This window comes from Balaenoptera musculus, chromosome X, assembly GCF_009873245.2.
Source record: "Balaenoptera musculus isolate JJ_BM4_2016_0621 chromosome X, mBalMus1.pri.v3, whole genome shotgun sequence".
In the NCBI taxonomy this organism is placed as follows: Eukaryota; Metazoa; Chordata; class Mammalia; order Artiodactyla; family Balaenopteridae; genus Balaenoptera; species Balaenoptera musculus.
In genome coordinates, this window is record NC_045806.1 from 26,453,659 (window position 1) to 26,597,837 (window position 144,179).

General features: G+C 39.0%; 1 protein-coding gene across 7 annotated transcripts; it reads right to left on the minus strand.

Annotated features, from left to right (window-relative positions):
* Positions 1 to 53,534: 53,534 nt before the first annotated feature.
* Positions 53,535 to 117,181, minus strand: GK (glycerol kinase). Of its 7 annotated transcripts, XM_036839523.1 has the most exons (22): positions 116,954 to 117,170; positions 109,338 to 109,411; positions 107,071 to 107,177; positions 99,863 to 99,940; positions 92,689 to 92,772; positions 89,262 to 89,338; positions 87,022 to 87,159; positions 84,834 to 84,943; positions 84,304 to 84,370; positions 83,157 to 83,174; positions 81,425 to 81,460; positions 80,985 to 81,052; positions 76,548 to 76,590; positions 75,990 to 76,070; positions 63,415 to 63,493; positions 62,531 to 62,627; positions 61,776 to 61,860; positions 61,117 to 61,237; positions 60,863 to 61,006; positions 59,445 to 59,525; positions 56,520 to 56,606; positions 53,535 to 54,696 (listed from the first exon to the last, which is right to left on the minus strand). In XM_036839523.1, the coding sequence occupies exons 1-22, from the start codon at positions 117,029 to 117,031 to the stop codon at positions 54,686 to 54,688; spliced, it is 1,764 nt and encodes a 587-aa protein (XP_036695418.1). In that variant the 5' UTR covers positions 117,032 to 117,170; the 3' UTR covers positions 53,535 to 54,685. The 7 variants fall into 7 exon arrangements, with proteins under 7 accessions (XP_036695418.1, XP_036695420.1, XP_036695419.1 ...); XM_036839525.1 differs by lacking the exon at positions 92,689 to 92,772 and having other exon boundaries at positions 116,954 to 117,181; XM_036839524.1 differs by lacking the exon at positions 83,157 to 83,174.
* Positions 117,182 to 144,179: the final 26,998 nt, after the last annotated feature.

The following is a 144,179-nucleotide window of genomic DNA, read 5'->3' on the forward strand; positions in this document are numbered from 1 at the left end:
CATTACTATTATTATTATCATCATCATCTATGACAAAATGGTTTTTTGCCTTTTCTCAATATACTTATTTTATTTATTTTTAAAATAAATTTATTTATTTATTTTTGGCTGCATTGGGTCTTCATTGCTGTGTGCAGGCCTTTCTCTAGTTGTGGCGAGCGGGGGCTACTCTTCATTGCGGTGTGTGGACTTCTCAATGCAGTGGCTTCTCTTGTTGTGGAGCACGGGCTCTAGGTGCACAGGCTTCAGTAGTTGTGGCACACGGGCTCAGTAGTTGTGGCTTGTGGGCTCTAGAGCACAGGCTCAGTAGTTGTGGTGTACGGGCCTAGCTGCTCCGCAGCATGTGGGATCTTCACGGGCCAGGGCTCGAACCCGCATCCCCTGCATTGGCAGGCGTATTCTTAACCACTGAGCCACGATGGAAGTCCCTACTTCTTATTTTAAATCTTGTAAGTAATGTTCAGGTTACCCATATCATTTTCAGTTTGTGACAGTGTTAGCACCTATTTTTTACTCCTGATATAGCTGTACATTGGGAGAAACAGTTCATTAAAGTGGTATCCCTGGCCTTTCTGTGCTCCTTTGCTGAGGATGGTGACTTATCTCTTGGTGAATCTGGGAAAAGAAACTTGCCCATCTTGACACAATTTTTCCTCCATGTCCTCAGGCACTTCCTGCCTACAGAGGACATATAATCTAATTTGTTCCCCCCTGCTTTAAGTTTCACAAGGGCTGGCTCCCCACCAGAGAATGGCTGGAAACTCATTCAAGCAGGGGCTGTGAGTGGGTATGTAATTCTCAGTCTGTAAACTCAGTAGCATCAAGCTCATAATCTAGGCCACCTCCTCCAGGCCAGGACTAACCAGTGATTTCAATGACAGTTTATTCTCCTTCTGCCTTACTCCTGGGCCTGTCACTTAATTGGTTCTAAACTTGAGGGGGAGTTTGAGGGGAAGGTGTTTATTATTGATCCCCCTCAAAGTCCAGCACACATCTATTTTTGTCATACCCAAGACTATAATTTAAATGACTTAAAAAAATCACCAAATTACAAAAGAATAAACTTGTGGAAATGGAAATATGAAAGTGGAAAAATGCACTAATGTCCCTTAGAGGCAGGTTACACCAGTTAGCTATTTCTGTGTAACAAACTACCCCAAAATTGATTATCTTTAAAGAACAATCATTCATTTAGCTTAGTATTCTATGGATCAGCAATTTAGGCTGGGCTCAACAGGGAATTTCTCCTGCTGGTCTTGGCTGGGTTCACTCTTGTTTCTGTGGTTGGCTGGGGGCTACTTGGTTTTGGGGGCCCTCAGCTAGGATAACTTATCTCTACTCCATTTTGTCTCTTATTCTTTAGCAAGCTAGCTCTGGCTAGCTTACATGGTGGTGAAAAGGTCCCAAGAGCCACAAGAAAGCAAAAACTGGAAGGACTCTTTAGTCCTAGGCTCAGAATTTTGGACATTTCTTACACTGCATTCTATTCATCAAAGCAGGCCACTTGGCCAGCCCAGATTCAAGGGAGGAGAAAATAGATTTCACTTCTCGGTGGGAAGAACTGAAAAATATTGTAGCCATATTTGTAATCTACCACATATGCACAATAGAATTAAAGGAAATTTGCAGAAATATCGAACTTTACTTGTGTAATATAAAATTATCTGGACTAAAATTTAGCTAGACTAAACAGTATTTGCTTAGTACTGTTAAAGTTTATAAGCCAAGAATGAAAAGTTACTCTTACACTGTGGTAAACAATGTGAAGTGAAAAATTTTAAATTATAGAAGTCATTTTGAAATAGAAACCTCCTATGTAAATCCAGGGGCCAAGAAGTATAAGACAATATCAGAGTCAATGAAAATGTTAGTCCATCATATAACTTTTGGTTAGTTACACGGTTTGAAAGTGAGATGTTCTATAATACAAATGACATGGGAGATGAATGTCCAAACTAATATTTTGGTATATAATATAAAATTAAGACATTAAAAACAGGTAACAATTTATTATTGTAATCATAAAATTGAGTCACCATTGAAAGAGACTGGGTAGGATATTTTCTCCACCAAAAAAATCATTCTCTACTCAAAAAGTCTAAATAATTTATTCTTTACAAAGAACATACATTATTTAACTTGTTACTACTACTTATATCATGAATTTGTTACTTTCCTTTTTCCTCATTTTTTTGGGTCTCTATTTTGTAAACTTTTTATAATTAAATATTATAAAAATTATTCCAAGATGCCATATTGTCATTAATTCAATAGTAAGCAGCAGCTTAGTACTATTTTTATATTCTGATTTCCTGCCATTCCCCATCTGCCCCATTAACGACCTAGATTATCAGATTTTGATTAATTTTCCCCCGCGCTCTTATGTTTATCTCTAGTTTTCTAAAATCCTCTCTGGTCCATTGGCTGCATAAAATGAATCTTCCCTAAATATTTGGTCTCAAATACTTCACTATTACAAGGGTAGTCTTGACTTCATCATGAAAAGAAAATAAATAAAACACCCAATGAAAAATAGTTATTCTGAATTGGGGGCGACTGAATAAACTGATTAACATATAGCTTCTAAATGTTTCTAGTGTGATCTGAGAGTATTTTTTTGTATTGAAATTGTCACAGCAACTTTTTTTTCCCCCAGCCCAACTAGAATTGTTCTACGTGGCCTAATTAGAACTGAACTGCTTGGTTTTCATCAAAAATCAAACGACACTGCTCAGTATTTTCTGGCTTTAAGTTTTTAAAAATCATTTATGATTTTGTATTGGATCACGTATCTGGGGAAAAAAAAAACCAAACCCTCAGCTTTAATCAAAGCATATCTCAGTTGATTGCACGTCGTTTTTGAGTTCATTCATGCAAAATACCATCTATGAACTATGGGTATCAATGTCTACTTAAGGGAATGACTACATTGCAGAAGTAGTCCCAATAAATTTAGTTAAATAAATGAATGGATGAAATATAAAATGGAACATTAAATAAAGAAGGAGATTCATATACGAGTAAAAGCACATGAATTAGGTGACTGACTTCAAGGCTTTGTTCCTTGATTAACTGACTATGTGACTTTAGTCACAGATCGAAAACATACCGTAAAGTTCACCACACTGGTTGAAATGAATCTGGCTGCAAAATAACAGCACCAAACTAGAGGTGTCTATGGCTTCATAAAGGCTTATGGCCTTATGGTTGTGATATGGATGCCACAGCTCATGCATGACAGGGTGTACAAGCGGGAAAGGAAAAGTTCTCCTTACATGCCCTGCACCTTTCATGGTGGGGGTGGGTGGGAGGGAATCTTTCCCAGAAGTCTCCTATAATTTCCCTTCTATCTCACTGGCCACAACTGAGTCATATGGCCAATTCTGACTGCAAAATTGGCTGGATAGTGAAGATTTGGCATTTTCAGCCTCTGTACAGAGATAGGCAAGGAAGAAGACTGGGAATGGCAGTCAACTAGGCAGTCAAAGAGTCTGCCACAAGCCAGCTCCCTGGTTTAAATGATGATGAAGATTAGTCCAGAGAAAAGAAGTGACTTGTAGCAATTTACTGCTATGGCCAGAATCAGAACTAGAACTTACACCTTCTCATTGTGCAGTTCTGAGCATCCCCTAGTAGCCACAGTGCTTCTTCAAATGTACCATATCCTCACCTCTGAGACAAGGGGGTTGACTAGATGCAATTAATTCATCAATGTATAAATGGGCATTAACTGAGCACTTAATATATTCCATATCCTGAGTGAAGTGCAGGAGATCAAAAGAAATAGTTTCTTCCCTCAAAATCTGAATGATCTTAGTATTCTAGTTTCATAGATAACATAATTATAATTTTTAAAACAATAAAATGAATCAAGTATCCATTCCAAGAAAAGGTTTAGAAGGTACATGTAAATCAGAAAATAACACTACTAGCTTACATAATTATCTAAGGCAAGGGTTAGCAAACTGTACCCTGTGGACCAAATCTAGCCCAGTGTTTGGATATAAATAAAGTTTTATTGGAACCAAATCTAGCCCACTGTTTGGATATAAATAAAGTTTTATTGGAACACAGCCATACTCATTTGTATACATATATTCTAAGACTGCTTTCCTACTACAATGGCAGAGCTGAGTAGTTGCAACAGAATTGAATAGTTGTGATGGAATCTGTAGCTTGCAAAGTCTAAAATATTTACTATCTGGCCCTTTACAGAAAAAGTTTGCCAACCTCGTATTTAAGGGGGAAAGGAAGAATGTTTATATAAAATATAGATGGTTGCCATGTATCTCATCATATCCTCCAAATGTTTTACTGACAATCTGGTTTTTGGCTTCCTGCAAATTCAGCAGACAGTACATCAACATCAGTAATATAAGACCTTGATTACTTGTGCCACTGTTGACTTGAAAACATTAAAAGAATGCTTCAATTACCAGATGAGTTATTTTTGTTTCAGAGATCATTTATTCACTCTGTTCAAGATGACAAAGATTTGACTTGGTTGGCTTAGATGACATTTTTGGATAACTTGAATTTATCAGTGTATACATAAAGTATATTGTGTGAGGGAAGTCAAATTCAGCTGACCCCCATTTGCTTCCTGGCGTCTCCCAAGACCCTTGGGAGTTTCCCTTCCTCTGGTGGCTGAATATCCACACCTAAATGCTCGTCAGTGTCTCAGATGCAGGTTTCAAGTTCAACTCAACTCTTCCCTCCACATTGTCCCCTGTTTGTTTATGACATGTTACACAGGCTTGGTTTCAAATTCTGACTTCACCACCCTTGAATTTGGGCACATTTTTCAAACTGTCTAAAGCTTCAGTTTTCTCTTTCGTACAATGGGAAGAATAATATTCACCTTATTTAGGATTGGTATAAAAATTAAAGGAGACATTGAGTGTAAACTGCTTGGCACAGAGCAGATATAAAAAATTACTTCTCCTTCCATGCACTTCTCAAAATGTTAGGCATTAAGTCGCGAGAATTCAGCTTCTGTAGCAGGCTTTGAGTCTGGTGCATCGTTTCCAAAAATGTGGCCATCACCTTGCTTCTTCCCTAAATGGCTGCAATTATCGCCCATCTCTTCTTCCTTGTTCTGATTGCATGTTTTTTTGAGCCATCTTACTACAATTTTGCTTAGCAATCTACACTTAAAACAAAATAAAATTCCATTCTTAGTTTGTTACACTTGTTGATCAAGGCTATTATTCAGTCATGATCTGCAAGGCTCTGCCTTCCTCTCCAAGCCCATCTCTGCTCCACATGGTGTCTCATCTTCCAATAGGCTAGCCCAAGCTTCTTCGTATGGTAGACTCAGGGTCCCAAAGAACAGTAGGAGAAGACAAGCCCCAGTGAGCAAGTATTTTTCAAGGCTCTGTTTGTGTCTTTTTCTTACTGAGGTATAATTAACATATAACATTGTATCTACTTGTATCTTCTTTGTTAATGTCTGATAGGACATAACAAGTCACATGGCCTAGAGTCAGTGTGGATAAAAGGGTATGTATATAAGGAGATGTCCTTCTTTGGGGGTCATTACTGCCACAGTCTAGCCCAGCCACTTCCTGCTTATGTGACACTGGGCAAGTCACTTACCTCACTGACACTTTCTTTAATCTGTAAAATGCAGATACCATTTATATTGTATGGTCCCTGTAAAGATGAATACTTTTTAATTCTTTACATGTAAATTCTGTATATCTCTTGCAATGCTCAGTACTGTGCCTTACACATAGACCTATTGTTATATTACTTTGCTACGAACTAAGAAGGACCATAAAGATAAACAAACGGTGTCAGTAAATATCTGCTGTTTATAGAAATAAAATGACTGCCCTGAGAAATGGACTGGTTGTAATATGGCCTTTGTCAGAGATGTTTTCCATTTTAATGACTTTTTTCTCCTGATTTAGAAATATATCTTCAGGGTAGAAAGATATAGGAAAGTACAAAGGAAAGTAAAATTAACTAAAATCCCATTCTTAAGAGAGAACCACTCTTAACATCCCATCAGATTCCTCTTCAACCTTGTTCTCTATGGATTTTTTTTCCTAGAGATTTCACTCTTGTTAATAGCTTACAAGCAAAGTTAAAACATCTTCTGAAAAGAGAAAATGGATTATTCCCACTTTGAAAACTTACTAAAAGCATTTGTGTGTTGAAATAAAACCCAACTTACTGACATACCATATAATTTTTGTTAATAGGGCATCAGGCATTGTGACTGAGAGATTGCCAGGAGACAGAAAAACATTCAATTTGCTTGTTTGGCAGCTAACAAGAAGTCACAGCCATAAAACTCAAAATAACTGACAAGTTATAAATATACCCTATTTTCTTTCTTAAAAGAATTCCTCATATAATCAAAAACATTTCCTTTACTTGACTCATTACAGGTGCCTTTTGCTAAGAGTATCTCCTCCATGCAAGAGTGGAAAAAGCAGCTCCACCTTTTTAAAGAGGTTTTTTTTCTGTGTGTTTTTGTTTGTTTGTCTTTTACGTAGACTATATTCTAATCTTTCAGCAGTTTCTGCTTTTTCTTTTTCTTTTTTTTTTAACATCTTTATTGGCGTATAATTGCTTCACAATGGTGTGTTAGTTTCTGCTTTGCTTTTTCATGTGCTCCTTATTCAGCTCTTGGTTGCCATGATCAATTTCCAGTTAACTTTCTCATTGAACTTTTAGCAAGTGTATTGGTGTATCCTTGGGGTCTTTACCATTCAAAATTGTTGCAAATACACATGAGCCACATGAATGTAGCTTAAATTGTCTCTATTTACCAGATTTCTCCTTCATTAGTGAGACTTTACACATGGTTAAAAAAGTAATATGGGCAACTAGAAAGAACTTTACTCTAATTACAAACCCTTTTTTTTTTTTAAATTAATCTATTTTTGGCTACGTTGGGTCTTCGTTGCTGTACAGGGGCTTTCTCTAGTTGCGGCGAGCAGGGGCTACTCTTCGTTGCGGTGCATGGGCTTCTCATTGTGGTGGCTTCTCTTGCTGCGGAGCACGGGCTCTAGGTGCACGGGCTTCAGTAGTTGTGGCACACTGGCTCAGTAGTTGTGGCACACCAGCTCAGTAGTTGTGGCACAATGGCTCAGTAGTTGTGGAGCACGGGCTTAGTTGCTACGTGGCATGTGGGATCTTCCTGGACCAGGGATCAAACCCGTGTCCCCTGCATTGGCAGGCGGATTCTTAACCACTGCACCACCAGGGAAGTCCCACAAACCCATCATTGAATTAGTGACATGCTACTAATCTAACAAAGATGATTTCAGAGGCATTACATTTATTTCTAACTTACTGGAAGGAAAGAAGGGAGGAGAAAAGGAAGGACTAGTGAGTGATTTCTAATTTCCCTATCATGAAGGATTAAGTCATCTTTCTATGTCTGTGTAAATACACATCCTTTTGGAATGAATTTTCAAAGGTAACCAAGTGAGCTAGGACTACTCAGTTTCAGAATCAGTCATGATGGAATGGGCTGAGGGAGTCCACATAGCCTAAAGGGTAAAGTCAAAGAATTGATTTTAGGGGGAAATGGAAAAAATTTTTTTTGCCCAACCATTAGATTATTTGGCTGGGATGAGGTTAGGCATATACATTCACAATCAAAAGACATCTGTTTAGTAGTTACCAAATCTCTACTTCAAGTTAATCAATCTCCCCCATCAAGCAATCTGTGAATAAGTGGGGAGCACTGCCAAAAGTTGTTGTGCATTGTTTACCTTTTAAAAAGTAGTTTCATAAAAATGGTGAAATCACTCTAGGCTAATCCTTTTCTCCAAATTTTACTCCCATCCAAAATGTGCCTGCTTTGGTTCACTCTCTGGAGCCTTTAGACAGTTTTTTATATTTTGTTCAGAGTTTTCAGTTCTCTGTTGCAGAGTCACTTTATTAGGAGCCTACTTGGCCACACAGGAAGTGGAACTCCTGCTGAATCACATTTAGCTCAGAGAACATGACCTTTATGGTACTGATTCTTTGAGCTATGTTGATACTTGTTTTATGGACCAATTTTTATAAATTGTGTGTTTGAAAAGAGTACGTGATTTTGCCTCTACTGGGTGCAGTATTTCTCTCAGGTCAAATGTGATTGTGTAGTTCAAATTGTCTATAGCCTTAATGATTTTTATCTTTTTGATATATTAAACCAGAAGAGTGTTAATATTTCCCACTATGATTGTGGATTTGTCTATTTATCCTTGCATTTCTATCAATTTTGACTCTATATATTTGCAGTCTTGTACTAAGCATATAAAATTTTTAGTTGTTCTGACTTCTTGGCATACTGAAACTTTTATCATAATAATCATTAAAAAAAATCTTTGGAGAGGCTTTTTGCATGGTATTCTGTTCTCTGTTTAGATCTCTTGGCTCACAACTGGATTATAGACTTGTTTTGGAGAACTTCTATCAATTATCTCGTCAGAACAATAATCTTCTTTAAGGAGATGCTCCTCTCTCACTTCATCCAGGTGTTTCTGGAATTGTCAACCACAGTCTCTATCCCCTTGTCCACAGTAAGTAGTCTGAGAAGAAGTCCAATGGCCCCAGCTGGGCCAAAGTTCTTCCCCAGACTTTTCTGGATTGTAGCTAGAGAAGAAGTTTCCCTTCCTCATTGGTCAGAAAACTGTCGAGATGGGTACCCAGGGTTCCCATGTGAGGTACTCTCTCTGTGGAAAATTCTCTCTGCTGTGGAAGAGAATGAGACCAGTAGGGAGAGAGCAGCAGAGATAATGTAGTGTGTTTGTGCGTGTGTGCGTATGTGTGTGTGCCTGTGTGTGTTGGCAAGAGTGGGAGTGGGAGCAGACATCACTGATGCCTATCTAGCTCCACTGCTGGTGGGTTACATGAGACGATAAATTTCTGCTCCACCCTTTTCCCATAAGGTAGTTTGATCTGTCTGTTGCAATCAGTTAACACATCATGAAGTACTTCAAAGGGTGTTATGGAATTCTGGCCAAAGAAGACAGTGTACCAACCAATAGCCATCCCCACCATTATTTTGTTCTAAAGCTTTATTGGAAAGAAAGGAGTGCTTTTCTGTTTAATAATGAAAGTGTTCATGCTTACAGGAATGCAGTGATAAAAATCTTTAAAATATTTAATATACCTGAATGTGTGAGTACACATAATTTGTACTTTTGGGATATACCAGGCAATGACTTGAAGAAAAACACTGATTTAATCAAGAAGACATAAGCTAATTTTAAAAATGATAATTACGACTTTATGTAGGTGGTAAAACAATGATGTCATTTGTAAACACAAAAGCCACACAAAAAATAGAAAACCGCAGTCTGGAAGCAATGACGTCTAGATGATATGAAACAGGTTTCTGCATAAGTAAACTCTAATCAACAAAAAGGCCAAAGTTTAATTTACTGGTAGCATAAATTATTTTTAGCATATGCAAAAAATAATCATGAAAATGCTCTTTGAAGCCAAATTGCCTGTTTCAAAAAGGCCAAATCTACTGAGTGAAATCAGAATCATTAATTTTAAACTATATTCAATAGTAGCAGATACAGATACTTTTCACATGATCAATAATGAATAATCAAATACTACTTTATGCAAAACCTATTCAGCACATTAAACTCCGTAGTATGTTATGCTTTTTAGTAATTATATTTATGTCTTTAGTACACAATATTTAATTCAAGAATAATTTACTAAAGGAAATAAACAAAGAAGAATTCTAGGTAAATATGTGATAAAAAAGACATCATTCTATTCTCTCGTTCTTGTCTGTGGTCATGATGCATGACCAAATATTTATGAACTCAGTTTTGATAACTTAATGATTCTTGCTTATAATCACATTTTCCCTGCCCTTTATTTTTGGCCTTCTATTTTATCTCAAAGAAAGAGAAATGAGATAAAGAGAAGCAAGTTGCTAGACTAGAGCTATATTGCAGTATTGCTTTGAACTTAGTCAAATGCATGACCTGGAGTGCTTCAAAATGTGGTAACTTTCATCCATTCAGTTTTTGCTGCACGAGTAATGTTAGGTAAACAGAAACAGCTGATATATATCTATAATTTGCTATTTATGATCTATTTAAAGCAATACCCGAAATATATTTTTCAAACCTTGGTTGTGTGAAATGAATCAAACTTTTGACAGTGATTTTTGTGTGTGTGTATACAGCTTTCAAATACTGTATTTTATACTAGTGGGTAAGAATATGCCCTAAAAGGAATATTCTGTAACTAACAAGCAAGCTAATTTCCTAGGAGAGATGAGTTAGCAGTTTCTAGCTAACGCTACTTGTGGTTTGCTATTCATAACATTGAGATCACTATGAAAGCAAGCTTTCGTATAGAGGACACCAATTATTTTTCAGCCTAAGCTGCATGGGGCTGAACTATCAGGGGTTGTCAACCTCTCCCAACCTCTCTAGTAGTGAAGAACAAGAGCAGGAAATGAGTGCTGACTACTCTAGTTGTATAGGATGCAGGTGAAGAAACCCATTTTCCTCCACCAGCACCCAGAGTACAGAGACAGGACCTCCATGACTGTGAGGAGGGAAGAGAACAAGAAAAAGGCAGAAAAGAATATCATATCACAGGGCATTAAAGGGACATGGTTCCTGCTGAATACACTCAGCAGGAAGTCAAGCCTCTGGGTGGGTACCACACCTGGGGACCTACCTACCAGGTCCGTGGGCACCTTCAATTCCCTGAATGCTAAATACACACCTCCCGCCACACTGCAGCTGGTTGCTTGTGCACACTCCCAAGTACAGCAGTGAGAGCTAGCTCTGTAGATAGTGAGTGAGCTCAGAAAACAGGCCAGGGTTTACGGGCAAGGGAAAAATCATAACGTGAGCTATAGTGCCACCTTCTGGAACGTGAGCTATAGTGCCACCTTCTGGAAAGCAAGAAAGGTTTCCAGTAGCCACCCTGACGAGTTGTAAGAAGAGAAGACATAAAAGCTCAAGAATCCTGCCACAATGGGAGCAGGAAGAGCGGAGCAGGTGTACCCATACAGAAGTGGAGAAAACCCTAGATAGTAACAGCAGTGACAAACTGAATACTCTACCTGAAGGCAACTAGCAAAGATTTAAAGAAGTATCTGCTTGCCTTCACATGTGAAGTAGTAATGCAAAACTACAAGTAATATGAAAAAAAAAATCAAGGAATCATGTCATCAACAAAAGATACTTCTTCAATAACCAAGATGTAAGGCACAAAGTTTTGTGATCTAGTGGTAAGGAATTCAAAAGAGCTGTTTTGAAGAAACTCAACAAGGTACAAAAAAACCAGAAAGACAATTCAATGAAATCACACACACATACAAACACAAAAAAAATCGTGATTATCATAGCAAAGGAAACCATCAACAAAACGAAAAGGCAATCTATTGAATGGGAGAAAACATTTACAAATTATATATCCAAAAAGGGGTTAATAACCAAAATATATAAAGAACTCAAAGAACTCAAGAGCAAAAAAGCAAACAACCGGATTTAAAAAATGGGCAGAGGATCTAAACGCAGTTGACCCTTGAATAACACAAGTTTGAACTGTGCAGGTCCACTAGTATGTGAGTTGCTTTCAGTAAATATGTACTATACTATCATTACACAATCCACGATTGGCTGAATCCACAGATGCAGAACCAGGGACACAGAGGGCTGACTATACGGCTACTTGCAAATTTGACTGTGTTAGAGGGTTGGTACCCCAAACTCCTGCTTTGTTCAAGAGTCAACTGTAGGTATTTTTCAGAAGAAGACATACATATATCTACAGAAAGATGTTCAACATCACTAATTATCAGGTAAATGCAAATCAAAACCACAATGAGATATCACCTCACAACTTGTTAGAATAGCTATTATCTAAAAAACAAGAAATAAGTGTTGGCAAGAATGTGGAGAAAAGGGAAACCTTGTCCACTGTTGGTGGGAATGTAAATTGGTGCAGCCACTATGGAGAACAGTATGGAGGTTCCTCAACAAATTAAAAATAGAACTACCATACAACCCAGCTCTTCCATTTCTGGATATTTATCTGAAGAATATGAAAACACTTATTCAAAAAGATATATGTACCCCTATATTCATTGCAGTATTATTTACAATAGCCAGGATATGGGAAAACCTAAGTGTTCATCATTGGATGAATGGATAAAGAAGATGTGGTGTGCGCGTGTGTGTGTATAGTGGAATACTACTCATTCATAAAAAGATGAAATTGTGCCTGTTGTGACAGTATAGATGGACGTTGATGGTATTATACTAAGTGAAATAAGTCAGACAGAGAAAAACAAATACTGTATGATTTCATTTTATGTGGAATCTAAAAATCAAAAGAAAAAACAAAAACTCACAGATACTGAGAACAGATTGGTAGTTACCAGAGTAGAAGAGGGTTGGGGTTGGGCAAAATGGGTGAAGGGGGTCAACTGTATGGTGACGGATGGTAACTAGACTTTTGGTGGTGATCCCTTTGCAGTGTATACAAATATTGAATTATGTTATAGACCTGAAACTAATGTTATGTACTAACTTTAGGTCAATTAAAAAATAAACGTTCGGGGGCTTCCCTGGTGGCGCAGTGGTTGAGAATCTGCCTGCCAATGCAGGGGACACGGGTTCGAGCCCTGGTCTGGGAAGATCCCACATGCCACGGAGCGACTAGGCCCGTGAGCCACAATTACTGAGCCTGCGCGTCTGGAGCCTGTGCTCCGCAACAAGAGAAGCCACGATAGTGAGAGGCCCACGCACCGTGATGAAGAGTGGCCCCCACTTGCCACAACTAGAGAAAGCCCTCACACAGAAACGAAGACCCAACACAGCCAAAAATAAATAAATAAATAAATAATTAAAAATAAATAAATAAAAAAAATAAATAAACGTTCGGGACTTCCCTGGTGGCACAGTGGGTGAGAATCTGCCTGCCAATGCAGGGGACACGGGTTTGATCTCTGGTCTGGGAAGATCCCACATGCTGCAGAGCAACTAAGCCCGTGCGCCACAACTACTGAGCCTGCGCTCTAGAGCCCGCGAGCTACAACCACTGAAGCCTGCATGCCTAGAGCCCGTGCTCTGCAACAAGAGAAGCCACCACAACGAGAAGCCCCTGCACCACAACGAAGAGTAGCCACTACTCACTGCAACTAGAGAAAGCCCGTGCACAGTAACGAAGACCCAATGCAGCCAAAAAATAAATTAAAAAAATAAATGTTCAAAATGAGGTATTTGCCAAAGAGAAAAATCATTTAAAAGAACCAAGCAAAAATTCTGCAGCTAAAGAACTCAATGAATGGAGTGGAAAATGCAATAGAGAGCATCTGCAATAAAGTAGAACAAATGGACAGAATAAACAAGTGAGAGGATAGGAATTTTGAAATAATCCAGTTAGAAAAGAACAAAGAATGAAAAACAGATAAGAAAGCCTATGTGACTTGTAGGATTCCATCAAAGGAGTAAATATTAGAATATTCAGGGTTCTAGAAAGAGAAGAGAGGGAGAAGGGGTCAGATAGCTTATTTAAAAAAATAATAGCTGAGAACTTCTCAAACCTGGGAAGAGAACTGGACATCCAAATTCATGAAGCTAATAGATCAACTTGTTATCTCAATGCAAAAAGATCTTCTCCAAGACATTATAATAAAACTGTCAAAACTCAAAAATAAAGAGAATCCTAAAAGCAGCCATAGAAAAGAAATGATAACCTACAAAAGGAATCCCCATTAGGCTATCAATGGGTTTCTCAGCAGATACTCTACAGGCCAGGACTGAGTGAAATGACACATCCCAAGAGTTGAAAGAAAAAAATCACCAGCCAAGAATACTCCATCCTGCACATATGAAGGAGAAATAAAGACTTTCCAAGACAAACAAAAGCCGAGGGAGTTCAGCACCACTAGCTCTATTTTGTAAGAAATACTGAAAGTAGTTCTTTAAGTGGAAACAAAAAGACACTAATCAGTAACATGAAAACATATGAAAGTATACAGCACACTGGTGAAGAAAAATAAGCAGTCAGATTTAAAAACTCTAATTATGTAATGCAGTGGTGTGTTAACCACTTAACTACAGTATAAAGATCAAAGGAAAACTTAAAAATAATTATAGCTACTATCATTTGTTAATGAATATACAATATAAAAAGCAGTAAATAAAGGCATCAAAAATAGAAAAGGGGGGGGCTTCCCTGGTGGCGCAGTGGTTGAGAATCTGCCTGCCAATGCAGAGGACACGGGTTCGAGCCCTGGTCTGGGAAGATCCCACATGCCGCGGAGCAACTAGGCCCGTGAGCCACAACTACTGAGCCTGCGCGTCTGGAGCCTGTGCTCCGCAACAAGAGAGACCACGACAGTGAGAGGCCCGCGCACCGCGATGAAGAGTGGCCCCCACTTGCCGCAACTAGAGAAAGCCCTCGCACAGAAACGAAGACCCAACACAGTCAAAAATAAATAAATAAAAAATTAAAAAAAAAAAAAAATAGAAAAGGGGGGAGTAAAAGGATGAAGTTTTTGTGGACAATTGAAGTTAAGTTGCTATCAGCTTAAAATGGACTGTTTTATTTATGAGATGCCTTACATAAGCCTCATGGTAACCACAAAGCAAAAAACCTAGAACAGATGCACAAAAGATAATAAGAAATAGAGCTTACACTACAGAAAAATCACCTATTTACAAAGATAGGAAAAAGAATCAATGGAAACACAAAACAACCAGAAAACAGTAAGATGGCATTAGTAAATTCTTACCTACAAACAATGACTCTAAATGTAAGTGGATTGAATTCACCAATCAAAAGGCATAGAGTGACTGGATGGAATTTTTTAAAAAAAATCAAGACCCAACCAAATGCTGCCTACAAGAAACTCACTTCAACTTTAAGGACACACATAGACTCAAAGTGAAGGGATAGAAAAATATATTTCATAAGTGGAAAACAAAAGAAAGCAGAGGTAGTTACACTCCTATCAAACAATGTACACTTGAAGCCAAAAATGGTAACAAGAGACAAAGAAAGTCATTATATAATGATAAAGGGGTCAATCATCAAGAAAATATAAGTCATAAATATCTATGTACACAACATCACAGCACATAAATGTATTAAGCAAATACTAACAGATCTGAATAGAGAAATAGACAATACAATAATAGTAAGGGACTTCAATATCCCACTTTCAGCAATGGATAGGTCATCCAGAAAGGAACCCAAGAAGGACACATTGGACTTGAAACACACATTAGACCAAATGGACTTAACAGACATTTGTAAAATATTTCATCCAACAGCAGCAAAATACACATTTTTTTTTCAAGTGCACATGAAACATTTTCCAGAAGAGATCAACTGATAGTACTCAAAACAAGTCTAGCAAATTTAAGAAGATCGAAATCATACCTGCAATGGTCCAGCCACCGCAGGGGGTCTTCCAGGTCCCAACAGAGAGGGGTAAGGGACTGAATAGCACCGTGAGTATGGGGTCAGAAGGACCAAGACAACTGATGGTTGCAAGGTACTTTATTTAGAATTTACTGAATCTTATATAGACAGAAGAGGAACTCATTATTAGACAATAATCCCATGGAATTGCTTATCATCTCAGTTCAGTCACTATCACGGATGTCAACAAGTTTACAACAACTATCCTTGAACATTATCTTCCCCTAGCCAGGCTCACACACAGCCCCCAGCCATAAGGAACAACCAGGACTCTCAGCTCCCTGAGGTCTCCTGGCTTGAGATAGTTTTGCTAATCTCTTTTACATTCCTCAGGCCTGGGAAAAAGAGTGCATTCCAAGTCAAGGGTAAGGGCTTTGCTTTCTGTGAGAAACATACTGTCTCCTCCAGGAGTTGCCTCTGGCTAAGACTGTATGCCTCCCACAACACCAAGTATCTTTTCCAACCACACTTGTATGAAACTAGACATCACAAGAAGAAAGCTGGAAAATCTATGAATATGTGGAAATTAAACAATGACTCCTGAACAACCTTGGGTCAAAAAAGCAATTTAAAAAAATCTCTCAAAATAAATGAAAATAGAAATACAACATACCAAAACCTATGGGATGCTAAAAAAGCAGTTCTGAGAGGAAAGTTGAAAGTGATAAATGCATATATTAAGAAAACAGATCTCAAATAAACAACTTTACACTTCAAGGAACTAGAAAAAGAACAAACTAAGCCCAAAATTAGCAGAAGGAAAAAAATAACAAAGATCAGAATGGAAATAAATAGAGACCAGAAAAACAATAGAAAAAAAATGAAACTAAGAACTGACTGTTTGAAAAGATAAACAAAACTGACAAACCTTTAAGTAGACTAAGAAAAGAAGACTCAACATCAGAAATCAAAGAGAAGACATCCCAACTGATACTATAGAAATACAAAGAATTATAAGAGACTACTATGAATAATTATATGCTGGAAAATTAGCTAACCTAGAAGAAGAAATGGATGAATTCCTGCAAATATACAACCTTGTACCAAGACTGAATCATGAAGAAATAGGTAATTTGAACAGACCAAGTAAGGAGATTGAATGACTAATGAAAAATTTCCCAACACAGGGACTTCCCTGGTGGCGCAGTAGTTAAGAACCCGCCTGCCAGTGCAGGGGACACGGGTTCAAGCCCTGATCCGGGAAGATCCCACATGCTGCAGAGCAACTAAGCCCGTGCGCCACAACTACTGAGCCTGCACTCTAAAGCCCGTGAGCCACAACTACTGAGCCCGTGTGCTGCAACTACTGAAGCCCACGTGCCTAGAGCCCATGGTCCACAACAGGAGAAGCCACCAAATGAGAAGCCCATGCACCACAACAAAGAGTAGCCCCCGCTTGCCGCAACTAGAGAAAGCCCACACACAGCAACAAAGACCCAATGCAGCCAAACATAATAAATAAATTTATAAAAAAAAAAATTTTCCCAACACAGAAAACCTCAGGATCAAATGGCTTTACTGGCGAATTCTATCAAAATTTTAAAGAAGAATTAATACCAATCTTTCTCACACTCTTCCAAAAACAAAAACAAAAATCCCCCCAAAATAAAAAAATAAATAAGAGGGAATACTTCCAAAATTATTTTATCAGACCAGCATTATCCTGATATCAAAGTCAAGTAAAGACACTACAATAAAACTATAGATCAATATTCCGATATAGATGCAAAAATTCTGACAAAATAATAGCAAACCAAATTTATAACACTTAAATAGGATTATATACCACAACCAAGTGGAATTTACCCCTGGGATGCAAGGCTAGTTCAACATATGTAAATCAATAAATATCATATACCACTTTAATAGAATGAAAGGTAAAAATCGTATGATCATTTCATTAGATGCAGAAAAAGTATTTGACAAGATATAACATCCTTTCATGATTAAAAACAAAAAAAAAAAACCTCAAGAAATTGGGTATATAAAGAACATATCTCGGAGGGCTGCTCCGCAGGTCAGGGAGGCCACCGGCTGGAGCCATGACCCTGGACCTGTGCACCACGCTCATTTTCGGCGGCTTCATCTCCCTGATCGGCGCCGCCTTCTACCCCATCTACTTCCGGCCCCTAATGCGGCTGGAGGAATACCATGGGGAAACTGAGGCTCAGCGAGGTTGTTCAACATGCCCAAGGACACACAGCTAAGAAGGAACAAGCCATAAATCGAGCTGGTATTGTCCAAGAAGATGTGCAGCCACCAGGGTTAGAAGTGTGGTCGGATCCATTTGGCAGGAAATGAAAAGGCTATCACCACCTCTGATTATGAAAGTAGACAGAGTCTTCATGCTTTCAGTTCTGCAGCAAGTACAATAAATCACCTGGCTAAAGAACGATGGCTGGGGAAGAAAACTCTAGAAGGCTGTAAAGAAGAGTACTGTGCACCAGGATTAACTCCCTTCTTAAGTATCAAAAGAACCCTGAAACAAATCACACCATTACAAAGGTTTTCATGACTTGGTTTCCTTTCTAAAAATGAAGTTTTCTCACCCAGCTGGGTGTGGAGGTGATCTACTTATTATTCAGTCTCTACCTCTTACCCAACAGAGCTGTGATATGAATACAAGCAACCAGAAGACTTGGGAAGATCCTAGTCTGTTTTGCCATCTTCCAAATAAGAAGTTTCAGTGAAAACCACCATATTGAGCAGCCTCATAGGGCTCTTTGAAAATGTTAAAGTTGATAAAACTCTTTGAGGACAAGGTACATTGTACTTTTTAAGAATAAACAGTTCAACTCAACTATCTCATAGGGTTGCTGCATGTTGAAAAATAAATAAATATGAAGCAAATCAAACTAAATGGGTATGCATGCCTAGTAGAAATCATGTTGAATTAACTGAAGTGAAAATGTGAATATTAAAATATTTTTTTTTAATAAAAAAAAAAAAAAAAAGAACATATCTCAACATAATAAAAATCATATGAGACAAGACTGCAGCTAACATCATAACTCAAGGGTGCAAAGCTAAAAACTTTTCCTGTAAGATCAGGAAAAAAACAAGGGAGCCCATTCTCACCACTCTTATTGAAAATAGTACTGGAAGTCCTAGCTAGAGTAATTAGGCAAGACAAAGAAATAAGAGGCATCTAAATCAGAAAGGAAGAAGTCAATTGTCGTTATTTACAGATGATATGACAGAAAGGCCTACAGACTCAACCAAAATAATGGTTGGAATTAACCAATAAATTCAATAAAGTTGCAGGATATAAAATCAACACACAGAAATCAGTTTTTATACACTAACAGTGAAACATCTGAAAGAGAAACAAAAGTATCCCACTCATAACAGCATCAAAAACAGTACTTAGGAATAGATTTAATCAAGGAAATAAAAGATCTGTACATTGAAAACTATGAGACTTTGAAGATATTGAAAAAGACAAACAGAGAGTAACCAAGATGGCGGAGTAGAAGGACGTGCTCTCACTCCGTCTTGCGAGAGCACCAGAATCACAACTAGCTGCTGGACAATCATCGACAGGAAGACACTGGAACTCACCAAAAAAGATACCCCACATCCAAAGACAAAGTAGAAGCCACAATGAGACGGTAGGAGGGGCGCAATCACAGTAAAATCAAATCCCATAACTGGTGGGTGGGTGACTCACAGACAGGCAAACACTTATACCACAGAAGTCCACCCACTGTAGTGAAGGTTCTGAGCCCCACGTCAGGCTTCCCAACCTGGGGGTCCGGCAACGGGAGGAGGAATTCATAGAGAATCAGACTTTGAAGCCTAGTGGGAACTGACTGCAGGACTTCGACAGGACTGGGGGAAACAGAGACCCCACTCTTGGAGGGTGCACACAAAATAGTGTGCACATCAGGACCCAGGGGAAGGAGCAGTGACCCCGGGGGACACTGAACCAGACCTATCTGCTAGTGTTGGAAGGTCTCCTGCAGAGGCAGGGGGTGGCTCTGTTTCACCGTGGGGACAAGGACACTGGCAGCAGAAGTTCTGGGAAGTACTCCTTGGCGTGAGCCCTCCCAGAGTCTATCACTAGCCCCACCAAAGAGCCCAGGTAGGCTCCAGTGTTGGGTTGCCTAAGGCAAGACAACCAACAGGGAGGGAACCCAGCCCCACCCATCAACAATCAAGTGGATTAAAGTTTTACTGAACTCTGACCACCACAGCAACAGTCAGCTCTACCCACCACCAGAGCCTCCCATCAAGCCTCTTAGATAGCCTCAATCACCAGAGGGCAGACAGCAGAGGCAAGAAAAACTATAATCCTGCAGCCTGTGGAACAAAAACCACATTCACAGAAAGATAGACAAGATGAAAAGGCAGCGGGCTATATACCAGATGAAGGAACAAGATAAAACCCCAGAAAAACAACTAAATGAAGTGGAGATAGGAAACCTTCCAGAAAAAGAATTCAGAATAATGATAGTGAAGATGATCCAGGACCTCGGAATAAGAATGGAGGCAAAGATCGAGAAGATGCAAGAAATGTTTAACAAAGACCTAGAAGAATTAAAGAACAAACAAACAGAGATGAACAATACAATAACTGAAATGAAAACTACACTAGAAGGAATCAATAGCAGAATAACTGAGGCAGAAGAACAGATAAGTGACCTGGAAGACAGAATGGTGGAATTCACTGCTGCGGAACAGACTAAAGAAAAACGAATGAAAAGAAATGAAGACAGCCTAAGAGACCTCTGGGACAACATGAAATGCAACAACATTCGCATTATAGGGGTCCCAGATGGAGGAGAGAGAGAGAAAGGACCAGAGAAAATATTTGAAGAGATTATTATAGTCGAAAACTTCCCTAATATGGGAAAGGAAATAGCCACCCAAGTCCAGGAAGCGCAGAGAGTCCCATACAGGATAAACCCAAGGAGAAACACGCCGAGACACATAGTAATCAAATTGGCAAAAATTAAAGGCAAAGAAAAATTATTGAAAGCAGCAAGGGAAAAACGACAAATAACATACAAGGGAACTCCCATAAGGTTAACAGCTGATTTCTCAGCAGAAACTATACAAGCCAGAAGGGAGTGGCATGATATACTTAAAGTGATGAAAGGGAAGAACCTACAACCAAGATTACTCTACCCGGCAAGGATCTCATTCAGATTCGATGGAGAAATCAAAAGCTTTACAGACAAGCAAAAGCTAAGAGAATTCAGCACCACCAAACCAGCTCTACAACAAATGCTAAAGGAACTTCTCTAAGTGGGAAACACAAGAGAAGAAAAGGACCTACAAAAACAAACCCAAAACAATTAAGAAAATGGTCATAGGAACATACATATCGATAATTACCTTAAACGTGAATGGATTAAATGCTCCAACCAAAAGACACAGGCTTGCTGAATGGATACTAAAACAAGACCCATATATATGCTGTCTACAAGAGACCCACTTCAGACCTAGGGACACATACAGACTGAAAGTGAGGGGATGGAAAAAGATATTCCATGCAAATGGAAATCAAAAGAAAGCTGGAGTAGCTATACTCATATCAGATAAAATAGACTTTAAAATAAAGAATGTTACAAGAGACAAGGAAGGACACTACATAATGATCAAGGGATCAATCCAAGAAGAAGATATAACAATTATAAATATATATGCACCCAACATAGGAGCACCTCAATACATAAGGCAACTGCTAACAGCTATAAAAGACGAAATCGACAGTAACACAATAATAGTGGGGGACTTTAACACCTCACTTACACCAATGGACAGATCATCCAAAATGAAAATAAATAAGGAAACAGAAGCTTTAAATGACACAATAGACCAGCTAGATTTAATTGATATTTATAGGACATTCCATGCAAAAACAGCAGATTACACTTTCTTCTCAAGTGTGCACGGAACATTCTCCAGGATAGATCACATCTTGGGTCACAAATCAAGCCTCAGTAAATTTAAGAAAATTGAAATCATATCAAGCATCTTTTCTGACCACAACGCTATGAGATTAGAAGTCAATTACAGGGGAAAAAAACGTAAAAAACACAAACACATGGAGGCTAAACAATACGTTACTAAATAACCAAGAGATCACTGAAGAAATCAAAGAGGAAATCAAAAAATACCTAGAGACAAATGACAATGAAAACACGACGATCCAAAACCTATGGGATGCAGCAAAAGCAGTTCTAAGAGGGAAGTTTATAGCTATACAAGCCTACCACAAGAAACATGAAAAACTCAAGTAAACAATCTAACCTTACACCTAAAGGAACTAGAGAAAGAAGAACAAACAAAACCCAAAGTTAGCAGAAGGAAAGAAATCATGAAGATCAGAGCAGAAATAAATGAAATAGAAACAAAGAAAACAATAGCAAAGATCAATAAAACTAAAAGCTGATTCTTTGAGAAGATAAACAAAATTGATAAGCCATTAGCCAGACTCATCAAGAAAAAGAGGGAGAGGACTCAAATCAATAAAATTAGAAATGAAAAAGGAGAAGTTACAACAGACACCACAGAAATACAAAGCATCCTAAGAGACTACTACAAGCAATTCTATGCCAATAAAATGGACAACCTGGAAGAAATGGACAAATTCTTAGAAAGGTATAACCTTCCAAGACTGAACCAGGAAGAAACAGAAAATATGAACAGTACCAATCACAAGTAATGAAATTGAAACTGTGATTAAAAATCTTCCAGCAAACAAAAGTCCAGGACCAGATGGCTTCACAGGTGAATTCTATCAAACATTTAGAGAAGAGCTAACACCCATCCTTCTCAAACTCTTCCAAAAAATTGCAGAGGAAGGAACACTCCCAAACTCATTCTATGAGGCCACCATCACCCTGATACCAAAACCAGACAAAGATACTACAACAAAAGAAAATTACAGACCAATATCACTGATGAACATAGATGCAAAAATCCTCAACAAAATACTAGCAAACAGAATCCAACAACACATTAAAAGGATCATACACCACAATCAAGTGGGATTTATCCCAGGGATGCAAGGATTCTTCAATATACGCAAATCAATCAATGTGATACACCATATTAACAAATTGAAGAATAAAAACCATATGATCATCTCAATAGATGCAGAAAAAGCTTTTGACAAAATTCAACACCCATTTATGATAAAAACTCTCCAGAAAGTGGGCATAGAGAGAACCTACCTCAACATAATAAAGGCCATATATGACAAACCCACAGCAAACATCATTCTCAATGGTGAAAAACTGAAAGCATTTCCTCTAAGATCAGGAACGAGACAAGGATGTCCACTCTCACCACTATTATTCAACATAGTTTTGGAAGTCCTAGTCACGGCAATCAGAGAAGAAAAAGAACTAAAAGGAATACAAATTGGAAAAGAAGAAGTAAAACTGTCACTGTTTGCGGATGACATGATATTATACAGAGAAACCTAAAAATGCCACCAGAAAACTACTAGAGCTAATCAATGAATTTGGTAAAGTTGCAGGATACACAATTAATGCACAGAAATCTCTTGCATTCCTATACACTAATGATGAAAAATCTGAAAGAGAAATTATGGAAACACTCCCATTTACCATTGCAACAAAAAGAATAAAATACCTAGGAATAAACCTACCTAGGGAAACAAAAGACCTGTATGCAGAAAACTATAAGACACTGATGAAAGAAATTAAAGATGATACCAACAGATGGAGAGCTATACCATGTTCTTGGATTGGAAGAATCAATATTGTGAAAATGACTATACTACCCAAAGCAATCTACAGATTCAACGCAATCCCTATCAAATTACCAATGGCATTTTTTACAGAACTAGAACAAATCATCTTAAAATTTGTATGGAGACACAAAAGACCCCGAATAGCCAAAGCAGTCTTGAGGGAAAAAAACGGAGCTGGAGGAATCAGACTCCCTGACTTCAGACTATACTACAAAGCTACAGTAATCAAGACAATATGGTACTGGCACAAAAACAGAAACATAGATCAATGGAACAAGATAGAAAGCCCAGAGATAAACCTACGCACCTATGGTCAACTAATCTATGACAAAGGAGGCAAAGATATACAATGGAGAAAAGACAGTCTCTTCAATAAGTGGTGCTGGGAAAACTGGACAGCTACATGTAAAAGAATGAAATTAGAACACTCCCCAACACCATACACAAAAATAAACTCAAAATGGATTCAAGACCTAAATGTAAGACTGGACACTATAAAACTCTTAGAGGAAAACCTAGGAAGAACACTCTTTGACATAAGTCACAGCAAGATCTTTTTTGATCCACCTCCTAGAGTAATGGAAATAAAAACAAAAATAAACAAATGGGACCTAATGAAACTTCAAAGCTTTTGCACAACAAAGGAAACTATAAACAAGACGAAAAGACAACCCTCAGAATGGGAGAAAATATTTGCAAACGAATCAATGGACAAAGGATTAATCTCCAAAATATATAAACAGCTCATGCAGCTCAATATTAAAGAAACAAACAACCCAATCCAAAAATGGGCAGAAGACCTAAATAGACATTTCTCCAAAGAAGACATACAGATGGCCAAGAAGCACATGAAAAGATGCTCAACATCACTAATTATTAGAGAAATGCAAATCAAAACTACAATGAGGTATCACCTCACACCAGTTAGAATGAGCATCATCGGGCTTCCCTGGTGGCGCAGTGGTTGGGAATCCGCCTGCCAATGCAGGGGACACGGGTTCGAGCCCTGGTCTGGGAGGATCCCACATGCCGCGGAGCAACTGGGCCCGTGAGCCACAATTGCTGAGCCTGCGCGTCTGGAGCCTGTGCTCCGCAACAAGAGAGGCCGCGATAGTGAGAGGCCCGTGCACCGCGATGAAGAGTGGCCCCCGCTTGCCGCAGCTAGAGAAAGCCCTCACACAGAAATGAAGACCCAACACAGCCAAAAATAAATAATAAATAAATAAATAAATAAAAATTTAAAAAAAAAAAAAAAAAAAAAGAATGAGCATCATCGGAAAATCTACAAACAACAAATGCTGGAGATGGTGTGGAGAAAAGGGAACCCTCTTGCACTGTTGGTGGGAATGTAAATTGATACAGCCACTATGGAGAACAGTATGGAGGTTCCTTAAAAAACGAAATATAGAACTACCATATGACCCAGCAATCCCACTACTGGGCATATACACAGAGAAAACCATGATTCAAAAAGACGCATGCACCCCAATGTTCATTGCAGCACTATTTACAATAGCCAGGTCATGGAAGCAACCTAAATGCCCATCGACAGACGAATGGATAAAGAAGATGTGGTACATATATACAATGGAATATTACTCAGCCATAAAAAGGAACGAAACTGGGTCATTTGTTGAGACGTGGATGGATCTAGAGACTGTCATATAGAGTGAAGTACGTCAGAAGGAGAAAAACAAATATCGTATATTAACGCATATATGTGGAACCTAGAAAAATGGTACAGATGAACCGGTTTGCAGGGCAGAAATAGAGACACAGATGTAGACAACAGACATATGGACACCAAGGGGGGAAAACTGCAGTGGGGTGGGGACGGTGGTGTGCTGAATTGGGCGATTGGGATTGACATGTATACACTGATGTGTATAAAATTGATGACTAATAAGAAACTGCAGTATAAAAAAACAAAAAAACAACTAATACTAAACTTTCATTGGGTTATTTGTATGGAAATATGTTAATATAAATGTTTCAGACATAAAAAAAAGAAAAAGACAAACAAAAGGAAAATATCCTGTGTTCATAGATCAGAAGAATTAATATTGTTAAAATGTCTATACTACTCAGTCATCTATAGATTCAATGCATTCCCTATCAAAATTCCAATGGCATGTTTCAAGAAATAGAAAAAAAATTCTAAAATTTGCATGAACTACAAAAGACCCCGAATAGCCAGGAGGTCAATAGTGGAAGCCCCACACATCCTGGTTTCAAACTATACCATAAAGCTATAGTAATTTAAACAGTATGGTCCTGGCATAAAAATAAACACTTTGAGCAATGGAACAAAATAAACCCCAGAAATAAAGTCCCGCATTTATAGTCAACTAATATTTGACAAAGGAGCCAAAAACACTCCATGGGGAAAGGATAGTTTATTTAACAATGGGTTTGGGAAAACTGGATAACCATGTGCAGAAAAATCAAATAAAAATACTGTATATCATTTATGTTGAAAATCTAAAAAAGCCAAACTTGTAAAATCAGAGAGTAAAACGGTGGTTACCAGGGGCTGGGGAGCAGGAGAATTAGGGAGATGTTAAGGGTACAAACTTCTGAAGAGTAGATAAATAAGTCTTGGAGATCCAATGCACAGCATAGTGATTACAGTCAACAGTATTGTATTATAAACTTCAAAGTTGCTAAGAGGTAAGTTCTTAACTGTTCCCACCACAAAAAAGAATCATCATGTGATGTAATAGAGGTGTTCGCTAACACTATGGTGTTAATCATAATACTATATGTAAATGTATTAAATCAACACATACATCTTAAACTTATATAATGTTATGCCAATTATATCTCAATAATAAATTTTTAAAAATTAAGAAATTATAGAAGCCTACACTCTTTGAAATATTCACGTTTATTCATTAGTATACATTACTAATGCAAATTTTATTTTTGCATTCTGAGGCAGTCCTTGAAAGCATAATACATTTTTAAAAAAGTCTATGTGGGGCTTCCCTGGTGGCGCAGTGGTTGAGAATCTGCCTGCTAATGCAGGGGACACGGGTTCGAGCCCTGGTCTGGGAAGATCCCACATGCCGCGGAGCAACTGGGCCCGTGAGCCACAACTACTGAGCCTGCGCGTCTGGAGCCTGTGCTCCGCAACAAGAGAGGCCACGATAGTGAGAGGCCCGCGCACCGTGATGAAGAGTGGCCCCCGCTTGCCGCAACTAGAGGAAGCCCTCGCACAGAAACGAAGACCCAACACAGCCAAAAAATAAATAAATAAATAAATAATTAAAAAAAAAAAAAAAAAGTCTATGTGGCCCAGGGACTTCCCTGGTGGTCCAGTGGTTAAGACTCCGAGCTCCCAATGCAGGGGGCCCAGGTTTGATCCCTGGTCAGGGAACTAGATCCCACATGCATGCCGCAAGGAAGATTCTGCACGCAGCAAGGAAAATCCCACGTGCCGCAACTAAGACCCGGTGCAGCCAAATAAATAAATAAATATTTAAAAAAAAAAAAAAAAGTCTATGTGGCCCATGCAGTGACTTGTGTTACTAATGGAGAAGATCCAAAGGAAACATTCTGATGGGCAATAGCTTCTGCAGCTAGTATGTATTTGCCTTTCATGAAAAACCAAACCAGTGTCAGGACCCCAGATGAAGGTTGGAATTTCTTGCTTAGTATTCTCAGGCAGTGCTTGCATCGGTGAATATGGGCGGGGAAAATTTGAAGGGCCCATCAAAGCAGATTGTTTCTTTTGCTCTAGTCATGCAGGGAATATTTTCAAAGTGGATATGGAGTTCTATTGGGGTCAACGTTGGAGTTTTTATTGTTTACCAGCTATACGTGCCTTTAAAAATATCTTCACCCCAGATAATGGTGAGTCTTACTTTGTGCTGATATTCAAGTACCTGGTACTGGTTGTTCTGAGGCTCAAGTTTATCCCATCCTTTACTCCACTTGGTTCAGCCTCAAAACACACAGGGGTCTTCCAATGACTCTTTTTTGGCTGAAGCTATATAGTAGTTAGCTTTTACTACGTAACATACTATTGCAAAACTCTGGCTTAGAGCCAACATTTATTGAGCTCATGATACGGTGACTCGGCTGAATGATTCTGGGCTGGGCTGCCTTGGTCCATCCTGCCTGAGTTCACCCATGCACCACTCATGCTGGCAGATGGATGATCTAGAAGATGACCTTACTTTTACATCTGGCAGGTGGATGGGGGTTGGCTGGGGTGCTATGGAAGTGACTGGGCTCTAATGTGATTTATTGATTTAACAATCAATTTATTTATTTGACAGTAAATCACAATGTGATTTATTGTCCTCAGCAGGCCAGCTCGGGCTTCTCCACAGGGCAATCACAGGGTTCTATGAGGTACAAGAGGGGGCAAGCCCCAACGTGCAAGCACTCTTCAAACCTTTGATTGCCTCAGATGTTTTCAGGTCCTCTTGGCCAAAGCAAGTCACATGGTCAACCCAGATTCAAGGGGTAGATAAGACTACCCCTTGTGAAGGGAGGAAAATAATTATGGCCATGTTTGCAATCCACCACAGCTAGTTTAAACTGGTTTCCTATAGTTTGTGATCAACTACTGATAAAAACTGTTTTTAATTTTAACTTTAATTAATTAATTTTTTTGGCCACGCCACACGGCTCATGGGATCTTAGTTCCCCGACCAGGGATTGAACCCGGGCCCTCGGCAGTGAGAGTACAGAGTCCTAACCACTGGACCGCCAGGGAAGTCCTTATTTTTAATTTTTAAAGTGTTAATGTGGAATGTTTTTATAATCATGTCTGGGCACAACGATCACATAACTAATCAGGCAAACTTTACAAGAAACACATTTGAAATTGATAAACCAACAGTGGCTTCAAACCAATCTCCTACCAGCATTTTAACAGGGTAATCCCATTTTCCAGAACTTTACATAGGATATTTAATGATCTTGGAAACTCATATTGTGTGTATATATATATATATATATATACACACATACATTTTGTGTGCTGAAACTACTTCCTTTGTAAATTTAGTCAGTAATGCTCCCAAGTGCTTTTCTGCTAGTAGGCAAAGAGGGACAGTTCTAGAAACTGCTGTTTGTGAAGACAATAACAAGTCACACATCCTGCTGCAAAAGAGAGCAGTTTTGATTACTTTGTCACACTTGGTGTATGTTTTACCAGAAATGCTGGAGGCTTAAATTTGAAACCCCTCCCAAAGTGGTAGCAGTGGCTCAGCACATATTATTTAATCTTCCAGCTCAATAAAACATTCCTATTTCCTCAAGCAGTGATGAGGCCATCTGGAGCCCAGAATGACCAGACAAATGGGCAGTATCGGTTACTATTGCTCCTCAAGGAACATTAACCAAAATGTCCTTTTAAAGTAAAGCATCTGGACCTATTTATCACTGTTTAACAACTTGAAGGGGGTTGCATCTTAACCAGAGGACTGCATTAAGATGCTGAGGATGCATGGAAAAGAAATTCAACAAGGAGAGAAATGACTGTCAGCATCTCTCCTTCTCCAAGACTTAGAACTCTCAGTCAGTGTCATGGGTGGCAAAAAATCCCCAATCCATGTTTCTGTGTTTTAGAGTCTTTTTGAATTTTCAAAATAAGGTGAAAAGTTGCCCCTAGATTAGATTCTTCAGAAACTCATGTAATTTCATGGACACTGAGCCTTTCCCTGACCCACTCAAACACACACACTCACACAGATCTGACCCAACTCCTGAATGAACCCTGACTTCTAACAGGCCTCCTCATCCAGCCCCTGACCCCCCAGAATTGACGGTTCCTTCCTGAGGACCACTACTGAATCCTGAAGGCTCTTAAGCAGTGGCGTGACATCTCAGGTTCACGTTTAGAAAACCATTAGAGCAGCAGGATTGGGACAGTTTTTGCTGTGTAAAACCATGAACCCCACAGAGGCTTAAAGAAACAATCATTTCATTGCTCATGATTCTGTGGGCAAAGCAAAGCACATGGCCAAACCCTGAGCCCGTGCACGTAGGGACCAGTTAAAGGTGTGGATACAAACCAGGGACCATCGCTGCAGCCATCTACTGCAGAGGGGTTCATTATTTCATCTGTGAGTTCCTTCAAAACTTGTGGATGGATTTTCTATGGCCCTGGTGATTTTTTTTTTTAATGTGAGAGATGATGAGGCTTTAAACAAGGTTCATGAGAAGGGTAATCAGGGGACAGGAAAGTATGTATGTTCTGTTTTGATTTCTATTTAAGTCTAAATTGACTTCAATGTATGCTCATTTTTCCACTGGGAAGAGTTTCGTGTTTTACAAACCAAGAGAATTCATCCTGTAGACTTAATATTTCTATAAAGCAATCATTATCACAATGTATGATCCCCTAGAACCTCACGCTGTTTATAGATCTACAACCAGAGAAGTACCCATTTAAATTTATTTTTTGGTTTACAAGTTAGTTCTCTATTTACATTAAGGAGGCCACTTAATCAATTATTTCAAGTATAAAAGAAACAAATTCTTGTTCTTTTGGTCAATATTTTTATCTCTTCAAAGTGCTCTAATTAGATTACTCGTTCATTCCAAAAATAGTTACTTAGCTTATTATGTGCAAGGAACACAGTGCCATGTAAGATATGGTTTTCCCATTTGCTATCCCCTCCCTATCCCAGGCTTATTCGTTCATTCCTTATTCATTCAGCAAATATCTGAGTATATTTTATATGCCAAACGCAATTATAACTCTACATATCAAACTCATACATTCAATCAACAAATATGTACTGAGTGTCAGTTTTGTGCCAGGCACTATGCTAGACAGAGCTCCAAGGGTGAGCAAAGCTCAGCACTCTTTACTTTCTGTAGTTTACAGTGGACTTGGGAATACAGACATTAATCTGAAAAATCACACAAACACGAGTATATTCAATCACAAAATGACATAAGAAAAGCACAATAAAGGAAAAGAATAGCCTGCACTAGGGAGCCACAAAAGCTTTCCTAAGTGATGCCTGAGCTGGGATTAGAGGTCTGGGAAGAGCCAGTGGGGGAACAAGAGAAGAAGAATCCATGGCAAAAGCCACAGCACACAAAAACGCTCAGCGGCTGGAGAAGCACAGCCCGTGACCAGTACTGAAGGAAGGGAGGGGTAGAGAGACGGAGGTGAGAAGTTGTGGAGATGAGACTGGAGGTGGGTGATGGGAGATGGCTCATGCTGTTGAAACTGAGAAGGATCCTGTGGGACACTCTTGGGTACAAAAAGCTTTTCTGTGTCCCCCATTTCTTATTTGCAGGAAAAGGGCTTCAGCCCCCTAGACCTTCCCTGCGTTTCAAAGGGCAGGTGCAAACAGTTGCTAATCAGGGAAGGGAGGGAACGCAGAAACAAAGGAGGAGCAGCTAAGAAACAATAATGACAAGTGCAAGACATGCAGCCACCATTATGGTGTCATACAGAATAGTTTCATCACCCCCACGATTTCCTGTGCTTCATCTTTTCATCCTCCTCTACCCTCCCCCCAAACCTCACTCACCCCATATAAGGAACCAACTTACCACCCCCCAACCCGGGAGCAAGCAAGGGCACCTGTTACTTGTTTTCCCTCCCTCCTTGAGTCCCAATTAAGCCTTGCCTGAAAAAAAGAAAGAAACAATAGTGCAGAGATGGGGCAGTGTCCTTGGTTCCTCCTCAAGGAATACACTTAACAGTATATCTTTCAGTTCTTCTACCGTAACTAAGGCCCCCCTTCCACGTGGAGGATGGTAACCTCAGGCTGAGCACAAGAGTCCTGAAACACCACACTGTTACCTCACCACCAACCAATCAGAAGAAAGTCACACACTCTGCAGCTCTCACCCCAAATACTGCCTATAAAAACTTCTCCCCAAAAACCATCGGCTAGTTCGTGCATTTTTGAGGATGAGCCCCCCGTTCTCCTTGCAGAGCCCTGCAGTAAACCTTTCTCTGCTCCCAACTTCGACAGTTTGGTTTGTTTGGCCTCACTGTGCGTTGGGCACACAAACTTGCGTTCGGTAACACCGTGAAGGGATGTGGGTCACAGTGACTACATGGGCTTTTATCTTAAGATAAATGAGAGAAGCTGAAGGACTTTAAGTGGGAGGGGGACACTGTCAGATTTGTTTTTAAAGTGACTGCTCTGAGTGTCATGTTGGAGCAGAGATTGGTGTGGGGCTGGGTGGGTGCAGGAAAATGAGGAGGAGGAATCCCTGTTTCGTAGTCCAGGTGGGAGCCTTGACGAGGGTGGTGCCAGTGTAAATGGAGAAAAGGAGATGGATTTCTGAATTATAGTTGGTAAAAACAACAGACTCTGGTGATGGGTGTGGTCGGGCTGAAGGCGAGGGAGGTATCAAAGCTGACTCCAAGGTCCCCAAACGGTTCAATAATACCTTTAGTAAGGTTTCTGCCTATATCTATACCCAATTCCAATCTGTGTCTTTTGCCCGCACCAGAAATCATTCTCTGACACCAGCTGGGTACCCTATAAGTCAACTCAATTCTGACACTATCTACCCGGAGACAGCGTTAAGATGCCACAGGTTAAGGGCTCAGTCCCACAAAACTGCTCCCCTTCAGACACCAATCACAAGTCCAGGTTGTTAACTGTGCTTCTGACCCCACTGGCTATAGATCAGATCATGACCCCCTCCTCAGGTTTGATTAACTTGCTAGAGCAGCTCACAGCACTCAGAGAAACATTTTACTTACTTGGTCACGGGTATACGACAGAAGAACATAACTCAGGAAGAGCCGGAGAGAAGAGGGTTGTAGGGCATGTGGAAAGGGGTGCAGAGCGTCCATGCCTTCTCCAGGTGCGCCACTCTACTCAATCTTCACCAACCTGAAGCCTGTCCGAACCCAGTCCCTTTGGATTTTTCTGCAGGCTTCATTACATTGGCCACTAGTGATAGAACTCAACCTCCAGCGCCCCTCTTCCCCAGCAATCTGGGGATGGGACCGAAAGTTCCAACCCTCTAATCACGTGGTTGGTTCCCCTGGCAACCAGCCCCCCTGCTTAGGTGCTTTCCAAATGAATTCATTAACATAACAAAAGACACCTTGATTACTCTCCTCACAGGAAATTCCAAGGGCTTTAGGAGCTCTGTGCCAGAAATAGGGACAAAGACCAAACATATATATACTGTATTTCTTATTATAAATCACAGTATCACATTACCAACTTGTTAGAGATGGAAACAACACACTTTCTTTTGCGTAAGAATTGCAGAGGCAATCCATGAGGTCGTCCACAAGATATATCAGTTTCTACTGTGTCATAAACCACTCCCAAAATGTAATGGCTTAAAACAACAATCATTTACTTACAATTTTGAGGTTTGGCAATTCGAGCTGTGCTCATGAGTGGTTCCTTTACTGCTGGCCTCTGGGCTCAGGCTGGTGAATGCAGTCAGCTGGAAGTTTAGCTGACTAAGAGCTCTCAGCTGAGATGACCTATTGGCTGTTCCACCTGATCTCATCTTCCAGAAGGCAAGCCTGGCTTCTTTACATGGTGGTCTCTGGGCTCCAAAGAATAACAAGAGAAGCTATTCCCAAAGGGCTATCACTTTTCAAGCTTTTGCTTGCACTTCATTTACTTTTGACCCATTGGATAATACAAGTCACATAGTGAAGCCCAGAGTCATTGTACAAGAGGATCACTAAGGGGCATGGATATAGGGAGATGTGACCAAATGGGGGAAAATTACTGAAACAATCTGCCACACATGGTTTCATTGTTTTAACGATGAATGACTTGAAAACTGGGAGGATTTTCTATGATCTCAGGGATTTATTTACATTTATGTAGAACCAATACAATGTTACTGCCAACTGAAGAATGTCACTTGTGTGGTGCTCCAAGGACAATGGTGCTTCAAGGACAAAGGACGACCCTGCCTCAAAAAGTTTCAGCGTTACACCCTCTACAGGACTCTTAATCGCCCTCCCTGCCATGTTGCGATGGTTAAGAAATTCCTAAGCCCACCTGGGCTATGGGACCTGTCCCAAATGAGGAAAGGCATCTGGCCTGTCGCACTCCCACCCTATAGAAGGAAGGTGTATGTGCCTCGACCAATCACTAAACGAAATTTTCACCTCAGACCATTCCTTTGTTTTCTGGCTATAAAAACTGATCAATAGCATATGTTCGGGGTCGACTCTCCCAGACTACTAGGAAGTCGGCCCGCTGTTCTGGCAGCGACTCTTCCCTCTAATAAATTCTATCTTCTTTACATTCTGCCTTGTGTCTGGAAATTCTTTTCCAACCCGCGCTCGGACCACGACAACTCGCCATCTGGCTCTGCAGGGATTCAGTCATTCGCCACTACAGTCGCTGACCTTCAACACACCCTGAAAGGAGTTCAGGGCGGAGATCAGGAATGAGGCACTCTGTGCTCTGGGAAAACTGGCAGAAAAGGACTTCAAACAGATATTTTCAGGAGAAATTTTTATGAAACCAATTTCTTGCATCTTCCCATACTTAGAAAAGCACTAAAATCATTAACTCAGGTGCCTGTTCTTCAGGACTAGCAGTTACTTTCTACCAAGATGTGTGCGTGATTGCACGTAGCCCTTCTCCAAAATCAACATAATCACAAAATCCTGCTCCTTGGAGCAATTCCCCAGAGCTATCTGAACGGCTGTCTCCTGGGCTACAGTCCTCAGTAAGTCCCCAAATAAAACTGAAGCTCACAGCTCCCATGTTGTATGTTTTTATTTCATTCAACATTATCTAGGTACAACTACTACTTGACCCGGTGTTCTTGATCTAGCATCACATACACAGGTGTATCGAGTAAATAGTTTGCTTAGTCAAACACCCCTTATCCCCTGCTAAATCTCATACTTTGCATGTCTATTATTGCCCTGCTATACCCTCAAAGCAAGGCAAAATATATAAAATATACAAGATTCAACTAAATCACCTAACAAACATTACCCTTATTTCACCAGACCAAAGTTGGTATTATCAAAAACTAGCCTCCTAACTGTATCAATGCATTACTTAGATATGTAAAGCTCATATAGACAGACATCCCCCTAGATCTGCCATTTACCTCCAACAAAATCAAGATTAAAGTACATTTTAATAATCTCCAAAAGAAAAAAAATTTTCCATACTAATTTTAACACACAATCCAAACTACCATACCGAATACCAATATATCATTTAAATACTTAATTCTTATATATATAAAATCCAACTCAACCTGTTAATGTAGCTTAATAATTAAAGCAAGGCACTGAAAAATGCCTAGATGAGTTTACTAACTCCGAAAACACATAGGTATGGTCCCAGCCTTTCTATTAATTTCTAATAAAATTACACATCCAAGTAGCTGCATCCCAGTGAGAATGCCCTCTAAATCATAAAAGATTAAAAGGATCAGGTATCAAGCACACTAAAAAGTAGCTCACAACATCTTGCTTAATCATACCCCCATGGGAAACAGCAGTGATAAAAAGTAAGCTGTAAGCGAAAGTTTGACTAAGTTACATTAACTAAACAGGGTTGGTAAATTCACGCCAGCCACGGCAGTCATACAAGTAAACCAAATTAATAGAAATCCAGTGTAAAGCGTGTCAAAGAGTACCCCAAAATAAAGTCCTAGCTAAGCTGCCATAAGCCATAGCTAAAATAAAAATAAGCTGCAAAAGTGACTTTAACATTTTTGATTACACAACAGCTAAGATCCAAACTGGGGTTAGATATCCCACTATGTTTAGCCCTAAACCCAAATAATTCTAAAAACAAAATTATTCACCAGAGTACTACTGGCAATGGGCTAAAACTCAAAGGACTTAGCAGTGCTTCACACCCCTCTAGACGATCCTGTTCTATAATCAATAAACCCTGATAAACCTCACCAACCTTTGTTAATGCAGTCTATATGCTGCCGTCTTCAACAAACCCTAAAAAGGAATAATAGTAAGCATAATGATCAGTCATAAAAATATTAGGTCAAGCTGTAACCTATAGGGTGGGAAGAAATGGGCCACACCTTCTACCTCAAGAACATAAAATATTTTATAAGAAAGTTTTTATGAAATTAAAAGCCAAAGGAGGATTTAGTAGTAAATTAAGAATCAAATGCTTAATTGAATCAGGCCTGGAAGCACACAGGCACCGCCCTTCACCCTCCCCAAATATCGAAAACTTCTTATAACCTATTAACAAGTACCAAACATGTGTTTGGATGAATCAAAAAGTGTGGCTTAAACAAAAGCACCTAGTTTACACCCAGGAGATCTCAGACTGTATGAACATTTGGAACTAAAACTAGCCCAAACTTCCCACCAAGCTCAACTATTAAAAGTAAATTAAATGAAGCATTGAAAGCAGCAAAAAGCAAAGCTTACCCCTTTTACCTTTTGTATAATGATTTAACTAGAAAACTTTAACAAAGAGAACTTAAGTTAAACACCCCGAAACCAGACGAGCTACTTATGAACAGTTTATAAGAACAAACTCACCTAACGGGCAAAATAGTGAGACGATACATAAGTACAGGTGGCAAGCCTAAAAACCTGGTGCTAGCTGTGGTGACATAATGTGTGTTCTCAGTAGTCAAGATCAGAGCATAGAATTAATTGACGCTCATCCCAGGGATGTTCTCCTCCTGGATCACCACAGCTCTAATGCACTGATTCCCAGCAAGCTCTCCAGCCCCTGCAGTATCAGCCCCTGTTGGTTTTGTGCTTCTAATGAGGAAACTTGGAGTTATTTTTTGGTCTCCATTCTCTTGTATTTGACTTAAAGTGTTTCTGGGATCGCTATACATTTGCTTATGTTAGCTTTCCATTTCCTAACAGACATAATGATTGTATCAGTCAGCTATTAGGATGTAATTGACAAAACAAAATCTGTTGCATACAATAAACACTGATTTTGCTCACATGTCTGTGGACCAGCTGGGGAGTCTGCTGATCTCAGCTCATCTGAGTCAGCTCCACGTATATCTTATTGTCCTTAATCCGCAGGGTTAGCTAATAAGGATTTTTCAGTAATGACTTATCTTTTAAATCTACTGGCCACACTGAGTTCCCCAGTTGGTTGGTTTGCTTATTTTCTAATTTGCCTCTCTCTCCCCTTCCGTCTCCCTCTCCCTCTCCCCTCACCCCACTCATCCGTGTTTAAAATGTGGTTTTTAAAAGGTTTTAAGACACAGTAGCTTGTTTCTTTGACTTTTTATTTCCAATTTTTTTCCCAGTTTTTAAAGTGATTTTTTAAAAGATGCCTTTTCTTTGATCCACTTTATTTATGAAATTTATAGAGACATTTTAGTTTGTCTATTGTTTCTACACCTGTCAATTGCCAGAACAGGAGGGTAAGAAATTTGTTCACTAAACTAAGATATCAAGTGTATCACTCACTGTGCCCTTTTTATTCCAACTATATCAAGACATTCTTTCCTTTTCTGGTATTATTCACAGAGGAAGGATCATTTTCTGTCCTTAACTTTAAATGAAAGTTCTAGCTAGACATTTATCAAACACCTAGCACTTTCAGAGGCTTCTCAGGCTATTTTGCCAGTTATCGGAGAAGCAATGGCCATGAAAAGAAGCTCTGAAATCTCCCTCAGAGAATCAGTGATGAAAAAATAAATTACTCCTAGAATGGATAAATCTTCTGTGGTTGATGGGATAGGAATTTGCTAATTTAGGGTCACCTACTTAGGTACGATTACGTATGCTTTATGGATTAATCATAAATATTAATGGCAGAAGTTACGGAAGTAGAAAATAAAGGCTTGCAAGTAAATACAGCTGCAAATATTCATCATGGTAACTTTACTGAATGACAGTGAGCCACATTTTTAGGAAGCAAGCCCGTGTCAGACTAGAATATGGAATCAAAGCTCACCCAGTAGGATTTCGGGGCATGTGGTTGAATTGCACATGACCATCTACTCTCCCACCATCATTTCTTGGTAACACTTCTGAATGTGTACATCACCCAGATTTTGGCCCCAGAAATGCATATGGCAGGACAACAGTCAATCATGATCAGAAGAGAGTCAGTAGTGCTAAGAAATCTGGTAGTGTGGTTAAGAGCATTGGCTCTGGAGTCTGACATACTTGGGCCTGAATCTCAGTTCTGTTACTCACTTGCTCTTTGACCTTGGGCAAATCACTCAACATCCCTGAGCCACCGCTAGGGATTCAGGGAGCTTGTCTGTCCTGGGGAAGATTCTAGTCCTAAGATCAGCCTCCTTGAGCACCACTCCACCATCTGCCCCTCCCCACCCCTGCCCACCCACGAGGCCTCTAAATTTCCCTCCTGGGGTTTCTGTAGGAAGAAGAACCTGAGTCTCCCCTCTGGTGGAGACATGGGGCTCTGTGTCCTTTCTTTCCTCACTCACTGCCCTTAGAAGCATTTATCTTTGTACCGCCCTACGCCCAGCCAAGCATAAAACCCTCCAATCGCTAAAAGGAAAAAAAAAAGTACAGCAGAAACAAAACACATTCTAATAGCTCAATAAATTATCTAGTCAGAGTGAAATAGTACTAACTAATTTTAAGGGTATTGATGAGAATTCAATGTGATAATATATGATAAAGTATATAAAGCACTTAATGTGGATATATAATAACATCTCAATAAATATTATTACTATTGTCTACCTCACAGGAGCAACATTTCATAAACCAGAGGGTCAACGCTTGATATTGAACTTCTTGGGCATTTCGCCTTGAAGACAGACAGGTCTAAATTCAAATTCTGGCTCCCCCTTTTTAAGGACATGCAATATTTTTCAGGCTTTGGTAACCTCTTCTATCTTCCAAAAGCTTCCGAATTTGAGGTTGTCTACTCTTACTTCCCAAATGTCTACTTTATATGAGTAGCATTATGCTAATTAAGATATGCAACAGGGGCCTGAATTCCCCGATAGCAACAACACAGGGTGTGTGGCCTCTGTTTCTAGAGCTCTGTCTCTCCCTGTTTTCTTTACTTCCTCTCTTCCCTTTTTAAGTTTCCTGTCTGGCCTCTGGGGGCACTTGACATTTTAACATGGGCACAAGGCATAAAGGCACCAGAAGGAAGCAAAAGGAAGGAGAAAAAACCCAGCAGACCCTCTTCCTTTTGTAACACCTTATCATTACCATTTTTCCTATTAAAAGATAATAATAGTTAACATTTATTGAGCAGTTGCTCTGTGACACCCCTGTTCTAAGCAATTTGTATGTATTATTTCTTTTAACCCTGACAACTCTGAGAGTTGGGGATTGTTACTGTCCTTATTTTCTAGACAAGCGAATGATGCAAACAAACTGAACAACGAGACAAAGGCCACACAACTAATTATTTGTGTGTCAAACCCAGGCAGAGAGCCCAAGATCTTAACCACTACATTCTTTTTCCCCTTAGTTTTCCTCTGTTTTAAAAACATATTTTCTTTTCCTTCAGGATTCTTACAAGTTGTGATTTGCTTTCAGTTTGTTATCTATACAATTGCAATTCTTATTAAACCTTTTAAAAAGTCAAACAATACAGATGTCTATACAGTAAAAGGGAACGTCCCCTTCCCCATACCCCACTAGGAAAGCACCAGTAATTGTTCAGTGTAGACCTTTCTTATGAATCTCAATAGCATTCTCTACTGACATCACAATGGCCATAGTAGGAGAAAACCAGTACCATGGCGTTTCTAATAGCATGATGATAATATGCAGGAACTATGTCCAGAACTGCTTTCTGAGTTCTGATCATTTCTGTTAAACTTTCTTCACTTTACCTCAACCTTTAAGGAGAATTTAGAAGTAGAAAAGTGACTCCAGAGGCAGCTCCTAGGAGATAAAATGGCCCATGAGCCCTCCTTCAGACCAAACTCTGTGGGAAGCTGAACACTCCAGTGACCAATCACCATATACATGATGAAAATCATTATCCAAGCCACCAGGAGTTCCATCATTCATAAAGTGGCATCCTAAAACGGCCATTCCCAAACCACCAGAACAATCTCTTTTGCAGCTAAAGGTAAATTCTTAGAATGCAATTCATTCATTCATTCATTCTACACATATATATTCAGCACCTACCACGTGCTACACACTCCTAGGTACTTAGGATTAAGAAATAGACAAATCAGAAAAAAACTCCCTGTCTTCATGGAGCATACATTCCAGAGGAGGGTAAGAGAAAAAGACAACAGAGCAAAGTCATTTAATAAAATACATAATGTGTCAGAAGGTGGTAAGTATTATGGAGGAAAAATATCAGAGTAAAGAGTGTTGGATAGGCCTGAGATTTTACTCATGTTGCTTATTTCTCATTTAAGATATTTTCTTCTATGGTCTCAGCTGTTTTAAATATTTTGTGAGATGGAATTTACATAGAGAAAAGTACATAAGATGTAAATATGCAATTAAATAAATGATGTATTATTATAAGGTGAACACCCATGTACCCACCACTCCACTCATGAGCTACAATGGCTGTCATCCTACATGCTTCCCACATGTTACTGTCTGCTATACACTGAAGGTTGTGTCCCCCCAAAATTCATATTGTTGAAGCCTAATCCCCAAGGTGATGGTGTTTGGAGTTGAGTCTTTGGAGATGATTAGGTCATGAGGGTGAAGCCCTCATGAATGCCATTACTGGCCTTGTAAGAGAGACCCCAAAGAGCTCCCTTGTCCCTTCTACTTTGTGAGGACGGAGTGAGAAGATGGCTGTCTATGTACCAGGAAGCAGGCCCTCTCCTGACACTGAATCTGCTGGTGCCTTGCTCTTGGACTTCCCAGTCTCCAGAGCTGTGAAAAATAAATATTTGTTGTTTAAGCCACTAGTCGATGGTATTTTTGTTATCGCAACCTGAATGGACTAAGACATGGCCCAACCCCAATACCCTCCACAGACTTCCAGAGGTAACCACGATTCTGACTTGCACATTAATCACTCTCTTGCACTTTAAATAGTTTTACTACCTACATATGCCTCCCTAAAAAAGATAGTATAGCCTTTGGGATTTCCTCTTTGGTGAGGTGCTTGCTCCATTCCTCTAGCCATTTTTCTAAATTGGGCTGTCTCCCATTTTCTTACTGATTTAGAGAAGTTCTTTTCGATTCTGGATACAAGTTCTTGGTCGTATATGATGCAAATATTTGTCCCCTGACTAGCGTTTTCACTTCTTACGATGTCTGTGACAGGCATGGAAGGGGCTCTGCTCACCTGCGAGGAGTGCGGTTAGCAGCTGTTGGCTCCTTTGGGTTCCTTCTCAGTTTCTGAACTGGGCTCATGCTTTTTGGGGTGGCTGCTGGCCAACGACTGAGCAGGTGGTGGTACTCAGGTCTGGCCATTTCTGCCCAATGCGGGGCTCCTTTAACAGTCAATCTTCCCTCCAGAACTCCCTGTTGGGCTGGCAGAGGTTTTCCACTTTTTCTTTCTGTGCTCGTTGCTGGATACTTTGTCCTGAACTATCTTCCAGTTTACTCATTCTCTCTTCTGAGGTGTCCAATCCTCAATACATTCATGGCATTCTTAATTTTGGTTATTGAATTTTTCTTTCCTAGAAGTTCAGACGGATTCTTTTTCAAACCTGCTTTGCGGATGTTTTCGAGTTTGTCATTGATTTCTTTAAACCTGTTTGATAATATCTGAAATTATAAAAATCTCTTTCTGCTGTTATTTCAGCAGGTTCTTTTTCATGATGTCTTCTAGTGGCACCGTGGACTCCATGCTGCTTGATGCCTTAGGAAAATTATTTCTGGTGGCCTCCAAAGGCCTAGGATGGAGAGGCTTTGTGGTTCGATTAGGTCAGACACCTTGCAGCACTTCCTGTTCAGATTGCATCAACTAAGTTCAGGGCTTGAGGGACCCAGCTCATTGAAGCTATGAGTTCTGTGGGTACAAATCTGCATGAGACAGGCATGTGCCAACTTCTCAGGGACTCTTTTCCTTCTCTTTCTTCTTCTCTAGTTGTGCTCAGAGCCAAGGCAGCCTTCTCTGTAGTCTCCTGGGATAAGGAGTAAGGGTTAGGGTGAGGGTTAGTCCTTATCCTGGAGGTGCAATCTTCCCGGGTCCTTCCATAATGCTGCAGAATCACCTGTAAGACTCCCTTTATTTTGAAGTGTCCTGGTCCTGGACATCTGGATCCCAAGTGTAAAGCCAATTCATCTTTGGTGTTCTGATAGCTTATACCTCGGATTACAGGCTATCATCCCAAAATTAAACATTAACCTGGGAGTTCACTATTGTTTTCTTAGCTCTTTAATACATTTAAGGTATTATTTCAACATTTTCAATGAGGAGGTTGATCCAAATAACCTAGTGTGATAGATAAATATGGCCACAAACTATCTGCAGCTCTTTCTATCAAGAGATGGAAACTATTTTCCCTTCCCTTGAATTCAGGCTGGCCTTATGATTTGCTTTGACCAACAGAAAGCAGTGGAAGTGACATTGTAGGACTTCCAAGCCAAGGCCTCAAGAAGCCCTACAACTTCCACTCCTGTCCTCTTGGAACCCAGCCACCACGAGAAGAATTAAGAGCAACTTAGGTGCTCTGGCTGACAGTCTTAGCTGTCAGATGTGTGACTAGGGTCAACTGGGGCCAGCCAGCTCCCAGCCAACTTGTCACCTGACTGCAGGCCCATGAATGATCCAAGCAAGATCAACAGAACTGCCCCTAATGAGCCCAGGCCAAACTGATGGTCCACAGAATTGTGATCAATAAAATTGCCGTTGTTTTAAACCACAAAGTTTTGGGGCAGTCTCTTATGCAGCAATAGATAACTGACACACCCAGCTCACAAGTTATTAAAAACTACAACTACCCTAAACTGAAATTTTGATGCTCACAACGTCACTAACTTAATTTTATTTATTATTTTGAGATGATATTTATGCAAAATTTGTTAATAATCTAAGCATATTCTACTTTAGTAACCAAATATTTGATGGCAGAATTGGATTTTAATCTTTTTCCTTTTGATTCCAGAAAATCTTTAAGCATACATGATTAGAATGGCCAAGTCCATTTGGATATACTAAAGCCAGTTGATCAATAAAACATGATAAGAAGAACTCTACCTTCCTTTCTCCAATCCCTTCCCCAAGTGGACTAAAATTAGCTCCACTAAAAGCAATTTTATAAACAAAACTCACTGGACCTAGAGATTATCATACTAAGCAAAGTCAGTCAGAAAGAGACAGATAAATACCATATGGTATCACTTATATGTGGAATCTAAAATACGACACAAACGAACCTATCTATGAAACAGAAACAGAATCACAGACATAGAGAACAGACTGGTGGTTGCCAAGGGGGAGGTGGGGGAGGGAAGGATTGGGAGTTTGGGATTAGCAGATGCAAACTAATATATATATAGGATGGATAAACAACAAGGTCCTACTGTATAGCACAGGGAACTATATTCAATATCCTGTAACAGACCATAATGGAAAAGAATATGAAAAAGAATATATATATATACACACATATATATATATATATATATATGTGTATATATATATATAACTGAATCACTTTGCTGTACAGCAGAAATTAACACATTGTAAATCAACTATACTTCAATAAAATAAAATAAAGTAAAATAAAATAAAATAAAGAAACAAAACTCATTCTTTAACCTAGAAACCTGAGTGTAGAGAAGGGAATAATATAACTCTAAGGCCATTCACTTTGTTTCAAGTTAACATCCTACTCACGTGTTTTGGATAAAAGCCTTTTTAATGTCTTTCTACAGCAAAGCTCCGAAAAGAATTTTCGGAGCAAAAGAATCTTTCACTACATCTTCCTGCTTATGTATTTTTAGCATCTATACATCTACAACTAAATTTCTTACTCATAGTACAATGCAAAGCAGAATAGCATTACCTCTCTTAGATAAAAATTAATTTGGATTACTCAGTTCCAGAGTTGTTTATGATTCTTTTCAGAGTGGTGTATTCAACAAAATTTCTTTGAAAAAATGTTTTATTTTATAGAAAAAGAATTCCATTTAAAATACAGTTTACCCAAAAGATACCTAAGGAATAAATTGTTCAAATTGTTGGTTCAACAACTGTTTTATGATGAAAGGAACTTAATCCTATTTGTAGCTTACTAACATTGATGTGAGTGATCGTTTTTTTCAAAGTATACCTTTTATCTCATACAATTGTATGTGGAAAATGTTTACAAATTATTATGTAAATTAGATTATTCACCATTTTCCAGATTAGTTGCGTTTTGTTATATATATATATATATTTTTTTAAATTAGTTAATTTTTGTCTGCGTTGGGTCTTTGTTGCTGCACGTGAGCTTTCTCTACGTGCGGTGAGCCGGGGTTACTCTTCATTGCGGTGCGCGGGCTTCTCATTGCAGTGGCTTCTCTTGTTGCGGAGCACGGGCTCTAGAGCGCAGGCTCAGTAGTTGTGGCACACGGGCTTAGTTGCTCTGCGGCATGTGGGATCTTCCCGGACCAGGGCTCGAACCCATGTCTCCTGCATTGGCAGGCGGCTTCTTACCCACTGGGCCACCAGGGAAGTCCCGTGTTTTGTTATATTTGGATGCTAAAGTGCTTACAGTGGATATATGATCAACATGCTGAAGGACTGTAGCAATAAAGAATATTTTCTTAATAACTGTAAAACTCAATATGTAAGAAGCTAATGACAATGATAATAGAGTTTTAAGAAACTTGCTTGGTATTGAGACAATAATGATGGTATCAACATAAGGTACAATTAACACGATTTTGCCTTGATTTGGTCATATTTGTGGATTGTTATAAAGAGATTATTTCTTTATAATTTTCTAGAACTGCATAGGTGAAGCAGAAACAATAAAATAAGGAAGAACGAAAAATAATTTGGTTGGTATCAGGGAAAATAATGGATGCACAATATTGCCTTGGAATTGGTTGATTCTACTATGTCATCGCAAGAGTCAACTATGAAGAGAGGTATTTTAAAAAGGCTTTTTTAAGAAAATAGGCTAACTATGAAGATCTTTATGACTGAATAAATTTAGGAGAGTATGTAATGTGTAATTAGCAGAGATATTTCAGTTTTTAAATTGTTAAATGTTAAATTATAGATGATGAAAAAAATTATCTATAAATCTGAGTTTTTTCATGAGCTGAAAAGTCTAAGAAAAATCAGAGCTGCAGGAAAGTGTAAATGGATTGATGGCTTCACTTAAGCCTTTGGTTTTTATGATCCTAGCATGAAGGCATCCTGGACATCTCCTATTATCACTACGATGCTTTCATGTAATTATGATTACCCAAAACAAGTACCCCAGCCACTTCTGCAGTACACGCTGATGGAAAGGAAGGCTACTTGAGAAGACAGAAAAGCCTCAGTGTTGAAAACAGCACCACCTAGGAGGTGAATTTGTTTATAACAAGCCAGCTTTTCAAAAGGTAATCAGTCCCTAGATTCTATTCCACATGACCTCTAGGAAGCCGATAAAAGATTTTAGACTACAAGTGATGGACTTTGGAAACATAGGGGAATCTTGTATGGTACGCATTGTGATTGGACATCTGAGACTTTTCAGCAGAAATGGCTCAGCATCCATCCATGTTATAATCACTTAATATTGGCATTACAGTGTCCAAAGTATAACTCAATGAAAAAAAAAACACCATTACATTTGAAATCCTGTCTACTATGACCAGATTAAAGAAACCCACGTTAACACTTGTACCTTCACCAGTTCTTCTACCAGTTGTGGGACACAAATCCTTGGCTTGAACTACACAGTTGTTTGGCGCAAGCCAAGAACCTGGGAATGGGGATTTTCTTGCCTTAGTCTTGAAAGGCAACCTTCTTTCTGGGAGGCCCATGCAATTACCAGTGAGTGCAGTTCAATTAGCCAAACACAGTGATCAAAGTTAATTAGGAAACAGTAATAAGCAGCAACAGGCTTCAGAGCATACTAAGCCCTGTGTGTTAGAGGCATGGTCCCAGGCAGGCCTGGCATACATGGGTGCCTCTTTCTGAGAAGGAGGGAAGGGGCACCTGGTGGCTCTCGTGAACACATATACACACTAGAGACATGGCAAAAATTCCCCTCCAATAATTCTTATTATCTATAACCCACAGAAGTCTATAACCCATAGGATGGCTCTGGTTTTGTGAATTATACCTACTTAACAGAAAATCTTAAGAAATTCTCTTCTATTCACATGTGATGATGATACTGAAAATATGTACTCTGTGCGTGTGTGTGTGTGTGTGTGTTTGTGTTGGGAGAGATGAATGTGTATCCCTGCAGGATACACATATACACACATATTTAACAAAGAGAATGAGAGAATTACCGCAACCTGCAGGATGGATATGTAAACATAACACTGAAAAGTCAAGGAAAAATCTAAACAATTTAGTTTTATTCATTAGTCATGGCTCTTCCTTTACAAGTCTATTAGACAAAGCAACTAACTAGCAGTCACATCTCCCCGACTGTGAGTAAAGAGAAGTGAAATATCCAGCCATAATGGGGAAAAAGAAATGCAGCACAGGTGAACAGCTCCCACCAACCCACCCTCTCTGCTTTTCTGGGCACCCTGTCCCTCAGTGTGCCACCTCCCTGGTTCCTACTGTGTATGGTTTACTTCTCCAGACAGACACCAGGGTCCTTGAAGGCAGGTTAAGCCCTCTTCTCTTGGGTGCCCTTGAGCTGCTGGCATAGGGCTGGGCACCTGGTAGTAGCTTATCGGTTGACTGATGTCATGGGGCAGGAGGGATGGGCCTGAAGGGAGGGCGACTGATTCCAGCTGAGGAACGAGGGAGGCAGGCGCAGGCCCAGGGCAATGAATGCCGGGAGGGTGGGGGCAGGAGGGTCAGTAGCTCCAAAGGAGTCTGCCCCCCGCCCCGCCCTAGTGGCTCTGACCTAGGAGCTTGGGCTAAAAAGAATAGTTTACAGAAGTAATCCCTTAGAGGGATAAACTCTTAGAGGAAAACATAGGAAGAACACTCTTTGACATAAATCACAGCAAGATCTTTTTTGGCCCACCTCCTAGAGAAATGGAAATAAAAACAAAAATAAACAAATGGGACCTAATGAAACTTAAAAGCTTTTGCACAGCAAAGGAAACCATAAACAAGACCAAAAGACAACCCTCAGAATGGGAGAAAATATTTGCAAATGAAGCAACTGACAAAGGATTAATCTCCAAAATATATAAACAGCTCATTCAGCTCAATATTAAAGAAACAAACAACCCAATCCAAAAATGGGCAGAAGACCTAAATAGACATTTCTCCAAAGAAGATATACAGATTGCCAACAAACACGTGAAAGGATGCTCAACATCCCTAATCATTAGAGAAATGCAAATGAAAACTACAATGAGGTATCACCTCACACCGGTCAGAATGGGCACCATCAGAAAATCTACAAACAACATATGCCGGAGAGGGTGTGGAGAAAAGGGAACCCTCTTTGCACTGTTGGTGGGAACGTAAATTGATACAGCCACTATGGAGAACAGTATGGAGGTTCCTTAAAAAACGAAATATATAACTACCATATGACCCAGCGATCCCACTACTGGGCATATACCCAGAGAAAACTATGATTCAAAAAGACACATGCACCCCAATGTTCAATGCAGCACTATTTACAATAGCCGGGTCACGGAAGCAACCTAAATGCCCATCGACAGACAAATGGATAAAGAAGATGTGGTACATATATACAATGGAATATTACTCAGCCATAAAAAGGAATGAAATTGGGTCATTTGTTGAGACGTGGATGGATCTAGAGACTGTCATACAGAGTGAAGTACGTCAGAAAGAGAAAAACAAATATCGTATATTAACCCATATATGTGGAACCTAGAAAAATGGTACAGATGAACCGGTTTGCAGGGCAGAGATAGAGACACAGATGTAGAGAACAAACGTATGGACACCAAGGGGGGAAAGTGGCGGGGGGGGGTGGTGGTGGTGGTGTGATGAATTGGGCGATTGGGATTGACATGTATACACTGATGTGTATAAAATGGATGACTAATAAGAACCTGCTGTATAAAAAAATAAATAAAATTAAATTAAAAAATTAAAAAATAAAGTTTACGGAAGTAATCCCTCTGAGAGTGATTAAATAAATTACCATAACTCCTGAGACGAAATATGACAGCCATTAAGAGTTCTTTGAAAATTATGGGGATAATTGTTCAGTTTCAGAGCCCAATTTTCCCTTCCACAGAAGGTGCTGATCATTTTGATTGCCACCCTACCATTTTATTTTACCCATGTCTTTGTGGTCTTTTAAACACGTTTGGAAGGAAACAAATTTCATCCAATTTTATTATTTAGTGCTTTCTTTCAACCGTAATGAACTAGAACCTGGAATAGAATAAAACAGGTCTTGTGCCTGATTTGAAATCCAATATAATGGCAATGATCTTTTCCCCTTGATATTAAACTTAAATCTAGAATTGAGACTTTTCGGCCCAGAAATTTTCTAGCCTTAATATGTAATTATAAATGCGGTGGGCTGTCAGCAGTGCAATTATCTGTTAAAATTTGTGGAAGGTTCTATATTGGAAATAAGACAAGTATTGAGTCATGGAATTCATAACAGATGTATGGCTAAACAAGGATATAATTTCTAATACACCTTATTTATTCTGAATATTGATGCTTTATATGAGGTGCTTGAAATAACTGTGCCAGAAGATCAATAAGATTTCAGCCCTTTTAATTGGGAAGGGTGTCAGGATAAACAAAATTACAATAATGGACAGTGAGTGGTGGACTTAGATACATACAATTAGGAGGACGATACACCTTATATTTTTACTATGAAATATTTCAAGCATACAGAAAAGTAGAGAATATAGTAAATACATCCGTACCCCACCGCTCAGTCAAATCTTAAGATTTTGCTATATTTGCTTTAGCTTTTAATTTTTTAAGAAACACAACTTTTCAGGTTCCAGTGAAGTCTCTTGCCCTGATTCCATGCTCTGCCTTCCAGAAGTAACCACCATCCTAAACTTGGTATCTATCATCCCTATGCAAGTTTCATACTTCTAGTTCAACTGTATGTGTCCATACACATGATACGTTGTATTGTTGTGCAGGTTAAAATTTTTATATAAAGTTTATGAACATTCAAGATCTATGAAAATACCACCTTAAAGTTTGGGGAAAAAATAAATGATTTTCTACTCTTCTTTGTAACCTCTTATCTTCTAATTTTTCTAAGAGCAGTATTACTCTGATTTCCAAACAAACAATTTGATCAAAAGAATTAAATGGACAGGAATGCTCATTTTACAAAGCGCTCCCTTGGCTGTTGAGAAACCAGTGATGTAGAGTGTGAACTTGCAAACATTCACTGCCATTTGAAGTAGATTTACAATTATTTGAAGAGGTAGATGACAAACAGACCTATTGTTTCCTCCTATAAACAGTAGTAAAGAAAAGGAGGTGGTGGTAAATTAATGAAAGGTTAAAGGTTTAAAATGAGTTTGAGGAGAAAGAAGATGATAAACAGATGAGGCTAAACCTTCAAGAAAATTAGGAAACAGCATAGTTTCGTAACTAGAAGTCAAGTTACTGGTAATTATAGTGATATGACTTGCTTAATACGTTCAGAAGACTGCCTCCTCATTTATCAAGTCTTTGGGGAAAACGAGTTAGCTGCATCCTTTTTATCACTATATTCTCTTGGACAGACCATGAAAACGCCTGGGAAACTGAATGGGAGCCCAGATCTTCTACTTCATCATAATCTTTTATGTATCAGTGACTAAAGCATTTTTCTTATTTCCAGTATTAGATACTTAAAAAATAGTTAATGAAAGTGAAATAAAAAGGAGATAAATTTATTAACCTCCATTTTTCAAGGAGCAAATAAAATTTATTTCCTTCAGAGGGCTCATTTCAGGGACTACAAGTTCACCTGCCATCAGGGACTGGTCATGTATATTTATTTTACATAAATGCAAAATTAAGGTTACATTTTTATTGAAATATAATTCATATACCATAAACGCACTCCTTTAAAGTGTATAATTCAGTTTTTAGTATAGTCACAAAGTTGTGCAATCATCACCCCAAAAGAAACCCTGTCCATTAGCAGTCATGTCCCCTTTCCCCTCCCCCAAGACTCTGGCAGCCACTAATCCACTTTCTGTCTCTATGGATTTGTCTATTTTGGACATTTCATACAACTGGAATCATACAATATGTGGCTTTTTGTATATGACTTCTTTCACTTTGTGCAGTTTTCAAGGTTCATTTATGTTGTAGCATGTATCCGGTACTTTATTCATTTTTATACCTGAATAATATTCCATTGTATGGATATACCAACTTCCACTTATCCATTCATCAGCTGATAGACATGTGGGTTATTTCCTTTTTGGTTGTTATGGATAATGATGTCATGAACATTCATGTACAATGGCCTCTGAATTTAAGTTCAAAAATTTAAAATTAGTTTTGCAAATAGTTAATATATTAACATGGTTCAATATTACACATACTAGCAATTAACACGGTTCGAATATATAACTTTTATATGTTTTTCCCTATTCCTGTCTCCCACATGCCTGATCACTGCGTTCTGTTCCAGTACTATTTAACAGCTTCTTTTTTTTTCCCCCCACATCTTTAATGGAGTATAACTGCTTTACAATGGTGTGTTAGTTTCTGCTGCATAGCAAAGTGAATCTGCTATACGTATACATATATCCCGATATCCCCTTCCTCTTGCGTCTCCCTCCCACCCTCCCTATCCCACCCCTCTAGGTGGGCACAAAGCACCGAGCTGATCTCCCTGTGCTATGCAGCAGCTTCCCAGTTTCTTTATGTGTCCGTCCGGCATAGGCAAACATCCTAGTTTTTTCTTTTTTCTTTTTAAATGGAAAGGTAGCACACTTATGCACTCCTCTGCACCTTGCTTTTTCACTTATCTTGGATGTTTCCATGTTTCTAGACAGCGTCCCCATGCTTTTCTAAAGCTACATGTTCTGTATTGTGTGGCTGTAGCACAGTTAATTTAACCAGCCTCCTTTTGATGAATGTTTTGGAGATGATTTAAATGATCTGATATTTATGAAATCCACTTGTAAACTAGTCATATCATAATAAGCAACCAATGACATAAATAATATCAGGTTTAATAATGGGGAATAAAAGAAGCTACTTAATTTTAATACTACACAGGAAAACTGAAAAAAGGCCTGAGGCTGCTTTTTAAAATAAAATATTGTTATCCTCAACTATTATGCTGTCAGGTAGAACTAGTTACCTGAAATAGGATGAAAACTGGTAAATACAGATATTGGTCTAGTTGAGCAACTTGTTTTTAAACTATCTTATGCTTCTCAGAATATTTATCTTTATAGTCCCCAAATTTAATTTAATAGGTCATTTTCACTAAATCTGATGACAGGGAAACCTTTGGAAACACTTGCGAGAGTTTTCTGTCTATGATACTTAACACAATTTATACTTTATCATAAGACCAGAACTAAGATATGTACCTATAAAGTATAGACCAAGTAGCAACCAAGTTGGTTTTAAAAAAGCCACTCAGTTTTCCACTAATTGCCTGTTATGTGACCTTACAAATTGTTAGGGTGCTAGAACGGATCAAATAAACGTCATTATTTAAATATTATTAGTTAAAACAAGTTATTACAAAGTTCTAGTTAAAAGATAATTTTTGGAACACTTGTAACATTGTTGGTGGGAATGTAAAATGGTACAGCCACTGTGGAAAACAGTATGAGGACTCCTCAAAAAAATTAAAAATAGAACTACCATATGATCCAGCAGTCCCACTTTTGAGTATATATCCAAAAGCATTGGAATCAGGATCTTGAAGAGATATCTACACTCCCATGTTCATTGCAGCATTATTCACGATAGCCAAGATATAGAAATGACCCAAATGTCCATTGACAGATGAATGGTTAAAGAAAATGTGGTATATGCATGCAGTGGAATCTTGATCAGCCTTAAAAAAAGAAGGAAATTCTACTATTGTTAACAACATCAATGGACCTGGAAGATATTATGCTAAGTGAAATAAACCAGACACAGAAAGAAATACTGCATGATCTTACTTCATGTGTGGAATCTTAAAAAGTCAAACTCATAGAAACAGAAAAGAGATTGGTGCCTAGCAGGGGCTGGGGTGAGGGGGAAATGGGGAGTTGTTCAATGGATATGAAGTTAATTACACAAGATGAATAAGTTCTAGAGATCTGTTGTACAACATAGTGCCTAGAGTTAACAATACGGTATTGTGCACTTAAAAATTTAAGAGGGTAGGGCTTCCCTGGTGGCACAGTGGTTAAGAATCCACCTGCCAATGCAGGAGACACAGGTTCGAGCCCTGGTCCAGGAAGATCCCACATGCTGTGGAGCAACTAAGCCCGTGCGCCACAACTACTGAGTCTGCGCTCTAGAGCCCGAGAGACACAACTACTGAGCCTGTGCGCCGCAAGTACTGAAGCCTGCGTGCCTAGAGCCCATGCTCCACAACAAGATAAGCCACCGCAATGAGAGGCCCGCGCACCGCAATGAAGAGTAGCCCCCGCTCACCACAACTAGAGAAAGCTCGCACGCAGCAACAAAGACCCAATGCAGCCAAAAATAAATAAATAAATATTAAAAAAAAATTAAGAGGGTAGATCTCATGTTAAGCATTCTTAACACACAAACACAACAAGCAAAGGGACATAAGAAAAATTTTGGAGGTGATGGATATGTTTATAACCTTGATTGTGGTAATGGGATAATGGGTGTATGCATGTCTGAACTCATCAAAGCATATACATTAAATATGTACAGTTTTCTGTATATCAATTATACCTCATTAAAGCTATAAAAATAGTAATTTTTGAACTTCTATTTACGATTAGGTAGACACTGTGAGGTAAATACTACCTACTAGACTTGCCAATACTGTTACAGTTTCTGTGCTATGACATATTTTGATTGGTGGTTCCTCCTAAATAGCTATCATTCTTCATTCCCACATGATACAAAATACCCATAAGCCAAAGAACTGACCTTTAGGCATTTCAAAAGAAACACACTAAAAAATTCTAAGATATTATTACAGAAGCAAAAATGCATTACTTATTTTACTGATTACCTGGAGAACAAAAGGTTGAGGTGTTGGCTATTGAGTTCAGAGAACAATGGCGTACTTCACTCCACCAAATCACCCAGGTAGAGAGAAACTGAAGCAGAGAGTGGAACCAGTAGGTCATGGTTAGGCATGACCACAAGACCCTATTGATAATGGCTGCTGACCTCAGCAGGGTATTTTCTGGATGCTGAGATGGGACACTGTAGTCTTTTCTAACAGAACGAGTAAGGTGCTCATCATTCCAGAAACTACTTCTTCGGCTGTAGGTTAATTCTTCAGAGTGTGCCTGATCAAGTGCTAACAGCTGAGCTTCACGTTTCCTGCAATTTCTTTCTCAATTTAACTTTGATCTAAGTTCTAGTCTGTAAATGAGAAATGCAAGTAAGAATGAGGGTTGATTTATTTTAAGTAAATTTATCATTAAATATCAACGTATATAATTTCAAACATTTATAAATATTGCAATTTATAGAAAATTAATGTAATCTTAAAATTATTTGAACAATGATTTTCACAACTATTTACATTAACTCAACCTACCTTTGTAGAAACATAATTATGTTTAAAAGTATCCTTGCTACAAAGTAATAATTTCATAGTACCTTTCTATAATATTTATGTCACTAAAGTGGCAGCTGTATCAATAAAACCCAGCAGATTCAATAATTTAGAAACAGCATAATCAGAACTGCAAATGAAAGCTACCATTAATTCCAAACAAAACAAAACCTTTTATATTAATATATAAATACTTTCCCATTTTCATCGCTGATTGAAGAAAATAATGAGAAGGCAGTATCTTCTTGTTTGTAGTAAACAGAAATTAATTTTAAGATATTTTAAAATTGACATTAAGAAGCTAGATTAGGTAAGTTTTTACAACACATAACATTAAATTTTTTGAGAAATTCTTGGTTTTGGGTGGGGGGAGAAAGAAATTCTTGGTTTTACTGGAAGCCATTTCTATCAATAAAACCTTTTTCTTTTTTCGGTTGTAATATGACAATAAGCAGAGATAACTATCTGTCATCTCAAATAGAAATTTTAATTGCTTATCAGCAATTGATAACATACTTGGGTGGAAAGAGATTCTTGGCTTTTTTTTCCCACTTAAGTATTTTAACCTTTTTTGACATCCCCTCAAAAGGATCCTAAATATGTCTAAAATTACATCAAAGGAAAAATAACTTTACATGAACTAGTGCTTGTATTTGAAAACAATATTTGCTGTAGTATTCCAGTTTTTTCTTTTTTTCTTTTTTAGCATATAAAAGTATGGTATAAGAAATTATAGTCACAATAAAGTACATTTTCTTTTATTGACATAGAACATATACTTAAATTTTAAATGTTGGCTCTTTAAGAAAAAGTTTCTCCTGGTAAATAATATGCATAACCATTGCCCAAAAATGTATACAGCTGTTTTCTCCAAAATATTTATACACATAGAGGTCCACTTAAGACCAGCCCCATTATAACCTACCGAATACAATGTGCTCTTAATTTATAAATGGGCTACCCTCAGTATATAAAATATAAAGGCATGTATGTTACACATACAAAGTAAGAAATATACAAAGGAGAGACAAAAAGAAAAAAAAGAAAGTGTTCTTCCCTATAAGATTCAGACAGAAATTCAGTGTAATTAGTGAGAACACGTACTCTTTTTATAAATGGGCTACCCTCGGTATATAAAGTATATAGGCATGTATGTTAGACATACAAAGTAAAAAAATATATAAAAAGGAGAGATGAAAGAAAGAAAAAGGAAAGTGTCCTTCCCTATAAGATCCAGATAGCAATTCAGTGTAATTAGTGAGACCACGTTAAATACAATATATGAAGAATTTTCAGTTTTGGCAAATACTTTTCAGAGAAATACCTAAGCAATGAGGGTACTAAATTTCCATTTTAAGAATTTAGTAGAGGCTTCCATTTAAACATTCAGTGAAGATGTTGTGGTCTCCCTAATATGCAGAAAAGAGGACTTTGGGTAGGGGGGTCTGTTAAAAAGAAGCAAACAAAAGGTCACAAATTTTTAGCCCGTTAGTAACAGCCCCTTAATCAAGCATGTGTAGTGCAGGAATCAAATCCTGGCCCATCAGAGTTTGAATATATGTGATAAAGATTCCAATGGACAGGATCTGAATTCTTCCTAGATCTTAGAGGGAATGAGGCAGGAAATGATGGCAAAGGAGCGGGTCAGCCCCAAAGGTGGCTGGTCCAATCTTAACTACCGATGTTAAAAAACACACCATATGTTTCTATAGCATTCTTTCTGCTGCATTTTCTTTATTTCAAGCCACAGGTCTACTTGGAGGGTCATGCAGCTAGTGGCTTATAAATAAAATCAGAGTCTATGAGTAGTGTCATCACATTAAGAGACAGAATCACTGGATTCTCTCGATAGGTAAAGAGCTCGCATCTTTGGAATCCATGAGTTGGTAGTATTTATGGCATACCTAAAATGGGGGACAAAAATCATATATGTCAATAATAATATACATGCAATTCAGGAGTTAAAACAATGAAGACAATTAAATAATTTATTGAGCTAGAAATTCCATATGATTCCTAAATATTGCTTCACAGGTAAAAATGCAACAAATATAACTGAGTCAATTCCAAAATTAGCAAATAAACACTATTGCTAACTGTTTACCAAGGCAAGCCATCCCCATTCTTCTCAAATCTCAGCATATGTTACCAAGAGAGATCCTAAAGATGGCAATCATATCTATTTTGGAAGCCTAGGAATTTGGACACTTACTGTATCCTTTAGCTTAGAGATATGCTACATATCCTAATTTTCATAGACCAAGCCTTTTCATTCTGTACTGGTATCAAAGGGGAAACAGAAGGGTAAAAAAAAATCAATGAAAACATTCAGCTGCAATGTTATTTTCTTTCCTTTTCCAGACCATCATTATGCAGCCAAAAAAACTCATGGTAAAGAAAAAAAACAGAACTTTTCCTCAAACAGCATTTAAAAAAAAATAAATTTAAACTACAGTTCTTCTGGGGAATATTTGGACTGTTCCACCAAACATTCCCAAGAAGCAGAAAGAAAATAAGCATCTGCTAATTCTGTATAGACTTATGTATACAGAAGCCCTTTGTAAGGTGTAAAGCACTAATACCAACATAAGGTATGATTATTATGGAAGCAGAAGATTTGAACAAATTTATCGTGAACATGAAGAATATAGAAAAAGGCAATCTAATTTTAAATTCTCATGCAAGTAACCCAAATTGTATCATTAATTAAAAGATAATTTAATGTTCTGCTAATGTAAATAATTTTCATCCCATTTCTGCTGATGTAAATAACTTTTCATTCCATATTTGTATATAGCACTTTGGTGACGATGTCAAGCTGATTAATGCTTGTCAGATTTCTATAAACAGATATTCTCCCATATTAATAAAAAATTTTATATTTTACACCCAGGTCATCTTCTAATTAATTAAGAAAAATAATTTAACTCTTTCCTTAATTAGGAAGATTGTTAAAACGTTTCACTTTCTTGGCAACATATGAAATACGTCATTTCCATTTAGGCCATTAATTTGAAGAAAAACTGAGAGCTATCACCAGCAACATCTTCCAAAAATTATTATTATATTTAAATTAATACAGGTTATGCAATGTGTTTTATAAAATACTGAGCAATTTTACTCTTATAAGAATATTCAGAAGTTAATATGCAAAATAATAATTCAGTTTGAATTTCGACCCCAATTTATTTCAATAATAATTTTTTAAAAAGCTTCATTTCACCAAATGTATTCTCTTAACTAAAATAAAAGTGATGGTAAATTTTCCCTAGCTGTAGAGTTTTACAGAAACTCTGCTAACATACTCTGGCTGAAATTCTTACCAGAATTGAAATATTAAGACTTGTGTAGCAGATTTTCATTAAGTATGAAAAACAACTTATGTACATTTGCAAGCCAATTTAATTGATTTCAAATACTATAAATTTCATCTATCACTCTGAACATCCTTTCATTTAAGCATTGACAGTAGTACTTTCACTTGTGCTTATTGTTGCAGCTGACAGCAGAATGTAGCCCCTCAAAGAAAATCATCATCTACTAAAAAGAGAATAAAAGCAGAGTCACTGCCCCCAAAGATCAATTGGTCTAACTAATTAGACCTTTAATAGATTTTCCAGGTTCCTAAGAATAGGAAGAAGGAAAAACACCGAAAGCTTTCTGCTGAGTCATACACAAATACATTAATGCTAACTAATACAATTGTCTAATGTAAAGAGGAACTGACCTGAGCGGTACCTTGCTCCGATTAACATTACCATGCTACTCACTATAAAAAAGCCCAAGGGTAGACTACAGAAGATACTAGGGTCACCTGTGGTCATCCAAGTAGGAGGGAATTCCAGTCAAGCAAACCAAAAGAGAGACACATAATTACAATATTTGTGTTAAGAATCACATGATAGCAAAAAAAAGTTATAAAAATAGTATATTCATAAAAGCTAGCAAAGAGTTATTACTTCAAATCAAAAACAGAATCAATATTGGAGGCTTATGACAGTCAACAAACAATACAGATAGCATGCCACAAGTAGCCAAGAACATAGAACATACAGACCAACATAAACCTTCCACTGGCAAAGCCAAAGCTGATGGAGAACTTTTTGGGAGGCTGTTGATTTTAGCTTTCTTGATTCTTCCCCAAAAGATACTAAATGAGCAATCCAATTCCCCTCAAATTCAAATTATAGATCCTTTGGCTATCAGAGAAGAGTTATATTCGTCTACTGAAAATGAATTTCAAACCCTACTGGTTTCATTTTCTTTTTTAAATAGACTTGGTGTATAAGGAAATGCACCTGAATATTAATGTTAGTATAATTAAAAAACCAAACTGTATTAATCTACATTTTAAAATATTGCCTGAGAATACGATTGTTTTGATATTTTCCAACCTGAATTCTCTTGGAAGCCCTTCCAAGAATAGATAGATAGATAGATAGATGCTTTTCTTGAATATAAAAATTATATATCTAGAATATTTAACACTCTTTGAAAAAATATTTTGGTGGGTTTGGAGTACAAAGCCAAGAAGTCATCATTTATGATAAGCTCTCTCCAAAAAATATCAAACCCCCGATCACTTCTACAACATTTTAAACATATTGAATGTATGTTAAAAATTCTTTACAATCCATTCAAATATAGTTATAAACAAGAAAATAAATATGAATGCTTCAAAACTGGCAAAATGCTTTGGAAATTAAGCTAACATAATATTCTTCCCATAAATTAAACCTATTTAAAGAGGATAAGAGACCAGGTAGCCAATTCCAATATCCTTTCAAGATCATCAAAATAGGATTCTGTCTGTACTGCTATTATCAGATAGCTTATTGATAAATCATACAGTTATATAGCTTATATTGCTTAAGGAATACAATCAGCATTTCACTAATTGAATATTATTAGCCTGTTTATTATACAGTTTAGAGACTCTCAAAATATTATACATGAGTGCTTTTCATAAATCTACTCAAAAGTTTTTTCAAACTTTGCCTTAAATCCACTACAGCCTAACTGAAACAAAAACAAAGTTTGAAAAATCGAAAGCTCTCAAAAAATCAAATTACTTTATCATCAATGCTGATGGCAGAAACAATAGAATCATGTAATTTTCTTTTATCAACTTTTTCTTGGCATTTTAAATTCACTGACAGGTAAGGTAAGCAAACAGAGAGAAAACGATCAATTGGTTTTGTGGGAACTTTGCAATTAAAATTATATCTTCAACTGCAAGGAAGGAGAAGGATGTGTGGCATTGACGTGGAGGCAGCTGGGGCAGTGGAGTGCGGGAACAGGTAGGATTGTGCCATCTTATTTTATTTGGCCATGCCGCGTGGCATATGGGATCTTAGCTCCCTGACCAGGGATCGAACCCCAGGCCCCTTGCATTGGAAGTACGTAGTCTTAACCACTGGACCATCAGGGAAGTCCCTGTGCCGTTTAAAAAAAATCTAACTTGTCAAAGAAATCATATAACTCATTTTCATTAGCCATTAATTAAGGGCAACCAGAAAATAAATCGAGTGCATGTCTATCTTTCAAAGCAACTAGCACTGTGCTACAAAAATACCTATGATTGAGAAGTTTAGCTATAAAGGGTCTCAAAACTGCAAACAGTCCTAGCAAGAAAGGCTTTGCCACTATCTTAGAAAGAAAGGTGAGTCTCAGGACAAAAGATTTAAAGAAAATGGATATTAAGCTTAAAGCTTATTTAGGAGAATAAACAAAAGCTTCAAGTAGGAACATCCAGGACTGAAAATACAGATCACAGTGATCTGTGGTACTAGATGATCCCAGAAGCGTCTCCTAAAAGCCAGATACATTACAAGTGGTTCTATACTCGCTTTGGGGTTGGAAGGCAGGCTATATTTCATTTATATTCTCTTCTCCATTAAACTATACGCTTCAATATATTATTGACCATTGTTTCATTCATTACGTTCGAAATCTTGCATTTAGCAAAGAATTAAAATACTATGCCATATTAAAGGCATGTTTAAGGCTGTTTCTATATTAAAGGCAGCTCAGGGCTGTTTACAATTAAATGGTTTACTTAAGGCAAATACTTTCCCACCTAAGAGACTGAAAAAAAAACAGTCCTCTATGTTCTGCCAAGAGCATTTGCCAATTATGACATTTCTAATTTACTATGTTTGGTACTTTTCTTCCTCTGATTCCAATGAGTTCTCATAACATACACTCACTAAGGGCTTGGAAGCAGTCTAGGAAGTAGTGAAATATATTCTGAAATTAATACAGCTTTCGGTTGGTTCAGGTCATGAAGACAGCCCCCCAGAAAGGCAAAGTCAGACACTAAGAAGAAGAAGAAGAAAAAAAAGTCTAGTTGATTTTTTTGCATTAAGAAGAGACTAGAAATAATTTTACTTTTAGAAAACTAAGTTATCAATTGAAGTACCAGGAATAAACTAATAAGGAAAGATATGGCAGGACAGTTAAGTATGTATATCAACATGATAATTTACATTTTATGTTTAGAACTTTAAAGCGTTTTCAAAACATTAGAAACTATAAGCTTATAATAATGCTTTTCTTCAGAGCAGCCTTGCTAAGTATAAATGGCCAGATACTTAAGGAAGCGATTTAACATACTAGGGCAAAGTGGCAATAATAATAAAAACATTTTTACCACTTTCTGAAGACTGAGTTGTAACCCAACCCATTGATTTCATCACAGCTTTCTTCCACGTAGAATAACGAATTTCACTTTCTAGACATAGAAGGTAGGAAAACCACACATAAGAAAGGCAGTTTACTGAGATGTTCTAAGTACCACACTTATGTTCACTCAGCGTTCTTTTTTTTTTTTTTTTGCTGCACCGTTCAGCATGTGGGATCCGACCAGGGATCGAACCTGCGCCCCCTGCATTGGAAGCATGGAGTCTTAACCACTGGACTGCCAGGGAAGTCCCTCACTCAGCATTCTTGACAAATTGTTACACATATTAAACTGATGTTTGTTACATTGTATTAAGCTGACATGGAGTTTTACCAGGACTCAGATTCCGGAGACTATGGTTGCTAGTGACTACCAGTGACTGGGAGAGAAGCTTGCTTGGAAGTTGAAGGGAAATTCAGCCTGGTCTGCACGATGAAGGGAGATGGCGAAACAGGCTACCTGCTAACACCAGGCCATTCACAAGCAAGTGGTGATGAATCAGAAAGGGGAATCCTACTTGACCTATTTTCTCTTTTTTGGGAGGGTGGAGGAGCTTGGGATATCATACAAAATCCACGTTGACGTTATTTTATACATAGGTTTTTAAAAAGATTTAAAACCAAATTCAATATATAAAACCTTATTTTCATACACAAATTTAATACAGGTATTGGTCAGAGCTTGTGGCTTAGCTTTGTTTATTACGACAGTAAGACAAATATTTAATGCTCATTTATTTAAATTGTTGCTGCTTTTGTCAGGCTAGCCCTGCTGTGTTTAAAAGTTATCAGAATATCCCTTACCCCACATAATCCTGTCCTAAAGCTGGCCACTGGCACCAAAGATGATCCGATGCAGACATGAGGGGTTGGTGGCCGATATATCTCCCCTGTCACTGTCAGGAAAGGCTACACTAACAAGCTAGAACTGATAGTGTGGCAGTGTTATCCCCCTACATGAAAGGACTGTAAACGCTAGAAGTGAATGGTAGAAAGGTGATTATAGAAGTTTTTTTTTTTAAATAGGGAACTATTCCTCTCATTCACATTCATTCAGTGTATCCAAATATGCTTAGTAGCCAAACCTGAAACAGTAGCATTTGCTATCTTATTTACTTTCTCAACTTATGAATAAACAGAATAGCAAACTCTCTCTCACTTTCCACAGTATACCCATCTTCAATCTTTACAAGTACCCTCACCAAAAGGGAACTACTGTATAGCACAGGGAACTATGCTCAATATTTTATAATAACCTGTAAGGGAAAAGAATCTGAAAAAAAAGATATATATGTATGTATAACTGAATCACTTTGCTGAACATCTGAAACTAACACAACATTGTAAATCAACTATACTTCAATTAAAAAAATGTAAAAAAACAAGTACCCTCAGCGTTGATCTGAGGTTCAAACCGCTCCATTGTGACAGCTGACAAGTCCTCAGGTTCCAGACTCCAAACGCCAACCCCTTCTGCAGCCCCTGCTGCCATGGCAGCTCCCAGGGCAGTTGTTTCGGGCATCGAGGGCTTCACTGAGGGGAGAGAGCTACATCAGTATCTTTGCAGTTACATATGCCTAAAAAAACCAGTTCTTCCAAAGAAACATTAGTCTTGGAGTTTAAAGGAATGAAGGCTTACTAACCTACTGGGATATACAGAATGTCTGCTTGTAGCTGCATCAGAATTTTGTTGTTGGTCATTCCTCCGTCTACCTGCAAATGGCTGAGCGGAATTCCACAGTCGCGGTTCATGGCGTCCAAAATCTTAAATAAACCAATGCAATGAACATAACTAAAGTACTCCATAGTAACATCTCTGAAAATAGTCATCTTCTACTCAAAAACACTCAAAAGCTCCCCAAAGCCTGCAGAATAAAAATTTAGATTTCTTAGGCTGGTCTTCTAGGCCCTCCTTGATCTGGTTACAACCAACCTTTTCTCTCACCACACCTCTGCACTCACCCCTATATCCAGTCAAGCCAAACAGTTCTATTTTGCACCCTGATTTCCTGCCATGGTGCCTATGTTTGTGCTACTATCCCCTTTGCCTAATATGCACCACTCAGCATCCCCTCAACTGTAAAATGCCCAGCGCCTGGCAGCTAACAGGAACTTAGAAAGTAATGACAGCTGGGAAAAGAACAAAAACTTGCAGTTATTACATTAATGTTTAGGCAGGCTTAATTTTTGATTAAATATTTAGTAAGCTTATAAATTTTAATAAATTTCTGGCATTAATATATAATTTGTTTAGGAATAATAAAGGTGGATTAAGTACAAGAAAAGGGCCCATATTTATTACCTCTCGAGTTTGGAAACAAACAGCTTCTAATGCAGCAAAAGCAATATGGCATTTATTGGTGAACTGAGTGAGCCCACAGATGATCCTAAAAATACAAAGATTTTTAAGATTAGAGTGGAATAAATGAGTCATCAACTGGAAATGTCCTAAATATGGAAAGACTGAATTTGGTAGGTAGAAATGTACGGGGGGGGTGGGAAATAGGACATTAGAAAAAACAAAACTGGACATAAACATTAAGTAGCTTGGAAAGTCCTTATAGTCTACAATGCTGCATCCACATATGAAAAAGTTCAAGATCTATCCGAATAGATGACAGTAATATAAAACCAAATCAATATTCATCTAGATGATGTCCCTTTGAGACATAACTTGCAGGTGCCTTGAAGATAAAAAGATAATAACACTAACATGAATATGGATATGGTGGGGGCTTATTTGTCAGGTGATTTGTAACTTCTTGGAGGTTTTTTTTTTTTTGGCCATGCCACATGGCATGCAGGATCTTAGTTCCGCAACCAGGGATCGAACCCGTGCTCCCTGCAGTGGAAGCTCGGAGTCATAACCACCAGACCACCAGGGAATTCCCAACTTCTTGGAGTTTAAAGGTTCTGAAATTATACTTGCCAAGTGTAAAAGGTTTCCTCAATACTTTAAAATCGTTTGAAAATAGAAAACTATTAACTAATAAGTTATTAGCTAATATAGTAAATAAATCAAGACTGACAAAAGCATACCTTATTTTCAATTCTTACCCTCTTGCACTGGGCTCCCAATAAGGTGCATATAGCCCTGAAAATGCTGGGACGAAATAGCAGCCATAAGAAGTACCTACTTCTTTAGCAAGTTTTTCTAACGTTAAAAACAAACAAACAAACAATCAAACAAAAATCACTCTACTATATGCTACTTATTTTCGTCAATAAACACACGTGTTTAAAAAATTAGGACAGAGCTTTTGGTTTCCTGTTATTTAGTACAGCAAAATGTTCCTAATTACAGCAGAATGTGAGGAACAACAAAAGCAAATTTCTCCACACTGAATACCCCCCAGTAAAATGTAACCCAGCCCAAGAAATAAAGGAACTGGATTAGTTTCGTTAAGGTATTTTAGCTTATTTCCACTATTTTTAAGGTTGCTGACTAGCAGACGAAGTGGCCTTCAGTGTGTCCCTAATCAGAAATGTGTTCCTGATTGTCTCACCTTCAGGCAAAATTAAACAAGTAGATGGAGAGTGGGTGGGGGGTTCAAAATAATTATCCATTGTCTGAAAATAGCCATATTAATACGTAAATTACAGGTACTGGAGAGTTTTAGTTCTCACTCTAATAAGACTTAAAGCTTTTTCTCATCAGATAAATTTAGCTGCAGATTCTGGCAATCTTTGGTGTTCAGTTTTACACTTGGGTGATTTTTATGCCCTACCGTGCCAGTATATTAATAGCCACCACTAAGGATGTCAATTTGTTTTCTAAATCTTCCCAAAATAGTCTTTTATGTGTAAATCAAACTCATAATAGGGGTTCATATAATTTAATGTCACATACGGGGCAAAGCACATGTATTAACAGATTGCAAGGGGAAAATATTGAAAATTCTTATTATTTAGATTCTAGCCCTTCGTTAGAGCATACTCACCAATTTCCTCAGAGGTCTTTATAATTCCAAGATTGTCCCTGAGCCAGCGAATAACAGCACCGGCTATAGCTACGGAACCCTACGGGAAAAAAGGAATCCGAGACAGAATATACGTTATCACAATAAAAAGTTTTGATTGAGCATGTTCTCTGTGTATGACACTACCAGATGGATAAAATTCAAAAATTTCAACATTGGGACTTCTACAAATATCATAAACTAGGTCTTTTACTACACACATTGTTTATCTAGGGCATTACAGAAGTTTTTCACGGGACAGAGAAGAGAGCCCTCCAGTACACCCTTGCGCCTGTGCCCGTAGGTGGACACCAGTGTGTTGAGCAGTTTGCTTCTTGTACAGTTGTTCTATCTGTTGCTAAACTACTGAGGTATATTATCACCCAGAGTACATTCCCATCTTATCCACAAAGTTATTGGGAAAGGCCACCCTGAGAGTTTTTTCAAGCCCATTTCCCATAGCTAACATTATGTTAAATCTAGCAAACCACAATAAAAAAGTTAGCAAAGAAGCTAACTACAAAGTAATTGTTCTTTCCAACAAAATCACCAAGGGATGGGGTGGAGGAGGTTGTATGGCTACGACAATAAGGAAGAAAACACACAGTTTGGAGTCAGATGAACTAGTTTGAGTCCGAGTTCTAGTTCTTAACTGCTATGTGATCTTAGGCAAATTAGTTAGGCTTTCTGAGACTCCATTTATTCACCTATATAATGGTGGTGACTATAACAACAGTTACCTAAAGAAATTACGACGAGGCTCAATACAGGAAGTATACAGGAGTACACAGGAAGGTTCTTACTGAATGTAAATATTAGCTTCTTTAATTCTTTAAGTGTTAAAAAAGTATCAGCCAAATTCCATTGACTGATGTATGGGTAAATAAAATGTAGTATATCCACACAATGGAAAATTATTTGGCCATGAAAAGACATGAAATTCTGCTACAACATGGATGAATCTTGAAAACGTTATGCTAAGTGAAAGACCATATATTGTATGACTCCATTTATATGAAATGTCCAGAATAAGCAAATCCAGAGAGACAAAGAGTTGGTTAGTGCTTGCCTAGGGTTGAGGTGATGGAGTTATTCTTTGGGGTGATAAAAACGTTCTAAAGTTAGACTGTGGTGATGGCTGCACAACTTCGTGAATATACTAAAGAACGCTGAATTACACACCTTAAAAGAGTGAATCATGTGATATGGGAATTACATCTCAATAAAGATGTTTATAAAAAGATTCTGGGGGCAAAAGAAGTATCAGCACAAACCATTAGGAATTCCAAAAAAAAAGTTTTTTGGTTCTGATGCTTCATTCATATAGATTATTTTTTTCCTTCTGTTTTTCTTCATATAGATTATTAATGTAAATTACTTCCACAGAGTCACCTCAAACCAAAACATCAGGTAATATTAAGTGTAGGAAGCAGAATGTTTTTTATATGTCGCCTGCCTCCCTGTCCCCAATGAAATTAATTGAATTACAAATGGTTACCCTTTCTTGCCATCAGTTTTCAGGATGTAAACAAACTAGATGCTGAACATGTTGATACATCCTATCATTCATAGCTGCTGTGAGAACAGGTCACTATATGCTACTGCAAAGCTGGCAAAACATCACAGCTGCTCTTTTTATACAGTGAATTTTCAGCTATAAAAAATTATTTGAGGAATAGATTTGACATCCCTGTGCAAATATAACCAGACTTTAAAAATAGGACAAAGACAATTCAGCAAACACCTGACAAGGGATTCTAACCCAATGTCTCTCCCGCCCCAAAAAAGAAAGTTCTTAATACACTTCCTAATTTTGATATATTATATATTTAGGTACAGAGTGGGACCATCAAGGAGAACTAAGTAAATTGTTTTCTTTTGGAGACAATAGTTCAACTCTCACACATCCTCTGGAAGCAAACAATTCAGAGATAGTAGCTGCCAAAGGCTAGAAAATATATAAGATTTTCTAGAACAGTGCTGTTTAATAGAAATATAATGTGAGCCACGCATGTAATTTAAATTTTCTAGTTACCATATTTAAAAAGGTTAGATTAATTGTAATATATTTTGCTTAACCCAATATATTAAAAATATTATCATTGTAACATGTAATCAATATAAAACTTGAGATCTTTTATTTGTATATATTTCACTAAGTCTTTGATATCAGGTATATCGTTTATGCTTACGGCACATCTCAGTTTGGACTAGCCACATTTCAAGTGCTCAGTAGTCAGGTGTGGCTAGTGGCTACCATATTGGACAGCACAGTTCTAGATCTAAATGGAAACACAGATGTTCTATACTCTCAAAAAGACACTGGTCCTACATGGCATCTAACCACGAAATGTGTATATTTCCAATAGTTTTAGGTGAGTAAGCAACGCATTTTAAAAAGCCACTGAGCTAGAAGTCTAGTGGAGTGGTCTTGCAGCTACCAGCTAGTGGAACTTTATATTTTGGGAAATCAAATGCCGATGTACCTCACTTCCACTGAAAAGGGCAGGATGTTACATGCTCAATTTTTTTTGAGAGGAAGCAATGTGGTTGCAGTAAAAGGAAAATCAAGGTTTTCATTAAAGGTAACTGGTTGAGGACCAGAGGGCATTATTTTAGATTAAAACAATAGAAAAAAAAATACAAAGCCACTGTCAAGGCTCCAAAAGAAAATTATTCTAAATTTGGTCATCAGGAGTACACAGGAGTGTTTTGTTACTGAACGAAGAAGTAGGTTCAATATAAAAAACACTTATCTGAAAGAAGTATATAATTTTGGTATCAGGATATAATACTTGGTATAGCTTTTTAAAAATTAACAAAAATAAGAGAAATCTCCAAATTCACAAAAGATGTAGTCTTCTGAATCCAGAGGCAGGAGATAAAGTGGAAGATGGTATAATGCTTTGAAGATGGGCAGAAAAAAGAGTACAGGAATGGAAACCTAAAACGATAGATAGAAGGTGACTGTCTACTTGCTATCAAATAAGTTACTGTCAATTATATCATAAATATAAACATTCAATACTTCAGCTCATCAACTATAAATATGAATCAACCCTTATTCTAAGTCACGATCCACTGGGAAAGCTGCACACAAACCTAATAGTGGCTCTCTAAGAAAAACATAATAGAAATGAGAGGGTAAAAAGAAGAAGTTCTATGATAACCGGACAAGAGAAATAAATTACTCAAAAACTAGACACATAGCCTGGAAAGTGAAAGGCTAAGGAACAGGCTATGCGAAGATTAGATTAAAAATAATCAAGTAGATCTGATATAATGTCATAGTAGGCAAACATACTTTCCCTCAAAAGCTCCTTGACATGAATGCCACTGCCATGAACAGTATCTGTATAAAGTAGATATTTCAGGATGCAGGATGTATATTACAATGCAGTTATGGTTAAAATCAGTAAGTGTGGAGAAAAATTATGTAAAATTAAGATTATCCGTAAATTGCTTAAAATCAACCATTAGGCACAGTAAACATAGTTTTGTGTATGCTACAGTCATATGTAACACTACATATATAACTTATATTGTACTTAACTTCTGTATGATTACAAATGCAAAATCTAACTCTATAGCATTTTTAATTGCAAAGAAAAGAGAACAGGAGCACAGAGTTGAATTGGGGAAGCATTTAGGAAATGTAATCTGTATCATTAATACTTCGATAACCAGTTAGGGAATTACACTTATTGCTCAGAAAGTACTTTCCAAGAAAGTACCTTAGAAAAGTCCATAAACAATGTTTATAGGCACCCATGATCCTCGCCTCCTGCTGTTCATGGCCTTCCATGATCCTTTCCCTTTGAGTGAGGTGGGACTATGACCTGCTTCTAACCAACAGGACATGTCAAAGGTGATGGGACGTATGTGATGATATGCATGTGATTACGTTGCATAAGATTATCACACCTGTTTTCTGGACTCTCTCCCTCCCTTGCTGGCGTTAAGTCCTCACATGGGAAGGAACTTCAGGCGGCCTCTAGGAGCTGAGGGCAGCCTCTGGCTGACTGCTAGCAAGAAACTGAAACCCCCAGTCCTACAACCACAAGGAACTAAATCTGGCCAATAATCTGCATGAACCTAGAAGCAGATGGAGCCTCAGATGAGACTGTAGCCTCAGCCTACACCTTGACTGCAGCCTGGTGAGACCCTGAGCAGAGGATCCAGCTAAGCTTTGCCTGGACTCCTGACCCATGGAAACTATAAGATAATAAATGGGTATGGTTTTAAGCCGCTTACATCAGTGGTAATATTGTTATGCAGCAACAGTTAACTAATATATGAGACTTATACCTGAAATGGAATATCTGGCTGAAGAGGGATGAAAAACTCCAAAAACAAAAACTTAACAATATAATCACAAATCATACCAAAGAGAGGAGAAAAAGGACATTCAAAGAAAACAATGGGGGGATATAAGGAATCCTCTTTGAAGCTCATGTTTAAATAGACAAAAATGGCATAACATAGGATTTGGTATATAAACAATATTTATTAAGTGTCTGCTATATGCCAGCCTCTGGGATAGAGTGGTGAACAAGACAGATAAATATTCTGACCTCAGGGAACTTATATCCTAGTGACAGAATACAGAACGTGGAAGTCTCAAATCCAAAGTAAGCTCAAGTTCATAATCAGATTAAAGGCCCCCAAAAGAATTTTGTTTTGTGAAATAACATTAAGAAAAAGAAGATGAACAAGGAAGGGAAAAGCACAGCTTAGGGAAGATAGTGCACAGATGGCAGAGGGAAGGCAGAACTACTCGTTCTATTTTGGTAATTCTTGCTCTATTTTGCTTCAGTATCTTCCACCACTAAGAAAATTTTCCAACTATTAAGAGTGGGACAAATTTTAGCAGTTTAATACGAGTTTAAAGTCTCAAAACAACTGAAGCATCATGTGTCCCAATTCCTTTTTACTAATAATGAAATAAGGACCCAGAGATGTTAATATTCTTGGTGATAAAAAAGAGGTAAACATCCCTATCAACAGAGATGGATGAGTTTGCACTTTAAAAATCACCTGTCCTGGGTGTCCCTGGTGGCGCAGTGGTTAAGAATCCGCCTGCCAATGCAGGGGACACGGGTTCGAACCCTGGTCCGGGAAGATCCCACATGCCTGCCGTGGAGCAACTAAGCCCGTGAGCCACAACTGCTGAGCCTGCACTCTAGAGCCCGCGAGCCACAACTACTGAAGCCTGCGCGCCTAGAGCCCGTGCTCCGCAACAAGAGAAGCCACTGTAGTGAGAAGCCCGCGCACCGCAATGAAGAGTAGCCCCAGCTTGCGGCAACTAGAGAAAGCCCGCGCGCAGCAACAAAGACCCAATGCAGCCATAAATATAAACAAACAAACAAACTGCGCTGTTAAAAAAAAAATCACCTCTGTCCCTAACAGAGGATAACAGGCAAAACGTAAAAAGAAAAAACCAGAACAACACATGCTAACTCAAATAGAGACTAGCATCGATGTGGACAGAAACAGAAATGCATGGCTAAGCAGGATTTGAGGCCACAGGCATGATGGATTCCAATTCATTTTTTTGTATGTGTCAGGGAGCAGGAGTGGTGGCCAGAGCTGACTCCTGCAGAGGAAAGGGATTCGAAGTGCTTTGTGTAAGATCAGGAATAGTGTCAGTGCTTGAAGCCAGGGGCTAGGTAGTGCTTTCCTGCTTGTGTAGCGGTACTGGAAAACAAGCAATTGTCTACGTGCTGACTAAGGCTATTGGCTTAATGGAAAATGAGGCTGGAAGGGAAAATTTCAAAATACATGAAGAAATCTATTATTAAAACATCAGCCATGGTGTTGGGAAAATAGAACAGCTACATGCAAGAGAATCAAACTGGACTACTTTCTCACACCATATATAAAAATAAACTCCAAATAGATTAAAAACTTAAACGCAAGACCTGGAACCATAAAACTCGTAGAAGAAAACACAGACAGTATGCTCTCTGACCTCGGGTCTTAGCAATATTTTTTTGGATCTGTCTCCTCAGGCAAGGGAAACAAAAGCGAAAATAAACGAAAAAGCTTTTGCACAGTGAAGGAAGGTATCGACAAAACGAAAAGGCAGCCCACTGAATGGGAGAAGATATTTGCAAATGATATATCTCATAAGGGGTTAATATACAAAATATACAAAGAACTCAACATCAAAAACAAACAATTTGATTAAAAAATTGACAGAGGACCTGAGTAGATATTTTTCCAAAGAAGACATATAGATAGTCAATTAACACATGAAAAGGTGCTCAACATCATTAATCAACAGGGAAATGCAAATCAAAACCACAATGAGATCTCTTCATACCTGTCATAATGGCTATTATCAAAAATACTACAAACAACAAGTTTTGGCGAGGATGTGGAGAAAAGGGAACTCTTGGACGCTGTTGGTGGGAATGTAAGTTGGTGCAGCCACTGTGGAGAACAGTGTGGAGGTTCCTCAAAAAATCAAAAACAGAGCTACCATACGATACAGCAAATCCACTTCTGGGTATTTTTCCAAAGAAAACAAAAACACTAGTTAGAAAAGATATATGCACCCTTACGTTCATTGCAGCACTATTTACAATAGCCAAGATATGAAAGCAACCTAAGCATCTATTAATAGATGGATAAAATGGATAGCTTTATAATATATATAAAATGGAATATTATGACATCTTGCCATTTGTGAAAATATGGATGGATTTGGAGGGTATTGTGCTAAGTGAAATAAATCAGAGAAAGAAAATATAGCATGCGTTCACTTACATGTGGAATCTAAAAAATAAAACAAACGAATAAACATAATAAAACAGAAATAGACTCATAGAAACAGAGAACAAAATGCTGGTTGCCAGGGGGTAAGGGGGTAGCAGAATGAGTGAAATAGATGAGGGAGATTAAGAGGTACAAACTTCCAGTTATAAAATAAACAAGGCATGGGGATGTAATATACAGCATTGGGAATAGAGTCAATAATATTGTAATAACTTTGTATGGTGACAGGTGCTAACTAGACTTACTGTGGTGATCATTTTGTAATGTACAAAAATACTGAATCACTATGTTACACACCTAAAACTAATGTAATATTGTAAGTCAATTATACTTCTATTAAAAATTGATTAAATTAAAAATATATATATACTTTGTATATATACTATATAAATTAGACATTACAGCATATCATATGCTAGCTTGCAAGCATCACTTCTAATGAAAATGTATGGAAGGGGAAAAAATGACATCAGTCAACAAAACGTAACATCTGGAATAGAATTCATTCCAATCCAGTGGTTAGGACTCTGCGCTTGTACCGCAGGGGGCACAGGTTCAATCCCTGGTCAGGGAACTAAGACACTGCGTGTCCGCAGCACCGCCAAAAAGAGAAAAAAACAACAACAATACAAAACAGTAACAACAAAAAAACACAAAGAGGTAGATTAAGGTATGATTTCCATGGAAAAAAACCCCATGAATTACAAATCAAAAGAAAAGAGAAATAAAACAAAATCAGGTGGACATGAAAAATAACCAGTTAAAGATTCTAGAAATGAAATTACTGAGTGAGATTAAAAAATGTAATAGATGAGATAAACTGTAGAATAGACAGAGAAAATAGGCAAAGTCGTGTTCCCATATACTGCTGGTGGTATTTACACATGGTAATGAAAAAGAATGAAACAATAGCTATATCTAACAACACAGATGAATCTCCCAAATAAAATGTTGAGTGAAAGAGGCCAGATCAAAGATTGCATACTGTATTACTCAGTCTCTCTCTTATATTTTTAATATATAAAGTATTAAAAACATGCAAAACTAACTTCCGTGTTTGGGGTTGCACATTTAAGAGTTAGAATTGTAAAGAAAAGTAAGAAAGGGATCATAATAAAAGTCAGGGCACGGTTAACTTAGGGGAAAGGGAAGAGGATGTGATTGGGAGGGGCACATAGAAGGTTCCTGGTAGTTTTCTGTTTCCTGACCTGGGTGAGGTTACATGGGTCTTCTTCTTATAATAATTTGTTAAGCTGTACATTGATGTTTTATGCATTTTTTTCTATACATGTGTTACATTTCACAATTAAAACATTTTTGTTTTGTTTGTTTTAAAGAGAGAATTTGGAAATGTAAGGTAGATACTGAGAAACTCACCAGGGATGCAGCACAGAGAAACAAAGAGATTAAAAATATATAAAAGGGCAGTTAAGAGACATGGAGGGTGGGTTGGAAGGTTCCAATATCCGTATAATAGCAATTCCAGAAGAGGATGGAGGTAATGGTAGAGAAGCAATATTTGAAGAGATAATTGCTGAGAATGTTCCAGAACTGAAGACAGACTTGTATCCAAGTACCTAACAGAATAAGTAAAAATAAATCCAAACTCAGGCACATCATAGTAAAACTATGGAACATCAATGATAAGGATATAACATTTAAAACTTCCAGATTATCTATCTACAAAGGAACCACTTTTAAATCAGAGCAGCGAAGGTCTCATCAGCATCAAAAAATGGCCAGAAGGGATGCAGATAAAACAACTGAGTTTTATATCCACCCCAGAGAGAGAGCAAAATAAAGACAAACCTAAAAAAGAATAGGCTCACCGCCCCAGACTCTATGAACTATGAAAGGCTATCCCTCAGCAAGAAAAAACTGGGGGTGGGGGGGACGATATAAAAGGTCTGGGACCAAAGAAACGATACTGGACACAGAAATTGACAAAATATGTCAATTGATATGATTTATGATTGACTGAAAAGAAAACAGTATGAATTATTGAATATTTAAGAAAAAGGGGAAATGAAAATTTTAAACTCAATAACATGATTACGGATGGAGGTTGCAGGGGTAAAGCATTCAAGGTCCTCATCATGGTTGGGTGGTTATTAAAAATACTAAACAATTATAAGCACTCTTAGAGAAATATATAGTTATTATTTTGAAGGTACTACCAAAAAACCCCAAAACAACAACAAAAAATGAGAAATGCGTTATGTTGCTTCCAAATCAGCAGAGGGAGAATGAAAGAAGACTAAAAACTAAGAGGGGTAGTTATAGTTTCAGTTTTCAAAAAGGGTAGAAAGTTACTTTTTGAACACCTCAGACTGCCAAGCCTAACAACAATCTGTCAAATGAAAGAAATGGGTATTAAATATCCGCTCTGTAAGCACTTTACCCAAAAAGGAAGCAGTGTGACCAGGTGGAATTTGCATGAATTCACTGAGAATAAGTTTTTCCCACCTAGCTTTATTCTCTGCACTCTTTTTTGATTTTCTTAATTTTACAAAATGTTTGTTAACTGAAAAGAATTCGGAAAAGAAAAAAGATTCTATCTATTGTTGTTAACATACTAGTGTGTGTGTGTTGTGGCCAAGTTGCTAGGTTAGTAGAAGGGTGTGACATATGGGAGATGCAGTGAAAAGAACACTGGACTTGGTAGACTGGAGCCCTGAATACTCAGATTTACAAGGAAGGAGATGGCACAGTGGAGCGGCCTAGGCATCTAGACTTTGATGCCCAGTAACCGGGATTTGTGTCGAGGATTGGCTACTTACTAGCTGTCAAGCTACCTTGGCCAAATGACTCCAATTTCACTTGTCTTCTTCATGTATAAAACAAGGGGATAGCAGGGTGCAGCAAAGCCTGTTGTCATCTAATTCACTGCCCCTCTCTGCTTTAAAATTCTAGGAAACTAAAAAAAAATTACATGAATCAAAACGAAATCATAAAGCGTATGTGTTAAGTCTCCAGATGAGACAAAACTGGAAGAGGAACAGTGTGAAGAGTGAAAAAGCATTCAGACTGTGTCAGAACAGGCTGAAATTACTATCCTGAAATTTAACAGGAAGAAACAAAGACCTCAATTTAGATTAACAAAAGATCATCTGTGCAAATACAAAATGGCATCGACTTGACTTGATAATAATTCATTTGAAAAAGAGCTAGATATTTTAATATATGCTCCTGGAGCCAGTGATATGATGGGGTTATTAGACTAAATTAATGAACACTCAGGCTAGAGTAGCAGAAACAGTGTTTATGGTCACGGAGGCACAAATCCCACAGTGGGGAATACCTCATTTTATTGTGCTTCACAGGTACTGTGTTTTTTACAAATTGAAGGTTTGTGGTAACCCTGCACAGAGCAAGTCTATTGGTGCCATTTTTCTAACAGCAACTGGTCACTTTGTGTTTCTGTGGCACATTTTGGTAATTCTCACATTTTTTCAAACTTTTATTATTACAGTTGTTTAAGGTGATCTGTGATCAGTGATTTTTGGTGTTGCTATTGTAATTGTTTTGGGGTGCCATAAACTGTGCCTATATAAGACAGCGAACTTAATGATAAATGTGTATGTTCTGACTGCTCCACCAAGTGGCCGTTCCCCATCTCTCTCCCTCTCCTCAGGCCTCCCTATTCCCTGAGACAGAACAATAATGAAATTAGGCCAGGCTTCCCTGGTGGTGCAGTGGTTGAGAGTCCGCCTGCCAATGCAGGGGACGTGGGTTCGAGCCCTGGCCTGGGAGGATCCCACATGCCGCAGAGCAACTGGGCCCGTGAGCCACAACTACTGAGCCTGTGCGTCTGGAGCCCGTGCTCCGCAGCAAGAGAGGCCGCGATAGTTAGAGGCCCACGCACCGTGATGAAGAGTGGCCCCCGCTCGCCGCAACTAGAGAAAGCCCTGGCACAGAAGCGAAGACCCAACACGGCCAAAAATAAATAAATTAATTAATTAATAAAAAAAAATTAGGCCAATTAATAACCCTGCACTGGCCTCTAAGTGTTCAAGTGAAAGGAAGAATCACATGTCTCTCACTTTAAATCAAAAGCTAGATAGAAATAATTAAACTTAGTGAGGAAGGAATGTCTAAAGCTGAGATAGGCTGAAAGCTAGGCCTCTTGCCCCAAATGGTTAGCCAAGTTGTGAATGCAAAGGAAAAGCTCCTGAAGTAAATTAAAAGTGCTACTCCAGTGAACACACAAATGATAAAGAAGTGAAATAGCCTTGTTGCTGATATGGAGGAAGTTTGAGTGGTCTGGATAGAAGATCAAACCAGCTACAACATTCCCTTAAGCCAAAGCCTAATCCAGAGCAAGGCCCTAACTCTCTTTAATTCTATGAAGGCTGAGAGACATTAGGAAGCTTCAGAAAAAATGTTTGGAACTAGCAGAGGTTGGGTCATGAAGTTTAAGGAAAGAAACTGTCTCTGTAACATAAAAGTACAAGGTAAAGCAGCAAGTGCTGATGTAGAGGCCACAGGAAGTAATTCAGAAGATCTAGCTAAGACCATTAATGAAGGTGGCCACACTAAACAACAGATTTTCAATGTAGATGAAACAGCCTTATACTGGAAGAAGATATATCTGAAACTTTCATAGCTAGAGAAGGTAAGTCAATGCCTGGCTTCAAAGCTTCAGAGGACAGGCTGACTCTCTTGTTAGGGGTTAACGCAACTGGTGACTTTAAGTTGAAGCCAGTGCTCATTTACCATTCTGAAAATCCTAGGGTCCTTAAGAATTATGCTAAATCTACTCTGCCTGTGCTCTATAAATGGAACAAGAAAGCCTGGATGGCAGCACATCTGTTCACAACATGATTTATTGAATATTTAAAACTCCCTGTGGAGACCTAATGCTCAGAAGAGGATTCCCTCCAAAATATGACCACTCATTGACAACGCACCTGGTCACACAAGAGCTCTGATGGAGACATACAATGAGACTCGTGTTGTTTTCCTGCCTGCTAATGCAACATACATTCTGTAGCCCATAGATCAAGGAGTAATTTTGAATTTCAAGTCTTATTGTTTAAGAAATACATCTTGTATGGCTAGAGCTGCCATAGACAGTGATTCCTTTGATGGATCTATTCTGGGCAAAGTATACTGAAAACCTACTAGAAAGGATTCACCATTCTAGATGCCATTAAGAACATTTGTGATTCATGGGAAGAGGTCAAAATTACAACATTAACAGGAGTTTAGAAGAAGTTCATTCCAACCCTCATGGATGACTTTGAGAGGTTCAACACTATTTCTAGGAAGTAACTAGAAATAGCAAGAGAACTAGAATTGGAAGTGGAGCCTAAAGATGTGACTGGGGACTTCCCTGGTGGTGCAGTGGCTGAGAATTCACCTGCCAGTGCAGGGGACACGGGTTTGATCCCTGGTCCGGGAAGATCCCACATGCCACGGAGCAACTAAGCCCGTGCGCCACAACTACTGAGCCCGTGTGCCACAACTACTGAAGCCTGCGCACCTAGAGCCCATGCTCCGCAACAAGAGAAGCTACTGCAATGAGAAGCCCGCCCACCACAACAAAGAGTAGCCCCCGCTCACTGCAACCAGAGAAAGCCCGCGTGCAGCAAAGAAGACCCAACACAGCCAAAAATAAATAAATAAATAATAAAAATAAAGATGTGACTGAATTGTTGCAATGTCATTATAAAATTGTAACAGATGAGTTGCTTCTCATTCTTACAGACAACACTGTGGTTTTCATTAGCTTTGAATGTTTGTCACATTATCTATACTGAATGAAATGTACTTACTTCTAACGCATAATACACTGGTTTGTCTCTGCCGAGTTTGTAAGCCACTGTGGTCAGAAGGCCATGTTCAGAAAATACACACTATAGGAAAGAGAAAAAGATTTCATTAGTCAGGAAAACAAAAAGATAGCATTAGAATATTTTTAAAGCAAAAATGACCTAGTTACAACATAATTCAATAAATATAACAATTTAGAAAATAGATCTTAAAAGTCAAAATTACCAGTATTAAAAACAGTACACTTAAACAGTACAAAAGTTTATCCCTCGTTCCAAATTAGATTTGCATTAAGAATCTGACAAGGTCCTAGTGTAGATATCCCACTAACACAATTAAAAACACACATATAAAATTCAAAGAACCTAAAATGGTTCTTACAAGAACCATTCAAATGTAGTGATTTTCATCATTTTTTACTGAGCTCTAAATTAAACCCTGATAAAAATTAAATAAAAGCTCCTGACTCAAAAGTAACTTAATAGCAAATTATGCTCAAGTATTATTTATATGAAGTTAAAGAAGACTTTCACTAATCTTTTAATTTGAAAAAAACCAACCTTACGGCCTGTATTACATAGTAAGAAACAGCCTGTTCCATACCTATAGTTGGGGGAAGAATGAACAGTAGGACAATTTTATTAAAAGTAAATGATGAAACATTAATAATACAAAACTAACATTTAACTTAGAACAATAAAAGTAATTTATATTAAAGTTTTAGAAAAGTTCTAAAAGCTAACAAACATCACAGACTCTTTGGAATAATGTTTTAAAGAACAGTCTAGAAGAAAATGTACTTAGTGCAATCCTAATGGAAAAATGCAAGTATAGTATCTGGCACTTAGTCATAGCCCAGGGCTGTGTTTATAAAATAGCACTGAGTTACAATAAATCCTAAATTCTGTCACACTTACATTGCTACTAATCCCCATGGAGTGAAGCATCATGACTAACAGGCATTCAGCAATGGGGCGGGCCAGCCTAGCTCCATCATTAGCACAGTCATAAACTTCTGGCATGGAGAGGGGGTAGGTCCAGGGTATAGGAAAGTGTAGGTGGACTTTGGGAAAAGGAGGGGCCCAGAGGGAAAAGCTATTGCTGGTCTACTTTCCCCATTCTCTGCGCAGGACAGGGCGTTCTACCAACACTGGTGGGAGAGTCATAGCCAGCACGTAACACAGCTGCTGTGGAAGAACTGAATTTATTTTGTGACAGCCTTATCAGCAAAAGCTTCGGACTCTGCAACAAATCTGGCGCTTGGACATGAGTGAGTGATTTTGACTTGTGCCAGGCAGATAAGCAGCCCAAACTGATATCAGTAAGGGTCACATGGCAACGGTTTTCAAATGAGTTGGCTGTGACTATCATCCTTGGCTCTCCACAGCTATCCTGCCCTGTTTGGGATTCCCTCCCCACGGGCCTTGCTGCTGTGCTCTGCGACATTCATTAGGGTAGGTGGGAGGAGGGGGAGCGCTCAGCCTAGGGGTGGGCAGCGGGATCTCAGCAGATGCTGCTACCAGTCAGTGCTAAGCCAACAGACCCCCTCAGCTGTGTTTGTCCTGTGGAGCAAACAGAAAGCCGGGGCAATTTTTTCTGATAAACATTTTTCCAGGCACCACTGTTGTGAATAAGAATTAGCCCAAGATCGTCTATCTCTTCTGCTTGATTGTCGGCCTGCATGGGATTCATGAATAGCTAAGTTTTCAAAGACACCAGTCAAATAACACTAGGTATGGGTAATAATATATTTACGAATTCAAACACATAAATCGCTACGCCTTTTTACTTCTGTGACGCTGAAAAAGCTATATATTTTAAGTCAATCTCCTTTAATAAATATTCGTAAAAATGGAAGTTAATTTTCTGTTCCACACTATTTAAAGGAGAAATCTGTACTGATTTAGTCCCCATATAAACACTCTGTATACTGAATGGTAGTGTACAAGTCTTAAAGTATGAAATTGATGCAGAGGCTCAAGGTACTTAATAAAAGTGAATTCTTAAGTTTGTATATACTTGATAAGTAATTAATGAGCATTATCAACATATGAAGAGACCTCCTTGCTACATTTAGGCCACAGCTTTCAAAACAGTGTACAGGCAATTATTTTCCTCTTAAATTTTATTATTTTTTTCTTCCCAGTCATCAAACATATATGGGGTTTTCAGCATTTACATGGTCTACCAATCCTTCCTCAAACATCCCAGAAAGACGTCTGACTTTTCTAAGCTCTGGAAAGGTAAAGGTTGTTTGCTATTCTCCACGGAGAAGTGGGCCAAACAAAGATGGCACACAGGGGGAGCGTGAGTGGCCCTGGCCGAAGCTGTGAAAGAGGCAGAAGGACTCCTCTATGACACTTAGGGCCTCTGGGGGGAGGAGGCACTTAAAACACAAACTTAACTTAAAAACACAAACAAAATTCCCCAAACTTGGCATGATCCTGTTAACCTCACAAACTACGTACTTCACTTCCCATTCCTGAATAGTTGCCTTTTTGCAAAGCACATTCTGTCTTGCTGTCTCTATTCTCTACCTACCCGCATCTCTTTTGGCCACTTGCAACCTGGCTTCCATCTTGAGCATTCTACTAAAACTTCATTCTTGGAGGTCACCACTGAAGACCTGATTTCTATGTACAATGGCCTGTTCTCATTCTCAACCTCCATGATTTATTTGTACTATTTTGCACTGCTGACCAAGCCCCTCTCTTAAACAGCTCTACACTGGATCTCCACTTTAATGACTGACTACATTCTATTTGTCTGAATTCTACATCCCTTCATCTCTTCCTTCTTCTAAATATCTCTTCTACCTATATACTTTTTCTTGGTAATTTTATCTATTCTTATTGCTTCAAAAATCACCTCTAAATATGGGCAATTCAAAATCCCTTACTTTTATGCTGAATTCATTCCCCATTACCGTATGTGTGTAATGTACAGTCTACCAGTACTGCCAACGTGTCCCAAACAGAAATTCTTCTACTTGGACCCATTCCCTACTTTGGCTGAATCTAACCACTGGGCCCAGGGGACTAGACTCCACACCCGCTTCCTGTCTCTTGTCCCTCTGTAGCGCCATGGACATCCACCCACGCCTCCCTCAGCCCTCATCCTTCTTAGTCCTTGTCCTTGTTACTGAGATGCCACGGTGGCCTCCTCCGTGTCCTCTTTGCCTCTAGTCTCTCCCCACTTTAACCCAGGACTGCCATATCATTAATGAACAGCTCCAGTCATCTCTGAACACCAGCCCACAAACCTTCAGAAGTGTCCCACTGCCTTCAAGAAAAAAATCCTCTGTCTCAAGTTTAGGGTTTCACACCGCCACCCTAGCCTTATTTTCCCACAACCACTTCCCTACCCAAATGTTCTCCACATTCTCTAAATAAAGTCTTCCATTTCCCTGTTTGCATCTTGGTTCAGTGTTCCATGCATTCACCAATATTGCTCAGTCTTCAAAACATCTCATTACTAACAATCTTTTGTGATTTTTCTCCCCTCCCTTTGAAACCCAACAGCAGTACTTCCAAGTTTTTTACTTTCCAAGTTTTTTACTTCCAAGTTCTGATTTATAATATGATGAACTGTATATTTGTGTCCTTTCCCCTCAGGGAGAGAAACATGAGCCCAAAGATCTTACAATTTGCTATTATTCCCCTCTGCCAACCTGCAATGGCTGCAGAGGTACTCAGCAAGCCCCCCCTAACTTAAATTCATCACTTCGGGACTTGGCTGATAATGCTTAAGGGGGAGGGGAGTATAAACAGAGGGAAAATCTGGCAACTTTATTGGGTGCCTCCCATGTGCTCTGTAGTGTTAGGTACTTGACAAAGAGAGATAGCATCTGATTTACTAGCATTAGGGTGTCTGGCAGAGGACGAAAGAAGGGGGCGGAGGGGACAGCTTACTTTTCTATCATTTCTATCATTTCTCTGACCCCTGACTCAGCTACCTGGGACCCAGAATTCAAAGAATATGTTTCCAGAGGCACGCTGACTCAAACACTCCTTGATGGTAACCTCAGGATACCATGACCTGCAAAGAATTTTCCCATCTTCCCTCCCAAAAAAACTCTCACACAAATAATGTCACACTTTTGCATGAGGACTTCTGACCCTACCAGAGTACAAGAACACTGAATCTAAAGCGTAAAGACATTCTATTATTGACAAAAGAAGAACGTAACCACTGAAGTTAACATTAATGAGAGAATTAGAAAATCCTCAAGAGAAAAACACTTAAACGTAGATAGTCTCCTGCCAGGTCTATGGAATGCTTCCACATGGAGGACAGTACAGTACAGACGTAAAGCACCCCGGCTAAACTGAATCAGCTGGATCTGGGTGCAAAGACTGCTGCGCTCACTTACTAGCTTAACCTCTCTGAGAATCTTTCTCATCTTAAAGTGGGAGTAATCTTATCATTCTTAAATATGGGGCTTGTCACGGACTGCATGTATGAGTAGTAAGAAGATGAGATTAGGAGAAAAATGCACCAAATCTCTGCTTCCGTCATTCCTTCTGCTTCTTGTCGAAGGAGAAACTCCAGATGACGGGGAGAAAGCACAGTGCCAGGGAAATAACATTGAAAATCCCACAAAAATATGACTTTATAATTAGTGAGAAAGTCTAGGGCAGGAACACCATGTTGAAAATTGGAAGTGGAAGCTAGGAGTCTTAACCGCTGGACCGCCAGGGAAGTCCTGAGGCAAGAATACTTTAAACCAACATTTAGTTTCTGGATGGAAAAGGTACTGAATTTTATAAATTAAGGTGTTCACAAGCCTCATCAGTTTGTTTACATATGGCATAGTGAATTCTATGCGAAGGAGATGAAGAAAAACAAATGGCGAAAAGTATATATATCTGTACTGGAACTCTTAAGCTATTAATTTTCAGCCTGGATGAACTTCAAAAGCATTTCCTCATTCAAAACACCAAAGGGAAAAACAAACAAAACACCACTGGTTTTCAGGTCTGTTTCTTAAAACTCACGTGTTTTTGGCTTGTCCATCGTGGAAGCACATTTGTCCCACCAGTGCGGCAGATTGGTCCCCCAAACACTGAAAGTATACATGACAATAAAGAACACTGACTAAGATGATATTGTTCATTTACTTTCTAGGAGAGCCATAAGATTTATTTTCCCCTCTTTATTTATGAAGGAATGAATTGTCTTATGTTCTTTGCATTGCCTCCATTTGGCCATTTTCCCATGTGTTAACACTCCAAACAGGTACAGGAAAGGAGAGTTAGAATTAATTTATTCAAAAAAATATCTCAATAGACTACACTGTGTCACAGTGAAACAAGAATTAGCCAATTCTGCTGCTCTTACTCATTTTCCATAGTTAAGGAAGGAGGAAGATTGATTAAGGAAAGCCATAACATGGGAGGGGGCGGGTAGCAGGGAGATGTTTGGTGATGAAACTTACCCCAGATATTGGTACACCTTCCAAGGCCCCAGCTTTCTAATAAAATTTTAAAAAAGGATTATGAATAATCACAAATTTGGCTCTACTAACATAACTGCAACAGGAATGAACACGAATAGCAACATGCCAGAGCATGTGGGCAGACAAGACAAAGCAAGTGTTTCAACTACATGAGTGGTTCAGAGAGAGAGATACTAGAAATATTCCTAGAATGACAAGAAGAGACACGGACGTGAAACACTGGACTGAGAGTCAGGAGACGCGGGTTCTACTCCTGGTTAGTTAGTTAGTCACTCAGCAGGCCGCTGAAACTTCTCTATGCCTCAATTTATTTATCTACAAAATGGGCCTGGGCTTATATGCATGCCAAAGGCCATTAGCTCTTTGCTATTATTGTTGTTACTAAGAAAAGACTAACACATCCTTTAAAATGAACATATAAATAGCTATTAAACCAGCATGGAACATGTTTGCTTTGGAAGGCTGTATTTTACCAACTGTTCTTCCTACCCAAACTGCTCTGAAGATAAGTAAGAAACAAGAGAGGGTTCAGGTATTGGGTATTATTTGTTCATAGCCAACATCGTTCTTCAAGTTTTGATAAGCAAGAGTTAATTTATGCCATGAATAGTGGTTTTGACTTTGATCAAGTATGGCCAGCATTCTAGGGAAAAAAATGAGATTTAAGTGACTGTCTGTGGACTTTACCAAACTTAATTGTGAAAAAAAACCCACAAACAACTTACACTAATACAAAGCAATTTGTACTGATATTAAGGAATTAGGGGAAAGGAATATGATCCCTGAAGTACCTGTGATGTATTAGGAAGAGCACCAAACTAAAGCTTTTGCCCTACCCCTCAGTCTGCCATTTGTAAGCCCATCTCCTGGCCTCTGGGAGCTCCTGGTTCCCTATCTGTGACAGTGAGGGTAAGAACAGAAGCCACCTCACATGGCTATGATAAGGAAATAATAGCATGTGTGTGGAAACCCTTTACAAAATAAAAAATCTCCTCTAGCTAGTGGATAACATTTTATTTCTTTCATGCTTCTGGGTTAATCCAAGACCTGTCTTTTATTTACTGTATATATTCTTAGAAAATCTGAACCTGGATAATAAGTGAAGGGCTGAAAGTGAATCGGGAAACCTATAGACTAGATATCTTAATGTATTTAAATACTAAAAGAAGTCTTTGCTTATACTATTGAAGTTATTATCAAACTACCAGCAGAATCTACTATGTGCAGTCAGGCACAGAAAGCGCTCTTTTTTCTTCACAGGGAGGGGGGCCTCTGGAGGATTCCTGGGAATATCCTCTGGTGAAGCATGCAGAAAAAGTGACAGTGCATTTCCAACTAACTGGTCTGAAAGGTTGGGCAAGATATCATTTAAGATAGATGTTTAGGACATCTAAAAACTACACCTAATTTCCCTATTGTGCTAAAGCCCAAAGCACATCACAACTGTACTTTGTAATAGGGACCACCAGAATTTCTCATTCCAGAAAACTACCTTAGTCTTCCTCAGCCTTATGGAAGACTTAAAAATAAATAAGATTACATTTTAAAAATACCTAAAGCTTGACTAGAGCTTATAATAATTTGGAGGGTCATGGAAGGTTCTAGATTAATCTGCTTAGTAAATGGACTTCTGCTTATCTAAAACTAAATGGAAATGCACTGTATCTTTTCCAAATGAATGGGTAGCATAATTGGTGGGCAACCTACTCACCAGACTATGAGAGATTTTCTATAGTCAGCAAGGGGAGAGAGGGGGACAGAAGCATAATATTTTAAATGCAAGAGAAAACTAGGCCAGTTAAATGTTTTTTTAACCATCCTCTGAAACTGTTTCTCAAGAATAGCTTTTTTTTTCCTCTGACCCAAGTCAATTTATAGGTAGCTATGAAATTATCAAAGCACTTTTAAATTGTAGATAAGCAACGACTATGCTTCCCTTAAAAAATTCCATTTTGCCTTAAAGGGCTTTATTATAAATGAAACATTTAAGAATTCTTGCTTAAGGTTTATCCAGAACACTTAGTGTTCTACTCTATTATTATTAAGTCTATAAGTAGAGTTTCTAATGTTTTTCATGAAATGTCAAAACATTATTTTTTGGCAATTAATCTAAGACTTTTCTTAATCTTTACCATAAATTCTAGTTTTTTGAGCTTAAACACCAGTTCAAATGCTCCTAGAGGTTTTCATCCCTGATGTGCAATCAGAGATACTCAGTGATGCTAAGTGTACTTTTTGCTTAGACTACTTTTTCTGTGGGTTTCAATGAAAGCAATAGTAAAAATGTGCATGATGAAAACCAGTTTAATCAGCAATCACAAATCAGAACAGACTCTTTGCTTTCAGTTTCTTTGCTAAAGTTTTGCTCAGGCTGACAAAGAATCTAATATGCGACATGGTTTGGCCACTAAAGGAGATTCAACAGGAAAAAGAACACCACTAAAATGTGAAGAGACCTTCCCATAAATTAAAAGCAGGCATCACAACTACTAAACAGTTATTTGGATTAAAAGAATAAACTGGCTCAAACATTCCCTTACCATCCTCTGTAGTTAGATTATCTCATTAATACTTTAAAATACTCAAAGAAAAGCCAATAAAGTTTATAATAGATAAAGTTTTTATATACAGTTTTATATAAAGTTTATATAAAATATAAACTGGTAAGAAGGACTCAAGAATTTTAAGTTATAAAACTATTTAAACAATACTAAATTCTTATTTTACATACTGCCAACATTCACAAAATGTACAGGTCTCAAAATATAAAACGTAACACAATTGATTTTTGAATTCTGAATAGTAAAGCCTTTTTTAAGATAAAAATTATTATTATTATCATTATTATTATTTTTTACCATTAGGCCGTAGATCTCAGAAGAACTCCGGACATTTGGAAGAATTTTCATTGGAATTTCAAAAAATCTAAAAAACAATAAGATTGGATATATAAAACTATTTTAAATAAACATCTAGAAACATTTATATGAATTTAAAGGCATGTAAACAACAATTAAAAATGAATGTATTTGAGTGTACAATTAAATAGTAACAAATAAATAAGCCAGCAGTATGCTTGGGTATTTAACACTCTAACTTTATACAAACAAATCAATACAAAATAAAAAGCACACAAAAACCAAAGTACTTTTATAGAGGAACCTAATTTTCCTTGAAAAATAATCAAGACAATTACTTAATTTGGCCTATTTATTATATATGCAATAATAGTCTGTTTTAAAAGAATATACAACATGCACTTGTATATTGTAGTTGAAATATCAACAGTTAAAGTTTGGTGCTCCACTGACATCTGAAAATAGTAAGATTTAGGTTATAAATAGGCAACACACTTGGAAAACTATTTTTAGGGCAAAACACAACTCACTCGCAGAGCTCTTTATCCCATTCCAAAGAATGGATGTTGAAAAGCATCGTCCTGCTTGCATTTGTTACATCTGTACAATGGACACCTCCACTGGCTCCTCCTGTCAAGCTCTGGAAAGAATGAAAAGGACATGTTAAATCTGTACTTATTTGCAATTTAATTTACACTTTGTCAAGAGCCATAATCAGTTGCAGAGCACATAAGGCAGGAGAATGGAACACTTCAATTACTTAATTTTTTAGTTTTCAGCAGTGTCCAATAGAAATATAATGTAATTGAACCACACTGAGCCACATATGTACTTGAATATTTTCTAGTACCTACATTTAAAAAATATAAAGAAGCAGGTGAAATTAATAATATTATATATTTTATTTAATCCAATATATCCAAAATATCCTTTCAATATAAAAAATTATTACTGAGACATTTTACCTTCTACTTTTTGTACTAACTCTTTGAAATACAGTGCATCTTTTACACTCATGCACATCTCAATTCAGACCCGCCACATTTCAAGTGCTCAATAGCCATATGTGGCGAAATGGTTACCATACTGGACAGCAGTTCTAGCTAATTGATGGTTAAAGAAAAAATTCAGTTTTTGTTTTCATCCTCTTATCTTTGGAAGATGCAGAGTCTTATTAAATTTGGCAAAGTAAAATACATTGAAATGCCTGCCTCTTAGGATCTTACTGAACCCTGTGCTGCTGTTGCTGTTCTTGTTGCGTGCGTGTGTGTGTGTGTGTGCACGCGTCCATGTTTTGGAATAACAATTCTCATTGGGCTGTGCCTGCAGTGACCCAAGCACATATCCTGAAAGCAGAGTTTTAAACTCTCTAATGTTAATACCCTTGTACCTGAACTGCAAGGACTGCTGCTTCCTTTTATGTAGAAGCAATGAGAAGTAAGAAAGGAACAAAAGTGGAGAAACGGCATCATGCAGGGGCTGCAGCCAAATGTGCTCCCTCAAGTCTCCTGCAGCTCACAGTTCCACATCTTGTCCTAGTCTGGCTCCAGGCAATTGTGAGAATTATTGTCAGAATTATTTCGACTGTGACCGACACGTACGAAAACTGCTGGCCATGAGCACAACGCACAGCATGCCCTGGCCAAGCACAGGGAGGGCTGGAGAAGGCGCCACTTCCTGATAGGGGGTTTGAAAGATCTGCTCTGTGGATCTGGCAAGTGAGAATAGGGGCAGTGTTCCCTTGAAGCTCCCCTGAATGTTGGAAAAGATAATCACATAGTTAGAGAAGTGTTTACAAATGAAATTATATGTCTGGCATTTGCTTTAAAATTATCCATGGGGAGAAAGAGTGAGCACAGTTGAAACAAGTTTGGCCACAACTGATTATTGTAGCTGACTCATTGTTCTAGAGGTTCATGACACTATTCCCTCCGCTTTTTGGGTGTATTTGAAAATGCCCTTAATAAAAATAACAGAGAAAGAGAGAGAGAGAGGAGAGAGAACGAACATGTACTTTTAAGATATATAGATATCTGGGAAATGTTTGTTTCTACTCATCCATGTTCAGCTTAGGCAAAAAGATTATATATTAGAAATTTCCACTATGATTTTTCATATTGTGACTTAAGTAAAAGTCGGCTGTGTGATGTTGAAAGCAAATGTTCAAACGTAGCCTAGGTGTTTTATCATGTTAAATAGTAGAAAATAGAAGAAATAAATAAATTTCTTCTAAGAAATGGCTAGTGGAAAAGAAGTACAGTTGACCCTTGAGCAACACAGATCTGAATTGTGCAGGTGCACTTATACGTGGATTTTAAAAATAAATAATACAGGACTACATGATCCGCAGATACGGACAGCTAACTATCCATGGCGGGTCCTAAGAACCACGCCCCTGCACATAGCAAGGGACTGTATGATAGGCAGCAGATAAAGGCTACTTAAATTTACTAATTGCTAATTACCTAAATTAGTTATTCTAAAGGTAATAGACATGAGATGTGGTTTTGGTAATCATCCTCCATTTTTGCTGAAATAAGGCAAGAAAAAATCAAGAAGAAGCAGGCAAAAATGCCTCTCAAATGGAGGCTGAACTGTTCTGCTGTTTCTTGAATGGCTTTTCTTAATGATACTGCCAACTAAAAAGTTTGAAACTCTTTGTAGAAAAAAGATAGGCATTTAAAAAATTTTCTTCACACACACGATATTTAAACATACCCAAATAAGCCATGAATCAACGGTCCCAAAAAGAGCTCTATCTTCTTCAACTGCCTTTTGAACTTTTCTCACATTGTCAAGGAGCCAACGAAGTTTCACCGCACTGAAATAAGTGCTAAGTGGAAGGCCTGTCTTGGACTAAAAACAGTTATGAAATTCAGCCAGGAAATTAAATTCATAACAGCTTAAAATAAAACACCAAATCAAAAAACTCAACAAATCACAAAATATTCAATGGCCCTAAAGGCAATCCTACAGTATTATGGATAAAAATACTTTTCCTATCTCATGGCACAGGAAAGCATGTTCATGAACAAAGATCAGAGGGGTATGTTTGCAGTTCAAAGAGCATCCACGTACCAAGATTAAGAGAAAATTAAATGACACATGCCCTGAAATCTACATAGTTGAGACATAGACGTTAACTTTTGTGATGAGTTAGGATTATATACAGAAGCTAGCCCAAAACTCTGCTTTTTATTTTATATTCCATGAAAGTGATATTTAAACTATTGAAAATCAGAGAGTATATCAATTCATAAACTAATGACCACAACCAGAAGATTGTTTTAAAACATATAAGCCTTAACAATATATTTATGCGTGTAAAAAATCTAATAAATACATATTCAACACACATATTCAAATAACATAAAATTGGTGGAGAATAAAGTAGAGCTCAAAGACACGTCAGATTAAAGCAACACAAAGTTGTTCTATTTAAGAAAGTAGTTGCCAGTCGAAATATAATGTTGTACACATGAAACTTACATGATGTTACAAACCAGCGTTACCTCAATAAACTAAAAAAAAATAGTATATATATATAAAAGAAAGTAGTTGCCTAAATTCAGCAAATAGATTGAACAAAGGGAGGGTGAACTGAATAAAGGTTAAAGGGTAAAAACGAAACATGGGCTTATCAATCTTCCTTGAGAATGGATCAGGTCCAATTCATTTTTGTTAGTATATTAAACACTATATAAGGGCTGGTGAAAGTGGTTAAGAAAATACATACATCAAAATAATGCAACTATCTTCCCCTTCTTGATCCCTATTCTCATTTATCACCCAACTACAGAAAGTGATCCCTTTTCCTTCTCATCTCCCATGGATATGTTTAGTAAAAAAAGCTCAAACCAAAGGATTTAACACTTTAATGCAACCTTGTAAGTTAAGAATCTTAACTCACAGTTTTCTAGCTTTCCTAGAAAAAAAAGATCAATGTTCAAAAATAATAAAAGGAAATAATATATGGGAATATGCTTCTTTGATTTGAAAGACCAAGGGTCATCCCACAAACCAAATAGTGAGGTAGCATATAAATATCTCATTTTCATGATTTAAGTAGAAGGTATAAAAGTTGCCTAAAATGGCTTTGGAGAGAAAAACATGCACCCCTTGAAGCAAAGTGCAGCTGGAGGTAGGCGTGAAGGCTGGGCAGGTTGACCAAGAGAACAGAATAGGAAATGGGTGAGGGTATACTCAGGACAAGACTGAGGTTATTTGGGTGGGTAAGTGTAGGGGATGGTTTGTTAGACTGCTGCAATTAATGGGATTTGAGCACTAGCTTCAGAACCAAGAACCACAAGAAACTGCCATTTATGAGTCCCACTGACAAATATAAAGGGAATAAACCAAAAAAAAAAAGAAAGAAAAAAAGATGGAATTTCCTTTTGGACAGTAGGAGAAATTGGCCTTGACCTTGCTAAGAAAAGTACCTCGCCTGTTTCAAAAATTTTCTCTCCCTTCATTTGTCTGAAGAGAGATCTATATAAGGACTGAAAATTAGGCATTTTTTATTGGCTTCTTCATATGAAGAAAGTGGAAGAGGAGTTCAAGTAAAGGCTGGAGTGTCTTCTAGTTTCTCTCCCTGAATCCAGATGCCTAAAAACTCAAAAGCACGCAGAACTTTCTTTGATGGAAAGAAAAAAAAAAAAAAAAAAAAGAGAGAGAGAAGGATTTGGAAAGCACGGTTGAATTATAGGAAGCACTCCGTGAGGAGTATGGTTTAAGCCACTGGGACACCTTATTATCCCCTCCAGCCTATTTACCTTGGAATATTATTCCTCCAATCCACCACAGGGCAAGGAAGATAGAAAGGTAATTATCTGTGGAGAAATATTCTATCAATTGTATCAAATAACTATTGTGCAATAAGATGTAAGGCCTGGTGAAATCTCCATACTTTTTTTGTTAAACAAGCATTTTTATAGTATACTTTTGAAGAGATCTCTTACCTTGACAAAGTTATTATTTCCTGGAATTCTTTTACTAAGACTCTCAACGGTAGACTGGGTTCTTAGGTCAAGCCACACTATAGACCAAAATACAATAATATATATGAAAAACTTCATTTAAAAAAATCAGATCTTAATGAAATCACTGTCAAGGATAGAAGACTGATTAGTTTCCATAAGCAATTAAAATGCTATGGCTTTCAAAAGACAGAAATTAGAAAATTAGAAATGAATGGGCATATTGTTAGAAGAGAGAATAAATTTATGAGGGAGAATTTGAAGCTTTTATGCAAAATTATAGGTCAAGTTAGGAGAACAATACATACCTTAGGGTGCTGATTTTGTATCCTTTTTTATAGAAAAAAATGAAAAAATTGTTTTGGATATGGATTTTCTATGCATAGATGAGTGCAGAGAAAATCTAAATGCTAGGCAGGCTAGTTGCCAGGGCAAAATGCACAGCCCAGGATCACTGTACCATGTATAAAGCATGTACCTTAGAAAAACTTGGTAGCAGTTTGTGACAAAGTAGAGAACCTGATACTATTATAGAGGGGGAAAAAAATAAGATTCAGTTGCTTATGTACAAAATGCTTATTTACATTAAACTCTTTCAAAGTAGGCTAGAATCCAGAATCGCTACAAGAATTATTTAAAGGTCACCATTGTTTCTCCATGCTAGATTGTAAAAAACTCTCCATTTTAACAGATCAATGTTGTTTTCACTAAATAACTATCATCCACTTTCTGATCCCCCTAGTAGAAAGTTCTGTTCTGCTTTACGACAGAAGGCTTGAGAAAGAGAATGCATTAAGTAGTATATAGAGCAATTGCAAAAGGTAAGCAATAGGATCAGCTGAGCTTTATTTGTCAGATTTCAGGTTTGTACTTAACTTTTATAACTTTTAATCTGTGAGTGGTCACTCGATATTTTTAGGCACTGACTGTGCTCAGATGCCTCCTAAAAACACAGTTTATTTAAAGGGCACCAGGAAGATTATGCACGCTTGCCCACTACACGTGTGAGGGCTGGCAGCTACTGTCTAGTTCGGCTCATCCTTACCTATACTATTCCTTTCTCTTCATTCAAAAACCAGTTATTTCCTGTCCTGAATTTTAACCAATTCTTTTTAATTACTTAAAGCATCATTTCCCTTGAGGGCTTGCCTGTGCTTGATTTTGACAGTGGCTACTTTGCATAAGAATTAAATCAGGGGCTTCAGGACACTATACTGCTTTCCAAAGGTGGGGAAAACTTTAAGAAAACAAGGCTCATCATAACCAAGGAAACAGGACACAAAGAGGAAGACCATGGAAATACAAGCCTAGCAATGACATCTGCATTTGCTGCCCAGCATCCATTCCTCTTGCTGCTGGGAGCTGTATCTTTAATTCTCTTTAGGAAGTCAACTCTCCCTCATCCTCGGCCTGAGAGTCAACCCTACCCCCAAGGTCTGGTATCGTGTCCCCCGTGAGCGGCTCAGGAGAGGAGCAAATCAGCCTCTGATGTGCTCTGATGTGGTCAAATCAGCCCAACTGAGATCTGTGCTCAGTCTGCAAGAGTCCCTGTTCTCAGCTCAGCTTGGGAGTGTGTAGCTGGGCCTGCTGCCCTCTTGAACAGAGAGCTGAATCGGCCACATCTGGAGCCAACGCAGAAGAGACAGATTTGCAGGGGATCCAGGCGATACTGTCTGACCTGAGAATCAAACAGCACCTGAACTAAGCTACTTGTAGAATTCCTTTTTTTCCCCTTATAACTTCACTTACTCGGGGTTGAGTTTTCTATTACTTGCCCTGTGATCGATACAGCCATTAGCAGCAGCATTGTGGAGTTGGCAAGGTCTCCCATGTCCAGGGAACAAGGGAAATCTGCTTTGTACACAGTGGCAGTGTTGTGCGACTGTGACAAAGGTGGACCTTCCTCATAGGCAAGCAACCCTAGCAGGTGTTAAAAGCTTAACCAGAGGAGTTGGGAAAAGTAGAGAAGGTTGAGAGAAAAGTTTTAAACCTATGACAGGCAGAATTAACAGCACATCTCAATCCTCAAGTGTTTGAAACTACAGTGGGCTAGGGGTTTAAAAATCAGTGTATTAATAGTTTCTATTACCTACTTTACAAAAATGAAATAAGATGCATTAGGATGGAAAATGTCAGCATTCACTGAACTCTGTAGGATAAATATTGACCTGTGAAACTTTGTTTTAGTTATGCTGGCTTGTTGAATCATGAGGTAAAATCTACTTCTTACCAAGGGACACGAAAACCACTGCTGTAGGCTTTTTGTTTACTGACTCAAAACCTTCCAGATCAGCATTTTTCGATATTTAAATGGACATAAAAATCACTAGGGAGCTTAAAGATAAACCCCACTCCCAGAAATTCTTGGATAGTAGGTCTGGGGAGGGGGCCCAGAAATATACCTTTTAAATAGATGCCCTTCCCCTTTAAGAAACACTGCAGTGGTTTAAGACTCAACATCAGTGGTTCTGATCCAGAAAGCACACCAGAACCAACCGGAAAACTTTGAAATCACACATCCCGGTCCCTACATTGTAGGATTCTGGTTGCAAGTCCAGGCAAGGAAGGCCTGAGTCTTTCTACCTGTGTTATTCAGTGTTATACTAAAGCTTGAGAACCTCTTTTTTAGGGCATGTTCTTTAGGATACTGAATTTGTTCCAATCATTAATTTAAAAACAAAACTAAAGACAAACTGATGATCAAGTGGCTCTCTGAGTCCCAGGGGCTCTGTGATTCTACTGCTCCTTGACAAGGACTACTTAAGTAATTGGGCACTACACTCCTCACTTGAAAGCTTCCAAGTAGCCACAGTGGTATTTGAAGAATGAACCCTTCACCAAAAAGAGTCAAAACACTGGAGGTGAAATCTACATCTTCTGGCTTTGCCACCAACAAGCTATGTGACCCAAGCCAAGTCGTGTTACCCTTCGTGGCCTGGGTTTCCAGAATATAAAATAAGACAGCTTGGACTAGATGGTCTCAAAAGTCCCTCTCCTTCCATTATTCCATGATCACAGAAGGCTGGCATAATTTTTACTTTGTTTTTATAACCCAACAGTTTAAAGTAATTAGAATACATGGAATGAATTAGTAAAACTGCCAAAGAGAAAAATGTCAGTGGTCGGTATACTACTAAGCAATTCACAAATGCTCAAAACTAACTGAATTAAGAACAAAAAAAATTAGACAACTCATTAAAGAAGCTAAGATGGCAGAATTACATTTGCAGAATAAGAGACCAAAAGCCAAAGAGAAGACCCCAGGCTGGAGGACTAAGCCCCTCGTGGAGATAATTTCTGAGAACAATCAAAAGAAGTGCCAGATCCAGATCCAGCAGCAGCAGTCAATTTCCCCCAATGTGTCTGAGTTGGAAGGCCGGGAAGTGAGCAAGGGCCAGAGCACCAATACCTGAGGAAGGGCCAGCAGCTGGAACTGAAGAGCCAGAGGGAACAACGGCAGCTGGATCTGAAGGGCCAGGAGAAACTGGAGCAGCTGGAGCATTAGGAGAGATAATGGCAATTCATGCTGAGATGGCCAGGTTCAAGGTTTGCGTTTTCTTCCTGACCACTTAGGAAATGGTAGGTCACATGGGCAAGTTCATCAGGATGAACGTTTTCCTACACATTTGAGCGTAGAAAAAGAGAAGGAAGAGACATGGAGTAGAAGGGGAACAGAGGCAGTCCAGTCAGAGTCTCTGGTTCAACAGCATTTCCGTTCAGACAAAGACCAGGTAAGTAACTGCTTCTTGTTCAGGATGACTCTTCCCTACCTTGTCACAAATCTGCGTCCTAGTTAGGAAAGTGGCTCAGTTGACTTTCACCCAACCACTGAATTGAAAGGCTATGTGAAGCAGTGAGAGAGTGCATCCCTAAGGGACTTCTGAAAGGAATGCTAAGGAGCATTAGCATTGTAGCAGTGCTACAATCTCTGCTGGGGCCACCTGCAGAAAGACACAAATGGGTGGCTTTGGGAGGGCACGGCTCCAGGAAAGCACTTCCCTGGTAGGGTGGCAGGAGATGAAGTTCATCTCCACAAAAAGCAACAGCATATCTAAAGGGAACAGGGAATTGCTAAGTTCCAAAGTGATTCAGAAAAACATCAGAAAAAGGAAAATAGAGTCCAGAATACCATACAGCCTGTTTCTACAGCGCATGTCCCTTACTTAGACCAAATAAATTGGATTTAAATGGTTCAGACCACCAAGTGAATAGGTTAAAAAAACCCAACTTGGGTGATCTGAAATTTTTATTTGTATTAAATAAAGTCACATCCAATATATGTCTGGTGGATTTAGTTTGTTCTGAAAACAAAGTTTTAAGAGTGAAGAAAAATGCAGTTGCCTCAAAGCCCACGGACCAAGGTTAGTTTAGTGATGTAGTGACAGCGTAGAGGAAGAAATCATTTTTAGAATATTTAGAAATTTGCATCAGTTTTGGTTAGTCATAACAATAGAAGGGAAATATACCTAAGGAAAAAAAATACGCAAACACACTAAAGATAAACTAAATTATTTTCAGTTGACTAGAAGCAAAGGCAAATAATACATCTCCTCTGGATGGTTTGCTACGAGGCGCTACTGGCCTGACAGAAAGGGAGATGAAGGTAAGGCTCCAGGTTTTGGAACACACCCTAAGCAAGGACTGCTGACAGTTATACAAAGTGTTATCGGGTCGTTTTGCCCACAGTAGACATTACATCTAGTAAACCAGATTTAATTGCTATGAGGTCATTTGCAATGGGAAAGACGCTGTCCCTCACCTGATGACATTTCCAGAAATCAGGTGGGGCCGAAAGAAACGTGGAGAGTTGGGGAGGGGGGGTGAATTAAAACATGCATGTCAAACTTTGGGGGCTGAAACCTATTTCAGCTCTTAGGTGTATAAATGCCAAAATGCCAATGGCTGACATGAGTGTGTGTGACCCCAGGTAAGCTCTGCATTTTCCCTAAGAACACCTGTTGTATATAAATCAGCCATTTCATCTGGCATTCCTGGACTGAAAAGGCTATCATCTAATTCAGAACAGTGGCCATGTTCTGAACACTTACTGAAGGCTTATAGTCTGCTAGGCACTGTTTTAAGTGTCCTACATGTATTAACTCATTAATCTTCACCTCAAGCTTATGAGATCCATACTTTTAGTTTCTCCAGCTTAACTGTTGAGGCAACAGGCACAGAATGGTAGTAAATCGAAAAGGCAGAGTCTGAATCCAGAATGAAATCTCTGTGATATAGGTACAGTCAGGATGAAGTCATAGTCTTAAATAGAACGTGAAAAAATACCTCACAGTTGAACTCTAATTTAGTTTCTTTTTATTTAAACTGGCCAGAGTTGAGGAATTCAATCACTGCAAAATACGGCAGTATTTCTTCATCCAGGATTGAAGGAGATGTAAGGCATTCAAAGAATAAGAGACTTGACAAAATGAAAAATAAGTGGATCGTGATAGGGCTGAATACTCTAGATTTTACAAAAGTAAAAAATCTGCTCCCTTCCATAGCAAAACAATAAAAAACAAAACCACACCTTTGTTGTTTAAGGCCAAGCATGCTTAGGAGGTTTAACTGGTTTGCCTTCTATGGTTTTCTTTCATGCTGATACTCTGAAACAGAACCCGGTTCCAGAAAAGATAGAAGAATTGAGCTCAATGTTCCTTCAGATCTCAACAGATGACTAACCAGGTTTAATCACTGGCCCAGGGTTAACTAGCATGTAAAAATAAAAAAAGGCAAAGAGGATAACCAATGTTTAAAACTGCCATGCTCTGCAGAAAGAGTTATGTGTCATAGGGAACTTTAAATCCAGTATCTTAAAAAAAATGTTTGCAATCCCGTCTAAATAAGGAATAATGACTCAGAGACACATGATTTTGTTGGTGATTTTCTTTAGTATACTAAACTTCTCTTTAGTATATAGTAAAGTATACTGTACTAAGGTATACTAAGTATACCATAGTCACTCAAAATTAGTGACTCTTGCCTTCCTGGATATTAGTCCCTACTACGAATAATACTTTTATATTAAATCATGAATTGTGCTCTACAGAAAGCTACCGAGATGAGGGTCATATTGCACTAGGCTTGCCGTGTACACCAATCAACTTCAATAGTGAGTGACGAAACCTGGACAAGAAGAGGGGAAAGAGCTGGGCCATCCTAGTTAGGCCAGAACGTTTCACCGGTAACATTAGCGAAATGTGGATATGAACACACTAAATATCAATTGATTCAAGCCTTCCCCCACTCAACATCTGAACCACCTGTGTAGTTTTGTGCTTCTTTATCAATTTAGTCTATGGTGCATTTGTAAACCCAAACCTTCTTTTCAATACTACTTAGAAGACAGCAAGGCCTGCAGACCGCTAAAAAAGAGTTGGTTTTGGAAGGAAAAGGCTTAGAAAAAGGTGGAGAGTGGGGTGGAGGGAATTCTTTGGAAAACAGTGATGAAGATAATGCTAAGAGGGAGAGAAAAAAGTGCCAGAGGGATGAGGAAAACTAAAGGTAGGGGAGAGAAGTCAAAGGCCTGCTTCATTCAGATCCAGGGCCACAAAGCTGCTGCAATCCACCTGTGAGGCCATCATGGTAAATGGCTGCAGTGTTCACCTCGTCTATCACAGAACTAACACATGAATTCTAAAACAATATGAAACTTCTAAAACAGGCCACCTCTACTCTCATAAGCATACCATTATAAAAGATGTCAGTAAACAAATACACCTTTATTGCGAGGAAGAACAAATAGCCTTTCTCAGTCTTCAACTTCTTCACCTAGCCTATTTCATGTCCACTAATAGGCCCCTGAAATTCTCCTCTCTGTTACTGTACTGGGGGTGAGTGAGTGGATTGCTTATCGAGGACTCCGAGCCATAAATATGGCGACACAAAAGGCAATTAAAAAAATGTAGACTGCCCCTCTCATTTGCTTGTCTATAACAAATACTGCTCATCAGTTATATAATTTATTAAGTAAAGAGAGAGAAAAATGAAGAGGAGCAGGATAGGCCTTCAGTGACAGAGATTTACAAGAGAGAGGGACAAGGAAGGAAGAAAACATACAGAGAGAGAGAGAGAGGGGAAAAGTAGAAAACCCACAGGCTCTGATATAAACAAAGAAGCTCAAAGACGAAGATATGTAAAAATCTGATTCTGTTTCCATCAATCCCACCTTGTGTTGTTTTAAGATAAAGCTGCTAAAGATTTAATATTGTGTTGATATTCTCAACTGAAAACTTGCACGGAGATATGACACCTTAGTGTTTTCCTAGATGGAATAAAACTGGAGGTAGAATCTACCCTTGTCATTACTTAGTGGCTTCTCTTCCCAGCTAATTACTCTTCTGTCCTCCTTTTCTATGCCCCTTCCTCGTCTATCCTCCAAATTCCTATCCCTAGCCTCTGTGTCACAAAGGCAAGCATGGTGATTGCCTGGTTTGTCACTATATGCCTAGGGGTCATCACAGAACCTGTCTACAGAAAGGTATCTAAACTTCTGTTGAATCAATTAATTTTACCTTCATTCCTATGGTGAATTCTTCTGTAATAAACTGAGACTATCTAAGTTAGCAACTTTTAAGTCTACATTTTGAACAATCTCTTTACAACAGAGCTACAAATTCTAACTGTCCAGAAATGAGCTTTGATTGCAAGTCCAATATTAACCTTGTCCAAGAAAGAAAGCCATTTTTCTCCCACGTTGGTACTCTTTAAATATTACTTAATTTCCTTCTGTTCTCTCAGGCTAAAAATCTTGCAGCCCTGTTTTCTTTTTGCCTCATCTTTATGCCCTATTCAATTGCCAAACATACCAGCTGTATCTTTCCTCTGAAAGGTCTGGCAAAGTTGTCTCTCCATTCTTACCGCTCTAATCCCATTAGCTCATTAGCAGTCTCAATTAAGTCCTTTGCTAGATTTTACTGAAGAAAGTAATCTTGTCCTTTTTAATATAATTACTTACATGTCTGGATATAAATGCTTTCTATTTGTCCTTCCTTCCTGTTTCTACTCTTTCTTTCCTTTCTTGCCTTCTTTTTAACAGTCATTCCATTTTCCCCCTTTATAAGCTTGTGACTTATACATTATTCACTCTTTTACTGCTTACCCTAGAGATTACAACATGCATCCTTGACAATACTGGGACCACAAGACACTTTAACCTCATCTACCCCATATTCCTTTCATGTACTACTGTTGCCATGTAGTACTTAAAATTTTAATATATTTTGAATATCACAATACATTATTTCTTTATACAGTCAAAATTCATTTAGATTGACCTACATATTTACCCTTTCTAGGCCTCTGCATTCCTTCCTGCATTGCCAAATTTCCACCTGAGAACATTTTTTTCCTTCTACCAGAAAAACATTATTTAGTTTTTCTTTTAGTAGGGGTTTGCTTGTAATGATTCCTATAAGTCTCTGTTTGTCTTTGCCTTTATATTTCACCTTCATTTCTTAAGGATATTTTCACTAAATATAGAATTCTAGGTTCACGTTATTGTCTTTTAGCACTTTAAAGATTTCATTCCATTGTACTCTTGTTTCTTTGAGAAATCAGCTGAAAGTTTTAGTGTTGGTCTCTTGAAGGTCATATCCTCTGGCTACTTTAAAATCCTTCATTTTATCTTCAGGTCTCAGCATATGTTTGTGTATGGCTTTATGTGTATTTATCTTGCCTGGGGAATCATAGTGCTTCTTGAATTTGTGGCATGATATCTTTCAACAGTTTTGAAAAACTTTTATCATCTATCTCTCTTTCCTTTTCTTTTGGGTCTCCAATTACAAATATGTTGGACCTTCTTACCTTACCCCATATTCCTCTTAGATTCTTTTCTGTATTTTCTAAACCTTTGTCTCTCTGTGCTTCAGTCTAGATATTTACTTCTGATCTCCCTTCCAGTTCACTAACTCAGCTGTGTCTAATACGATGTAAAACTCAACAACTGAGTTTAATACAGTTCTAGAATTTCGATCTTTAAATTTCCATTTCTTTGCTAAGATTATCACTCATCTCAATGAATTCCTTGAACATGTAGATGATGGTTATTTTAAAGTCTGATAACTCTAATATCAGGATTTCTTATTGGTCTGCTTCTAATGTCAGTTGTTTCTTTTGGTTTTCAGTCATTCTGTTTTGAATGCCTGATATTTTTTAAATAGAAAACTAAAAATTGTAGAAGAAAAAGGAATGAGTAAATAAGCACATCTCAAAAAGTTTTTCTGGTAAAATATTTACTGAAATCCTTCACTTATGCATAACTTCAACTAACCTAGTTGCACTATTTTAAAATGACAACTCAAAGTCCAAAGCTGCATTTTTACAATTCAAAGTTTAGAGTTTAACAGGAACTTTCTGGTTCCTGTGAGTAGGCCCTTCCTTTCACGAGGGGGAAAACAAAAAGTAAAACCTTAACTAGTATAAGAAGTCGGCTAACATTGGTCTGTGAAAGAATACTCTCCTAGATACTAGTCATTAAAATTGTAATATCCTGCTTATATTCAAAATGGGCTGCTCATGAGAATGAGAACAAAATAAAGCTTTAAAAGAGGTACTTCTGTTTAAGAGAACCTTTGGTTGCAATTCTTTGACCTTTTTTGCATCTTGAATTTTTTATCACAGATACAGAAGACATACTAAATGCTTTCTTATAACACAACAACATTAAAGACCTTCATTTTTTATAAAGATTATTTCCAAAGGAATTCACACTACTCTTACAAGGCACCTTGTTAGTATATTTTCTGCTTGAATATCACTTTTTTCCAATCAACACTAAAGTAACTAAATATATTACTAAAGTAACTGTAAAGTAAAAAGAGCTCACTCTATAAATCATCCCATCTCTAACAACTTCTGCCTCCACTGTCCAACCCACAACCTGTTACTTTATTGACAAAAAAATTGTGCTTTGCTATTTGTGACAGAATAATGCCTTTTAGCGATTGTATATTTAGAACAAAACTTTCCTTTTAGCAAATGACAGTGTCATTCAGTGCTCAACTGTCATGTGCTACTAAGAGTGAGGCTAAAATATACCCATGGTTATTTACATTTAATAAGATGTGATATCTATTGGTGGTATATTTGAGATTGAGCTTTTGAATCCCTGCTGAAATAGCCAAGTTTGTAGCAGAAGGAGCTCAACTTTTGACATTTCATTTTCATAAGCTCAGCAGAGTCGATTCAAATTTCTAGATGGGAAGAACAAGTATACCAGTACTTTATGTAAAGGTAGAGAAGGGACTGGGGACATCTGTAATCTTGATTTTTGAGGGGAGGAGGAGGTGAGATCTCTTTCAGGTGTCAGAAACAGCAGGGATTATAAAAAGTTCTGGCAACACTGACTCATTTGTATAATACAAATTATCAGGAAGGGGCAAGCATAGGAAAGAGTTAATTCAAATTGGGAATAACTATCTGAAAATGGTAAATATATAACAACTCATTTCTTAGAGGACTCTTCAGCCCAACCCATGAGATTATAGGGAACATGACTACATGCTTTGTTAGCCAGATGTTTTAGTATGACAACACCTGCAAGTGGAGAAAGGCCTTGAGTTTGACATCCATGCACAACAGCTTACCCACAGCATTGTAGAGAGGCTCTCCAGTTAACTTGTCCCAGACTACAGTGGTTTCCCTCTGGTTACTGACACCAATAGCTTTAAAGAGAAAGTTAAACAGAAAGGATTAAAAAAACAAGCAGAAATCTGAGGATAGTTCTCACTTTTTTTTTTTTTTTACAGGCACAACTAAACATAAAAATTTGAAAAAAAACATTTGGAACGTCTGTAGTGGTATTGAGTTGATTTTCTTTGACTGGCCCAGGAAAAGCGAACCACCAATGTCAACTACTTCTTTTTCTTTCTACAGACTTCTTCCTGCTTCACTACCAGCACACCATGACATGGACCCAGATCAATAGCCAAATGAAAGACTCGCAGGTTGCCTTATAAACAGGGAATGCAATAACTTCCCAAATTTACGATACCCAATTTATCATGCTGAGGAGACCAACAATAACCTCATTCATTTATTTACTAACTGCCACAAGAAATTTCCCTCCGTGTGTGTGTGCACACATGCCTGTATTTTAAGAAAATAGTCACAGATAAAATCCTTCATGCTGGGCAAACTCATATTATGCTTAGTTAGAAATTCAGTTTTCTTCATGTATTTTAATAATATGTTACAAGACATAGAGTTTGAGGGACTCCCCTGGTGGCAGAGTGGCTAAGACTCCACGCTCCCAATGCTGGGGATCTGGGTTCGATCTCTGGTCAGGGAACTAGATCCCACATGCATGCCGCAACTAAGAGTTCGCATGCCACAACTAAGGAGCCCATGTGCCACAACTAAGGAGCTGGCGAGCCACAACTAAGGAGCCCGTGAGCCGCAACTAAGACCCAGTGCAACCAAAAAAACAAACAAACAAACAAAAGACACAGAGTTTGAATCAGGCATAAGTACAGTATGTGATGGCAATTACATTATACTAACCTATATACAACTCAAGGGCTACAGTTACAGTAAGTTACTGTAAGTAAAATACCATTCCATACCATCTTATTCAATTCGGCTTGATTTGGCTAAATTGGAGGTTCTCAGACTTGGTTGTACATTAGAATCAACTGCAGAGCTTTTAAAAAATACTGGTGCCCAAGCCCTGACCCAAATCTTCTGATTTAACTAACCTGGGGTAGCATCTGAGCATTGCTATTTTTTCTTAATACTCCCCAGGTGATTCTACTGTGCAGAGTTGCACACACTGGGCTAAAGGATGGAGCTTTTCCACAATTTAAGATTAGGACAGACCTTAAAGGCTACATAATCAACCCATCTTATGCTCAAATCTCTGGAATTGCCTGTTACGTGACCATTTAGACAGCACTTCTAGTGCAAGATACTCACTACCTCTCTCCAGGCAAACAAATCTCTACTTTACAGCTTTGCTATTTAAAAAGAATTCGTTTCCTCATCACTTCCACCTATAGATCTTTGCTACATTCTTTGGAGATACAAAGAATAAGGTGAATCCTTCTTCCACATGTCAGTCTTTCACACTTGAAGCAGCTATTCTGTCCCTCCAGGCTTCTCTTCCCCTGTCTAGACTAAACAGCTCAATTTCCTTCCACTGCCCCACCTCCATAGGGCATGGTTTAAAGTCCCTTCACCACCTCTCCTAGGAACATGCAACTATCTGTCCAAATTACTCAAGCTGTACACCCAGAATAAGACATACTAGGAATGTTCTGACCAACAGAGAGCTGAAGGGGACCAGCAGCTCCCTTGTTCTAAATAATCTTTATCCAACGCAAATATACTTACTTTATTTAACACCTTTTCTAGAGGTATAAAGATGAATGAGATTCTACTACCAGGAAACCTAGAGGCATAGGGTAAAAGGAAGAGATTTGGGGGTGTTTTTTAAAAAATAGAAGGCCAAAAGGTCTGTAGGAATAAGGGAAGAGAAAGGAGAATGTGGGGGGAAAGGGGTCTGGAAATGAATGGGACACGGTCCTGATTCTTGTAGTGACAGGAGGGGATGGGATTAATACACAGGTGGAGGGAGGAGCCTCAGTAGGGCGGAAGGCTACTGCTTCCCTTGTGATGGAGGGAAGGGGGCAAGAGAGCCAGACATTAAGTACTGGGACAGGAAGTTGAGGAATTTAGACCCCAGAGCCTCAACTTTCTCTGTGAAGTAGGGCGCAAGGTTATCTGTTAAAACAGGGACTGTGAAGCTTGGGCGCTATTCAGTAGAGCTCAGGCTCTGAAGCCAGACTGCTGGGGTTCAAATTCCAACTCCTCTGCTTCCTAGCAGCATGATCCTGGGTCTCAGTTTTATCTTCTGTAAAATGGAGATGATAAAAGTTCCCATCTTACAGGGTTACAAAAAGGAAAACCTAAGTTAATGCATATTAAAACAGTGCCTGGGACATAGTACCCACTCCATAAATGTCACTTATTGCTGCCATTCATTGTCATCATTGTTACACAGAGACTGGAGTACCAGTTGCAAAGAATGGGACTGAGCTAAGTGGGACACATAAAGGAATTCCCCAGCAGCACTGTGGGCACAGCAGAGGCCAGAGACCTCGGCAGGACCTTGGCAATGGTTGTTAAGGTGGAGTATTGTGAACGTGATATGTGACAACTTTACAATGAGGGCTCACAATGAATTCATGGTCTACTAAACTCTCCTATTCTTCCCCACTGCATTAATTTCCCATTAACTAGCTGGCTGCTTCCTTAGTTGCAATCCTGGAGTTTCTTTTTTTTTTTTTATAAATTTATTTATTTTATTTATTTATTTTTTGCTGCGTTGGGTCTTCGCTGCTGCCCGCGGGCTTTCTCTAGTTGCGGCAAGCGGGGGCTACTCTTCATGGCGGTGCACGGACTTCTCATTGCAGTGGCTTTTCTTGTTGTGGAGCATGGGCTCTAGGCACGTGGGCTTCAGTAGTTGTGGCACGTGAGCTCAGTAGTTGTGGCTCGTGGGCTCTAGAGCGCAGGCTCAGTAGCTGTAGGCGCACGGGCTTAGTTGCTCCGCGGCATGTGGGATCTTCCCGGACCAGGGCTCGAACCCGTGTCCCCTGCATTGGCAGGCGGATTCTTAACCACTGCGCCACCAGGGAAGTCCCAATCCTGGAGTTTCTATTCTATGTCCTTCACGCTACCTTTCTTTATTGGCTCATTCTAACTGGTATTCAGAACATTATCTAGAGCTATTTCGATCTGATTCATTAGTCACAGGTTTCACCCTAACCACTTCTTCTTTCCCCTCTATCTTAATTTGGTTCCTTCGTGCCAAGCAAAATTGCTTTTCTTGCGGACAATCAAAGTCCAGTGAACCAGCTTCTCAGGATTCTCTTCCAGCCACAAACAAGTCTAGTACCGGTTTCTCCCGACACAGGCCTTATGCATTGCCTCTGAACTTCTGAACTTCTAATTGTGCTAATTTCTTGTCATTTTTACCCTAAAATCCTCTATGTTTTTCTCTGTTTCTTAAAGAAAACTTTCCTGACTGCTAATCCCAGCACATGTGCTTCTCTTAATAGTTCCTAATTTTAATTCCTTCTTTTTCAGAATAACATGTTTAGGCTTTATAATCCTCCACCCTAGTTCACCTACCACAAGAGCAAATGAATGTGACATGCAAGTCTTTTAGCTACAGATACTAAAATCACTGGACAATATAAAACCCAACACGTTACTCTCGTATCTAGTAGGTCCATTCTTCATCCATATATTCGTTTTCAGGGGATTTTTTTCCTCAAAACTGAGTGTCACTAGTACAATTAACTAGTTAAATGCTATATTCAAAATCTGGTTAAATTTTCCTTAATATTGCCTGTGAAAAGTTATAATCACAGTTAAGAAAATATACTTAGAAAAAAGCCTTTGGAAATACTCCAGAATGTTATCATTGTTGTCTTGGTAGAATTATAGATGACATGCACCCTTATTTAAAAATGAAATTATAATTTCTAATTGGAACACATTTCTGGAGAAAACAACAACAACCCAATAAACGCACATAGCAAAACAATATGAGCCCCAGAGGAAGGCTCTGGGACTACTAAAGGCGCCATTGGGAAGAGGTGGAAAGCTTCCATGTCTGGCAGACGTGTGCTTGTGGCAAGTTATACCACTTGCAAGGGAGATGTGGCCATTGCTGGGAGGCCCTTTAGGACAAAGAGTGCCTTTCTGAGAGGCCGAGTCTCAGAGGCGAAGGAACGGTGGGCGGATGTGTTGGCTAGGGCGAGGCAGTGGGTGTGTGGGCTTCGCTGTCCTCTAAGGGTGTGAGAACTACTGTCTAACCTAATCGCTGAGGACTTGATGCCCTCAACTTTGTAACAGTGTATGTTGTATTTTGCTTGTATCTCATGAGGCAGGATGAATGAGACTATCTGGTACTGTAACTCTTTAGAGTTTGTATTTCCTTCAGTCCAGTGACAGGCAAACAGAGCGGCCCAGCTCTCTAAGCCAAGATGGAAAGAAGCAGCCTATTTACTTGTCTTGGGCTCACGTGAGCTGTTAAACTGGAAAGTGAACTTTAATTTTGGAGACACTGTTCATAGGGACCTGAAATCGACAAATTTTGGCAGATGAGGACAACTAAAACCAATGAAACAGGAGTTTGCCAAAGAAATACAACCAGCTATGATGAACTCAATGATTACCAGGTAAGATGATAAATGAATCACTCTTTAGCTGGAAAAAACTCATTTCTTTGCCACTTTGGAACCAAAAACTCAAGTGGTTTTTGAGGTTATTATCAGTGTGGCTCAGGAAAGAGAGCACTGGACCAGGAGACAGGGCAGTTGTGCTTTCATGTTATACCACCACTAAATAGCTACACGACCTGCAAAGGGTCCCTGTTCTCTCATTTGCAGCTAGGTCTAAGTGATGGAAGATCCTTTACAGCATTAGGGTTCTGTGACCTAGAGCTCTATATAGGCAAGCAAAAGCTTGGCCCTTGACAGTGCCAATTCAATAAATTATCTGGGAAAAAAAATTTTTAACACAACTGGCCTGGTATGGAGGGGCTTGTGGAACGTTCTCTTCCTTGGCCATAGGCTGGTAGTTGTTGAGAAGGAAGTGCTGGGTCACTTTGGTTCAGGTATGGGTTTCACACTGGCCAGACACAGAGGAGCGTAGAGCAGAGAGCTGTGTGCTCAGTATTCTTACAGACAGTGCAAGTGGAAGACAAGTGACCTGGACTGGAGTTATGTGTCATCTTCACGAACACCACAAAAACAAGAGAAAAAAGAATGCCACCTGAGTGGGTCCAGAGGGCCAACATGCCGCAGCCTATCTTACCTGAAAGGGAGGTAGAATGAGGTCAAAATCATGGCCAGTGGCTCTGGAATCTACATCCTGAACATGGCATTCCGCCACCTAGATTATTTACATCACTGGTAATGGATATTTCGACAACAGAGTATGCTACTGAATGCCTCTTACATGTTTACACTGTTTAGACCATGAAAGCTGTGAGGACAGTTCAAGGAAATTGACCAACAATCACTTTGACACAGGACTCATCTAAAACTTGGTGAATGTAACTCTAAAAGAAGTTTGAAGTACTTCACTTAGATGTAGGGATAAAATGAAGGTAGGATATTAAAAAATTGTTAACAAAATATCAAATCGTACATGGGTATTTCTTTTAAAAATCTGCAGTAACAGAAATATCACTGTTACAATTTTCCATTAATCTGTGATTGGATTAACATGTTTCCCCCATTGGACACTGGCACGACCCTATTTGTGCTCCACTGTTTCCCTAGCACACCTAGCACATCGTAGGCACTCTGAGTTTGCTGAATGACTGGTTTTGATTATACTTAGCCTTTTTTTAAGTGAGTCTTATTTATACAAATAAGGGAAAGTCTGAAAAAAAATCAATGTTTCAACACAGGAGTGCTGGTAAATTTCAGAGCCAAGATGACGTGAGTTAAGGAACCACCACCACCACCAACTGATGGTTCCCCCTATCTACAGTCAAATTACCTAAGAAAGAAAAAAAAAGTAGCCCTTGAATGATGAACTTGAAAAATTTAAACTCTAAGGAGATGGTAATTACCACATTATGCTTCCACCCTTTACACTAGTAGCATATCAATTTTAGATGACTGGGTTATTTTTTTTCTCCCTTATGAATGATGCAAAGCCAAATTCAGGTAGATATTCTATTTAAACTACTAGGAATTAAAGGGAGATACTTGTAATAACCTAACACTCTCAGACAATTATTTAAGGGAGATTTCAAAAGTGAAGTGCTCTGATTTCTAACAACCTCCCGCCTCCCCAGGCTGTTCCTTATTCTAGTCTTTCTCTCCCCAGTAAAGGGCATCCCTGTCCATCCAGGAGCTCCAGCAAAAACCCCAAGCCTCATCTGTGACCCATCCCTTCCCCCACCCTACTACTCTCTCTGCTACCCTGACATCCAATCCATCAGCAAGTTCTGGCCCTTTCTCCCCACCTCCACTGCTACCACTGTCAATCAAGTCATCGTCCTCTCTCTCAGGACTTCCACGGCGGCCTCCACACTGGTCTCCTTGTGTCCATACTTATGCCTTTACTGTTCACTCTCCACACTGTTCCACAGAGCAGGCAGGAAGTTGTTTTTAAACTGCAAGTCAGATCCTGTCACCCCCTATGGCCTTGCTTAAAGTCTTCTCATGGTTCCCTGTGATACTAAGAATAACATCCAAACTCCTAACTGTGGCCGACAAGGCCCCATCCACTTCTCAGATTTCAGTTCCTTCTGAAACCCCTTACCCACCCACCCTCACCTGTCACCCTTCTTCCACTGTATTTTTGACATGCTGGCCTTCTTTCTGATCCAGGAATGGGCCAAAATTATTCCCACCTCAGGCCCTTTGCATGTGCTGCTTTCTTTTCCTGAAACATTTTCCCCCCAGATATTTGCATGGCTGGCCCCTTTTGGCCTTTGACACCGCAGCAAAAGTGTCACCTCCTCAGAGAGGACTTCTCTGGCCTTCCAATCTAAAGGAAGCCTCTCTATGCACACTGTAGCATATCACTGGGTTTTACTTTCTGTATGGAACTTTATCTGCATCTGAAATTAGCTGGTACTTATCTGCTCTTATTGTTGGTCTCACCCCCACCAATAAAAGCTTCATGAGAACAGGGACCTAATCTTCCTGTTTATTGTTGTATCCTCAGTTCTCAAAGAAATGCTTGCCACTGCATGGGCACTCAAGTATGTGCTGAATGAATGAATTTAATTGAGATAATCATATATAGAGTAAAATAGTAAAAATACCTTTTATGTTGGAAATATCAATATTGAGCTGGCCAAGTTTCTCACACGTTTTCTCTATACACTCATAGACAGAATGCAGAATTTCCTTAGGGTCCTGCTCCACCCATCTTCAAACAAAAGAATGTATTTCGTTAGTCCACAAGAGAGCAAGACAGATATAATTTATTTCTCCAGAGATGTTCACTTATGAGGGAGTGGCTGCATAAATTGAAGAAAATCAGATAAGCAAAGCATACCCAATATTCTAAAGAAATGATTTAAAGAAGAGCCTATTTACTTTACATTTTTTATTATTCTTCATACAGTAATTAATCATTTGAAAGGAGGTAAGTAATACCAGGCCACAAATAGCAAATATTCTACCTATTTTAAAATTATTTTTCAAATCCAATAAGAAACTGGTTCCCCAATTCTTTATATTCTGTGGGTGTGATGAATTCTGATGTACTATCTTTATGTTTCACTAGTCATTAGTCATTTTTAAACAGACTAGATATAGATATTATTCTTTTGATACATTGATTTCCTCATTTACTTACTTATATATTTGTGTATTTATTTATTTATGAAGTAAAACAAATTCTAAAAAGTCAAATAAGTATACTAATCTCTTTTGTCATTTTATTTCCTAAAATGTTTTGTTAGAATTTAGGGAAAAAACTTACATTCCTTCCAATAACTATTTCATGTAGACAAGTGATTGGTCCCAGTTTTCAGACCCAATCCCAGTGCAATTGTGGTTAAGGTACAAGGACCTCAGAAGGATGAATGGCTCATAATAAATGAAAAGGAAGAATACCTGGGAGAAACAAATGGCATACTTTTTCTACGCAAAAGTAGAAATGACACAAGTTAAAAGAATCCTATGCTAGAATCTGGAAGTAGCAAGGGAATTCCAAATGCCTTTCTTCTCTGCCTTCCTCAGGCCTGCCTGGCTTTCCTGAGCTTTGAGTTCTGTCTCTAAATTCTCTTTTTCCAAAACCCAATCTCCTTCCACATATTTCTAATTTTTGTCCCTCCAAGTCTAGCTGTTCTCTCTCTAAACTGCACTGGGATCAGGCCTGTGGACGGTCATTCTAATGCTGCTAACATATCAATAGCTTTTATTATTAAACAAAGGAATTCTCTAAAACCTAGGAGAAAATTTTTAATGGAAAATTTGGTAAGACACTGTTTTCCCTGTCTTTCTTAAATTGAAGTAAATTTTACGATGAAATGAACAGATTGAAAGCACACAATTTGTTGAGTTTTAACAAATGTATATACCAATCTAACTAACACCCCAGTCAAGATATAGAATATTTCCATTGCTCCAGAAAAGTTCTTTCATGCCTCTTTCAAGTCAATCCCACACTCCACAGGCAACCACTTTCCGGATTTCCATCATTCTAATTAGTTTAGCCTTTTCTTGAATTTCAGATAGAGCCACGCAGGATGTATTCTTTTGTGGTCAGCTTTTTTCACTCTCCAGGATATCAAAGAGATTCAACCATGTCATTGCATGTATCAGGTCACTTTTGAAAAACTGTCAAACAGTATTTCATTGCTATCGTTCTACTGATGGCAGACATTTGAGGGGTTTCCAGTTTGGGCTAGTATGAACAAAGCTACTATAAACATTCATGTAGATAAGTCTTTCTATAGGCATATGCTTTCATTTCTCTTGGATAAATTCCTAAGAGTGGAATGTTGCAGATGTATGACTAATTTTATAAGAAACTGCCACACAGTTTTTCAAAGTGGTTGTATTATAAATATCAAATTTTAAATAAAATACTGTATAATATATGTATATGTACTATATAATACATATATATAAGTAGTAATATCACAATTACTATATATGAACATTATTCCCCAAAAGGATGATTTTAGTATTAGATAAGATATATAAATGTTTTTTTAAAAACATATCTTTATTTAAGGAAAAAACCCTTACATGCAAATCAGCAAAGCAGCAGTTTGGCAATGATGGAGACACAGAACTAAATGATTTCAAAGTCAACGTGGAATTTCTGATATCTAATACTCCTTTGCTTTATTACTTTATTATTGCTTCCTTTTGTCACTGAATTCCTAAGCCATCAATCATCCACATGTTTTTGCTGAGCTACCAAGTTACTGCTTCTTTTTTTGACTAATACCTATCCCTCACGTCTTCTCAGGAGGGTGTTTGGTTAAGTTTACTTTACAAAAGCACAGGGCAGGCGGGGTGAGATGGACTAATAAACATGATGTACCTTTACATATGAAATTGGGAAACATACCCTTCTCTTGGAAACTCTTGTTTTATTTCCACTTGATGATGACTAAGTAGTTCGGCTGTTTTTGAATTGAAAACCTGAAAAATATATTGCAATATTAGGGTAAAAATGCAGGTAGAGAGCAGAGATGTTTAAAAGTTATTCAGCAACTGATGTTCTTATTCACTGATAGAAAAATCATTTCAGATGAAATGCCTTACAAGATGTTCTACTTTCTCTTCAGATAGAATCATGTAAGTTATAATGTAGCTTCAGAAATAATAACTTCTCTTTAGATAAATGAAAATCTATTAAAGATAAAGCTAAAGAGGCAATTCCTCATTCTTTAAAACAAATGGTTCCAGGTGTAGGAAATTTAATACATCAACCAATTAATAGTATGGATTTCTTTTAGAGAATAGGAAAACCAAAAATAAAAGAGAGCTGGCCAAATGCTGATAGTGATAGTATAAGGTTCCATTCTGCATCCACCTTGGATGTGGAGACAGGAGTCATAGATGCCCAGGCAGGAAAGTATACTGTGTAAATTCCTTTGAAGGGAAGTGTAACAATGCGTCTAGCTCTTAGGAGAGGTAAGTAGAGCCATATCAGCAGGGGGAGAAGAGTACCGTGGCATCAAGCTGAGTGCTCTCTGTGACATGCTTGTCATGAATCGCTGACCCTTGATGATAAAACATTAAAACCAATGAATGAAAGCTACCAAAGAAGAAGTGCAGTACAAGCCTCCACAAATTTAAAACCACTAAAACAACACTTCTTAAAAACCTAGCAACCTTTTTTTCAGATATATTTATTTCTCACCTGGGTGTACCTATATTTAAGTATCAAATTACTTAGTCTTTCAGAGTAAGGATTCATATTTTAATTAAAACTAACTTCCAAAATCACTATAATTGCAGCAGTACAGTCACATTCAATTAAGAAAGTGTTTCCAGGCCTAGGTTTCCTGTGGGAGAAAATTACTCGCTGAATGCAGACTAACAAAGAAAGTAATAAGGGAAAACACACAGTGGGTGGGGTTGCTGCTCCCCTCCCTCCCCACCACACACATCATTTTTGGGGGAGGAAGTAATAAACATAATGAAAGCAAGAAGGCAAATTCTCAAGTCCTTTGAGGAGATAAAATATCTTGCAGGGCAAAGGTTAACTTGATACATCATAAATAAAAGGCACTTGGCTGACGCCCATGTAATAGCCCAGTAATTTACAACTTAGCATTGGGTAGGTCTCTAGGATGTCCATTCCAATTGTCCCATTTTATTTGCTGAAGCACCTCTAGGGCCTAGAATAGTGCCTGGCATAGGGTTTGATAATCAATAAATATTTGTTGAATATCTAAAAAACTGTGGTCTATCAGGTACTTACTAGAAAAAATTACTAAATAAAATGGGAAATGGGGACTTCCCTGGTGGTGCAGTGGTTAAGAATCCACCTGCCAATGCAGGAGACACGGGTTTGAGCCCTGGTCCGGGAAGATCCCACATGCCATGGAGCAACTAAGCCAGTGCGCCACAACTACTGAGCCTGCGCTCTAAAGCCCACGAGCCACAACTACTGAGGCCGCGTGCCACAATTACTGAAGCCCGCACACCTAGAGCCCGTGCTCTGCAACAAGAGAAGGCACCGCAATGAGAAGCCCACGCACCGCAACGAAGAGTAGCCCCCGCTCGCCGCAACTAGAGAAAGCCCGCGCAGCAATGAAGACCCAACAGAGCCAAAAATAAAATAAATAAAATAAATAAATTTAAAAAAAAAATCACCAGTTCTGTATTCATCTCTAAGCCCAAATCCTGTCTCAGTTCCAGATTTTGTTTTTGGTGGGGGAGGGCAATTAAAAACTGAAGAAACAACTTCACATAGGAAAGGAATTCATCACAGTGCAGGCGCATAGCATAAACCCAAAAGATGTTACCACTACTGCTGCTACTACTACTACTGCTACTTATTATTATTATTATTACTACTACTGCAACTATTACTACTTCTATTATAAGAGGAGAATTAGAATTAGAAGTCATTAGCTCTATATTTACCATTGTGCTTAAATCATGGTCAACTGCAGATTTGGAGGAGGGGGACAGTTAAAAAGCTGAAGAAACAAAGAAAATTACTTCTATAAAAATTGTTTCAAAAGGACTTTCTGAAACAACACATGCCTTCTGTCTCAGCAGAAGGGGAGTAGTGGAGAGACGAAGACGAAATGCAGTCCTTACTAAGTAACTGTCTTTCACGCTTGCCTCACTCACCCTATGACTAACTCAGCCATCCCATCATAAACATGCATTCACTTCCCTCCCCACGTGGTTTCCCCATTAGCCTACTCATGCCATACTCAACTTTACTGTGTGATAAGTAAGATATTCTTCAGGAATATAAACTCCGTCTCTAAAACACTATGTAAATTTGCAGGACCTAAAATAAAAATACTAGCTACAAACATGTTACATTGCAAACTTGACCACAGAAGGCATAATGGCATCTTCCAACAAGCCACAGAAGAGAACACAGCAAATGGCATTATATTTTTCCTAAAAAAGGAAATTATATTAAATAGCATATTCATACATCTAACATAGCTATAGTTGCCAAATTGAACTTTTTCCAAGACCCCGCAAGTTCTCCCTTTCTAGTCTTTCAGTCCAAGAGTTGTAGTCAACACATCAAGCCCTGGAGGCCTCTCTCTGCTGATGTCTATTCATGTAATGAGCACCGACCAGATGCCAGATGCTGTATTAGGCTTTGGAGAGGGGAAAAAAAGACACCATTCTGCCCCTCAAGGAACTCAAAACTGAAGGCTCTGAACATTTACGCTTATGAGACAAGAGGACAAGAGAGTGTGGCAGCTCTCTGATGAGAACATGTTCTTGCCATGTCTGTAATGTGATGGGCAAGAAAACTAACCAACTTAGTGGGGGCGGGGAACACAAAAGAATCACAGTTACATTTATTATAAGAGGGGCCTCATTTGAGCTATGAGCCAAATTAGTTTTACCAAATTTACTGTTCATTAGTTCCTGGCCCTTAATGGGTGCCTAATACTTATGTGCTGGATACATAAATGAAAGAAAGAAAGCGGAAATCTATCCCTTAACCTTGAGATCTCTAAATATGATGAGACAACCGGGGTCAAGGCAATGTTTCCTGCCAAAATAAGCACGGAGCTACAATTCAAGTCATTCTTCATAGATGCTGGCTATTGGAACAAAATGGTTACGCAACCATTAGCCATGGTGACTACACCTAAGCCCTGCCCAGGCCCCGCTTAATCTGAGTCACAAGATGATCCAAACCAGCAGTACTTTTTCAAAGGCAACAATTTTTTACATATTGTGAAACCTGTGTCTAAGTACGTTTTTCTTGGTGAAGATTCATCTGTGACCATAATCAGAACTGGTAAATGGCCTTCCCCAGCCTCCCATCTTCCCTTCACAGTGCAGTCAGCCCTCCATATCCACGGTTCCATTTCTGTAGATTCGACCAGCCGCAGATCAAAAATATTTTTTAAAAAATTCCAGAAAGTTCCAAAAAGCCAAACTTGAATTTGCCCTGTGCCTAGCAACTATTTACATAGCATCTACGTTGTATTTACAACTACTTACATAGTATTTACATTGTGTTAGGTTTAAATAATCTAGAGATGATTTGAAGTATATGGAAGGATGTGCATAGGTTTTATGCAAATAATGCACCATTTTATTACATAAGGGACATGAGCATCCTAGGATTTTAGTATCCAGGGGGGTCCTGGAACCAGTCTCCTAGATACCGAGGTTTGACTGTACTCAGGTAGCTCGGGAGCCTAAGGCAGGAGGTGTTAGGAGGATAGTCTTCTGACTGTGACAGACCTGGACTTGAATCCCAGTTCCACGTTCCTCTGTAACCTTGGGCACACTCTTCAGCACGGTCTAATCATCTGGGTAAAGGAGCTTAATAATACTACCTACATCATATTTATTATGAGGATTAAATGAGATAACGCTGGAAAAGTCCTCAATGCAGTGCCTGACACATTTCAAGTCACAACACATTCTAAGCCTTTGTTTTTTGGGGTTTTTTTTAACAGTCAACTTAATGGGGAAAAAATAAAGTTACCAAATTAAAGAAGGAAGTTGACTGTTCAAGCTGAAGCTTTTGTCTTATGAAGAAATGGCTCCTCCTTTAAACCTGTTACACTAATTCTCTTTCCAAGAAGTTCCTACTCTGCAATCTGGGTAAACACATGCCAAGCCCAGTTCACTTTCCTATCAGACAAGTTGGAAATTTTCCTTTGGTACAAAACACATGCATAGGGTCCCAAGATTTAAGTCTTTGACAACTAGAGGAAGAAACGAACATGTTCTAAAATTGCAGGTCCAAACGTAAAATAGATAGCTACTGGGAAGCAGCCGCATAGCACAAGGAGATCAGCTCGGTGCTTTGTGATCACCTAGAGGGGTGGGATAGGGAGGGTGGGAGGGAGGGAGATGCAAGAGGGAAGAGATATGGGAACATATGTATATGTATAACTGATTCACTTTGTTATAAAGCAGAAACTAACACACCATTTTAGAAAAAAAAGAAAAAAAAAAAAGAAATTAAGTAATCAAACATACCTAAATCAGAGAGTTTTAACATTTTTTGACAAGATAAAAAAGAAAACCAGATTTAAAATTCAGTTGACCTATAAAAATCTATTCAACAAATATGTATAAAGTGCTCCCTGTAGATACAACAGGTGTTCATTTGTCATGTTGACCAAGATATTTTAAGGAATACAAAGATGAACAAGTCTTAAAAAGGAGGTTCCTGCTTTCAAGTACAGCAGATATACAATAACACGAAGTAGGTGCTAAGAGCTATTAACAGATAAAAAAGAATGCTATAGGAAGGGGGGGAAATTCTGACTAAGGGTTTGAGGAAGACTTCTACCAAGAGATGGCAGTTGAGTACAATTTGGAGGTAGAGTACAATTTGGAGGTAAAATTTGGAGTAAAATTTGGAGGTAGAGCACAATTTCAAGAAGCAGATATGGGAAATTTTCACAGGGAGGAGGCATTTCCCTTGGATGAAAGAACATGAATAAAGAAATCTTGTGTCCCTTATGGGAGAAAGCCAATATAGCTAGCATAGAAAAAGGGAAAAGAAAGCTTAGCAAGGTTATTGGTCTTGTGAATGTTGAATGAGATATGACAATTTAATGAATAATGGTCAGGAAATTATTTTAATACCTTTCACTCTATAAGCTTCCTTATGACAGTTCTTATCTGCTGTATTCTTTCCTGAGAAGGTAAGCAAATATTTTTGAGTCATAATTACAACGTGGAACAATATGACTAGAACAACTCCTTGGGAATCACCTTGTGACTGAAGCACTTATTCAGCAAATCTATTATCTGTATTTTGTAGGGAGTGCTTTAGCAAACCTCTTTCCTTATAACCAAGGGAAAAAAAAAACCCTTTCTAAACCATTCCCAAATTTTTCTCTACTTCACACAGGATCCCTTCACACAGGTAGCCTTTTATCTACCTCTGAAGCTTTCTTGCATAGTTGTTTCTCAAGCAGCAGGAAACTTTATTGATCAACTTTTAAACATCATTCTATAAGCAGGATGGGAACCTTCTGAATGTGTACCTTAGCTTACTCACTGAGATCAAGCCACAGTAAACAGCACCCAACTTTTTTATACATGACACTGAACAACTGATTGTGATGATACGAAGTTTTCATTCCTTCCCCACCAATGCAGAAAGATGCCTCTTGGGCAACAAAATCTGAGGGACCAGGAACAACCTGCAGTAGATAAAGAAGATTGCTGGGCTATAGGGACAGCAACAGCAAAAAGTCAAAAGGAAGAAAGGCACAGTCAGGCTGGCAACTAAAAAGGCAGCCTACAGAGTTATGAAATATTTTACCCACTTTCATAGAGGGCAAAGGCTGCATAAACTTGAGAACAACTGCCATGTTTGGTTTGGCCCCTACAATCCATTAGGAACTAGCTGCCAACATTTAAGAACAGGAAGATTTCACTGAAAACTCTAGACTACCAGCTTTTCTTAAAGAATTTGAAGATCTGGCAGCACGGGGCTAGTGTTCCTGCCTGGCAGCTATAGGTTTCCCCTTAGCCTGAGTCTGCTCTCCAGTCTGCCCTCCTCCCTCTACCTGCCTGGCCCCTGCAGGCATTTGTGTGGGCAATTCTTGAATACGGCTTCAAAACTCAACCCACAGTTAGCGCACTGTCTTAATGGTCTTTCTCAATTTGGGAAGATGGCAGTGATGATTGTGTATTTTATTAATCAAATCCAGTTAGGCTAAGTTTCTTACTTATGATTCAGGATTACTTTATAGACACTTATATGAAAATAAGACATAGTGAAACCTGCCCTGGGTGATCAGAAGGTAAACAATGTAAGAGACGGTAGAATTATGTCTTGGCAGCTCAAACCAGGGTAAGTCATTAAATAAGAACCAAGCTAAAACTGGACTGAAGGCTTTTGACTTTAGACAAGAGAGATGAGTATCAACATGAAGGTACAAATGCAGGTTTTGGTCAAGTGGTCAACTAAACAGAGCTCTGAAAAATATACATACACTGTATGTACAATGTATACATACAGTATATATACATACTAAATAATGCATGAAAACATGATTTGAGACAAAGAAGTGAAGAGGGAGCTAAGTAGTCATTAAATATTTACATCAACTTGCCAGATTAGTCAAATGTCCACTGAAAGCATGGGCTCTTAAACAACAATAGTTTTTTAAAATTACTTTTAAATTATCTTACTGAAGTCAGTGCTAGATCACTTTAAGAGCAAGTTTCCTAATTGCCCAAAACAAATTAATCAGCAGAAAGTCACTTAAATAGCACTCCATTATGGCAAAACTCTGCTGTCAGACACGGTAAATAAAAAGAGAAGTAGAATTTCCCTGTCGCTTTATGCTGTGAAGCGCAGAGAGGACAGTCATCTTTGCAATGGGCAAAGTATCAGAACTGAAATTTACGAATCTTCGAAATTAAATAAAGATTCTGGTAAAAGCAGTGTAGTGTGACTTTTTCCTAATGTGCTCTGCCACTCGCCGCCCCGCCCCCCGCCTTAGCATTCTACCTTCTGCAATGTCTGTCTGTGGGAGAGAATGACAAGGCATCATCACGCTAATACTATATTCGTTCCACCACTCCAAAGGACGCTGTTAGGCTACCACAGCCGTGACACAGCTTCCCCCATCCAAGGACGTCCTGCCCCCGGCAGGCCAAATGCTTCTGGGGAAGACTGCAGCAGCGGTCAATGTGGCCACCTGTCCCTGGCTGCAGGCGGGCTGCTCTGCACGGACGCTCGACGAGTCCTAGCTCCCTTCGGGGGAGGAGTCCCCCCATTAGAAGGCGGCCTGGTTCCTCCTTCAAGGCCAGGGCTGCTCAGCTCAGCCGCGGGGGTCTCGAGAGGCCGCGTTCCCCCAGGCCCGGGCGGGGCAGCTCCAGCGTGGCAAGTCCCGCTCCGGGGCTCTTGGCCTCCTTCTCTTGCCTGGCGGCCGGGGCCCCGGGCCGTGGGAAGAACGGGATGGGGACGCGACACCCAGCCCCGGCGTTCCAAGGCTCCCGCCCCGGTTCATCACCTCCTCAGGGGCACCCCGGGCTCACCAAAAAGCGCGTCGAGCTGGTGCCCTGGTCCACTGCTCCCACCAATGGCCCCAAAACTGCTTTCTTCGCGGCTGCCATGAAACCAGCTTGGGGTCGGCGGGCGGTCGCGGCCCGTTTCCCTGGTGACGGCGGCGGGCGGGGAAGGGGCGGGCTGCGAGTCGGGAGGTCCGGGTGGCCGGCAGCAGTAGATGGCTCGGACCGCGCTCGGGCGGCCCCTTTACCGGCGCGGAGCCTTCTCACCCCGCCCCTCCAGCCCAGGTCCCGCCCCCACCAGCATTCCCCACGACTCCGGGGGCGGGGCGGAGGGGGGGCGCTGTCTGCCTGGCCGACCAATTACCGAAAGCGGAAAGAGAAGGAACATTCAGACAATCTGAGGTAGCTAGACGTCATGGGGGCGGGGCCTGGGCGCGGCGGAGGCGGTGGCCCGCGCGGCAGGTCACGTGGGCCCGGCGACCAGGCGGCCAAGCCGGCCAGGCCGGCCTGCCGCAGGTCCGGGGCTGAGGCAGGTGGTGCCCACGGTCAGGGAGCGTCTCTGGCCCGCGGAAAGGGCACAACCCTACCAGCGCCCTGGGGCTTCCGCTCGCGGATGGGTCCCAAAGTGCAGAACTGCTTGTTCCTCTGGTGGGCTGTGCAGAGCAAGACGTGAGTCACTCTTTGGACCGACCCTACCGGGCCTTCCCGCGCTTCCCACGCCCCGCCCACTTCCTGGTTCCTCGTCCAAGAAAAGAATAATCCCCTCTACTGGGACTGACCCTATGTAGTGTCACCTTCAGGAGCAGCGCGAATCCTTCGCCTTTGGAGGCTTTTCAGGGATAATGAACGAGGAAGTTCTTTCGGATTAGCGTTTAAGGGAAGCGTTCAAAATCAACCTTCTGGGGCTTCCCTGGTGGCGCAGTGGTTGAGAATCCGCCTGCCAATGCAGGGGACACGGGTTCGAGCCCTGGTCTGGGAAGATCCCACATGCCGCGGAGCAACTAGGCCCGTGAGCCACAATTACTGAGCCTGCGCGTCTGGAGCCTGTGCTCCGCAACAAGAGAGGCCGCGATAGTGAGAGGCCTGCGCACCGCGATGAAGAGGGGCCCCCACTTGCCGCAACTAGAGAAAGCCCTCGCACAGAAACGAAGACACAACACAGCCATAAATAAATAAATAAAATTTTAAAAAAAATCAACCTTCTGGGGTCATCAGTAGACTATCCGGAAAGAAGTCGCCGGGTTCCTCCCTGTCCTGATGCGCCCTTGCTCCTCGCTTGACCTCAGTCTGATGTCCCCTCCCTCACACGCCCTTTTCCTCTCCCTCCGGTAAATGATGTGGACAGCAAAAGGAGAAAAGAGTCCTGCTTATTTGACCTTGAATTTACCTTGCTGGATTCTCTTAGATCCTATGTTCCAGGAGTTTTCAAACTCTGGACCGAGACCCAATGTGAGAAATAGCTTACAAAACAACCCCGGGCCTGTGTGCTGGTGTGTGTGTGGTGGTGGTGGGGGGTGTGCGTGCGCGCGCGGGCGCGCATTTATTTATAATTTATATAGTTACATATATAAATACATTTTATACATTTTTACATATATTTTAAACGTTTTCCAAAACAATATTTATCCTTCAATGCTATGCATTCTGTATCTTTTTTATTCTATTACATATCACTTTTTAAAAAATGCTGGTTGAAAAATCACTAAATTGATTTTGTAAACCAGCATGCTCAATCAATTTCAAAAGCATTGTACTATTCCCACTCTCGCATTTTTTTCCACCCCATTTCCCCAATCTCTCACGGTTCTGGAACATCATTTCTATTTTTCCCCCCTCTCGCCTTCCTCTACACCACCTCACTTACTCATCTCTGTGTTTATAGTTTTACAACTCTTGCTCTGGAAGCAAATTTTCCAATACTCTGTCTAGAAATCGAATTCTAGTGTTCCAGATGAGGCCTACTTGTAGAGATGCTGGACTTGGTAACTACTGATAAACTGGCTTGCTTTAGGATAGGAGTGCAGATGAATCAGTATTTCTGAATTTCCTGGAAGAGGAAGAGACACAGACAGGCATACAGGCACATGTAAAGGCACTAGGCTAACTTGCCCCTAAACACCCTGAAAAACTTAATTGACTGAAATAGATAAGGATTTCCTTGATGCTAACAGGCAGTAAAAAGAAAGCCACCAGGCTTCCCTGGTGGCGCAGTGGTTAAGAATCCGCCTGCCAAGGGGGCTTCCCTGGTGGCGCAGTGGTTGAGAATCCGCCTGCCAATGCAGGGGACACGGGTTCGAGCCCTGGTCTGGGAGGATCCCACATGCCGCGGAGCAACTAGGCCCGTGAGCCACAATTACTGAGCCTGCGCGTCTGGAGCCTCTGCTCCGCAACAAGAGAGGCCGCGATAGTGAGAGGCCCGCGCACCGCGATGAAGAGTAGTGTCCGCTCGCCGCAACTAGAGAAAGCCCTCGCACAGAAACGAAGACCCAACACAGCCATGAATAGATAAATAAATAAATTAAAAAAAAAAAAAAAGAATCCGCCTGCCAATGCAGGGGACACGGGTTCGAGCCCTGGTCCGGGAAGATCCCACATGCTGCGGAGCAACAAAGCCCGTGCACCACAACTACTGAGCCTGCACTCTACAGCCCGCGAGCCACCACTACTGAGCCCGCGTACCACAACTACTGAAGCCCGTGCGCCTAGAGCCTGTGCTCCACAAGAGAAGCCACTGCAATAAGAAGCCCATGCGCCACAACTAGAGAAAGCCCGCGCGCAGCAACAAAGACCCAATGCAGCCAAAAATTTAAAAAATAAATAAAATAAATAAATTTATTTTTTAAAAAGTTAAAAAAAAAAGCCACCAAACCTACCACTTTGATCCATTAAAAGAAAAAAAAAAATCCCTGACCATGTTTGAACTTTCACACACTTTTGACTCTCAGATTCTAACAGGACAGCAAACTATTTGTTCAGCAGCATCATGTGATCAGAATTCAGACATTTCAGAAAAAGTGGGGCTAGACGTACACGAGAGATTCTGAAACTTATTGATCCTGTGGTTCCCACAATAGTCTGTGTTCCACATCCTTATTCCTTTCACCAAAACAGAACTTAGGCCACTGAGGAAATGTGACTTATGCACGTCTCATCCCAGATGGAATCTGAACTATGATCCCTTCTTGTCTTAACATAGGCATTCAGAACATCTGCCCAATGTTCCAGAAACTCAAGATACTTATCGGACCCCTACCCTAAAATAACTCACGATTCCTTAAAGACAAATATTTCCTTTCTTGTGTTGGGTCAACTGTAATTCTTGAACAACCTTATGGCTTTTGACTATATAAGCCCCTGACTCTTTCTCTTCCCCAGAACAGAACCTGAATCTGTGTCTCCAGAATTGCAATTCCTAAGACTCCCACAAAGCTCTTTGTTTTGCAGCCTTGATACTGATTATTGATACCAAGGGAAGGGTCTTAAATGGCAGAATCCAGCTCAGCCTTATCTCAATTCCACACCCTAAATATTTACTCTGACTGTCATAAACCTATTTGCTTTTATCCTTTTGGAATCTCCCCGTTTGCCTGCCCTCTCTCATCTCTTTAAACCCCAGCTACACTCTGTAAACTTAAATCTATATAAATGTAAAAGTCAACCAATATATCTTCTGATTCCATTTTTCATACTATGATTGAGAAAAAGTAAGAAATAACTGTTGATGACAAATTAATCAAGGGACTTCCCTGGCAGTCCAGTGGTTAAGACTCCGGGCTTCCACTGCAGGGGGCACTGGTTCAATCCCTCATCGGGGAACTAAGATCCCATGTGCTGTGTGGCATGGCCAAAAACAAAACAAAAAAATAATCAATAATCAATCTAAGAAAGAAATGGAAAATTTTATTCGAGCCAACCTGAGGATTATAACCCAGGAGAGAGTTTTTTAGAAAGTTCTGAGGACTGTTAGAAGACACAGCACAGTTATGTTTTTGAGACAAAGGGTGATATGTCCAATGACATATTGACAGTTTGCACAATGCAGATCTGCACGTAGAAAGCTAGTAGTGGGTCACTCTGTCTCTTTACAAAATTAAGAAGGAATGTTATCTCCTAAGGAGGTCTGGTTAATGCAGATGCACAATACACACTAAAGAGGAGGGAGGAAGCCCAAACAGGCAGAGAATAATTTTATGTTTAAATTTTTCTTGTCTTGCCATAAAATATGAATTTAATTTCATCATAACAATGGTCCACGTGAAGCCCAGAGTGCATAAGTGACTCGTCTGAGTCCTTCTGTGGTAGAACCAAGACTAGAATTTCCATCTCCTTGACACAAGCCTAGTGCCCTTTGATAGCAACCTGAGGAAACCTAGGAAGAGAAATGGATAAAAAGGAAGAAGGTAGGATGGTCCGCCTTGATCTCCCCAACGCCCATTGAGATTTGAAGGCAAAGCGGTAGAAGAAACACTGGATTGGAAAACTAAGCACCTTGGTCTTGTGTTGGCCCTGGCATTCAACACTTAATCTTCCTAAACTTGAGTAACTCATTGCCTCCCATGTCTTTCTTTTGCTTGTTTGTAAAATTGGGAAAATCACTGACGTGGGTGGGTTAATGTGAGACTGAAGTGACATAGTGTCTGTGAAAGCACTCTACAAGCAGCACAGTTCATCATGAAAGGCAAGATGTAGTCTCACTGGCAAGTGTGTTTCTATCAAAGAAATCCAGAGGTAAAGACCAAGGTCCTTCATGCAAATGATTTAAGTAGGCTGAGTCATCAAAAGCTCACTGTGAAATATTCCTGACTGGTAGAGCAAGAAATCAGTGTTAACTCCCCACCCACCCCTTGGAGAGTCTCTGGCTGTTTCACTTATTCCTCCTCTAGTTTTTCTTGTGCTTTAATTTACACAGAATTTATATAAGCAGAAAGGCTACATTTCCTTAGGGAATTTTTTTTTTTTGTCCAGTAGTGCTTCTTGGTCTTTCCATATTGGCCTGTCTTGTTTTTTCTAGTCTAGTCTATTTGAAAAGCTAGCCTTTCCTTAATCTCTCCCTGCTATTCTAATGATTACTTGGATATGGATTGATATAGATACGAAAAAAAAAAACCATAACATGGAAAGTTAGTGCTGGAAAGCATGACAATAAATGGGAGCAGCACTCCTTTATTTTACGGAACTGGGATGATTTAGGCAGATATACGAAGTGCTTTGCCCAAGGTAGCAGAGGAAGTTAAAGACAGATCCAAAATTTAAATATACTTGATAAAAACAGCCAAATTGGGCGCCTTCCCCTCTCCCCATGCGAACTGGACAATCCACTCACATGCATGTTAATAATCTAAGTATAACAACTTAATATTATGTATCACTTCATGCAATGTTACAGCTGTAATAGAGTTAGGATATGGCAGTGATTCTCAAACTTTACCTACATTAGAACCACCTAGAGGACTTGTTAAAACCTGGGTCCACAACCCCAGAATTTCTGGTTTAGTAGATGAGTTCTGAAAATTTGCATTTCTAACAAGCTCCCAGGTGGTGCTGATACTGCTGGTACAAGGACCACACTTTGAGAACCACTGTGCTATGGGTATGCTGGAATTTCTATTTTTCTAGGATTTGGCAGAACTGTGAGGTATGAGAAATTTGTCTTATGACTTGTGTAGACCTTTTTGTCCCAAATGTTAGCTTTCTGCTAACAATCGAATAATCCACTTAGAATATTGGTAGTAAAGGTTCAAGGCAGAGATTCTCAAACATTAGTCTGTGTCAGAATCACCTAGGGCACTTGTTAAGGATTCAGATTCCTGCCACCTTCTCCCTACCCCGACCCCTCAAATGCAATGTGCGAGGCTCCTTGGTGCCAGGGATTTTGTCCTGATCATTATTATATCCCTAGGGTCTGGGTGTTCTATAAGTGATGGTTGAATGAATGAATGAATCAATCAATCAATCAATGTGATAGACTGTTACATAGGTGGTTCCTAATGAATCATGCCTTTTGATAATAATGTCCTTGTGTTGTAACTTCCCACATTTGTTGGGGGGGGATTATTTTAAAGTTTTAATATAGGCTTTGCTGCTGGATACAAAATAAAGGCAGACAACTGTCACAGGTATCATGGGCAGTACATACAAAGTCTAAGCTGTAAAAAACCATTTCAAAATATAAACTTGTTTTTTGGAATACATTGTGTCAAAGCCTGTCCATATTAATGCCTTTGGTATAAAGCGGTAACATTTCCCTTGATAAGCAGACAAAACCCATCCATTACCTTATAAACATTTCCATCTCCTGTAACTACTCTACTCTCACTCATCCAAACTAGTCACAACTCACTTCTGTCCCTTCACAGGTGCAGAGGAGATTTGCCTTGGGCCACGTGACTTTCATGGTCAATGGGATGTTAGCAAACATGATGCAGACAGAGACTTGATAAGTACTTGTACAAGAAACATATGCCCTCTTGAAACTGAGCCGCCATGCTGTTAAGAAAGCCAAACTAACCAATGAGAAAGCCAAACTAGCCAATGAGAAGCCAAGTGGAGGAGAACTATGGCATTCTAGCTGACCAACACCAACTTCCAGATATGTGAATGAAACCATCTTGGATATTTCAGCCCCAGCAGAGCTCCCAGCTGATTGCAGCTGTTAAATGAGTGGCCTAGTTGAATGAGTGACCTTAGCCAATATCACCTAAGGCAGGAAAACCAGATACGCTCAGCTGGTTCACAGAGTTATGAGAGATAATAAATGGTTGCTGTTTTTAGCCACTTGGTTTTGCAGCAACAGAGAAATGACACAATGAGTACATTTTGGTGTGATCTCTATTCCTCACAGAATTTAATTATTAGTCATATTTGGTGACAACCAAGACACTGGCTCTTTTGGAAAAATCAAAGTATGAGCATCCAGAAGCTTTCTTGTTTTCCAAAAACTTTCAAGTGATGCAAGTTGAGAAGCCTTCAATTTGAAAACCTGTTCCTGATAAGGTTCTGGGGCAGGGATGATACCTGGAATGCCTTTGAAGTCTTGCTTGGGTCTGTTAAGGGCAGTGGTGCTTAAGGTGGGACCACTGTCACTTTGGTTGTTTTTATTTCCTTCCCCCAGCATCTGTTTGGCCCTCTAGTCTCACATTCCTCTTAAATCCCTCACGCTTTCTCTTTTGTGTGCTTGTTTGTCTTTCCCTTTTTATATGCTCACCTCCAAGCCTCCAGTGGCTAATAGAAGACAAAGATGTATGTTCCTTTTTATTTTCTGCCTTTTGCCACTATAAAGATGTAAAAAGTATGAATAATGACCAAAATGCAGTCAAAGTAACCACAATTATGTTCAATATTGTGTTCAATTATGTTTGTGATTAGAAATTATGCATTACATTCATAATCATGGGGCAATGACTTTTCCAGCGCTCCATTCACACATTCATATCAAACAGAGAAAAGAAAATTGATTTAGTGCCTTTCTGACAAGTCTTATAGTAGGCACAAAATACATGTTGAATGGATGAAGGGAATTCACTAATCTCAGTGAGATTACAATAATTGATTTGCTGATTCTTTGAAAAAAAATGTGTGCTCTTGAAAAGAAAAGGTAACTTTACAGTTTATTTGTTTAAGCTCCCTATTTAAACTTGACTAGGGAAAAAATTGGAGGAAAATCTATCATTTATCACTCAGTAATGGCATGTAAGGAAAGAGGAACAGTGATCTTAGTTGAAGTATATTCACTGTTCTTTTAATGGGAGACTATTCATTTTTGAAACATTCCACTGAAATCATCTGTGTCTTTGGGGAAACTTCTTACGTGTGAAGAAACATATGGATTTATTTTTTTAATTAAAGGATTGGAAATAATTTTTCAGATTACCTAGCTCAGCTGAACTTATCAGAGTGGGAGAAAATAAAGGCAAGAATCTAAGTCGCTTGTCCAAGGTCACTCAAATGTATGAAGTTGGTCACGAAGTGGTGAGATGCACATGTGTGTCTTATGAATTTGCTACTATTCATGAAAAAAGAACTCAAGAGTATATGCCAACCTACAATGAATCAACAGTACTACTTTCCAAAGATACTGTAAACATATAAACATTATATATATTAATTATTGAGCCATCAGTGAAAAAAACCTGTGGCTTCTTTATTTATTTATTTATTTTTGGCCACACTGTGGCTTGTGGGATCTTAGTTCCCTGACTAGGGATTGAACCCGTGCCCTTGACAGTGAAAGCACAGAGTCCTAACCACTGGACCACCAGGGAATTCCCTGTGGCCTTTTTTCAGAGTTTTTCTACCATACTTTTTGTACTCCATTCTCCCAAGGCCCATATCTCACCACTGTACACAAAACCTAGGTCTTCATCTCTATCACCAATCTATGTTACAGAATGAGGAATTAAAAACCATAGAGAAACACCAGATGCTGGCAAGGATGTGGGGCAGCAGGAACTCTGATTCATTGCTGGTGGGAACGCAAAATGGTACAGCCACTTTGGAAGACACCATGGCAGTTTCTTACAAAACTAAACGAACTCTTACCATAGGATCCAGCGACTGTGCTCTTCGGTGTTTACCCAGAAGAGCTGAAGACTTATATCTACACAAGAACCCGCAGCAGATGTTTATAGCAGCTTTATTCATAACTGCCAAAACTTGGAAGCCACCAAGATGTCCTTCAGTAGGTGAATAGATAAATAAACTGTGGTACATGCGGACAATAGAATATTATTCAGCGCTAAAAAGAAATGAGCTATCAAGGCCATGGAAACACATGGAGGGATCTTAAGTGGACATTGCTAAGTGAAAGAAGGCAATATGAAAAGGCTACACACTATAGGATTCCAACTATGTGACAATCTGGAAAAAGCAAAACTATGGAGACAGTAAAAAGATCAGTGCTTGCCTGGGGTTGTGGGGTGGGGATGTGTGGGGATGAATAGGTAGAGCACAGAAGATTTTCAGGTCTGTATCGTTACTATAATGATGCACACGTGTCATTAGACATTTGTCTAAACCCACAGAATATAACTACTAAGAGCAAACCCTAATGTAAACTATGGACAGTCGGGGATAATGATGTGTCAACGTAGGTTCATTAGTTGTAACAAATGTACCACTGTGGTAGGGGATGCTGGTAACGGGGGAGGCTGTGGTATGGGGGCAGTGGCCATATGGGAATTCTCTATCCTTCCTGCTCAATTCTGTTGTGAACCAAAAACTGCTCTAAAAAAATCTATTTAAAAAAAAAACTGTAGAAATAGTTCTGATAGATATGAATGGTTCTGTCCCCTACTTATCCTCCTCAGCTGGCTGTATGTTACTGAGCATTCATTACTTTGGTTGAGAAATCACCACTCTTTCCCTCCCATTGCCATTTCGATTCTCTGGTCTCGACCTCCTTTACTTACTTACTTACTTATTTATTTATGTATTTATTTATTTATGGCCAGCGCCTCGAGGCATGCACGATTTTAGTTGCCCGACCAGGGTTCAAACTCAAACCCATGCCTCTGCAGTGGAAACGCGGAGTCCTAACCACTGGACCACCAGGGAATTCCCTCAACCTCCTTTACTTTTGACCACATTGCTTGCATTGGGATATTTCCTTGCTTATGATAAAGTAAATTTTATCAGAATTCTTTTTAGTTGTATTTTAATAAGCTTATGAATTTAATAAGTTTTTTAAGCTAAGGCTATTTTAAATATTTTGTGCAAATTGGCACATCATGGAATCACTAACTTCTGGAGAACAGAGGGTTTTTTCTTCCTTTTAAGAACAGTTGGTCCCCAAATCCCTGCTATTCAGGAGAATTTCAAGAACACTTTGTACTTACATTTTCAAACATACCTTAACTTCTCCACTCCCCTTCATGCCCTTTTCCCTAATTGCTGGTTCATGACACTACAGTGCACAAATGGAAAGTTTCTCTTTGTAGTTCATGTCTGGAAATGATGGTGATGTCACAATCATTGGTTAGGCAACACAGCAAGAGGAACCTGGTTAAGGGGAAAATAACTTCTATCTGTAAATTAGTATTTGTACAGTGAAGAAACCATGAGTTTGTATGACTCTCCTCTCATGACCTCCTTTGCTTTTGGATGGGGTGAGAGGACATCTCTGCCCATTAAAGAGGACTTGCTTTGATGTAGTGCCAATGTCTAGATACTTCGAGATGCCTGCATATTCCACAGGTGACAGAGTCCATATTGCTTCATCCTTTAGAGATCTCCAGTCTGCTGGTCTCACAGATATGGACACCCACACTGGCATATGTGTTCAGAAATAGAGGACAGAGTGATGATTCACAGCTATGTGGTTATGAAGCTTAAAGGAACAAGCCCCATTTCAAGTAAGGGTGTGATGCCTTCTGTGGTACCCTCAGTGAAGTGTTTTGCAGCAGAATAGCTTTTCCCTCTATAATTACATTTATTATTTGGGAGCCTTCTCTGCTAAGAAGTATAAGAGAGCTTGTTATGTGGATTGCATTCAGGAAAGACTATTTTCAATCTTTTGATATTTTCCCCCTGTTAATTCTACTGATATTCTTTTTTTCTAAAGGAGGGAAGGCAGATTATATATTCCAATGAGAGTGAAAATACTACAGATACTTGTATATTTGATAACATTTTTCCTTTCTTTTTTTAAAAAACTGAGGTATGATTGACCTACAACATTATACTACTTTCAGGTGTACAATGTAATCATTCGACCCTGCAGACACTGTAAAATGATCACTACAATAAGTCTAGTCACCATCCAGCACCATAAAAAGTCCCCCCCAAATTTTTTTTCTTGTGATAAGAACTTTCAAGATCCATTCTCCTGGCAACCTTCAAACATGCACGACAATGCCATTGACTATCATCACCATGCTGCTCACCATACCCATGACCTATACTTTTCACAACCAGAAGTCTGTACCTCCAGAACCCCTTCACCCATTTCACCCACCCCCCAACCTTCCTCACTCCTGGCAACCACCACACTGTTCTCCAAATCCATGAGTTGTGTTTTGTTTGTTTTGTGTTCTAGATTCCACATGTGAGATCATACAGTATTTGTCTCTCTGTCTGACTTATTTCACTTAGGATAATGCCCTCAAGTTCCATCCATGTTGTCACAAATGGCAAGATTTCATTCTGTTTTATAACTATTTAGACCAGTATTTCTATGGCTTTAGAGTCGCACGAGTCTCTGAGTTAAAATCTTGATCTCTTCTAAAGGTATGTAGGACAAGTTGTAGCAAACTGGAGGTTTTCTTAGACTCACTCCTTTAAAAATACCACTCCCTTGGCCTTTGGCCTTTGCTCACAGGTCCTTCTTTAGCAATATTCCCTCCTCCCTCCCTGCCCATTGTAGTTTGCCCTATGTTGTTGCAATAATGGCTTCCAATGTGTTCACTCCTTCCTGTATCCAAGCCCTTGCTTAGTCTCTATCACCCTGGTTTACACTTGACCAGGTGACTTGCTTTGGCTAAGGGAGCAATAGTAACTGTGACATGAGCAGAGACTTAAAACAACCTTCTTCATTTGGGCCAGGGCTCCTTTGTTGCTCCTTTGGTAGTCCTCAAAGTACCACATGGAGAAGACTGGGCTAGCCTGTTGGAGGATGAGAGACCTCATGGAGCAGAGACAAGTCATTGCTACTGAGGCCCTACTAGAAAAACCAGCTTAACAATCACCAGGCATGTGAGTGAGGCTATCCTAGAATGTCTAGCCTCAGCCCAGCTGGCCTCGTCCAGAAGAGCCATCACAAATGTGCCAGTCATCACAGGTAATCCACAGAATTGTGAACTAAATAAAATATTTTGTTATTCTAAGCCCCTAAATTTCAAGATGGTTTGTTATGCAGCAAAAGCTACGTGATACACAGTCTCAATCAGTTTGGTTTTCTATCATGTGAGGGAATACCGATCACACAACTGGTTGCTCATCTTTCCTCTTCTTCCATTAAGGGCAATATCTTAGTCCAGTTCTTTAGTTACAAGGAACAAAACCCATTTAAGTTAGCTAAAAATAAAACTCTGTGTGTATATATGTGCGTATGTGTGTGCAGGTGCACATGTGCATATGCTAAGTGAGGTAAGGGATGGTCTTTTTGTTTTTTGGCTGCGTTGGGTCTTTGTTGCTGTGCGTGGGCTTTCTCTGGTTGCGGCGAGCGGGGGCTACTCTTTGTTGCGGTGCGCGGGCTTCTCATTGCAGTGGCTTCTCTTGTTGTGGAGCACGGGCTCTAGGCACGCGGGCTTCAATAGTTGTGGCTCGTGGGCTCTAGAGTGCAGGCTCAGTAGTTGTGGCACACGGGCTTAGTTGCTCCGTGGCATGTGGGATCTTCCCGGGCCAGAGCTCGAACCCGTGTCCCCTGCATTGGCAGGAGGATTCTTAACCACTGCGTCACCAGGGAAGCCCCTAAGGGATGATTTTGATGACAAAACAGACAACGCCTTATACACAAGACCTGCGGCTCAACCAGGCTTTATGTTTGCTGGTGCTGGGAAGCCTCTGAGAAATAAGTCTACTCTAATCTTGTTTTTTCTTTTTTTTTTTTTTTGGTCTCTCTGGGACTCTTCTCTGAAACTCTTTCAGCATCTGTTCTGTTTTCCTACTTAATTTTGAAGACTAGCTTTCTCTGTTTATTCATCAAGTTGCACAGGGCTTCAAATGACACCTCAGTCTCCATGTCTAGAAGACTGCATCCCTTATTGATTACAATCTTTTCCAAACACAAACCCTCAAAAATTTAATAGACTCATTTGCCTACTGCTTATGAGTAAGCTTCCCTTTAATCAAGTGATCACCCTGATCGAGTCATCAAGGGTGACATGGGACAGATAGGTTGGGCAAGGACTCTGTGCATCTGCTGTTTGTCTTGAGTTCTGCTGATCTAGGCTGGACTCGGCTGGGTGCCACTGCTTCAAGCTGTGGCAGCTCAGGTGGCCCTTTTTCTCACTGCTAGTTGTGTATTGGATAGGGAGACTCTACTCCATGTGTATTCTTTCCTTCCTTGCTTCAGTGAGATAGTTTGTTCTTAGGCATGTTTATCTCATGGTGATGGCAAAAGTGCAAGAGAACAAATGGAAACGTGCAAGGCCTATTAAGGCCTAGGCTCGAAACTGTCACACTGACACCTCTATCCAGATATCATTCATCACAGCAAGTTACATGGCCAAGCCCAAGGTCAAGGGGCAGGGAAATCCACTCCACCCATGATGAGACCATGACAAGTGTCTGCCTGCAGGTAGGGCTGAAGAATTGGGGCCAACAACGCAATCTAATACACCTTTCCCTTTTCACATCTTTGATAGGCTCGTCTTTGGACCAGCAGAGACGGTCATGGTGGTGATTAATGGTGAAGAGAAGGAAGAGATGGATCCAGGGGCTAGAAGAACTAGTCTGTAGGAATGGCTTCTAAGATTGTCAGCAGCAAAAACGACACAGTTTAAAGGGACCTGGTAGATATGGGCTTGCTCTGGTTCAGCACTGTTATTCCAGGAGATCCAATGTGGTACCACAGTTGCAATCTCTAGGCCATGACAAGACCCTACTGGAGAGGGCCAGCCAGGTTGTTCGGGGCGGAGCCATATTAGTACCCTGGAATGAGAACACTGCTGTGTATATCAGGAAAGCAACACGGACATACGGTCATATATCTGGCTGACACAGAAGAGGTCAGAGTCAAGGTGGCAGCATGACAGCAAGCACTGGGCCAAGGTTAATAGCACAAGACTACTTCAGGCCCCGGAAGGTTTGCTTTGGTCAGGCTTGGCTAGGGCCAGACATGAAAAGTTATTAAAGGTCCTCAGGGCCTGGCAAGAAAAACAAAACAAAACAAAATAAAACATGGACTAACTCTGTTAGCTCACAATCTTTTTTCTGTCTCATAAACCCACTGCCTCTAGCCCTTAACCTGCTATACCGCTTGTCTAAATGATTCAGTTGGCAATTATCATGTTCCGCCTTATCTGGTTAATCTGTCATGTGTGGATCATGTGAAAAATCATGTGACTATTTAAAATAATAAAAATCAGGGCAGGCCCATGCCCATGTGGTTGGTTCTGATTGTTTAAGGAACAGAAATTAGGGTAACAAAGTCAGAAGACCCAGTATGTGTAAACTGATGGTAGGAAGAAGAGGCAATAAAAGTAAATCATTAGTAGGGGTTTACTCTGATAGTCCCAGAAGAGGCTCCCAATACAAGCTAGTTACTAATGGTGGAAAAGAGGCTGTGCCCTGACTGTAAGCGGAGGAGAAATGGGGGCGGAGCCTGTTCCGAGCACTTAGGGGAAGAAATGGACGTTGGCCAAGCAGCAGTGGGAACTCTTTAAAACTTCCTCATCTCTGAATTCAGAGTAAGCTCCTGTTTATTTTTACAGTCTCATCCTCCACAACTTCCCCATCTGTACTCTACCCACTGCCAACGAGCGTGCTTTCTGTTTCCCAAAGACATCCTGCTCTTTTCCTGTTCTGTGCCTTTGACTGCTCTGTTCTCACCATCTAGGATGCTGTCTTTCCAATTTTTGCTTATCAAATTATTCTCATCCTGCAAGGCCTATCTCCAATTCCACTTCTTCCATCAAGTGGATTCCTCAAGCAAATATGACCTCTTCTTACTTTAACTCCCATAGAACATCTCACAGCCTGCCCTGTATTATTATTTTACTTGTTTTATCCATCCTTTCTCTCGTCTTCCCTCTGTATGACTTATCTGTTGGACATCCTATATTTTATCTGGACTTCTAAAGATGCTTGTTCTCAAAGTCTCTGCCCTCAGAAGACTCTCGTTGGTCTAGAGGGAGATGTAGACACGTGAATGGGAATTGAAACGTGTGGTAAAGACTAAACAGAAGTAAGCATAAGTACTATGGAGCCTCTAAGAAGGGAACTCTAGCCAGCCTTCTAGAGCCAGAATCCGGAGGGTAAAGGGCAGAAGTCATTCAAGCAGAGTCAGCAGCATGTGCAAAGACCCTGGGATTATTCACAAATTGCTGCAAGGAGCAATACATTAAACATTTATGTTTAGATCTTGGTAAATTAATAACCAGAATGTATATCAATTATATAAAAACTTTCTTATTTGTCATATCTTCTGGCAACCTTCGATAAGCTATCATTCATTGCAATTTATAAATAAGGAAACCAGGCTCAGGGTTTAAATGATTAACCTGGAGTCAATCAAATTCAAAGTAGCAGAGTAAGGGTGACAACATAGGTCTTCTGATGCCAGAGCCATTCTCCTTCCTCTATATTCTGCCTCTCAGATCTGGCTCCTCTTGAAAGGAGAGAACTGGGCAAAAGGTCAAGGAGAGGCTGTAGAAGAAAAGTTAGGAGCTGGAGGATAAATGACATAACCTTCACAGTTTTGGCCCAAGACTAACTCTGCTTAATAAAGTATACAAAATCCAATGTTGGTAGTTGATAGACCAGAGTGCCTTAATCCCTTCCCATGGACTCCTCTGCTTTCAATTGTTGGCACTGCCTTTCACATAGGTAATAAAAAGGGTGGAGGTAAAGGATGACTTCTAACCTACTTAAAGAACTGATGTGGACGCAGTGATGGGAGCCAGCAAGAATATTATAACATTCAAGTGTAAAGAATTATTTTGGAGTTGCACAAATCACCTGACTGAAATTCTAACCTCAGTACAAGTGACATCCCAATGGTGAACTTTTTAAAAAAATAATAGGATATTACTATATTCTAACTCAAAACAAAAAGTTTGACTTCATCTCCTCTTAACAAATACACATGTGCATATACATATATAACATTTAAGAGGGGTAATAAGGGTAAAAATCTAGAGATTGCTGTAATTCCAAAAATTCTGGTCTTTACAGAGATCAGCACTGCCACCCTCATTAAAAGGTGGAAATTGCAATTATCTAGTAAGGACACTATATCCTTAAATTAAATGTAAATCGCTTCCCTAATTAACAGCCTTGAATGATGGAATATTTGTGTTGGGTAAAACCCTGGAGATCACGCCTCATTTTCCACATTAAAAATTAGATTCAGAGAAATTTGATGATTCTGCCGGGTAACATTTCTTTAGGATTTTCATATGTGTGATGCCATTTCATCACTGAAATCTCGCAAAGTAGACAAGTGGTATTCCAATTTTACAAATAGGAAGACAAAGCTCAAAGAGTTTAAGCCTTGCTTTTTAGCACAAGAGTAATAAATGACTGTGCCAGGATTTTTGTGCTTTTCCCTGTACCATGTGACCCTTCATGAATTTTTATTGATCTGAAGGAAATGACAGTTAAGGAATAATAATAACAAAGAAAAAATCGGCATTTCACTGTTTTCTGATGCAATACAACAAGGAGGTGGAAAGAGTTCTAGATTGGAGTTTGAGACTTATTTCCAGCAGTTATTGCTGAGTGACCTCTGGGCTAACTTCTTACATGTGTTCATCTCTGAAGTCACAAATCTGGAACTTGACCTGCCTCCCAAGGTTGGTATGAAGCTCAAATGAGATAATTGATGGGAAAATGCTGTGTAAACTAGAAAACGTTAACTGATTATATGGTGATTCCAACAGACTACTTAACAGAACTTGATTATCTGTAAACTTTTTATGGAAAAACATTCAAGCAAGCAATGTTTTTACAAAAAAAGATTAAAGTGTAGGATTTGCTCTGCCAAACTTTTAAATGAGTGTCACAATTTTCTGGAGAGAAAACAGAATGATGAAGTAGAATAGATATAAAAAACAGACTAAAAACATTTTAAGATGACAATATATAGCAAGTCAAGTGACACAAAGTAATAAAAATGAATCACTAATGTGCTGAAGAAAATGGATAGGAATATGAAGAAAAATTAATTTATAGTAATATCTTATATCCTAAATATATTTCAAATTAGAGTTAAATATTAAAAAGCCATCTATGACCAAGGCCAGAAGAAAATAGAATCATAAACCTTAAATTGGTTGTGAAAGGGAGATAATTTCTTGATAATTAAACTAATAAAAATATCTAAGGTAAAATGGATAAAATAAGAAATGAAATGTTTTCCCACAACAATGAATAATAAAATGAAAACAACTGAGTGAGAAAGATATTTGTACTTGATATGTAGGAATAAAAATTTTGGATCCAAAATATGTAAGTAAGAGAGATACTGGTTTATAAAGGCAATAACTACTTTCTAATGGTAGCAGGGTCAAAGAATATGAATGTACAGTTGCATAAGAAAAAATATATGTAGTAATCAAATGCTTATTTATTTTTAAATTTATTTATTTTATTTGTTTATTTTTGGCTGTGTTGGGTCTTTGTTGCCGTGTGCGGGCTTTCTCTAGTTGTGGCGAGCGGGGGCTACTCTTCGTTGAGGTGCGCAGGCTTCTCATTGCGGTGGCTTCTCTTGTTGCGGAGCACGGGCTCTAGGCGCATGGGCTTCAGTAGTTGCGGCACGTCGGTTCAGTAGTTGTGGCTTGCGGGCTCTAGAGCGCAGGCTCAGTAGTTGTGGCGCACGGGCTTAGTTGCTCTGCGGCATGTGGGATCTTCCCGGACCAGGACTTGAACCCGTGTCCCCTGCATTGGCAGGCAGATTCTTAACCACTGTGCCACCAGGGAAGCCCCAAATGTTATTTAAAAGTTAAGCTCCCAGAAGAACTTAAAATTTTGTGAATTAGAGCAACTATAAGGTATCATTGTAACTATAATTAGTAAAAAATAAATCAATTTAAATAGATCATTGCTTGACAGGGTTGTGGGAAAAAAAGATATTCTTATACAGTGCTGATAGAATGTGCACAATCTTTCCCAAGGAAATACTTCAAAAGAAAAGAAAAAGACCATCTTGTAGAAAGACGTTTACATTTGCATATCATATTCCAGGCAAAACTGGGAAGTATCTGAAATACTGTGGAGAAATTACTAGGCAAACTGTGATCTGTTTGGGTAATGGATTAATAGTCCCATTAGAAATGACAAATGTTTGGACCATATAAATATATGTAAGTAAATATATAACATAGTGCTAAGTAAAACAATGTACAGATGTTGATGCCAGCCTTATAAAATTTATAGTATAAGCAGTAGGGTTGGAAGGGACCCTGTTGCTAAATAACAAATTTTATTTATTTAATGTATGTATGTATGTATGTATGTATGTATGTATGTATGTATGTCTGTCTGTCTGCGTTGGGTCTTCACTGCTGTGCGCAGCGAGTGGGGGATCCTCTTCGTTGCGGTGTGCGGGCTTCTCATTGCGGTGGCTTTTCTTGTTGCAGAACACGGGCTCTAGGTGCGTGGGCTTCAGTAGTTGTGGTTCACGGGCTTAGTTAAGTTCTGCGGCATGTTGGATCTTCCCGGACCAGGGATCGATCCCGTGTCCCCTTCATTGGCAGGTGGATTCCGAACCACTGCGCCACCAGGGAAGTCCCATAACAAATAATTTTAAAATGAAGGTTTCTCCTCTCATTTAATTATTTTGGTTTGACTTTATTTTATACCACGTATAGACATAAAAATATGAAAATACATTAAAAGTCAGAGATAAAATTCTTCTTTGGGGCTGTGGATTATTATTATCTTAAACTTTTTTTTCACATCTACAAATTGTGGTTTATTTACTGCTATAGACTGAATTTTTGTGTCCTCCAAAATTGGTCTGTTGAAACCTAATCCCCAATGTGATAGTGTTTGGAGGTAGGGCCTCTGGGAGATGATAAGGTCATGAGGGCTCAGCCCTTATAAAAGTCCCCAGAGACCTCCCTTGTCCCTTCTGCTGTGTAAGGTTATAGTGAGAAGACGGCTATATAAACTAGGAAGGAGGCTCTCACCAGACACCGAATCTGCTGGTGCTTTGATCTTGGACTTTCCAGCCTCCAGAACTGTGAGAAATAATAAATGTTCGTTGTTTATAAGCCACTCGGTCTATGATATTTTGTTATAGCAGCCCAAATGGACTAAGACATTTATTATTTATAATTGTGATACCCGTTGATCCTTTTTTCTTTTATCAATTCTATTTGTAGACTTGGAACTAGATATACTCTTAGAGATTATCTAGTTAAACCTTCTCATTTTGAGAATAAGGACACTGAGGCCCAGGGAGATTAAGTGATGCCTCAAAGTGACAGAGCTTGTCAGTTGCAAATTAATATTTAGACTATGTACAAGTATTACTTATTTTCTTATAAAGAGATTTGTCATACCTCCAAATGAGCACATTATCCATCAGAGTAACTCAATGTCAAAAGTATTATTACCCCAACCTTGTGCATAAAGAAGTGAAAATTGAAATAATAAAATGCTATGTATCTAAGATTAGTAATAAATTAAAATATATTATGATATCTAGTGATGGTGAGAGTTCAGAGAAACAGACATTCTCATATTGTGTTGGAGGGAGTGTCAATCGACAGCAGTGACTTCTAGAGGGCAATTTGGCAAGAACTACCAATCATTTAAATGCTCTTTTCATCCAGAAATCCCACTGCTAGGAATTTAACCTAGAAATACACTTGGAAAAGTTCTTCAAAGTGTTTTCAAAAGGATGTTCATTACAACATTATTGTATAGGAAAAAAAGAAGTCACTAAAGCATTGATTAATTGGAAACTGGTGAAATAGATTGGGAACATCCTTCAGATGGAGTATGATATAACCACTAAAAATGAGACTTTGTGTGTCAAACTGGGAAAACTCCATAAGATAAATTATTAAGAGAAAAAAAGGTACACAATCATGAATGGTCCCTGATGTGTATGGAACATACATATACACACACACATACATACACACATATGTATGAATTCTAGAAGAGAACACATGAAACTTTGAAGAGTAGTTGCCTTTGGAGAAAGGGATATGGAAGAAGAGAAAAAGGAAATCTTTTACTTAACATCTTGTCCCATCTGTACAGTATGGATTTTCTACTCCTTTACATCTATTACTGATATTTTGAAATTGTCAGCAGAGTTTATGTAGGTTGTGGAGTCACGGGTCAATATTTTTTTCTTTATGTTTCTTGTTTTAACTTTAGACTTTTCTGTATATTTTTCTTTATATTTCCCTGATAAAAAGAATAAATATTTTAACTTTTATATTGAGTTACATCCATGTGAAAGTACCTGGAAAAATGTCCATGGAATTTTATGTGAAAAAAGCAAGTTGCAAAAGTGAAATTTTTCATTTAAAAAAACCTGGGGAAGGATAACTATTACATTATAACCTTGGATGGGCAGGATTACTGAGGAAAAACAGAAAACTTTTTAAAAAATAAAAATCCGATAAAGTAAAAAATATATATATTAAAAATATCACCAAGAAGCCATATGGGACCTGTATTAGTTTCCTATCGCTTCTGTAACAAATTACCATAAACTTAGTGGCTTAAAGCAACATACACTTATTATTTTACAGTTCTGAGGTCAATAGTCCCAAATGGCTCTCACTGAGCTTAAGTCAAGGTGCTGTTAAGGCTGCTCTCTTCCTGGAAGATCCAGGGGAGAATCCCTTTTCTTGCCTTTTCCAGCTTCTCGGGGCTGCTTGCATTCCTTGACTCAGGCCATCTTCAAAGTAGGCAATGGCCAGTCTAGTCTTTCTCATATTGCGTCACTCTGACAGTCCCCTTCTTCCATATTTAAGGACCCTTATGATTACATTGGGCCCACTGAATAATCTAGGAAAATTTCCCTATCATAAGGTTAGCTGATTAGCAACCGTAATTCAATTTGCAACCATAAATCCCCTTTGCCACGAGATTAGAACATGGGATGGCTCAAGGGATTGGAACATGGACATTTTGGGGGGACCATTATTCGGCCTACCACAAGACATGAGGACATTGGCCACTTCCGGGACTACAGAGGGATGCTTCCAACGTGAGCCAGAGGGGTTGGAATGCTAGTAATTTATAGAGGCTGAATGTGCTTTTATAACCTCACACTGACAGTGCCTCTGTCTAGTGTAGCCTAAAGGAAAACTTGTTATGCTAGTTTGGTACTTGAGTTGAACCTGGGAAGCAAATAGGACTCCCAATTGTTTAATTCCTTTACCTTTTCTCCCTTCCTTTTATTTTGAGATGTATTTGTTGGCCCTACGTCTGCATCAGTGCTTTTGCCCTTCTGTGGAGTCCTTCACCCACCAACACAACCACATTCTTAGTGTGAAAATACGTTGCCAGAGTACTCTGCCCTTGCCACATTTTCTGAGAAAGCTCCACCACTTGCAAAAGCCCTTGCTAAAACACACTTATCATCATCACTCTTCACTGACAAAAGATATAAGTTAGCAATACTTATTTGAGGTGCACATGCGTGACACACCCAAAGACACACATACACAAAATTTACTCTAGAGGTTTAGGTGGGAAAAGAAAAGGAAAATACAATTTGACTTGAAATAGAAACCCCATGCAAAGTTCAGGAGTAAAAGTTAATTTGTGGATAATAAGAGAAATTGCTTCTGTAATTAAAATCATACTGTTTAGGAACATCAATTCTTTTCTAAGGTCCCAGGTGCACATTTTCATGAACAATTATATATAATCCTGCCCCCCAACCCCCAAGCTTAATCTTCCCTTCTGATTTTGTGGCATTAGTAGTATCCAACTCAGAATTTGAAAACGAGGTTTAAAAAAAAAATCACCATCTGAAATGGAGGTAATATGGATCAAAATGGGGGAGATTAATCATGAACAAGAGTGATCTACCTAGAGAGGTGGTATGGGTTAGGAAGGTTATGAGGGAACTAAGCCAGAACTTAAGTGCAGGTCTTTGAACTTCCAGTTCCAAAAGTTTTACTCTTTAAAGTGGAGATAAAATGCTGACTAGTTTCACTGCAGAAGGATGGGCAAAACTTCAAGGCTGAGATGGCTGTCCAAATAGAAACCCTCATGGGTGGCAAAAGATAGGATTAGAATCTCCTGTTTGGGAGGGCACTTCCTGAATTTGCTCTACCCGGTATTAGGTAAAGGTGTGGGGCTATAGCAGGCTCTCAGCAAATATTCACTTGTACTATTCTTTTTATCCTGGTTTAAAGGTGAGGAATATTAGAAACCAGGTGACAGCCTCCACGGTGGTTGGTTCCCAAGGAAACCATGTCAGGAGAATGGGGGTTGAGGAGGGGTTGGAGTGGGATAAGGTGTGGAAATTATGCATGGCATTGGGCATGTGAATCCAGGGAAAGGCATCTGAGAGACACACAATTACTGTGTCATTTTCAAGGCAATACATAAAGAGCTTCTTTCATCTGCATAGGGTTCCGTATGTAATGTGGCCGGGTGCGCTGGGTAGGGGGGATGAATAGGGAGCACATGCTTACCTTTCTTCAAGCAGGCCTACAGGAACATTCCTGCCACCCCTGCCTCTCTCTCCCGTCTCCTTCCACTCTACCCACCAAGAGGAAAGACGGGAAGCAACAAAGTCCACTTCAAACTACACTTACTAAAAAGCCAAGTACCCTTGTGTATTTAGCATATGTTACTTAAATACGTTGCTGCTGTTGATGACATAACCTGAAAATGTTATGTAATCTGTTTGTAAAAGGCACAGCAAAGAAAGGTAATATCTTCAATGGCAATCGTCTGTAAGTTGTACACCTATCTTTTTCTCCCCTTAACTCAAAGAGTGACTGTATATCAATTTGCCCACTGAGTTTGGAATCCAGAACAAAGGGCACATCAAGTAAAAGACAAAAGAGTTTTCATTTTGCTAAAATCTAAAGAAGGTCAACCATGTGACTTTTATAAAGCTTTATTTCCTGAGTTAATGGAAAACATCTTTAGCATCAGAAACTTAATGGTGCCATGCTTTTCTTTTCTTTTCCAAAAAAGGTTTATGTCATGGCTTATCATTCCTGTCTGCATGTCCTTATGTTATAAATCTTAAGTTTGCACTGTGCTTATCCTGACTATAGGTCCTTTCAGCAAGGAAAAACATATTGAGAAATCACAAATCATTGCTCTGTTTACATTTCTATTATAAGAGTTGAATATTTGTTTTAAATAAAATATTACTTTCAGTCACCTCTTTTAATGAAAGTCATTTAGTGAAGCCACTTCAAAGCTACGAGAACATGAAAATTGTGTCTATTTCTTATTCCATTTTATAGCAGGAATCAAAGTTTAGTCAATGCTCTAACTTGCAAAAAACTCTAACTTAATAACGAACTAAATTTTTTGTGTGTTTAATCTTTGTTGGGCAATATTTAAGTAATTTAATTGTTCTTTGGAAATTAAGAGGTAGTTATAGAAGACCAAGTGGGGGTGGGGAAGTCTAAAAACCTCGTTTTAAGGCCATAACTTATTAACTGAATGACCTTGAGCAGTGGATTGATCTGAATCACCTCTTTGATCTGAATGATATGAATTGCACATGAATTGAGGAAGTGGTAGCTGTAAACTCCTAACGTGGAATAATTAGTATACTAATTAGTTCCCGAGAAAGGACTCTAAAATCCTTTCGGCCTGGGTTCAAATCTCAGCTCAGCTGTCTACTGAACTGTGACTTGGAGTAAATTACTTAACCTCTCTGTGCATCACTTTACCATCTATAAAATGTGGATGAAAATAGCACCTACCTCATAGAATTGTCATGATGATTAAATGACCTAGTATATAAAGGACACATAGAAAGTACTATGTAAGAGTTAGTTATTGTGCTAAGACTAGTTTTAATGTATAAATTGGTTAATGATCAATAACAGAATAATTTGCCGCATATCATGCTCGCTCACCAAGAAGAAAAAGAGAAAAAGAAAAAAACTCCTTATGGATGACAACCAAAACCATCTACCCGCACAGCTTACTGTCCGCAATTATTAATGTGACTTTATTCCTCCGTGCTCCACTGTCTTCATCACCATAATTTACTATCTCCGCAGACTCTTGCCCAAGAAGATAATATGTGCAAATAACTTTATCACTCATTCTGGGAACTTTCTGAAAGACACATTACATGCCCAGACTTTCAATTCCTTGCCCTGAAAATCCTCACCTTGCTATGTCCACCAATCCTAAAACTGTGTTATTATATATCACAATTCTTACCTAATCCTAACCAAGACTCCTCATTGAAAGGCCTTCCTTAATCCAGACTTCCAAATCTCATAAATATCCTGATTTTCCCCTCCCCACCTAAGATTCTGCCAAGGTTGCCCTTTTTTACTGCAGTAAGAATACACTCAAAGCAGCCGCATATAGCACAGGGAGATCAGCTCGGTGCTTTGTGACCACCTAGAGGGGTGGGGTAGGGAGGGTGGGAGGGAGGGAGACGCAAGAGGGAAGAGATGTGGGGATATATGTATATGTATAGATGATTCACTTTGTTATAAAGCAGAAATTAACACACCATTGTAAAGCAATTATACTCCAATAAAGATGTTAAAAAAAAAAGAATACACTCAGCTATGTCTTGTCAGCAAGTCATCTCAGTGATATTTATGGGGAGCCAGTATTCCACATGGATTAGTGAACTCTGGAACTGGAGTCAGAAGGTATGAGTTGAAGTCAGAGCTCTGCCACATGGGCAACTCACTAATTTTCAGATGCCTCTTCTGTAAAATGTATGTATATAAATGCACATGTATACATATAATGTAATAAATGTGCCCACTACGGTATGTGGTAAAGACCACTTCATAAATGTTTCTTACGTTACCCTTCCTTTTCTTTTTGGTTGCCTGTTGGGGAAGGTTAAGCTGGGGAAATGACTATACTGTTAGTCTGTTCAAGCCACCATCTCTGGGTAAATGCTCCTGGGCTCCTAGTAAACCACATTATAAACATAGCCAGTGAGAGTTGAAGAGCCTGGAGGATAAGGATACTTCTTCCGGCCTGAGATACCATAGTTTTCTGAAGGGAAGGCACACGGGGCCCAGAGCAAATGCTAAACTGTTCTTACCTGCAGAGAGCTAGTAGCTGACTCAAAACCTTACGGGTGGAGGGCTGAGGAGGACCAGTGCATTCAGCTCACTGTTCCTCAGAACGTGGTGGGTACGTGGGAGGTGTGCTGTGCGGACATTTCCCTAGGCCTTCATCACCTTGCTCACTGACCCCTCCGCTCCTCCTTTCTCACCTCCTGTGCCAGGTATTGATACATTGACTCTAAGCTTCAAATACACCCTTTTCCCCTGCTATGGGAAAATGGGTCTGGACTTTTTAAGATCTTCTTCCTTTGCCAGCTGCACAATGTGAAGCTTTGTCAGTAGAAGGTGCTGGAGGGACATCGCGGGAGGAAAGGATTTTGGGTCATGGTCTGATGTGCTTGCTCAGCAAGCTCCTTCAGGATGCTGGGTGGCCCCAGTGCGGGTAACTTCTCCAGCGCCCAGCTCCCGCGGTGCACGGAATCCAGCAGCACCGACTGTCCAGAAGCTTCCCATCTGCAGTGGTTTTATAGCAGAGTGACTCTTGTGAGACACCTCCCTGTGACCAGCTTCCCAGGAATCCTAGAAGACTCCTAGAGTGGGTTTCCAGCAAGTTCTGCTGACATGACAACACAATGGTTTCTCTGTCATCCAGTGAGTCATGGCCATGACTTCTTAGCAAGCTCTGGATTGGGTCTAGGAGTGGCGGCTGCTTCTACATCTCCTATTCCTAGATTCTGTAGAGTTCTCTTTACCTTTTACTAAGCAATCCCTTATTACCCCAACTTCTTGTGATACTTAATGATTCTTTAAAAAATTTAATTAGGCATTTTTATTTCTTTCTCTGTGAAATGCCTCTTTGTATTCTTTGCTCATTAAAAAAACCCCACTTTATTGAAGTATGACTGACATATAAAAAGCTGTAAATATTTAATGTATACAACTTGATGAGTTTAGAGATAATTATATACCCATGAAACCATTACCACAATCTATGCCAATCACTTCCAACAGTTTCCTCCTGCCCTCTTCATTTATTGACTTATATTATATGATAAGAACACTAAACATAAAATCTATCTTCTTGGTATACAGTGGAGTATTGTTAATAATAGGCACTATGCCGTACAGTAGATGTCAAGGACTTATTATTTTGCATAACTGACAATTTGTACCCTTTGACTAATACCTCTCTATTCTCTCTCTCCCCCAGCCTTTGGCAACCACCAGTATACTCTCTGCTTCTATGAGTTTACTATTTTAGATTTCTCATATAAGTGATATCATGTAGTGTTTGTCCTTCTGTGTCTGCCTTATTTCACTTAACATAATGTCCTGCAGGTTCATCCATGTTGTCACAAATGACAGATTTCCTTCCTTTTAAGACTGGATAATATTCCATTGTAAATGTATACCATATCTTTTTTATCCATTCATACATAAATGGACATTTAGGTTATTTCCATTTCTTGGCTCTTGTGAATAATGCTGCAATGAACATGGGAGTGCAGATGTATCTTTGAGACCTGATTTCCATTCTTTTGGATATATACCCAGAAGTGGGCCTGCTGGATCATATGGTAGTTCTATTTTTGAGGAACATCCATATTGTTTTCCATAGAGGCTGTACCAATCTACATTCCCACTAATAATGCACAAATGTTCCCTTTTCCCCACACCTTTGCCACTTGTTATCTTTTGTTTTTTTGATAATAGCCGTCCTAACAAGTGTGAGGTAATATTTCACTGAGATTTTGATTTGAATTTCCCTGATGATTAGTGATTAAACACATTTTCATATACTTGTTGGCCATTTGTATGTATTTTTTGAAGAAATGTCTATACAGTCCCTTTGCCTATTTTAAAAATTGTGTTTTGTTTTCTTTTGTTTTTGCTATTGGGTTATAGGAATTCCCCATATATTTTGTATATTAACCCTTTATCAAATATATGGTTTGCAAATACTTTTTGCCACTCTGTAGGTTGTTCTTCCTTTTGTTGATGGTTTCCTTTGCTGTGCAGAATCTTCTTAATTTGATGTAGCCCCATTTGTCTATTTCTGTTTTTGTTGCTTGAACTTTTGGTGTCATATCAAATAAATCATCACCAAGACCAATGTCAAGAAGTTCTCCCCCTTTGTTTTCTTCTAGGAGTCTATGGTTTCAGGTCTTACTTTTAAGCCTTTAATCTATTTTGAGTTAATTTTTGTGTATGGTGTAAGATAAGGGTCCAACTTCATTATTTTGTATGTGGATATCCAACATCATTTATTGAAGGGGCTATCTTTTCCCCATTGTGTGCTCTTGGCACCCTTGTCAAAGATTATTTGATTATATATGTGTAGGTTTATTTCCAAGCAATTTGGTTCCACTGGTCTATATGTCTATTTTTATGTTATGACCATACTGTTTCAATTAATGTAGCTTCATAACATATTT

What these genes read in the sequence shown, in the direction of transcription:
- GK (XM_036839523.1), bottom strand. Translation starts at nt 117,031, where the DNA reads ATGGCAGCCGCGAAGAAAGCAGTTTTGGGGCCATTGGTGGGAGCAGTG. An exon ending in TGGGATAAAGAGCTCTGCGA is followed by an intron (nt 84,371 to 84,833) that starts GTGAGTTGTGTT and finishes ATTGTTTTTTAG; the next exon opens with ATTTTTTGAAATTCCAATGA. An exon ending in CAGTGTATTATGCGTTAGAA is followed by an intron (nt 63,494 to 75,989) that starts GTAAGTACATTT and finishes TTTTTCCCGTAG; the next exon opens with GGTTCCGTAGCTATAGCCGG.